This window comes from Pongo abelii, chromosome 10 (assembly GCF_028885655.2).
Source record: "Pongo abelii isolate AG06213 chromosome 10, NHGRI_mPonAbe1-v2.0_pri, whole genome shotgun sequence".
NCBI lineage: Eukaryota > Metazoa > Chordata > Mammalia > Primates > Hominidae > Pongo > Pongo abelii.
Genome location: NC_071995.2, coordinates 62733122 through 62877300, shown reverse-complemented (window position 1 = coordinate 62877300; position 144179 = coordinate 62733122). Strand labels below are relative to the sequence as shown.

The 144179-nt window shown below is 41.4% G+C and overlaps 1 protein-coding gene and 1 pseudogene across 2 annotated transcripts; one reads left to right on the top strand and one right to left on the bottom strand.

Annotated features, from left to right (window-relative positions):
• Positions 1-34667: 34667 nt before the first annotated feature.
• Positions 34668-139983, bottom strand: TBC1D30 (TBC1 domain family member 30). 2 transcript variants are annotated; one of them, XM_024256371.3, is made up of 13 exons: positions 138200-139983; positions 133274-133438; positions 85306-85367; positions 84692-84757; positions 82702-82827; positions 80894-81079; positions 76546-76714; positions 74350-74518; positions 69723-69828; positions 48476-48588; positions 46379-46518; positions 42469-42675; positions 34668-38294 (listed from the first exon to the last, which is right to left on the bottom strand). In XM_024256371.3, the coding sequence occupies exons 1-13, from the start codon at positions 138888-138890 to the stop codon at positions 37507-37509; spliced, it is 2988 nt and encodes a 995-aa protein (XP_024112139.2). In that variant the 5' UTR covers positions 138891-139983; the 3' UTR covers positions 34668-37506.
• On the top strand, positions 44519-45414 carry LOC100435796 (large ribosomal subunit protein uL30-like; annotated as a pseudogene).
• Positions 139984-144179: the final 4196 nt, after the last annotated feature.

Sequence of the window (144179 nt, the reverse complement as noted above, 5' to 3'; positions counted from 1 at the left end):
CAAAGATAGAGAGTGAAGGAGAAAAGGAGAATTTAAAGGCTAAGCTGATCTTCAAATTAAAGACTTGTTCTCTCTAAGTGAGCGTTCTCAGAATAGAATTCCCCTGAGCCTCTCTAAGAATATGGCGGTTGGCTCCGAAACTTCTAAGAAAATCAGAAACCACCCAGCACCTCAGGAATGCATTCATAGATCAACTGGAAATGCAGGAAGGGTCCTTTCTTAGATATCATTTGATCTAGACTCCTGAAGATTTTGTCAATGAAGAAATTGTGGCCCAAAACAGTGAAGAGGCCAGGCAGGCCTGCATCATAGAGTCAGGAGAAAACAGAAACTCAATGTCCTGATTCTTCTCACTTTTCACTATACACAGATGTTGCTCCCTGCACACATGCATACATACTTAAAATCTACTTACTACAGAGTTTGAGTTCACTTTAATCAGCTACTGACTGAAAATGAACAGGGATGCTTTGGTCAACCAAAGATATGTTCATGTCCAAAACCCCAGGAATAAGCTGGAAAAAAGTAATTGGCATTGCTGGTCCCTGGAAACTGTATGGCCCTTTCTCCCCGACACTTTCATGCCTGCAAGCAAAATTCTCTGTCACATACATGTGCAACTATCTCTGTTTCCCAGAGATCCTGAGGGCAGCCAGCTAAGCCTAAAAGCCCTCAATGACAGAGCAACTTAAAGTTTTCTTCTCTCTATACTCTCTGGGCTGAAAGCTGGGCCTGCCCACTCTGTTCTATCCACTGCTGGTTGTAAATTATGAAGTTGTGCTACAATTGATTGGGTGCCAGGTCCTGGACTAGGTGATTTTCTTTTGTCCTCACAACTACCCCTATCTGTCTAATGTGAAAACTGAGACTCAATTAGGTAAACCCACTGGTCTCCCTCCAAAACCTGCTGCTGCCTTCCTGGCCATGTTCTGGTCAACCAGGAGTTGGCTCTTCTCTGTTCTAAAAGTGGAGTGGTAGCTGTGAGGACCCCAAAGAAGACCAATTCCAGAAGCCAAGCCAAACACACTGGTGTGTTTTCTGCCCCCAGGAGTTGGAGGAGCTATATCTAAGCTCTCGGACTCAAGACTCACATTTTTGAACATCAGGATGTCCAGGCACAGCCAGAATATTACAACTGGGTGCCTCAAATCTACAAAACGTTTCCTCCAAGTCCCAACATTCTATATTTTATGCAATCAATTTCCCTCCTTCTTATGACAGTCTCAGGAGGAGCATTGTGTCCTTTTCCCTGGAAAACCTCTTCTTGCCACTCCTCTTACCAGGTGAGTGACTGGCCCCTGTTGACCTTCTGTGCATTTTACAGAAGTTGTCCTCTTCAAGGTATCTTTGTTTTGTGGTGGCAGATTGGAGGTGACATCATCACAGCCATAGCCATATAACACTAGGTCTCTGCTGCCTAGTCTTCCACCATTGAAAATCCGCCCCTTCTGTCCATATGTTGTGGTATACCAGTGAGGGGATGTTGGTGTTCAGGGGGTATGAATCCATATCTGCAGGTGGATGAGGCAAGGGATTTCACATAAATGATTCTCTAATTCTCACCTAGCTGTGATGGCCTCTAAGCTCCAAGGTCACAGCTCAGGTGGCTGAGCTGACCTTTGAACCTAAATCAGCCTTGCTCACAGCTCATCACTACCTGATGCTGCCTCCTATTTCTGGAACTTTCCCCATTTTGGAGATACTCCTGGAACATCCCTAGACATGGCCTCCCACCTTCCCCACTCCTACTTTCCATGGTGTTTGTCATTGCTCAGTTTTCCTCAAACTTAAGAAATACAGAAAAATAGGGGCCCACAGCTCAGTGTAAAGGAAAATTTAAAGCTGTGGCTTTCTGTGATCACTTGGTGTCAACACAGTTATGAACCTAGAAGCAAATGTGGGCACTAAAATTAAATGGCACTGGTTAAGTGTTTGGTTATAAGGTAGTCATAGATGTGATCCAAAATCAGGTTGGATTTGGTTTTTTAAAATATCAAGACAATAAATGTATTTAGTAATAAAATATTGAAATTAAAAAGTCAAAATTTAAAACTTTTCACTGAAATGATGGATTCCCTGGGAACCCATGGCCAGCAAATTAAGCAACAGAGGGGAAGATCACCTTCCCTTACTCACAGATGGGTGCCGGAGGCCCCCTGGACTTCGAGACAGGAGTTTCTGTGTGTGCATGCAGGAACAGGAGGGACTCTCATAGCTAACATTTATTGAGTGCTTAGTTTGTGCAAGACTGGTTAAGCACATTATATGTTTTATTTATTTAACCCTCCCAGCAATCCTATGAGCTAGGTACTCTTATCTCTGCTTTTACTGATGAACAAATCAAGACCTAGAGAGGTTAAATAATTTGACCAGGATCACACAGTTGGTAGAGAAACCCTTGTCTATGGTCAAAGCTCAAGCTGCTAACCCGAACACTAGTTCTCTCTCTCTCCCACGTGCAACCCTAATGAGGAATGTCAGCACAGTCTGTCAGCCTTGGTTCTCCTCACTTTCTTTTTACCACCTCTGGTTGCACCAGCACTGATTCTGGGCATCACACAAAAAGCCTGCATGGGCACTCCCCACAGCGCCAACTCAGCATCAGGCCCACGACTGCCACTTAGGAAACACTTGGCTTGTTGTGAAGGAGTAAAATGCTTTAAACAATAGAGGAGTGTGATGTGTGTATATTGCTGTTTGTTTCCATTTTTCTTATTATTCCATTCCCCTTTTTATGGATCACCGAATACTGGCTGGAGCAAATCCAAGCAAGTTAACTTTCTGTTATTGACACAAGGACAAGGAAACCAAAATGAAGATCATATTCCCCAAGTAGGCCCCCACATGCCTTCTCCATCTCCTCTGGAACCTGGTGGATTTTTGAAGAGACAAAGCTCTTACATTTCTGTTATGAGGATGAGATTTAGGGCAAAAATTATGAGGCCTAACTGATGCAGGACATTCTCTCTGGCTTGGGGCAGGTGGGCTGTATTCCCAGCTGCTTGGCTCTTTCCTCTCTTCCTTGGTGATTTCAGACAGGCACTAAAGGAGCCCAGAGATATCTCCAGTGGTCACCTGAACCCCAGCTTCAGTGCCCACCTCTGTCACAAAGACACCGTGCAGAGAGACTTGATTGAAAAAGCATATGTTCAAACCTGATTGAACTTGCTAACTTAAAGAGGCATTAAAGTCAGGAAATGAAAAAGAGATGAGCTGTATTAGTTTACCTTCGGGACCCGAGATAGTATATTTATACAGTCACCATGAGGTAACAACATGGAAGAGTTCCAAGGCTTGGCATGATCTAACCTGCAAGTCTATTTTCTTGTTTTCCGGTCTAGAATCCTCTCCTTGGGGGAGCTGAGTGCTGTCTGGTGCTAAACGTTTCCAGCCAGAGAACTTCTAACCTGTCTCTAGAGACACTCCTGAATACATTAGTAAGCTGGATTCTTCTCTTTCATTTCACCTCACTGGCACTACTTACATTCTTGGTACCAAGCTCAAGTCCCTGCTTTGGTGGTTTACACGGAAAGGTATTTGCTGTTTGTTAACACGCTCCCCTGAAGTCATTTCTGGGTCCTGGCTCTGTGTTTTTGGTTTCTTTAATCTCTCCTCATAAATCAGTCCCTCCATTCCCTTCATCTTTTTATTGCCTTTCTCTGAACTCCCTCCAATTTGTCTACATATTTCTAGTGCTGGGTGTCTAAACATAATTTTCTGGATGGAAAGTCATATTTGGAGGGACCTCATCAATTTATCTCTTGCCCTGAATCTTTTCAAGGGGTCTTGGGTATAGTTCTAAATACCACTGACCTGTTTACTCCACTAATTAATAATAAATATCCCCTAGAACAACCTGATAATGTTGTCATCAGATTGCATGGCCCAAGACTCCCTTAAAGAAGAGACTGTTGTTGGCTTTTTGTTTTGTTTTTTTTTTCATATCCTCTGGTACACAGTAATTAACCAGCTTGGAGGGACCCACCTCACACCTTGGTACATTTTTTAACGAGTGGTGTTAAAGAAAGATTTCAGGGTATTTTTCACAGGCAACCACAAGCTGATGGAGGAGGGCTGTTTCTAAGTTGTCTGTTTAGATGGGACATACTTCTCTAGAGAAACTGTGCTGTTTGTGGTTAAGCTTAACACCTAGTTCACAAAATATATTTAATAAAGTTTTAAAATGTTCACAAACCCCATTGTGGCCAAGAGTACAGTGAAAGAGGAATTCTTACATACAGGTAATAACTGTGCAAGTTGGCACAACCTTTTGCAGGGTAATTTGGCAACATGTATCCAAAAGTTTTACAAGTACATGCTCTTTGACCAATGAGTAACCAATGAGGTTACTTCTAGGAAGCTATCCTTAAAAAAAAATTGAAAAGGGGACAAAGATGTATGTATAAGATGTTTATCCAAGTATTATTTATAGCAATAGGAAAATATTGACAATAGCCTAAAAGATTTTTTAAAAGAGTGATTGGGTAAATAGAATGGAAATAGGCTACAAAGATGTATATACAAGGATATTTAGCATAGTATTATTTGTAGTAGTATGAAAAATTGGAAATAACCTGAAAATTCAACATAGGGTGATTGGTTAAACAAGTGGGTCTAGCTCCATATTTATTCATACAGAACAATGCCTATGGTGGCCAGGCATGGTGGCTCATGCCTGTAATCCCAACACTTTGGGAAGCCAAGGTGGGTGGATCACATGAGATCAGGAGTTCGAGACCTGCCTGGCCAACATGGTGAAACCCCATCTCTACTAAAAAAATACAAAAATTAGTTGGGCGTGATGGCGCACACCTGTAGTCTCAGCTACTTGGGAGTCTGAGGAAGGAGAATCACTTGAACTTGGGAGGTGGAGGTTGCAGTGAGCAGTGAGCTGAGATTGCACCACTGCACTACAGCCTGAGTGACAGAGCAAGACTCTGTCAAAAAAAAAAGAAAGAAAAGAGAAGACGAGGAGACAAAGGAGGGAGAGAGGGAGGGAGGAAATGAGGGAGGGAGGAAGAAAGGAAGGAAAAGATGCCTATGGCATATTGAGTTAAAAGAGCTTCTGACAAAGAAGGAGTTATAATGTGATTCCATTTTTATTTAGAAAAATCTCTACCTTGGGCGAGGCGTGGTGGCTCATACCTGTAGTCCCAGCACTTTGGGAGGCCGAGGCGGGCAGATCATGAGGTCAAGAGATCGAGACTGTCCTGTCCAACATGGTGAAACCCCGTCTCTACTAAAAATACAAAAATTAGCTGGGCGTGGTGGCACACGCCTGTAGTCCCAGCTACTCGGGAGGCTAAGGCAGGAGAATTGCTTGAACCCAGGAGGCAGAGGTTGCAGTGAGCAGAGATCATGCCACTGCACTCCAGCCTGGTGAAAGAGCAAGACTCCGTTTCAAAAAAAAGAAAGAAAGAAAAAAAAAAAGAAAAATCTCTACCTCTAAGTTTATGAATATAAATAAATATATATACACATATGAGAGAAAGAGATCTGGAGATAAATATCCCAAAATATTCATAATGGTTGTCTCTAAGTGATAGGCTGAAGGTGACTGCACCCAATCCAGTGAGCCTGGTTACTTGTAAAATTAGCAAAAACAATAAACCTTCTTTTTACTTTCTGAAAATCGAAATTAAAACCAAATCAAGGGCCAGACATGGTGGCTCACTCCTATAATCCCAGTCCTTAGGGAGACTGAGGTAGGCGGATTTCTTGAGCCAGGAGTTCCAGGTTGCGATGAGCTAGACCCTGTCTCAAACAACAACAACAACAAACAAACAAAAAAAAAAACTAGTCAGAATGTACTGGGCTTCTACTACATGCAAAAGATAAATAAGGGTCACTTTCCTGCCTCAAGTAAATACGCAGCTATATGCAGTGCTATGAGAACACACACAAGCCAAGGAAGGAACTGTGATGGGGCCTGGGAAGACTGTGCAAGGCTTTGGAGAGGAGGTCATATTTCAGTCGGACCTTGAAGGATGAGCAAAGTAGGGAGGGGCATTCTAAGTCCACCACGCTACCTCTTGAGTATCAAATTTACTTCTTATTAAAAAGAAGAAAAAAAAACTTCCTTCCCAGCATATTGTTTGTCTATCTGTCTAGTATGAATATAGTTACAATAATTATCTCTGTAACACACAAGCATTTAATGGTTGTGTTTGTATGATCAATGAAACAGTTAATCAATGTATATGACCAGCATTAAGCTGATTTTGCTAACAACCTATTAAAATGGAGAAAACAGAAGATCAAAATAAATAGTTAATAGAAAATCAATTCCAACCAGACTCCCAGTAAGGAAATGTCCTGCTTAACTAAACATGTGGCCAGCACTGAGCTAGGCACGGAAACATTCTTATAAAAGTCCCAGCCCCTGCTCTCTTCCACATTCACACCCTGACATGTATCCAGCCTTCGTCATCATCTGCACGGGGCTGCTGCCTGTCAACTGAGTGTTGACATGTTCTCTTTGGTGACATTGTGAAATATTGACTCACATCTGATGTTCCCACTCACTTTCTAGATTCTTGGCTCTAAGACAGAACAGTCAATTGAATTCCAGATGCCAGGATGCACGTATCATCAAACGGAGGAACAATCCTCTGTTGAGAGATGATGTTTCTTTCTCCACAGGTGACCTAGGAAAGCAAGGGCATGCTTGTGTGTGGACACTCACTCATACCATGTGTGCTTGGGTTGTGTGCACAGGCTACCAAAAGCCCTTTGCATACTAAGTTCTTTTCTTGGTTTATCCACAGAGCATTTTGCTGACCTCTCTCCAAAAAAAAAAAAAAAAAAAAAAAAACAGCTCCTTAACCTTATTAAACCAAACACTTAAATTCTGAAGCAGCCCAGGAGAATAAGAAGAAACCACTAGAACCCACATTGCTGCACTCTCCTCAGAATGTGATATGTTGGTTAAAACACACACACACTCTGATACATACAATGAAAGTGGCCAAAAAAATAATCAAGATATGCTAGAAGAGAATTATCTTGAATTAAGGGAGGACCAAAGTCTACAGATAGAAAGAGCTCAAGAAGTATCAGGAAAGCACAACAATGCAAATGACTTAACATCACAGGACTGTGCACTTAAAAATGGTTAAAATGGGCCTGGTGCAGTGGCTCACACCTGTAATCCCAACATTTTGGAAGGCCGAGGCAAGAGGATTGTTTGAGCTCGGGAGTTTGAGACCAGCCTGGGCAACATAGTGAGACCTCATCTCTACAAAAATCAAAACATTAGCCAGGCATGGTGGCATGTGCCTGTAGTCCCAGCAACTTGAGGGGCTGAAGCATTAGGATCGTTTGAGCCCAGGAGTTCAAGATTGCAGTGCGCTATGATCACACCCCTGCACTCCAGCCCAGGTTGACAGAGCTAGAACCTGTTTTTAAAAAAAAAAGCCCTTGGCAAGATGCACTAGTAAGACTCTCTCCACTTTATCCTCTACCCTACCACCAGAGATGGAGAAAGAGTTCTTCTAAGGTATAAGGCAGACTCTTAATGCCACACAATACTACAGGATATGTGTAGCAATTATCCCTACCCAATTCCTGGTCCTTTTTCATCCTAAAGCCTCATCTCGCCCCTGAACTTTGCCTTGTCCTTTAACTCCATCCATCTCTCATTACTTTCTTTAGATGAGCCCAAGGATGATGCTGATTTGTAGGTATCAGGGACAGGGGTGAGTCTGAGGGATGGAGTGGGCTGAAGAAAATAGGGCAGTGACATTCCAGAAGTCTCTAGAGAAGAGATAGGAATCCAGGTGGGGATCTAGTTGAAATTGAGGAACTTGTATTATATATTTATTTGGGGTAACACTGGGATGGGTTGATGGAGATTAGGGAACTTGTGATAAAGTTGCCTTCCAAGCAATTTTTTTTTTACTTCAAATATTTATTTGAAATGGTGTGGGTTAGGGTTGATGAAACTGTGGAGAGTTTTATTTTATCAAGCTGGTTCAGCCCATGTTAGCTTCCTGTTGACTCCTATGTCTCTCATCACTCAGTTTCAGGCACTACTTTATTTAGTTAGTTAGTTAGCTAGTTAGTTAGTTATTTTGAGATGGAGTCTCACTCTGTCTCCCAGGCTGGAGTACAGTGGCATGATCTCTGCTCACTGCAACCTCCAGGCACTACATTCTCTTGAGGTTTTTCCCTGACTCCAAGTCTCAATCACATGCCCCTCTTCTGGACTCTCATAACACTTCAGGTATACCTTGACCTAAGAACTTATTACACTCCACTCTTGCTTTCCTTGTCTACCCTGACACTAAACTGCAGCTCCTTCAGGACAAGGAATGTCTCTCATTCTGCATCCTGAGCACCAAGCACTGTGTCTGGTAAGTGACAAGTGCCCAATAGTTATTTTTAAACAAATAATAGGGTGAATGAGCAAAGAATTCATACTATGGGTAATTCATCTCAAAAACATGAGTGGTTACAGAGGGATAATTAGTCTGCTATTCCACACCTCCAGAAACCCTGATGATTAAATCAGAAGAAACAGACTTTTTATATAGTAAGTTACAGCCAACCCACATGTGAATCAGTCATTGAATGAATTAATGAAGCGACAAGTTAATCTAAAACAAGGCTCGGGCAAAATATGAGACAAAACAAAGCAAAATACATAACTTTAATTCCCTAAAGCTGAAGGCACATACCAGGCAGCAACATCATGGTCTTGAAATCTAAGAAAGATCAGGCTGGGATTTGCCAGTCCCAGTTGAATAATAGTGGTTCCAAGAACAGACTGTGGAAGCATCTGATGTTCCTCTCCATGGACCCCAGAATATCCTTTTCTTTCTCATGTTTACTCCAAGGCAGCAACAGAGCCACTGTTATTTTTTGTCACTTGTAACCAAATTGAATTCTAATGTATACAGCTTCCTAAAGGAAATTAGTCTTGAACAATGAGCAGGAGTTAACCAAGCACAGAAAAGTAGATAGGGTGTTATAGAAGGGTAACAAGTTAAGCACAGGTTTGGAGGTGTGACTCTGCACGGTGAGTACTTGGAACCATGGATGTGGAGAAGTCCAATATCTGCTGCAAGGCACAGAGAAGCTGGACACAAGCCTGGAAAACATGGGGAAAACTAAGTCTGAGATAACACTGTATGCCACACAAGGGAGCCTGAATTTTATCTTGATTAGGATGGGAAGCCATACAGTTTTTAGACGGGGAATGATAGACTCAGGTTTGCATTTAGAAAGATCACTCTGGAAATAAAGAAGGGAGTGAAAGGCAGCAAGCTGGAGTCAGGTAAGTGACTGATGCAATAGTCCAGACAGAGAGGGCCCTGAAACTTACCTGCACCCTTGGAGCCACGTAAAATAAAAATAAGCCTACCCCTAGAAGTCAGAGACAGCAGGGAATCTTGTACTGAGTTATTGCGAATAATTCATATGCCAGCTCCAGTCCTTTATTTGGACTGAAAAGGATAGAATATAAAGAATAGTGTGTCTTAGAACTGTCTGGTCCAGTTGGCTCCAGCCATCGGACCTGCCTCTGACTCATGAAGCCATCACCCAACAAAAATAATTAATTTCTAGACCTTTTTCTCATTCTAGACCTGTGTCCAGAATCATTTCAACCTGGATCTGCCTTGTCCTTGGTTCTAAGGCCCTTGACATGGTCTGACAGTCAGCACTGTAAACTCATGCCCAATTCTCTGATACTTACCAGCCACTGCCCCATTTCTTTGTTTTCCTTTGCAGCAAAACCTCTCCCAAAACTTTCAAGTACTAGTTGTCTGCAATCTCCCTTTCCTTCCATTCTGTCTTAAGTCCACCCAACACATACACTGAAACTGTTTTTCTCAAGATCATAAATGACATGCATGATGATAAATACAATGAATAATTCCCAGTTATCAACCAATTTGACTTAGCAGCATTTTTTTTTTTCTGGAGACATCATCTCACTATGGTGCCCAGGTTGGCCTTGAACTCTGGGGCTCAAGTGATCCTCCTGCCTCAGCCTCCCCAGCAGCTGGGACTACAGGCACCTGATGCCATGCCCCTAATCAGCAGCATTTGACACACCTCCTTGTTGATAAACTTTCTTCACTTGCCTTCCAGGATCCACAACTTTTAGTTTCCTCCTATTTGCCTGATTACTCTTCTGTCTCCTTTGCTGGTTCCTCCTCTTCCTCTCTACCTCTTAAATATTGCAGTGTCCCAGGCTCTGTCCTTGGTCTTCTCCATCTACACAAGGGTTTCTCAACTTTGACACTACTGACATTTTGGCCAGATAATTCTTTGCTGTTGGGGGCTGTGCTAGGCATTATAGGATAGATATATATATAGTAGCATCCCTGCTCTCTGTCCACTAGGTCCCAGTAGCAACCATTCCCCACAACCAAAAATGTTTCTGGACATTGTCAAATATCCCCATGGAAGCACCTCTGGTTGAGAACAAATGCTCTAGGTCTATAGGAAATTCTCTTTACTATAAGTGTCTTAGACCTTAGTGATCTCTTCCAGTCTGAGGTTTTAAACACTATCTATATGCCAATGATTCCCAATTTTACATATCCAGTCCAGACCTCTCTCTTGAACTTCAAATGGACTAAAATGTTCAAATGCCCATTCAAACATTTTGCTTCAATATCTAGTGGACATCCCAAACTCACTATGCAATCTTCCCCATCTCAGTTGAAGCTAACACCACTCTTCCAGTTGCTCAAACTAAAAGTCTTGGAATAATCCCTGGACTTCTCTTTCTTTCACATCCTGCATCCTGCCAAGAAATCCTATTCACTTTACCTTGAAAACACATCCAGAATCTGACCACTTCTTACCACTACTACTACCCTGATCCAAGTCATCATGATCTCACACCTGGGTCATTGCAGCAGCCTCCTAACTGGTCTCTCCTGATATATCTTTGTGCCTCCACTGTCTGCTCTCTGCAAAGCAGCCAGAATGAGCCCTTTAAAATATGCCAGATAATTCCACTTCTTGCTCCAAACACTCTGTCTTCTTATCTTATTCGGAGAAAACTCAAACTCCACACAAGTCTCTGCAAGTCCCTTGTCACTTTTCTGACCTAATAAACTGCTACGCTTAGTTATCATCAACTGAGATGAAAAAGCTGAGGGGGGCAGGTTTGGAAGGAAGATCAGGAGTTCATATTTGGATGTTCTTACATCTGGAACTCAGAGGGAGTTCTGGACTAAAGGCACACATTTGGGACTTGTTGGCATAAAGATGGTATTTAAAGACATGAACCTGGAACAGGTCACCAACGGAGTAGATATAGATAAAGAGGGGCTATGGCTGAGCCCTGAGGCACCTCAGTATTAAATGGATGGGAAGAAAAGGAGAAACCATGTACCCTAAAACTTAAAGTATAATAATAATAATAATAATAGTAATAATAATAAAACTTCAGCTGAATTAAATGTAATGGAGTTTAACTGAGCAATGAATGATTCGTGAACCAGGCAGCCTTCTGAGCCAGAATAGGCTCTGAGATTCCAGCACAGCCACATGGGGAAAGAAGATTTATGGACAGAAAAAGGAAAGTGATGTATGGGTAATGGAAGTGAGGAACAAAAACAGCTGGTTTGGTTACGGCTCAGCATTTGCCTTATTTGAACATGGTTTGAATAGTTGGCTACATTTGACTGGCCAAGACTTGGTGATTGGCACAAGTGTAGGATATGGGTCTGTTTACACCTCCACCTGTTGTAGTTCACAAGGTACAGAGAAACCTTTAGGCCAAACTTAAAATATGTAAGGAGGCAGATTTAGGCTAAATTTGATATAATACCAGCAAAGGAGATTGAAAAGCAGGAATCAGTGAGGTAGAAGGAAAACCAAGTGTGTGTCATATCCTACAAGCTGAGTAAAAAAAGTCTGTCTATGAATAAAATCTGAGTCAAAAGTTTCCCTCAAATTCTAGATTCCTCTTAGAAACTTTTCCAGGAAATGTATAATCAAACTATTTGCATTCCAAATGCAGCCTGCAATGTAAATATCTCTTTCATCACTGCACTATATTGCCCATTAATTTATCACATACAGTTCTTGTTCAGATTCTCATCTTCATTTAATATCTGTTTTCCTACTTATGATGGTCACAACTTAATTAAATAAACTGGAAGCTTAGGTATAATATGAATAGGGCATATATATGTAGAAATATCAAACTGATACATATGACTAATATCTGAAATATAGTAATTACATTGTCTAATGACACTAATCTCGTCATTTACCAAAATGAGTAGCTCAGGACCAAAACTTGGGGGAGCTATTTCTAACTCTAAATTTCATCATAACAAACCCTTTTAAACACATAATGGCTAATATTTAATAATCTGGTATTTTATCAGATAATATATTAATTATTCGGTTAATTTCAAGGGTTTTGACCAACACTTACTGAGTTCTTGGAACCACTTGACTTGGTTATTTCTTCCATTGATATAGATTAGTATTTAGCTGGCCAGTGTGACATTCATGGGTTATTGTAGCAAGGCATAAATAAAACCAGACTTGGAACCAGTCATTGTCTTTGTAAGAAAAGAGATGTGTTATATAGTTCTAGCTCACAACAGATAAGTGGTTTCTCAGAAGAGGCTGCCTCTTCTTTGCTTATGATCACCCTTTTAAATCAGAAGAAGCTTCTAGAGTTTATTCCCAAAAAGGTCTTCAAGGCCATATTTCCCTCAAACAATAATCGAGTTCCAGGAACTATCAGCAGTGGAGGATGGCACATGCTTTCATATTACCTAATTCTGATTTCCCTGATACACACTATTATTCTGCAAATTCTTTGAGCATAATCACATATCTATGTGTACCATATTTAACTAAAAGTGTGGAACTAAGTCACCATTCGAAAAAAATTATAAAGCATCATCTTTACATGATGATAAATAGAATCCCAAATCCAAGCTAAATTTCATTCATATTCCTTGGTATTGACTCAGAGTCCATAAAAATGAGTCAGATGCATCTAAAGTTCTTGTAGAACAAACAAGCACAAGCAGTCATGTTTTAGCAATTAGAATGAAGTCAGAGCAAGCATACATTTCAAATCTGTGAATGACAGGATCCTGGGAGAGTCCACTAAAACGAGAAACGAACAAAGGGTAGACTAATTGTCATATCTCCTAGCTAAGTGGCAGGTATGACTGTGAAGTACTCAATAGCCACTAATTGAATGAATGGATGAACAAAGACCTAAGTTTGTGGTGAAATTTTTTGTTTAAAAACTACAGGATAAATTGAACTAAAGAGTTTCTGCAAAGCAAAGGAAACTACCAACAGAGTAAACAGACAACCTACAGAATGGGAGAACATTTTTGCAAACTATACATCTGACAAAGGTCTAATATCCAGCATCTATAAGGAACTTAAACAAATTTACAAGAGAAAAACTAACAACTCCATTAAAAAGTGGACAAAGGGCATAGACATTTTCAAAAGAAGACATTTATGCTGCCAACAAGCATATGAAAAAAAGCTCAACATCACCGATCATTAGAGAAATGCAAATCAAAACCACAATGAGATACCATTTCACACTAGTCAGAATGGCTATTATTAAAAGGTAAAAAAATAACAGATGCTGGTGAGGTTGTGGAGAAAAAGGAACGCTTATACATTGTTGTTGGGGGTGTAAATTAGTTCAATCATTGTGGAAAACAGTGTGGTAATTCCTCAAAGACCTAAAAATAGAAATACCATTTGAGAAAATAATCTGTAAACAAACCCCATGACACAGGTGTACCATATAACAAACCTGCACACGTACCCCTGAACTTAAAATAAAAGTTAAATTAAATAATAAATAAAGTACAGGGTGGATCTCAGCTACTCAGAAGGCTGAGACAGGAGGATTACTTGAGCTCAGGAGTTTGACAGCTGTTTGGACAACATAATAAGATCCCAACTCAAAAAATTAAATTAGGCAGGCATGGTGGCTCACAACTGATTGTAATCCCAGCACTTTGGGAGGCCGAGGCAGGTGGATCACCTGAGGTCAGGAGTTCAAGACCAGCCTGGCCAACATGGTGAAACCCCATCTCTACTAAAAATACCAAAAATTAGCCAGGCGTGGTGGAGGGCACCTGTAATCCCAGCTACTCAGGAGGCTGGGGCAGGAGAATCACTTGAACCCAGGAGGTGGAGTTTGCAGTGGGCCGAGATCGTACCATTGCACTCCAGCCTGGGTGACAAGAGTGAGACTCCATCTCAAAAAAAAAAAAAAAAATTAATTTAATTAAAATTAAATTTAAATTTAAAAATAAGCAGTACACGGCCAGGCATAGTGGCTCACACCTGTAATCTTAACACTTTGGGAGGCTGAGGCAGGCAGATTGCTTGAGCTCAGTAATTCCAGACCAGCCTGGGCAACATGCAGAAACCGCAGCTCTATAAAAATGTTTTTAAATGAGCTGGGTGTGGTGGCACATGCCTGTGGTCCCAGCTACTTGGTGGGCTGAGGCTGGAGGTTCGCTTGACTATGGGAGGCTGAGATTGCAGTGAGCCGGGATGGCACCACTGCACTCCAGCCTGGATGACAAAGTGAGACCCTGTCTCCAAAAAATAAATAAAAATAGGCAGTACACAATGGAAAAAAAAAAAAAAACTTGCTTGACACTGATCCTGAGAAAAAAGACTTGGGAATTTAAATCTACCTCAACTGCAAATGAACCAGTATTGTTATAGCATATAAAAAGTTGATATAATCTTATTCAATGGAAGCTTCCAGATTGAGTGCAGTAATTGTCCCTATACCTTGCATGAATTGGACCTCGCCTGGAATGTTATGTCTCATTCCAGGAAAGACACAGTAAGAACACTGACAATCCCAACTGTCTCCAGGAGATGCTCTGGATTGCTTAGCACAGGGCCTTGGCCCTAAAGCTGTTCAATAAATAAGGACTGAACTATCCCGAATCAATCCTTCATCATCCTTCCTTCTTATCTCCTGAATTGATGAGGAGTCTGGAAATCACGAGAAATGATTAAGGGAAGCTGAAGGGAGGCAGCTTTTGGCTTAATATAGAATATGCTTTCTAACAGTGCTGCCCCACAAGGAAATGAAATGCCCAACCAAGTAGGGATCTTAGTACAGAGAGTGTTCCAACAGGTGAGCGCTCCTGTACCAAGGATGTTACCAAAGGATTGCTTGCAGTAAGTGGGAGACTGAAGCAGGTGACCTCCAAGAGCTCTTTCAGCTCTGAGGTCCCTGAAACAGATGTCAGGGTCTGTAGAGAGGATCTCCATGGTCAGCTCAGGACACTGTAGGGCTGGCCCTCCTCCCTCCTCAATGTGAGCCCCTACTCTATATGCTGAGGAATTTCTCAGAAGGTGATTTTACTGACCTGTCTATACAGTCTATACAGCATATAGACTGACTCTATACAGCATATAGAGTAGGGGCTCACATTGGGGAGGGGTGCTGGGCTTCAGCGGCAGCTTTACCCTTTATGCAGCCAGGGATAGCCACCTGGTGGGGCTTGTTATGACAGAGTGACCTGCACTGGACACAAGGTACTGTGTATGCCCTAAATCAGACAGAACATTTATTTTCCCTTACTTACAATAAATCACTCTACTTGTTTTAAAAGGAAGCTGGGCCGGGCGAGGTGGCTCACGCCTGTGATCCCAGCACTTTGGGAGGCTGAGGTGGGTGGATCACTTGAGGTCAGGAGTTCGAGACTAGCCTGGCCAACATAGTGAAACCCTGTCTCTACTAAAAATCCAAAAATTAGCTGGGCGTGGTGGCGCTCGCCTGTAATCCCAGCTACTTGGGAGGCTGAGGCAGGAGAATTGCTTGAACCCGGGAGGCGGAGGTTCCAGTGAGCCAAGATCACGCCACTGCACTCCAGCCTGAGTGACAGAGCAAGACTCCGTCTCAAAAAATAAAAATAAAAATAAAATAAAAGGAAGCCGTTTTTGAAGTCATTCTTCAAGAAATAATGATCCTTAACTGGGAACTTTGTACCTGGGTGCCCCTCATTCAAATGCCACGTCTATATACTTTTTAAACTTTACTAGATTTGAGCACAGGTGAAGGAGGTAACAATGGGACCCATTCTGCCCTTCCTCACACTAGCACTCAGTTAAGAGTAAAAAATGTCCAGCGTAAATTGCTAGAGCCAAAGCAGCTGGAAAATATTTCCATGAAGCAATAGTGGCATCAAGTGGTCAGATGAAATAATCACACTCCTGCTCACTTTAAGTCAAGGGGAAAAAAACAAAACCCCAAGCCTTTTTACTCTCCCTTTATACCTCTTATCCAACCATACCTGACAAGGAATTGGTTGAAAAATCAAAAAAGTCAGCAAAACAGGGAATCATTAAAATGATACATGCAGAGCTCACTAAACACTTTAACCTAGAACATACATCTAACTATGCATTTATTCACCAATCATGTGATGCAGGGCCAGGGTCTCTTTGCTGAATGCAGATCCATCAAGTTGCTGCTAGTCTCTCTTGCACAAATCAAACCATTGTACATCATATACAGTGCCCAGCGTTTGCTTATTATATGGTGAGAACCTTAAGACACTTGTGAAACAAAATTCCCTCCACTGATTTTTATGATTTTTTTTCTCTTGTAGTTGTCTCTCTCACCTTTTATTCAATGATGCTTTTTTGGTAACAGTTTTATCGAGCCTTTCCAAAGCTTTCATCTTAGATTTTATAGGAACGGCAATTCTTTCTCTTTGTACTCATATTTCATCTGTTTATTAACTATCTGATCAAATACAAATCCTCCAAACATAAACTGGAACAAATGAAATGGAAGGAAGATGTTATTTAGATAAGGCTTACCTATGTTCATTTTTTTCCTAAGCCGGGGGCAGGAGTATTTTTAAATCTGATTTAAATTTCCAACGCCCACTGCAATTATTTCATTTCACCTCTCTCTCACTTTCCTGCAGCGCAATTTCCCCCCACCTCCTTCACTTACAGCCCAAACTCCCATCTCCTATTCAAATGGAGTAGAGATTCCGTCACTCTCTCCCACCTCTACCTGCTGTACTTCCCCACACCAGCTTCTTCAACATTTGTGTTTCTTCAGCCTTCCTTCTTATCTCAAAGAAGAGGAAGCTCCCAAATGTGCATTTACCATTTGGTGTTTGCCTTTCGTTCACCCATCTGTCCTTCCCTGCGGGACTTTAAACTCCGTGAGGGAAGGAATGTGACTTTACCGGTCTGTGAAGCTCCAGAGTGCTGTCCTGGCCTGAGAACATTGCTCTTAGTGTCAATAATATGAGGTCATGGCTCACTGGAGAATCGGGATAACACCGAGGAGAGTGGTTAGTCATGCCTTTGGGAGACCTCGAGGAGCACAGGTCGTCTAGCAGGAGAAGCCAGTAATGTCATGTCCAACTCCAGCTCAGAGTTTTGTGAACTCAGTTGTAACTACGATTTTTCAGTTCCCAAATACCTTGTCAGTTCTCCCTTCACGTGGCAAAACACAGTGTGTTAACTAAGGAAGCCAAGCAGCAAACCCATGGTGTCTCTTACTCTGACAGTCCACCCTACCCCTTGACACTATCCCAGACTTTTGACCCAAAAGCGTAGCCTAACACCTTTAAAGAACCAAGGCTAATGAAGTTTGCATATCTTTAGGGAAATCAAGTGCCTTTCATTGGGCCATCAAGTGCTATTGGCAAGAAAGATAAGGCAATAGGAGAGCCAACGTAAAGCAATTCGTTAAGATAATAGAAGAAATGGAAAGGCATTATGCTAATGTTTGCAAATGTATGACCAATTAAGGCTAATCTGCCTTGGGGCAATAATGCCTGATCCCTGCATTGGACAGAAAGGAATATTTGGAAGTTTTTCTGCCGGCCTAGTCAAATTCAATTCTGTGTGAATATTAGTCCTTGTGAGTAATAACAGACCTCTTATAGCATCCACTAATTCATATTCTTTAACACACCATCATTTTTCCCTCGGATTAGAAACACACAGTTTTTCTCTCTTTAGGCTAAAACATGCCATTGTTCTGAGGTCCTTTCCAGCTTTATCTAAGAGTGAAAAACAACGCCAAGCGGCCCTTGCCTCTTTCATACACCATGCCCATTAGCTGTACCCCTGTTAATGGGTCTTGGCTTCCATTTCCTGCCAAACTATGACTTTTTAATAATCATGGCCCCTTTGTTCCCAAAGCAACTTAAAAGAGGAGGGACACCAGTGTGGGTCACTGTATTTTAGGATCTAGTTGCCCATGTAGTGTCCACACAACATGAGAGGCCAGCAGTTGTTCCAGTCCAACCCTGACTCTGAGAGGGAAAGATCTTCTGAGTGTCTGTAGTACGATATCCTCTCCCGTTGCCTCCCAGATCATAATCTTCCATTACATCACATTAGTACAGTGGTTTGGGGGTTGAGGGGGACAGGCTTTTAGAAGGACCGCCACCAAGTGGTTAAGAATAAGGGAGCTGGGGAGGAGCCAAGATGGCCGAATAGGAAGAGCTCCAGTCTACAGCTCCCAGCGTGAGCGACGCAGAAGACGGGTGATTTCTGCATTTCCATCTGAGGTACCGTGTTCATCTCACTAGGGAGTGCCAGACCGTGGGCACAGGTCAGTGGGTGAGTGCACCGTGCGCCAGCCGAAGCAGGGGCGAGGCATTGCCTCACTCGGGAAGCGCAAGGGTCAGGGAGTTCCCTTTCCAGGGGTGACAGACGGCACCTGGAAAATCGGGCCACTCCCACCCGAATACTGTGCTTTTCCGATGGGCTTAGGAAACGGTGCCCCAGGAGAGTATAGCCCGCACCTGGCTCAGAGGGTCCTACACCCACTGAGTCTCCCTGATTGCTAGCACAGCAGTCTGAGATCAAACAGCAAGTCGGCAGCAAGGCTGGGGGAGGGGCGCCCGCCATTGCCCAGGCTCACTTAGGTAAACAAAGCAGCCTGGAAGCTTGAACTGGGTGGAGCCCACCACAGCTCAAGGAGGCCTGCCTGCCTCTGTAGGCTCCACCTCTGGGGGCAGGGCACAGACAAACAAAAAGACAGCAGTAACCTCTGCAGATTTAAATGTCCCTGTCTGACAGCTTTGAGGAGAGCAGTGGTTCTCCCAGCACGCAGCTGGAGATCTGAGAACGGGCAGACTGCCTCCTCAAGTGGGTCCCTGACCCCTGACCCCCGAGCAGCCTAACTGGGAGGCACCCCCCAGCAGGGGCAGACTGACACCTCACACGGCCGGCCAGCTACTCCAACAGACCTGCAGCTGAGGGTCCTGTCTGTTAGAAGGAAAACTAACAGAAAGGACATCCACACCAAAAACCCATCTGTACAGCACCATCATCAAAGACCAAAAGTAGATAAAACCACAAAGATGGGGAAAAAACAGAGCAGAAAAACTGGAAACTCTAAAAAGCAGAGTACCTCTCCTCCTCCAAAGGAACGCAGTTCCTCACCAGCAACAGAACAAAGCTGGATGGAGAATGACTTTGACGAGCTGAGAGAAGAAGGCTTCAGACGATCAAATTACTCCGAGCTACGGGAGGATATTCAAACCAAAGGCAAAGAAGTTGAAAACTTTGAAAAAAATTTAGAAGAATTTATAACTAGAATAACCAATACAGAGAAGTGCTTAAAGGAGCTGATGGAGCTGAAAACCAAGGCTCGAGAACTACATGAAGAATGCAGAAGCCTCAGGAGCCGATGCGATCAAATGGAAGAAAGGGTATCAGCCCTGGAAGATGAAATGAATGAAATGAAGCGAGAAGGGAAGTTTAGAGAAAAAAGAATAAAAAGAAACGAGAAAAGCCTCCAAGAAATGTGGGACTATGTGAAAAGACCAAATCTACGTCTGATTGGTGTACCTGAAAGTGATGGGGAGAATGGAACCAAGTTGGAAAACACTCTGCAGGATATTATCCAGGAGAACTTCCCCAATCGAGCAAGGCAGGCCAACATTCAGATTCAGGAAATACAGAGAACGCCACAAAGATACTCCTCGAGAAGAGCAACTCCAAGACACATAATTGTCAGATTCACCAAAGTTGAAATGAAGGAAAAAATGTTAAGGGCAGCCAGAGAGAAAGGTCGGGTTACCATCAAAGGGAAGCCCATCAGACTAACAGCGGATCTCTCGGCAGAAACCCTACAAGCCAGAAGAGAGTGGGGGCCAATATTCAACATTCTTAAAGAAAAGAATTTTCAACCCAGAATTTCATATCCAGCCAAACTAAGCTTCATAAGTGAAGGAGAAATAAAATACTTTACAGAAAAGCAAATGCTGAGAGATTTTGTCACCACCAGGCCTGCCCTAAAAGAGCTCCTGAAGGAAGCGCTAAACATGGAAAGGTACAACTGGTACCAGCCACTGCAAAATCATGCCAAATTGTAAAGACCATCGAGACTAGGAAGAAACTGCATCAACTAACGAGCAAAATAACCAGCCAACATCATAATGACAGGATCAAATTCACACATAACAATATTAACTTTAAATGTAAATGGACTAAATGCTCCAATTAAAAGACACAGACTGGCAAATTGGATAAAGAGTCAAGATCCATCAGTGTGCTGTATTCAGGAAACCCATCTCACATGCAGAGACACACATAGGCTCAAAATAAAAGGATGGAGGAAGATCTACCAAACAAATGGAAAACAAAAAAAGGCAGGGGTTGCAATCCTAGTCTCTGATAAAACAGACTTTAAACCAACAAAGATCAAAAGAGACAAAGAAGGCCATTACATAATGGTAAAGGGATTAATTCAATAAGAAGAGCTAACTGTCCTAAATATATATGCACCCAATACAGGAGCACCCAGATTCATAAAGCAAGTCCTGAGTGACCTACAAAGAGACTTAGACTCCCACACATTAATAATGGGAGACTTTAACACCCCACTGTCAACATTAGACAGATCAACAAGACAGAAAGTCAACAAGGATACCCAGGAATTGAACTCAGCTCTGCACCAAGCGGACCTAATAGACATCTACAGAACTCTCCACCCCAAATCAACAGAATATATGTTTTTTTCAGCACCACACCACACCTATTCCAAAATTGATCACATACTTGGAAGTAAAGCTCTCCTCAGCAAATGTAAAAGAACAGAAATTATAACAAACTATCTCTCAGATCACAGTGCAATCAAGCTAGAACTCAGGATTAAGAATCTCACTCAAAACCGCTCAACCACGTGGAAACTGAACAACCTGCTCCTGAATGACTACTGGGTACATAACGAAATGAAGGCAGAAATAAAGATGTTCTTTGAAACCAACGAGAACCAAGACACAACATACCAGAATCTCTGGGATGCATTCAAAGCAGTGTGTAGAGGGAAATTTATAGCACTAAATGCCCACAAGAGAAAGCAGGAAAGATCCAAAATTGACACCCTAACATCACAATTAAAAGAACTAGAAAAGCAAGAGCAAACACATTCAAAAGCTAGCAGAAGGCAAGAAATAACTAAAATCAGAGCAGAACTGAAGGAAATAGAGACATAAAAAACCCTTCAAAAAATTAATGAATCCAGGAGCTGGTTTTTTGAAAGGATCAACAAAATTGATAGACCGCTAGCAAGATTAATAAAGAAAAAAAGAGAGAAGAATCAAATAGATGCAATAAAAAATGATAAAGGGGATATCACCACCGATCCCACAGAAATACAAACTACCATCAGAGAATATTACAAACACCTCTACGCAAATAAACTAGAAAATCTAGAAGAAATGGACAAATTCCTCAACACATACACCCTCCCAAGACTAAACCAGGAAGAAGTTGAATCTCTGAATAGACCAATAACAGGAGCTGAAATTGTGGCAATAATCAATAGCTTACCAACCAAAAAAAGTCCAGGACCAGATGGGTTCACAGCCGAATTCTACCAGAGGTACAAGGAGGAGCTGGTACCATTCCTTCTGAAACTATTCCAATCAATAGAAAAAGAGGGAATCCTCCCTAACTCATTTGATGAGGCCAGCATCATCCTGATACCAAAGCCTGGCAGAGACACAACAAAAAAAGAGAATTTTAGACCAATATCCTTGATGAACATTGATGCAAAAATCCTCAATAAAATACTGGCAAACAGAATCCAGCAGCACATCAAAAAGCTTATCCACCATGATCAAGTGGGCTTCATCCCTGGGATGCAAGGCTGGTTCAACATATGCAAATCAATAAATGTAATCCAGCATATAAACAGAACCAAAGACAAAAACCACATGATTATCTCAATAGATGCAGAAAAGGCCTTTGACAAAATTCAACAACCCTTCATGCTAAAAACTCTCAATCAATTAGGTATTGATGGGACGTATCTCAAAATAATAAGAGCTATCTATGACAAACCCACAGCCAATATCATACTGAATGGGCAAAAACTGGAAGCATTCCCTTTGAAAACTGGCACAAGACAGGGATGCCCTCTCTCACCACTTCTATTCAACATAGTGTTGGAAGTTCTGGCCAGGGCAATTAGGCAGGAGAAGGAAATCAAGGGTATTCAATTAGGAAAAGAGGAAGTCAAATTGTCCCTGTTTGCAGATGACATGATTATATATCTAGAAAACCCCATTGTCTCAGCCCAAAATCTCCTTAAGCTGATAAGCAACTTCAGCAAAGTCTCAGGATACAAAATCAATGTACAAAAATCACAAGCATTCTTATACATCAATAACAGACAAACAGAGAGCCAAATCATGAGTGAACTCCCATTCATAATTGCTTCAAAGAGAATCAAATACCTAGGAATCCAACTTACAAGGGATTTGAAGGACCTCTTCAAGGAGAACTACAAACCACTGCTCAAGGAAATAAAAGAGGATACAAACAAATGGAAGAACATTCCATGCTCATGGGTAGGAAGAATCAATATCGTGAAAATGGCCATCCTTCCCAAGGTAATTTACAGATTCAATGCCATCCCCATCAAGCTACCAATGACTTTCTTCACAGAATTGGAAAAAACTACTTTAAAGTTCATATGGAACCAAAAAAGAGCCCGCATCGCCAAGTCAATCCTAAGCCAAAAGAACAAAGCTGGAGGCATCACACTACCTGACTTCAAACTATACTACAAGGCTACAGTAACCAAAACAGCATGGTACTGGTACCAAAACAGAGATATAGATCAATGGAACAGAACAGAGCCGTTAGAAATAATGCCACATATCTACAACTATCTGATCTTTGACAAACCTGACAAAAACAAGAAATGGGGAAAGGATTCCCTATTTAATAAATGGTGCTGGGAAAACTGGCTAGCCATATGTAGAAAGCTGAAACTGGATCCCTTCCTTACACCTTATACAAAAATCAATTCAAGATGGATTAAAGACTTAAACGTTAGACCAGAAACCATAAAAACCCTAGAAGAAAACCTAGGCATTACCATTCAGGACATAGGCATGGGTAAGGACTTCATGTCTAAAACACCAAAAGCAATGGCAACAAAAGCCAAAATTGACAAATGGGATCTAATTAAACTAAAGAGCTTCTGCACAGCAAAGGAAACTACCATCAGAGTGAACAGGCAACCTACAAAATGGGAGAAAATTTTTGCAACCTACTCATCTGACAAAGGGCTAATATCCAGAATCTACAATGAACTCCAACAAATTTACAAGAAAAAAACAAACAACCCCATCAAAAAGTGGGCGAAGGACATGAACAGACACTTCTCAAAAGAACACATTTATGCAGCCAAAAAACACATGAAAAAATGCTCACCATCACTGGCCATCAGAGAAATGCAAATCAAAACCACAATGAGATACCATCTCACACCAGTTAGAATGGCAATCATTAAAAAGTCAGGAAACAACAGGTGCTGGAGAGGATGTGGAGAAATAGGAACACTTTTACACTGTTGGTGGGACTGTAAACTAGTTCAACCCTTGTGGAAGTCAGTGTGGTGATTCCTCAGGGATCTAGAACTAGAAATACCATTTGACCCAGCCATCCCATTACTGGGTATATACCCAAAGGACTATAAATCATGCTGCTATAAAGACACATGCACACGTATGTTTATTGCGGCATTATTCACAATAGCAAAGACTTGGAACCAACCCAAATGTCCAAAAATGATAGACTGGATTAAGAAAATGTGGCACATATACACCATGGAATACTATGCAGCCATAAAAAATGATGAGTTCACGTCCTTTGTAGGGACATGGATGAAATTGGAAATCATCATTCTCAGTAAACTATCGCAAGAACAAAAAACCAAACACTGCATATTCTCACTCATAGGTGGGAATTGAACAATGAGAACACATGGACACAGGAAGGGGAACATCACACTTCGGGGACTGTTGTGGGGTGGGGGGAGGGGGGAGGGATAGCATTGGGAGATATACCTAATGCTAGATGACGAGTTAGTGGGTGCAGTGCACCAGCATGGCACATGTATACATATGTAACTTACCTGCACATTGCGCACATGTACCATAAAACATAAAGTATAATAATAATACAAAAAAAAAAAAAAAGAATAAGGGAGCTACAGCCACACTCCCAGGTTCAATTCCATCCTCTGCCACTCTCCAGCTCTATGACCTTGAGAAAGTAACATCCTCTCCAAGCTCCAGTTTCCTCATCTATTGCAGAAGAAGGAACACTAAAGCCAGGCGTGGTGGCACGCACCTGTAGTCCCAGCATTTTGGGAGGCCAAGGCAGGAGGATCACTTGAGCCCAGGAGTTCAAGATTACACTGAGCTATGATTGTGCCACTGCACTTCAGCCTGGGTGAAAAAGTGAGACCCTGTCTCTTAAAAATAAAAGAAGAAACACTGGTACTTACTCTGAGGGGTGGTTATGAGAATTAAAGGAGGCAATCCATGTAAGGCTCTTAGCACAGTGCCTGTCAAACAGGCAGCACTCAATAAATATTAATTGTTATTTTGTGTTTATCTTCCTTCACTATCCCATAGACTCATAATTCTCAAAATTTAGTCTCTGAACCTCTTTAGACAAACTTTAAACTTCACATAAGCTCTTAAAAATGAGGACCCTAAAGAGCTTATGCATGATATCTTTTATTTAGTGTATTATAAGTAAAGTCAAAATATTTTAATTCTTTTAAAAATACAATAAATCCATTATCATAAATAAGATTCTATGAAAAATAACCACATTTTCCAAAACAAAAATATCTGGTGAAAGAGCAGTATTGCTTTACATTTTTGCAAATCTCTTTCATATGTGGTTTAATAGAAGACAGCTGGGTTCTCCTATCTGCTCCTGCATTCAGTCTGTTGTGATATCACACATTATGCAGCCTCTGAAAACCTCCTTGTATACTTGTGAGAAAATGAGAGTGAAAAAGGCAAATCACGCCCTGATGTTGCTTTGAAAATAGTATGACCTCTCGGACTTTATGAAAGAACCCTGGAGCAGTGTCCAGATTTTCTGGTGTCAATATCAGCACCGCAGAGTCTCAAGTTCCAAGTCAGTTCATTGTTGGAGTTGGGAGAATTTTCCCAGACTATAAGGCCAACAGAATTAGATGTGAAAACAGCTGCTGGTGCAACTGTGACTAGGCCCTGATTAAATGAGGCAGGAACACCCTTAATCCCAACCTCACCATATACCCTCCGGTTCAGAAACTCAGGCCTGAGCCATGCAGAAGGCCAGACCCCTGTTGTTCTGCCATTTGGATGAAGCTTGTTTGTGAATAAAATACTGGAATCCATCCAATTCTCTGGATTGAAGATTAGCAACTGTTTTTTGTTATTGCTTTTCTTGTTTTTGTTTTTTTAATTTTTTTTAGAAGACAGTCAATTCAAAAAAAAATCTTGATGTAATTCCTTTTTCAAAAATTATCTTTTTAAATTCTGGAAATCCAATGTTTATGACTTAAGCCTTGTTATTTTTATACTATTAAAGGTTTGGGGTTTAAGGCTTTGTTTTGTGTTTTTGGCAAGCCTTTAAACAAATATTGTTGTTGAATAAGAACCTCTTCAAATGTTTTACTCATTCTTTATTGACCTTTCAAGATACAAACAGTAGTGACATCACAGCCACCATGTCTAGCAGTGACACTCTAAACCATTTACCAGGCAAACTTAAGCAGTGGTTCATTCTCTGCACCTGGTGGGGATGGACAGTCCCTCCTGGAGGGGATCCACTGGTTACCTCTAAGATAATTTCAAAAGAAGGTGGAAGTGGGACTCTCTGGGGCTGACTACTTTCTCAGGGAAAGGCATCAGGTGCAAAGCTGTTTTTATCTCTTCAAAGCTCTACAACACAGGCTAGTCTTCCCCTCCCCCAACTATTTCTAGAAATTTGAAACGTTATTGTGTCAGTCAAGACTAAATTGCTGGCACCAAAACCCAAACTGACGAGAAGACTTTTGGAGGGCAAGGGGTGGAGTATCCTCATTTATTGGAAACACTTTGCAATCATTCCACTCAATTTAGGAGTGCTGTCAAAATATAAGCATAAATAAAAGCAATATATAAAACAACATAAACAATACAAATAACATCATGTATGGATTTTTGGCTGTGAAAATTATAACAGCAACTTATTAATATGAACAGCATGCTAAGTAAAAATGGTACTACTCTTAGCTGAAGCACGTTCTAATCTCTAGATCTGTCTCTATCTCTGTCTTTCTAAATTATCTATACTATTTCTATACCTATACCTATATCTCTCTACATATGTAGCTCAGAAATTTTGTACTTGCTGTTTCCTCTTTCTGGAATATTCTTTCCCCCAAATACATGGATGAGGCCTTCTGACACTATAGCAGTCCCTAACAGCAGCTGTGGGCTCCCTGGCCAACTTCCCGTGATTCTCATATCAGCGCAGCTCCTACACCAATGATATACCCCATGCACATGGCGGGGGGTTACGGGATTAGGAACATACAGCAACTTGCCAATGTCAGAACATTATTTTAAGTCACTTAATTACACTGAGCTACAGATTTTCATCAGTGAAAAGAGAGAGTGGTGCAGACTGGTAGTTTTCAAACTCTGTTCCCCAGAACCCCAAGATCTCCCCCAAAGCAACTTCAGGGGTAATGTTGGCAACGAGAGAGGAAACCAGCTCACAGAGCTCTGGCCTCTCTGCCCCCACCTCAGTGAGGGTAGTGGTTCAGATATTCACCCTAAAACATACAGGAATTTAGTATGTGATTATAAAGGTGGCATTTTTAATCAATAGGGGAAAGATTAATAAATGGTACCGGCACCACTAGGTAACTATTTGGAAAAAATAAAGTTAAGATGGAACCTTAGTTCCCAACTTACACAAAAGTAAATTCCAAATGAGTCAGATTTAAACATAAAAAATGAAACCATAAAACTAGTAGAAGGAAAAAATTAAAGAACTTTAAAATAACCACAAAGAAGTAGAGAGAGCCTTTCCAAATATCACACAAAACCCAGAAGCTGTAATAGAAAAGATTAATAGATATGACCAAATAAAAATGACCTTAAATCTATATACATGTCAATAAATCAGCATGAACAAAGTCAAAAGATAATTGACAAAATGAGAAAAATATTGTGACACAGATTACAGACAAGGATGTTTTTCTTAACACATGAAAAACTCACAAATCAGTAAGAAAAAGGCTGGGCACAGTGGCTCATGCCTGTAATCCCAGCATTTTGGGAGGCTGAGGCAGGCCGATCACGAGGTCAGGAGATCAAGACCATCCTGGCTAACATGGTGAAACCCCATCTCTACCAAAAAAAATACAAAAATTAGCCGGGCGTGGTGGCGGGCACCTGTAGTCCCAGCTACTCAGGAGGCTGAGGCAGGAGAATGGCATGAACCTGGGAGGTGGAGCTTGCAGTGAGCCAAGATTACGCCACTGCACTCCAGCCTGGAAGACAGAGTGAGACTCTGTCTCAAAAAAAAAAAAAAAAATCAGTAAGAAAAAAACAGCAAGAATGAGCAAAGCCTATGAACAAAGGACGTATAAATAACTTTTAAATATATGTCAACCTTATGCATATTTTTCAAACATACATTAAGTACTCACCCAATCAGAAAAGATCAAAAAATTTGATAAGATCCTCAGTAATGTGGGGGTAGGAGGTATTGGGCACTTCCTTACATTGCTGATGGAAGTAGAAACTTATGGAACATCTGTGGAGAGCAATTTGGCAACATGCATCAAAATTTTAAATGTGCATTGTTGACAAGTAATTCCATCTCTTAGAATTTATTCTTTAGCTAACTTCCTCATTTGCAATATTACATCATATGTACAAGGATATGCATATTCTATAGATATGAAATTGGAAGCAAATAAATAATCTAATAATAGATTAGAGAATAAATGTATTGTGCACAGACCTGAAATGGAAATCTATGCAACAGTAAAAAAGAACGAGGTGGCTCTACTTGCACTGTTCTGGAACAATCTCCATGGTACACAGTGAAAAAGGAAAGTTCAGAAGGTTATTGTGTTACTGCTTACGAAAGTGTGTGTGCGAGAATGTGCTTGAATATACATAAAACATCTCTGAAAGGATACAAAAGAAAGGAGTAACATTGGTTTCCTGTGAGTAGAAGCTTTGAGGGGACAGGGGACAAGGGGTGGAGGGAGACCTAGTTTTCCTATGTGCTTTTTTGTACATGTTAAATTTTCACCATGTGCAAATATTATCTACTTAAAATAAAAGCCTAAACAATAATTTTATAATGTTCTGCTTCTTAAAAACCTTTGAAAATCATTGAGCTACATGATGCCTAGGATTGCCATTAGTAATGTTTATTATTGTGATATAAGCACTTTTTATTAAATAATATCATGATTCTGTGATTTGTTTCACACTTGACAAATGTACTAGAAATTCTGCTCCACAGCCATACATGCAACAAAAATCTTTACACTTTTCACCATCTGTTAAATTCTGTTGCACAGACATTTGTGGAGTTCATCACATAAGTTATATGTAGCTCAACCTTCCCCAGACCTTAGCAACTTCTTGGTCCAGATAGGGTCCCTGTAGCAACAATGACTCAACACTGTTCTCACAGACGTATTTCGAAACAGGGCCTATAAAGTCCTCCCATCCCCTTAACTGGGCAAGGTTTTCTTTTTATATGTGTGTGTGTATATATATATATATATATTTATTTTTTTTTTTTTATTATTATTATTATACTTTAAGTTCTAGGGTACACGTGCACAACGTGCAGGTTTGTTACTTATGTATACATGTGCCATGTTGGTGTGCTGCACCCATTAACTCGTCATTTACATTAGGTATATCTCCTAATGCTATCCGGTTTTCTTGAAATCTTCAGGGGGTGCCTCTCATGTGTTCCCAAACAAGTATGCTCCCAGCAGGTACTCCCACGGCTCTGCTGAACACTGCAGGTCCCGTGAGACCCACTTTCTCACCCAGCCCCGCTGCTTCCCCGCAGACGCCATTAGGGATGCGCTAGAGCCCCCTCTGTGAGAAAACTGCCGCTCACCTGTGGGAGATGGAGTGAATGCCGCGCTCTGTTTCCATTGCGTTCTGTTTCCATTGCGTTCTGTCAGACAAATCCCACAAATACGCTGCTTGGGCTCCCAGATTTTATGGAACTTGGTGACACAGCTCTTCATGTTTTGCTCGCAGTCACTCTGCCCTCAACAGGACTCCTCCGGGAACGCAGATGGAACCGGAATGGTAGACAAAACTGGGGAAAGACAATCACCTCTCCTTCTGTGACGAGAATATAAGACCAAAGAAGACTCAAAGGGCTTGAGGAAAGAACCATCTTCAGAAAACAAGAACCATGTTCCTTGACTCTGTCACCTCTCTACACCACCTATTATTATGATGGGAAGACGGAGCCAAAACTGAGAGAGCAGTTTAGGAGAGGTTTGAGTCACCGGAAAGTAAAAAATAATCCTGACTACTGTTCACTGATACAGCCACCATTTTGCCCTTATAATCTGTAATCTTCACAACACCTCTGTTCCAATTAAGAGTTTTTCAACATGAGTGGTAGAAAATCTGACCAAACTGGCTAAACCGCAAAATTGGAATGTTAGCTGATATAGTAAATAAGATGAGACAAATTGGCTTTGGGCATGGCCTGATCCAGAGCTCACAGGCCCTGAAAGCAGCCTGATTTCTCTCTGTTTCTCAGCTCTGCTTGCTCAGTGTTAACTCTTCTCCAACAAGCTCTCCCCTCATGGTTACAAGAGAGCTGCCAGCAACAACTCCTGGGCTTTTTCCTTCCAGGTTAAATTCTGTTGCATATTCATTTTTGGAGTTAATCACATAAGCTATATGTAACCCAATTTTCCCCAAACCTTGGCAACTTAGGACCAAATCCAGTAGAAACGAGTGAGTTTGCTTCCCTGAGAGTTCAAAACAAGAGCCTAGGAATTGAGTTTCTTTTCCTGTGGCTCATCCATGGGTCAGACACCATAGTGAGGAGGAGGAAAAGTGCTGAGTGTCTGAGCTCAGGCCCTGTGCTCCCTCCAGGGCCATCACTGTAACCGGAAGTATGTGGGCAGAGGTGGAGGAGGGCTGGCTCCCCAAGCAAAATTAGGGCGATGTTGCCAAAGCATAGTAAATTCTAGGCAGCAAAGATGGCAATTGTCCACAACGAATCCTATGAGATTGAAATTATTCTCACTGTACAGATGTGGAAATTGAAGGTCTCAGATGTTAAGTAACTTGCCCCAAATCATATAGTGGCATAGATTGGATTTTACCTCATTAATGTGTGTGATGAGACTAAAAGGATAGGTAGGTATCTGCCAGGCAGACTGGAGCAAGGAGGGTGCTTGAAGCAAGGTTTTATGAATACACAGCAGTATGAGGGAATTAGGGGAGTGGGGGGCCTTCAGGGAACTTGGAGTTATGGGCAAAGTTATAAGACAGTGTAGCAAAGGAAGAGCTCAGGCTCTGGTGTCAGATGGATCCAGACGTTATTTACCAGCTAAATAGGTTGCAGTGAGCAGGTTGCAGTGAGCTGAGATTGCGCTACTGCACTCCAGCCTGGGCGACAGAGCAAGACCCTGTCTCAAAAACAAAAAAAAATTACTAAGGGAGGTTTGTTTGTTTGTTTGTTGCTTTGTTTCACATTTTAATATAGATTTCTGGACTCTCCAGGGATAAGGAGATTCCTAGGTTGAGGTATCAGGAAGTTTCCTCCCGGAAAACTGTTGGTCACACAGGGGAATTCATCCACCTCCTTCCAAGTGGCCAAGGATGTAACTGCTCACTTCACCTTCATCATCTGTAATACAGTGCCAGTAAGCTTCACAGAGCTCTTGGGAGGAATAAGTGAGATAGCACAAACCAGCTAGTATAGTGCTGAGCTCAAGGAGCTCCACCGATGGTTGATGTTATGGTGCTGGTGAGGATAGGTCGCACGAGGTAATGAATGGGGAAGCTGTGGGAAAAAAAGACGGAAAATTAACCATGGGTCAAAACATGCTAAGATAAGGATTTTAGCTTTTAACCTCCACAAAATGAAGAAGGATTTTGACCAGAGGGATGGCCCAATTAGTTTTTCATTTTAGAAAGGTCATTCTGGCAGCAGTGTATAGCCAAGCAGCAGAGAGGTGGGGTGGGCAGGGGGAAGGTCCAAAATGGATGGCAGTGAGACCGGTTAGGAGACCATTATAATACAGTCATGTGCCACATCACGTTTCAGTCAACGATGGACCTCATATGCTATGGTGGTCCTGTGTGATTGTAAAACTGTATTTTTACTGTACCTTTTCTAATATGTTTAGATACACAATTACCATTGTGTTACAACTGACTGCAGTGTTCGGCACAGTAACTTGCTATACAGGTTTGTAGTCTAGGAGCAATAGGCTACACCATATAGCCCAGGTGTGTAGTAGGCTATACCATCTAGGTTTGTGTGAGCACACTCCCTGATATTCGCACAACGTTGAAATTACCTAACAACTTCCCCATTGTTACCCCGTCATCAGGTGACATATGGTTATAGTTAACTTGTTTGGTGGTTGCTAAACTTAGTTCAACATTCAAATTACTAAGGAGGGCCAGGCACAGTGGCTCACATCTGTAATCCTAGCACTTTGGGAGGCCAAGGTGGGCGGATTGCTTGAGGCCAGGAGTTCAAGACAAGCCTGGTGGACATGATGAAACCCCATCTCTACTAAAAATAGAAAAATTAGCCGGGCATAGTGGTGCAAACTTGTAGTCCCAGCTACTTGGGAGACTGAGGCAGGAGAATTGCTTGAACATGGGAGGTGGAGGTTGCAGTAAGCCAAGATTGTGCCACTGCACTCCAGCCTGGACAACAGAGTGAGACCCTGTCTCAAAAAGAAAACAATTATTAAGGGAGGTTTTTTTATTTTTTGCTTTGTTTCATGTTTTAATATAGATTCCTGGACTCTCCAGGGATAGGGAGATTCCTAGGTTGAGGTATCAGGAAGTTTCTTCCCAGAAAACTGTTGGTCCCATAGGAGAATTGATCCACCTCCTTCCCAGTGATCAGCATTGCCTAAAGGAAAACTAGAATTGTTATAGCAAGAAAGTAAACACTAAGAAACAAGTCAACTTTCTGGTTTTTGATGTTAAAACAACAACAACAACAACTCTTGAAGCCCCTGGGGCACAGGTTGGTGTAGCCAGATAAAGATTGCCTGGGATGGAGAGAATGGGATCAAGTGACACTTTTCAGGAGGTCATTTGGTCTGACCAGAGCAAACCACCAGGAAGGAAGCAACCTTCAACGTGATGGTATTTGAAGGCGGGGCCATTGGGAGGTAATTAGGTTTAGATGACATCATGAGGATGGGACCCTCATGATGAGGTTAGTGCCCTTATCAGAAGAGGAAGAGACCAGAACATACTCCCTTTCTCCATCGTGTGAGGACACAGGAAGAAGGTAGCCATCTGCAAACCAGGAAGAGGGCCCTTCCTCACCAGATAACAAATTTGCAGACACCTTGATCTTTGACTTCTCACCCTCCAGAACTGTGAGAAAGGAATGTCTGTTGTTTGAGCCACCTCAGTCTATGGTACTTTGTTACAGCAGCCTGAACTGAGTCAGACATTCAGCATTGGGAGATAGCCAGCAGGGAACGGCATGAAAGCTGACCCAACACCTGCAGTACCAGTCCCCATTCAGGTGAGCACTGGCTGCCTTTGTGGAAGAACCACTCCGACAGTTCTGCCTTCAGCCACCGTCCGGCAAAGGCCTCCCATCCATCACTGTATCCTGGTGGCTCTAGGACTGTAGACTTGCTGACTTTACTCTGAGCTGCCTGATGTGGATAACAGATAACTGCCACTTCAATGGCCCAAATACTCACTGGCCTTCACATTTCCATCCTCGGGATGAATCATAATTCACCCAGACATCTCCCCTACTCCCAGATATTTACACTGTTTTCAGGTTTCCATTAGTACACTTAATACTTCAATGAACATTTTGCACATAAAGCTTTTACTACATAACTTCCAACTCTAAAATATCTGGTATTCTTTGACAAAACCTAGTAATGGCTATTTCTTTGAGTTCAGGATACCAAGTCTCAAGTACCATTCCCTTCTCAAAAGATACAATTAAAGTTCTTTTTATGAAATTTAATACCTGTTGATGAGAAAAACTCTTAGCAAGCAAAGAATAAAAGGGAATTTTCTTAACCTAATAATAGGCACCTACCAGAAACCTCAACATCTTACTTAATGCTTCTTTTAAAAGTCAGGAATGAGGTATGGGTGTTATGAGTGTTCATTATCACTGCTTCTAAAACACTTCCGTTGGCGCTTCAACACTAGAAGTCATAGAAAGGAAAAAAAAGGAAAGAGATTGCTGCCTCTTCCAGGATGTAGAGAAGCAGGCATTCTCATTCACTGCTTGTATAACTTCAATCTTTAAGAATGGCAATTTGGAGATACATGTATCTTAAAAATGGACATATTTCCTGACCCTTCAACTCCACTTCTATACACATATCCTAAGAAAATAATTTGGGCTATGTACACACATGTAACAGGATACTGTCTCTACTGCTATCTAGTCAGAAACCTCCTATTTGACAAGGTACTGGTTATGTGAATTCTGGCATGAACACATTATGGAATATTAGTCACTAAAAATCGTATTGTATAAGAGCATTTGCCAGAAAGCAAGCTTAAACTACCATGTTCAACATAACTTTTTTGTAGATAATGGCGTGTACACAAATACACAAACGTACTGGAAAGATCTATATCTATATCAGAGTATTGATGATTCCTTATGCTCTTTTTGTTTTCCCAATTTTCTAAAACCTATGACTTTTCTAATTAGGAAAAATAATATATTTTAAATGCTATAGGCAGCAAAGAAAGTGGCTCAGAAACGACATAAAGAGAGAGTTTATATGGGGAGATGGCAGCAACTATACATCTATTCATACAGAATCCTTAATGCCATGCAGCTAAACTATATTTATTGTTCATTTTATTAAGACAAAAATAAATAGTAGATCTAAAGGTTAATTTTAGGTAAACTCTCTTAGGTAAACTCTGTGCTTACTCATATTCAGGAACCAGCGATTCTGCAAATGCTGGGCAGGTCACAGGCCACCCTGCAACCCAGCGATTAGACTGAGGGGGATGGAGCTTATTGGGCTGTTTCCCTGGTTCATGTGACCAAGTGGGGTCTGGGGTTGGGGGTGAAGGAAGAAGGGAGAAGGGACTGTCACAACAGTGTTCCATGCATGCACTCAGAAAATGGCACAACAGTTACAACAATGAGAATCTTTATGCATATAGCTTTGTGATCAATACAATCCTTCAGAACAACAAGAGACAAACAAAGGAATACAATGTCCCAAACAGCTGCAGTCCATAGGCTGACATTGCTAACTAGATTTAGATCATCTGGAGGCTTTTGTAAGAGGAACTGAGGTGCAGAGGCATCAGAATGAGTTGATTCCCGGCAAAAGTGCTAAGAGGCTACAGACATATCTAAAAATCAAGAAACCACTACTTGTTAAGTACTTCTGGTGTTTGCATACAGTGTGCAATACATAGGGAAGATAGCAAGTCCATACTGGTCTTTGTACATGCTGTGTGGTAGAGGCTACTGCAGGTTTCTTTATTTTCTAAAGTAGGCAAGGCTCATAAATTGACCAATTCACATTGTGATTACTTGGTACAATGCATGCATGTTATTGGTACACAGAGTGCTTTAATAGGAATCTGTTGGATTTTCAAAATTCTCACAAGGCCATTTTTACCTCAGAGGACTATTATCCTTTCACTTATTCATTCATTCAACAGATACATATCCCAAACTGTGTTACCTCATCCACCCCTTCTCAGGAAGACCAACCCTGGAAATAGGTGAGAGGAGAGTGTTCACAGGGCACAGCATGTGTTGTTGATAGTAAGTTTGTGGATAGCAATGGTACAATCCCAAGGACTTGTATAAGTGGCCTCTACCTCATTAACCATCTCCTTGAACCCAGACCATCAGGGAGCTAGTGAGCTGATTCAAGAGAGGAAAGAACAATTCTCCATTCAAGTCAGACATCCCTCAAGGGCAACATGACTATTCTGACTCATTTGAGAAGGGGCAAAGAAAAGGATATGAGGTGGAATCATTCTTATCTGTAAAGTTTAGCTGATGGAAGAAAATGGTGTCATTTGCTTAACTTTGGAAAATGCAGCGGGTCTCTGGGCCCTGAGGGTGGTATGCAAAATAAGCCCATCTCTCCACCTACACCCTTCCCAAAAAACAGGCTGTAGGCGTGGCTGCTTTTTAAGAAGCTGGATGCTAACTTCAGATGGCACAGAATTCAAGACCAAAACTGCAATAACTTATTAGTCATATTTTCCATCTTCAGTTCCTTTGGGGGTAAAAATACCATGAAGAAGATAAAATAGCTTTTCTCACGGTATAGGTCATTGCTGTGTTTTCTGTTCAAAAAAAGCTCACACAACCACATTCTCTATTATAAAAATTAGTACCTCTCATAGTAAAAGCCTGCTCTACAATTATAGTTTTCGTTTCAGAATTAACAATCCATTAGCTCAAATTAATATTGGCTGCATCAACAATATTCCTGCAAGTATCGCCAATAGTCTTCCAGAGACGAACATGAAGGCTGAGTCTATTCCTCTAAAGATGGCGGGGAGAAGGGGATTGAGGAGTGAGCCTTTTGTTCAGCCAAATAACAGGTGCATGAAGCATTTTTAAAATAAACTCCCTGTTCAGGATAAGGAAGTCAGAGCTGGTTTTGTAAAATGCCATCAAGGGACTCTGTACCATCTGGAGACAGGTCCTTTGAGTCAAGAAGGATTTTAGTGACTGGCTTCCCAGTCTTGGTTTTTACAAGCTATGTAGCCAATACATCTGTGTACAAAGAGCATTAAACCCGCCTATTGCACTGAGGGAAATGTGGCTAAGTCACTTGGAATACCGGGAGTACTGACCTTGAGTAACTGAAGTGCTACTTCACCTCTGTGTGGCTCAGAGTTCCCATCTGCATAGTGGAGACAAGAGGTGCTATCCCTGACCCGCTGGGTGAGAGAGAGCTAGAAAGGGCAGGAGTGAGAGGGAGCTAGAAAGCACTGGGGCCTTCTCCAGAGAAAGGCAGTGTTCAATTAACAAAGTACTCAACAAAGGACTCCAATCAAAAAGCACAAAATTCAAGTAACAGAGTCACAGGTGCTGTGTTCTGGCTTCTGAGCAGAGGCCTTGTGCGTCTGCAGTTGAGAGCTGGTGGGTGAGTGAGCTGTGTGGTGAGGGATGCAGGCCAGGCTCCGTGTGGAGCCCATCAAGTCATCTGTACCGCTGAGGATCAAAGCTCTCCTCGAGAGGCGAACACAAACCTCAGGAAAAGCTCAGTGGCACGAGCAAGCTGTCCAGAGCAACTGCTTAAAGCATATGCCAAGTGTGTCCTGTGCATGAGATCTTCAGCTGGGTTATCGACCGAAATTTCAACAGATGAAAGGTTGTCTTCATTTTGCAGGTAGAAATAGACAGTTAAAGAAAGGCTATCTAGATTTTTCTCCTATGATTTAGCATAAGAATAAAAAAAAATTTGAGACTGGTACTGTGGGAAATCTCACACAACACAATCCCCTCTGTAAAGCATGAAAAGGAAAATCAGGAAGTTTTTTGTAATGAAGAAACTTTCTTTTTACAGTTTCTGTCCTAGCAAGTTGGTATGTGCATGCTTGAGTATTAGTAACACCCAGAGAACTGGAAGGTTTGGGGGTGCTGTCACAGGAACTCTGAAGGCCCCCAGAACAGAAGGATGGATGAGAGTTAACAATCTAGACATACAGTCTTTTTTAAACAGCTCACAATGAAAAATTGGGAAAACTTCACACTATAAAACCACAATATTTATTTTGCCACAAGAATCCACTTTGTCAGTTAGGAAGTAGCTGGGAAAACAGCCCTGTTCTAACTCCTATTATAAAACTTCCAGTTCCCATTTTTTATGGGCTGTTGCTCATCCCTGAACCTATTCATTTTCACTGGACAAATAAAACTCTTTTAGAGCCATTCAGCTGCAACCCTTATACTACTGTGAAAAGGTGAGTCCAGATACAAAGTTTTGGGGAGACATCATCGTTTTTTAGTGCCACTGTTTCCACCACCGGGTTTGCTGAAGCTCCTACTCATTTGAGGAAAGTGCACGGTTGGGGTTCTTTCTGTAGGGCCATATAATCCCAAGTTCCTGGCAGTAGCAGATTTCCGCAGGGGCTTGACGCTGGGAAAAGGGCTAAAGATGGGGGTTTTTGAGTTGCTGCCTTGGGGAGGTTTGCTGGTGGCTTTGTTTTCTTCAGGTGCACTCGGCGGCTCTGGGCAGTGCCGCTGGCAGGGTGGGTGCACCCTGGGCTCCGTTTCAGCTGCAGCATCCCTCTGGTTCAGTTCCAGGGCTCCCAACTTCACCTGAACCGCAGACACATCCACATTAGCATCTCCGAACACCGGCTCCGGAGACTGCCCCTCGATCGTCCTCCCGGTGCTGCCTTCAGGGCTGCTGCCTTCTCTCCCAGCTGTCGCTGTACAACCAGAGGGGAACGCCTCTGCTGCCCCCAGCCCGTTGGTCTTGCTGGCCTCGTTCTGTTCATCTATCAGCCCTATGGTGTCCCCACAGCCTGGATGACTCTTGGTCCTTGGCATGTTCTTTTTGTGGACTCGGATGTGAGTTCGCCATGGGGAGTTGAGCTTCGTCTTAAGGTCTTCATAGGGGACAGGAGATATTTTCCCTCCTGTGTGACCAGGGATGTGGATGACAGCATTCTTGGCAGCTCTGTTAGTCATTTTCATCTTCTTTCCTAAAAGAAGGTGGTTTATAACTGGAGAACTGTTTACCTGAGACGGAAGAATGCTGGTCACTGGCCCTTTGTCTGAAAGAAATGTTGAAAGGTAGTATGAAGTGTACCACAAAGAAACGCATCCATCGTGGAACAGAAATCACTTAGAGGTCCTCCCAGCCCCATCTACCACATCCCTTCCCATGTATTCCCCAGGGAGGGGCAGAGTCATGTGACTGAAGACAGTAGAAACTGAATTCAACCCAAGAGCCTGGAATACCAATGCGCTCTTCTTTAAAGAGGAAGGGACCACAGGGTGATGATACAAAAAGGAACATCTGACCCCTCATTCCTAATCAGAGCCTGGACTCCCTAATGTTTTTTTTACAGAGAGCTCTTGGCTCTGAGTAGCAACCTCTGAGTTACTGTACCTAGAAAAATCTTTGCAGATTTTAAAAAAATAATACAACAAACACTATGACCATATGGATTATCATCTGTCAGCCTCTGAGAGGTAGGAAAAGAACACACTGCATATTATGAAGTGAGATCCAGCAGAATGACAGAAGTGAGAATGCAGTGAAATCACGGCTATCCAGCATCTAGCCCGACAGATGAAAAACCACTCCTGTGTCCTCAATGAACTTCAAAAGCCAATTGAAAACTGAAAAGCACCAAAAGCTTTGTCCTCAGCAAGGTGCTGTGGTTCATGCCTGTAATTCCAGCACTTTGGGAGGCCAAGGCAGGAGGATCACTTGAGGCCAGGAGTTCGAGACCAGCCTGGCCAACATGGCGAAACCCTGTCTCTACTAAAAATACAAAAATTAGCCAGATGTGGTGGTGCACGCCTGTAGTCCCAGCTACTTGGGAGGCTGAGGGAGGAGACTGCTTGAACCCAGGAGGTGAAGCTTGCAGTGAGCCGACACTGCGCCACTGCATTCCAGCCTGGGTAATACAGTGAGACTCCTTCTCAAAACAAACAAACAAAAAAGCTTTGTTCTCCTAGAAGGCACTGTCGATGGCATTATCATTGACCACCTGTGGCTATGACCAGACTCCTATTTCCAATGCAGCATTCAACATACATGGTCCCAGGATGGCAGCTGCAGACAGAAATTGTAGGGAGAAGGCCTCTCCCTCTGTGTGTGAGTTTCCTTCTTCCTTGATGTCCATGTCATCTGGCTGAACTAACTTCTACCCTTCTCTACTGTTGTCATTTACCATTGGTCATACCCCAATATCAACTAAAAATGTTGATGACTGTCTCCTTTTCACCACATTCCTGCCACCTCCCCAATTATTTGACTGTCACTGTGATTGGCCCTCCATTATATTCTCATAGTTCCTCAACCTCCCCAGTTCCATCCTAAACCTTATCACCCAGCTCTACCTTATGTGAAAATATTTAATTCTAATACTCCTCACTTTGGCTCTTCCAGCTCTCAGGCTCTCAGTCTAACTATATGTGGTAATGAACCACAGAGACTTCTGGCTCCTTGTTCCTCAGGCTCCTCATAACCCCTCATGTGTCTTTGGCTCACTGACACCCCTACCCTGCCAGGTGCATGGCTGACCGCTTAGATCACTGCCTCATAGGCATCCCTGTCTCTTTGTCACACATTGCTAGTAAAGCCCCAACCTGGGGTCCATAATCTACATTCTCTTTTCTGAAACTGAGCCCTTCAAATTCATGACCTCCCATTTCACTGGGTCCTCAATGCCAAACAATCTTTTCATTTCCCTCTCTCACTCCTTTCAATGACCTAACTAAATCTTCATTACTTTCTTTAACCTCTCATTTACTCCCAACCCCCACCTTATTCCCACCAAACAACTTTCCCCCAATTTCTCCATGAAAACAAAAGCTATCAGATCTGAAAGGCCTCTATTTCCCACCCTCCCTAACCTCGGAAGCTGATACCTCAACCACCAACCTCACCACCTTCCACTAAGTCTCGGAAGCTAAGGTCTTTTTGCCTCTAGTTCAAGTTCAATCTCTCCACCTGTGCTGCTAATCCTATCATATACCATCTCATCTAAAACCATGCTACTCAAACCATGGTCTCTGATAAGGTTTTGCCGTATCCCCACCCAAATCTCATCTTGTAGCTCCCATAATCCCCATGTGTTGTAGGAGGGACCCAGTAAGAGATAACTGAATCATGGGGGTAGGTCTTTCCCATGCTGTTCTCGTGATAGTGAATAAGTCTCACGAGATCTGATGGTTTTAAAAATGGGAGTTTCCCTGCACAAGTTCTCTTTGCCTGCTGCCATCCACGTAAGATGTGACTTGTTCCTCCTTGCCTTCCACCATGATTGTGAGGCCTCCCCAGCCATGTGAAACTGTAAGTCCATTAAGCCTCTTATAAACTGCCTAGTCTCAGGTATGTCTTTATTTGCAGTGTGAAAACAGACTAATACAGTCCCCAAGCAGCAGCACCAGCAGTGCCTATGGGCTTGTTAGAAACATGTAATTTCAACTCCATTCCAAACAGAGTCTATATTTTAGCAGATCCCCAAATGATCTGTATGCACACTAAATTTCAAGAACCAATGTTCTAGAGCTTTGCCTTTGAGCAGCAATCTCTTCCTTAAAGAGAACCACATCAACCATGATCTGGAGAAGGGGTCAGCAAACTTTTCCTGTAACGGACCAGACTGTAAATATTTTAGCCACTGTGGTGTGAAAGGAGCCTTAGACAACCTGTAAACAAATGGGCATGCCTGTGTTCCAATAAAACTGTATTTACAGGCCAGGTGCGGTGGCCCACTCCTGTAATCCCAGCACTTTGGGAGGCCAAGGTGGGCACATCACCTGAGGTCAGAAGTTCAAGATCAGCCTGGCCAACATGGTGAAACCCTGTCTTTACTAAAAATACAAAAATTAGCCAGGCATGGTGGTGCATGCCTGTAATCCCAGCTACTTGGGAGGCTGAGGCACAAGAATTGCTTGAACCTGGGAAGTGGAGGTTACAGTGAGCTGAGATCGCACCACTGCACTCCAGCCTGAATGACAGAGTACTCATTCTTTGTCATTCTCAAAACAAACAAACAAAAAACTGTATTTACAAAAACAGGTAATGAGCAGGATTTGGCCTACAGACCACAGTTTGCTGATCCCTGATGAAGGTACAAACCACTGGGCCGATTTAGCACCCTGAACAATTGTTTACCATCACACCCAAAGACTTGTACAGTGTAGTTAAAAAGGGACTGTGCAAAGAATCAGAACACCTGTGTTCTGGCCCTGGCCTGACCACTCACTATAGCTATATAACCCTGGACAATTGCTAAGCCTTCCTGAATCACCATTTCCTCACTATTTGGAAGAAGATGAGACTATCTATCCTTGCCTTCCTCATAGATTTGTTTTAAGGACAAAATGAGGAAATGTATGTGCCAATGTTTTTGAAACTTAAAGTGAAATTGTTCATTTATTTTGTGACTGGTTTCTTAATGATTCAGGATAAAGTGAGAATCGTCAAGAAGTCAACTATTCTTCTCTGATAAATGGAAGGTAAATTCAGTTTTTGTGCAGGATCAGTCACATGCTCACATGCCACTTTAAAAACATGTCAAATTTATATTTCAGTTAATTCTGGACAGGCACCATTTTCATTAAGATATTCACTTCAAGCAAGAAAAAACAACTCCCAAATCAGCATATATTAAACAATTAAGCAGATTGTTCACTAGGATTTTTGGAATTAAAAAGAAAAAAGCTTGGCAATCCTTGGAAAAGAGCATTTCCAATTGCATTATAATTGTGTTCTTCTTGGTATATTCCCAAGATACTTGCCATCAGCAAGGCACAGGCTTTTTAATGTTTTTTTCCCAGTTTCTCTGATCACAACATCTGTTATAATATCACCTAAATGACTAGTATATAGCTTAATTTACTAGTGCACAGATGACTAAATTCTATATTCAGATGCATAAAATTTAGGCTCCAAAATTTCTCAAGTCCAAGGATTGCATGGCTTTGCAACATTTTAATCATTTGTAAACCCTTCTCCACAGCACACATAGTAGAGACGTGTTTAATACCATCAACTGCCTGATCCTTGGGGCCTAAAAAGAACCTGCAGTCTTTTTCTTCTTTAGAGCCTGATAAAATAAAATTTAAAATGAAATGCTAAATATGCTATTATCTCATGCCAGCTACTGAGCTACAGTTAGTAATTCCAAGGACTTCCTAGGATTATTTGTTCTTCATTTTACAAGTTGATATAGAGTTGAAATTGATTCAAATGAAGAATCACATTACCTGCCCTGATGTACACCTGATGAACCTGCTGCTGTTGCTTCTTTTTAATTCGAGAGTACTGCTGCTTCAGTGCATTGATATCTGTGGTCATGCGTTCCATCATCATACTGTTAAAAGCTGCATGGTATTCACTTCGACAGGAATTGATTGCTCCTGGACTCAGCTCTGCAATGTTATTAGATCTCAGACTCTGCTCCTCATTTGGCTCTGCGCTCGAAGGATGAGACATAAGGAGATGGTCGGTGGAGGGGAACAGGAGTAAATGGAAATTGATAACACTACAACCCAGTGCAGTATCTTAACCTCCATGAAATTCTAAACCACAGAAAAAAATGCATACTAGAGTTTGTCTGGTGCTCATTTTGATGTGCTCCTGAAAATATTTCTGCATTTTCTTATTAACCTAACTGTGGGTCTAACATGAGCTATATGGGTTCAGTGTCTGATTTTGTTACCAGTTTGTTAGCTATATAGACATAACATCAACTGCTTCCAGATAAAAATCACTGCCATTTTCTAAGATTCCCTTAGAAAGATATAACTCCTAATTTCTAAAATCATTGTACAGATTTCCACACAACGGCATGAGGATTTATACAGAATTGGTTTGTAGAGTTTAGACAGTCATTAAAAGTGCATTCTTCTTACATTAAAAATCATAACAATTTATAAAATTATCAAGACTTCAGACCACTGTATCACCAGAATGAATGCTTTGTTTATTTAACAAGCATTTCCTGTCCACTCTGTTGTTATGTCGGATGTGGTGTCTGCTCTTGTGATAGCTACAACTAGCAGATTTGTCTCTTAAATAAAATTGAGATGACCTCCAAGAAAGAGAAACAATACTAGGTGGGAGTAACCCACAGACTGCACAGGCCAAAGCAGGAGACAGCAAGCTTCTCCAGCACAATTTGTAAAACTGACATGGGAGCCAGAGTAAAAAAAAAAGACTGAGAGTCTCCAACTATCCTAACATCTGCTGAGAGTGTTATTCAGACAAAGGCTAAACATCTCAGAAATTCATTTTTTTACTGTAATCAGTTCTGTAAGGAGAAGAAAATTAACAGAGAAACTGCTAATCAGAGCAAAATCAACAAGAAAGACTAATGATGAAATTTAGGAGAAAGTGATCATGTCATCCTAGAGCACAAAAATGCACAGAAAGAAAAACAGAGAAAAAAAAATGAAACATAGACCCAGGCTACAGAAACAGATTCAAAAACTTTACCATTAAAATACATATTGATCCTATGGCTAGAAATCAAAAGCTGAAACTCAGGCAATAAGAAAGGGGGTAGAAGGCATTGCAGAAATCAAGAAGACTCTTGTTGGGTTCAGATTTTTAAAAAGCCTTTAAAAGGATGAGAGAAGAGCACATACCAAGGACATACTCACAAAACAGTATGAGCCCAGCCATTAAAAAGGCTAAAACTCAAAACAAGCTGAGGTTTGTGGGAAATACTCCAAAAGATCACAACCAAAAGTTAGAAGTAGCAGCAGCTGCTGCCACTGCTCCTACCTAACAAATAAGAACCAAAAAAAGAGAAGATGGCCCCATGACTTCAAGAAGGTAGTATAAAGTTAGAAGACGGCAAAGAGAACACAGAGGTGCCTGACATCTATTCTGTTTCTGTCCTCTTTCAGCATATTTCTAATATCTTTGAACAAGGAGAATGGTCTTCAAACTAGAAGAGGTAGAAAAAATATCCTAAAAGAAGCTGCCACCCAAGACAAGAAAGGACATAGAGAACCACAGACTTTAAAACAGTGCATAACATTGATAATTCCAGACCACAGAAGTCTATTCTGTTTAGAAAAAAAAAAAATGAAATAAAACATGGCATGTGATTCAGAGCACCACATTTTAAGGGGAACATTACCAAATTACAGGATATCTAGAGGTAAATTAATAGAATATTAGGAGGTCCAGAAGTCATAACTTAAGAGACATGCTTAAAGACATTCTGAACTGGGGCCTTTGAGAAAGCTTTGGAGGACATGAATAGCTGTCCTCAAAGATTTGAAGAGATGTCAGGTAGAAGAGGGAGTAAGTAGACTTGTTCTGGTTTTTTCCAAAGGGAAGAATCCTCTTTTCCCGTAGAACCATGGAGGGTGTCGAAGAGAAGAAAAAGAAGGTTCCTGCTGTGCCAGAAACCCTTAAGAAAAAGCAAAGGAATTTTGCAGAGCTGAAGATCAAGCACCTGAGAAAGAAGTTTGCCGAAAAGATGCTTCAAAAGGCAAGGAGGAAGCGTATCTATGAAAAAGCTAAACACAGTCACAAGGAATACAGGCAGATGGATAGAACTGAGATTCAAATGGCTAGGAGGGCAAGAAAAGCTGGCAACTTCTATGTTCTTACAGAACCCAAACTGTCATTTTCCCTAAGGATCAGAGGTATCAATGGTGTGAGCCCAAAGGTCTGAAAGGTGTTGGAGTTTCTTCACCTTCGTCAGATCTTCAATGGAACCTTTGTTAAGCTCAGCAAGGCTTCAATTAACATGGTGAGGATTGGAGAACCATACATTGCATGGTGGTACCCAAACCTAAAGTAAGTAAATGAACTAATCTACAAGTGTCATTATAGCAAAATCGAAAAGAAGCAAATTGCCATGACAGATAACACTTTGATTGCTCAATCTCTTGGTAAATATGACATCATCTGCATGGAGGATCTGAATCATGAGATACTGTTGGAAAAGGCTTCAAAGAAGCCAATAACTTCCTGTGACCCTTCAAATTATCCTCTCCACAAGGTGGAATGAAGAAAAAGACCTCCTATTTTGTGGAAGGTAGAAATGCTGGCAATAGGGAAGAGAAGAGATACATGCTTATTAGAAGGATGAACTAAGGGGTCTACCATGATTATTTTTGTAATCTGGTCAGTTAATAAACAGTGATGCCTTCAAATAGAAAAAAAAAGCAAAGAGAAGAACTATTAGTAGAATGGGTAGGTGGAAGTTATCTCTTTGTAAATAGAAACCACGGACTAAGGGGAAGAATCAAGCAAAGTGTCTTGTGAAATAATAAGTTTCTTGTCACTCAAGAAATTCAAGTAGAGGTCACCATAACATTTTGATTTAAAGGGTAATCCTATTGGAAGAGAAGCCAGTCTGGAATAAAGTAAATTCAGATGGAGTATATTAAGCATCTGCTATATGCCAGGGTCTGTGCTAAGGAACTTAGCATACAAAGTTGAATCCAATGCATGGGAGCAAAAGTCACCATAGAGAAAAAGAAATGTGTACTATGCATGTAACAGGTAATACAGAGAGAAACCATTATGTAATAAAAAGATAAAGTAACAGAGAAGATACTTTTAGTAACAATTTCTTTTTTTTTTTTTTCTTGAGATGGAGTCTTGCTCTGTTGCCCAGACTGGAGTGCAGTGGCATGATCTCGGCTCACTGCAACCTCTGCCTCCTGGGTTCAAGCGACTCTCCTGCCTCAGCCTTCCAAGCAGCTGGGACTACAGGCACACACCACCACGCCCAGCTAATTTTTGTATTTTTAGTAGAGACAGGGTTTCACCATATTGGCCAGGCTGCTCTCGAACTCCTGACCTCATGATGCATCTGCCTCGGCCTCCCAAAGTGCTGGGATTACAAGCATGAGCCACCACACCCAGCCTAGTAATGACTTTTTAATGTTGTTGTTGTTGTCTGGTAGAGACTGGGTATCCCTATGTTGCTCAGGCTAGTCTTGAAAACCTGGCTTCAAATGATCATGCTGTCTCAGCCTCCTAAAGTGCTGGGCTTACAGGCATGACCCACCATGACTAGCCTAATAAAGACTTTTAATAGTTGTAACCAGTTCAGAAAATTACTGGGGCATCTATAGGACACAATATTACTCTTATTGTAGTAAACCAATACATCATGATAATCTAAATCAAGAGCCACCTCTTTACCTTTAATTTGTTTTTGGTACTTCTGCAGTTCAGGAGCCAGGAACCCACTAAAAGGTCCAAGACACCCCACTGCATTAACGACAGCATCCTCATCGTCTGGGTCATTCTCTTCATCACTGTCTCCGGCCTTACTATGTCGTCTTGGAAAACATAAAAGACAAAAAAGAAATATACAAAGAAAACCATGGTATTTTAAAACATAATACAGTTACATGGTTTAAATGCCATATACATAATTAACACAGAATTACATATAATTAACATTGTGAAACCCCGTCTCTAGTGTGGTGCTGCACACCTGTGATTCCAGCTACTTGGGAGGCTGAGGCTAGAGAATCGCTTGAACCCGGGAGGCAGAGGTTGCAGTGAGCCAAGATCACGCCACTGCATTCTAGCCTGAGCAACGACAGAGCAAGATTCCATCTCCAAGAAAAAGAATTATATATAATGACATGATTTATAAAGTGTCCCTCCCATCTCTGTCCAACTTCTGCCCATTGAAACTAGTAACCATGGTCACTTGTGAGAATCTCCCATCTAATTCCCACAGGTGATCACTGTTACTGGTTCTTATGTATTCTTCAGTTTCTCTGAGCACACTAGGCAAATATGACTACATGCTTTTATTTTTCTCTTCTTTTTGCATAACTATTAGCATACTATATATGCTCTTCTGCATCTTGCCTTTATTTATATAAGAAATCTTTACAGGCTGGGCACAGTGGCTCACACCTGTAATCTCAGCACTTTGGGAGGCTAAGGCAGGAGGATTGCTTGAGCCCAAGAGTTGAAGACCAGACTGGGTAACATAGTGAGACTCTGTCTCTGCAAGAAATTTAAAAATTATCCAGGCACGGTGGTACGTGCCTGTGGTCCCAGCTATTTAGGAGACTAAGATGGGAAAATCATCTGAGCCTAGAAGGTTAAGGCCGCAGTATGCCATGATTGTACCACTGCACAATCATGGTACACAAGAATACACAGAGTTTCCTTATGCTTTCTTACAGCTCTACTGGATGTACACACCCCATAGTGTGGAACCAGGCTGCTAATGGTATACACTTGAGTGGTTTCCAATAATATACCATGACAAACTCCGAGGTGCAAGCAATCCTCCTGCCTCAGCCTCCCAAGTAGCTAGGACTACAGGTATGCACTACTACACCCTGCTAATTTTTGTAATTTTTGTAGAGACAGGATCTTGCTATGTTGCCCAGGCTGGTCTCGAATTCCTGGCCTCAAGTGATCCTCCTGCTTCAGCTTCCCAAAGTTCTAGGATTACAGGCGTGAGCCACCACACCCGGCTTGGGTGGCCATTTTCTTATTGATTTCTAGGAGTTTTATATATTAGCAATATCCATCCCTATTTTGCATAGTAAGTTAAAAATATCCTTCCACAGATATTTTTGAGTCCACTTATAGAGGTTTGGTTTTGTTCCGTTTGGGTCGCCCAGAAAATTATATTTAAAGTACTTAATTTTTTCCTTTTTTTTTAAATTTTGAGTCAGTTATTAAGGCCTTTCCAATTCCAAAGAACTAAAGGAATTCTTCCACATTTTCTTATGCTAATTTTATTATTTCATTGTTCTATTTAACACATTCATCCATACGGAATTTATCCTGGCATCTAGTATGAGGTCTGACTCTCATTTTCTTTCCAAATTAGTTCTCATTAGCCCATCACCATTTACTAAATAGTATAACTTTTCACCATTGATTCAATATGCCTATTTTTCATATGATAAACTCTTTATCAATTGTCAATTTTTGGTCTTCACAGTTTTTAAATTAGCTCATCTGTGTACTTGTATACAGGTTCCACACTATTTTAACTATTGAGATTTTTAATACTTGATATCGTTAGATAAGTTGTGGGGTTGCTAAATATCTCTCCAGTTTACATTCCAAATTTCTCCGCAAAGTACACTTTTAAAAATCTCTCGAGTTTAAATCAAAACCATTTGGAAAGGGACATTAGATTCTAAGTGTCAAATTACTTTAACATATCTCTGAGGTTTCATAAATATTAATTTACAATAACAAATTAAGATATTAAGTTCTCCATCATGAAAACAACAAGGAATTTAAAAACCTTACCCAGAAAGTGAGGTGGGTTTAACTGTGGCTGGGAACGGTGTAATGTTGTAGGTGTATTTTTCCCTCAACTCTGCCAATTGTGGGAAAGGGAACGGAGCCATGGAATAAACAGTCTGTAAAACAAAAGCAAAAATGCCAAGTCTGAAACAGTAGCCTTCACAACTCTTATCAATCCTGGAAAGACATTAAAGCTTTATGAAGTCGAGTGTGAAGAGGCAGATACTGCTCCTTACACAGCAGGTGGAGAGATTCCACTTCAACATCCGCTTTCAAGACAGACAAAAGAAGATGATTAAACCCGACCCAGTGAGCTCTCAAATCAACCCAGCTGCAGCTGGGCATTCCAACTGGTAAATAAGGGTGGGCAATCACGGGCAGTCTGATTTCCTCCTGTTGTTCAATAAATGGATTAATGCAGAAATCCACAGCTCCCTATGTCTTCTGTATCAAAGAACTCACAAATGTCCTTCCTATGTAGTGCTTACTTTTCACAGCTCTGTTAGATGATTTTTAGACATTTAATGTCAGGTCAGCCTTCCGGATAAAATTAAATCTAGTGGATGATCTTGTGATCGACTACAAGTTTTCTCCAAAGATACCACCTTTTTAAATGTCTGTGGATGAGTTCTAGGTGAAAACTGTTTGGTGGTGTTTTTAAAGAAAAAAAAAAAAGACAAGAAAGAAGTGACAGGGTGCAAAGCCTAGGCTGTTAAAACTCTATAAATAAAAATGGGGAAAAGCACCTGTGCTTCCACCAGAATTTCAAAATTATGTATCATTCTATCAGCAATAGAAGAGTAATATTGTTTGCTTTCTTATTTTTATTAAAATTTAATAGCTCCAAACATGTTTCTTCAATCCTGGTTCTTATTCACCAGAAAATATATATCAATCACATGTTCATTTCTCCTGGGAAGCCAAAGAAATAGCCTGATAATGCTTTCCTAGGAAAATATTTTAAAAAGGTATTTTTTATTTCAGCAGAACTGTTTTTATGAAGGCTTAGAAGATGTCTAATTTGGCATGTAGTAAAAGGAAGGCTGTGAAAGGAGTTTGATTGTGATGCTTTTTCATTTTATAGCTCAGTGCCACCATTGTGACAGTCCCCTGCAATTTTATTCTAACAACCTGTACATCTGACTGTCCCCAGATGTCATGGTATCCCTTTATACTTTACTGTACCAGCCCAAGATTCCAAACAAGTAAGTGTTGGCTAAAATTCCTTCTCTTCAATTCTCCATGCTTACTGTGCAAAGCTACACGGCTTATAGGGACTGCAAACATAATCTCTAAGCTGTCTTATCACAGACACTCCAGACTTGATTATACCCAAAAGGCTGAGAAGGAGTACAGGTTTACTAACAATAATCTGTGCCCCAAGAAAAGAAGTAGAAGGCATCTTGTGGCTCTCACTAGCCTTGAGTGTGAAATTAAACCAGTTCCCCACCTCTCTGGGCTTCCTTTTCCTCATTTAAAAAATAAAGGGTGTGAAACTCAGGATCGTGGTTACCTCTGAGAGGAGAGATGGGGATAAGATCAGGGAGAACTTATATGAGGGTGTTTTCCTGTGGTTGTTAATTTTTATTTCTTAAATTGGGTGGGGGATATGTAGATTTTATTGTATTATTCTTAATACATCCTATATGCCCAAAATACTTCATATAATTTTATTAATAATGTAGTCAGAAGCACTCTCATGTTCTTTGATCCCACAAAGGTATGCAACAGCTATCTCGCTGCCACTGCAGAATTCTTCCCCGCTTGCTCTTACTATCATGTCTTAGCTCCACATACCCTTTTGAGGGAACGCAAGAGATGTGAAATCTTCTCCTCAGCAGCCGATCCAGAGCACAGCACCTTCTCTAGGGGATGGGTAGGAGCTGCATCGCCCTAACTCTATCTGACTCTCACACATCAAATGTGATCCCACAGTTGGGCCAAGAATCAACCCTCATTCACGTAATTTTTTTTCCTCCCTAACAGTTTAGAAATGTGTTCAGACATTTAAGAAACCCATGTCCTTTGGATTCAACTTTAAAAGATGAGATTTTTGATGCTAAGAATTTCAAAATTCCTTACAAGTGAAATAAGATGTCTTATTAAAGACAGTAAGTAGGATGATGAGCTAAAGGTTCACCTGTGTTTCATTTTGCCAGTTTTGTAACAAGGTATCAGTAAATTCCCTCATCCAGCCTTGTAAAGGAAGTCCATAAGAGGAACAGGGAAGTACATCCTCCCCCTACTGCACCCTGCCCTGCCCCAGGGATGATGGTCTAGGCTCTGAGCAAGATCCCTCAGGGGCCACTCAGCTAAAGACACCTGACCAAAAAGAAAACTAGCTCCATTGCACTTTCATCCTCTACTTCATGTCTTCCTTTCTCTGTCACTGACTTTTAGTAAGTCCTTCAAAGAAGAAATCAGTATTCTTGAAACAAAATTGTTTATAGTAGTTCTTCCCAAATATTCACTCACTTACTTGAAGGTCTCATGTCTGAAGGCATGTTTATCCCAGGAGCATAAGCATCCCTGGCACACCGATATAGCACTCAGGGTGTCCGAAACCTTTAGGCCTCCACCTTGGTAAGTCGGAGATTTACAACAGATTCCAAGAAAGAGATTTGACTAATCATCTTAGAGCCAAAATATGGTACAGTAATAGAATCACAGGGTTAGAAAATAATTCAAACATATTAGTTCCACCTCCCTCCCAAGTAGGAGTCCCTTCTAGAGCATCTCCAACAGATGGCCACAAAGGCACAGCTTAAGCACTTTCAGTTATGGGCACACACAGTTTTGCAGGATAGACGGTTTCAATTTAATTCATCAAACATGATTCTTGTATTGAACAAGTATCCATACCCTTGTAATTTCCACCCCATCACTGATGGAAAAAAGTGAACAGAGTGGGTGCAAAGGAAAGTCCTGCCTCTCAGTACATAAGATCTCCCACCAGACAACAGGAAGTCAGTCACAGACACTTTGGGTTAGGCTTCCCAAGCACCTACAAACCCTAATAATAGCATCTTAACTAACTTCTCTCTACACTGCCCTCAAGGAATTTACAAGAGGCATTGTCAAAAATCCTACTGATATCCAGGTACATTATTTAATCAGCATTCCTCCAGTTTCTTTACCCTATCAATTAAAAAAAATCAAACAAACATGAAAATGACCATTGCTAATAAGAAAACAGTGACCTACAAGGGGGAAAGCCCAGCATATGATTTTCAGTATGGCACACTTAGAACGGAAAGAAGAGGGAAAGACTGAAAGGGGAGAATGCTTTCATCTCTTCAGCTCAAAAATAAAGACCTTACATTCAGCCCACATTTTTCATCTGGCACTATTTTGGGTTTGCTGATAGCACTAAATTAAAAAAAAAAAAATGAATGAATATAGGAAAGAAAATGGCTTGAAATGACATTCACCATTTCTCTCCTGAACATTCTATGATGTCAAGGAAAACTAACAAGTCTATTTACTATCTGAACTACCAACATACACTTAAATAGACATTTATATTTAGTCACTGAAAAGACATTATATTTTGTAATTATTGATATGCTTTACAAGAAATATGAAAACATGAGTTGCACAAAATTAGGCTTAGTTCATCTTCACGCAGATGTTTTCCTCGACAGGAGGGATGCTACTCAAATGGAATCCCATCAATCAATCCACAGCCTACAGTTCTCCCCCTAGGATTCTTCTGCTTTAAGCAGTATCAAGAAGTGGTTCCTTCTCCTAATACCTAAGATTGGAAATTCCTAGAGGACAAAGATGGCATCCAACACATCTCATTCCTTCTGGCAACGTTTAAACTGTAAGTGAAATGAGATGTTGCCTTATTCTTCTAAAGAGGATTTCAGCTTTTAGAAAGACATCTTTTGAATAGGTGGAAGCAGTGTGTTGGGTGGTGAGGAAAAGCATTCAGCTAGGAGTCAGGGACCAGGAGGCAGTCTTGGGTCTGTCACTAGACAATCTGAGAAACCGACAAGTTGTTCACACTCCAACTCATAGTTTCCTCTCTCTAACATGACAGAATTAGCTTAATTGATCTTTAAGTTTCTTTAAAGCCAGTGTTTCTTTAAGTGTTTTCTGAAAACCACCTGTATCAGAACCACCCATGGGCCAAATGTCTGCATTTTCATACACTCCTGTGATGTTTCTTACACAGTCCAGTTTGAAAACCACAGCCTCAAGATCTAACATTTCATGATTCTGTGTATTCACTGAGTAACCAGTTGTATTATTCGCACTAGGCTAGATGTTGCTGAAGCCCGTAACGTTAAGGAACTTGCTACTTACAGAAAAAAAAAGTAATATACTTGAAAAGCAGCGGGTGCAGTAGCTCAGGCCTGTAATCCCAACGCTTTGGGAGGCCAAGGCAGGCCTCACCTGAGGCCCAGGAGTTCAAGACCAGCCTGGGAAACATGGCAAAATTCCATCTCTAAAATACATTAAAAAAAAATTAGCCAAGCATGGTGGCATGCACCTGTACTCCCAGCTACTTGCAGGGCTGAGGAGTGAGGACTGCTTGAGCCCAGGAGTTCAAAACCAGCCTGGGCAACATGGTGAAACCCCATCTCTACAAAAAATTTAAAAATTAGCCCAGCCTGGTGGCACATGCCTGTAGACTCACTTACTTGGGGGGCTGAGGTGGGAGAATCGTTTGAGCCCAGGAAGTCAAGACTGCAATGAGCCATGTTCATGCCACTGCACTCCAGTCTATGTGATAAAGTGAGACCATGTTTTTTTTTAAAAAAAAAAAAGAATCTTTAGTACTGGAGGAGTACAGAGGAACCATCATCCATGAGTCCTGAGACAACAGAGGCTCTGGGAGTGGGAAAGAGAGGAGATTGAGCGGCATCCAGATGGGCAAATAGGATTTTCACAGATGCAGCATCAGAGGGACCACAAGCCCTGTCATAGAATAAGCAATGGCCTACAGAGGCCTGGATGAGAACAGAGCTATGACCAATGCCATAGAGTCTGTCTGTGAAATAGCAGGAACACCTTTGGATAGGTCAGGAACGGGGCGGTCCAAGTACACCTCTAAAGCAACCTATCTGAAAATGAACCCATCCTCCTTCCCTCAGAAACTTGCCCTCTTCCTTCTAAGCCAGGAGATTATGGGTTGCCCTTCCTCCCCCATTACTTTTTCTTTCACTCCTGTATCCCTTTTCCATGGCCAAGTCCAGTCAATTTCACCTTGTAAGTACTGTCTCTGTTCTAATCTGTTTCCACCCTTCAGTGCCTCCTCACAGGCCTTCCTGCTGTCAGACTTGTCCCTTTGAAATCCATCCTTCACAGAGCTGCCCGTGGAGTTGACTCAAAACAAAACTCAAACCATTTTCCTCCTCTCCTTAAAATCTTTCAGGTCCATAGCTCTTCTATTCCCCTTTCCAAAGGGTCCACAGAAGCCCTAGAACTCCAGCAAATACAATCTCTCAATCACTGACCTGAAACATCATGTCCAAGTGTCTTACCAGGCATTGTGGTCTTTCATGAGCCAGTCCCTGAATTCCAGCCTTCTGACAGTCCCCCTCACACTTATGCAGTATGTTATCAACAGACCTTGACACATGCTGCTCTCTCAAACATGAATTGACTCTCCACTCTGCACCAGAGCCTTCAACACACACACACACACACACACACACACACACACACACACAACACCCTCGCATATATGTGCACCCTTCCACAAACACACACACACACACTCACACACACACACACAGCCTAGTCAAATCCTATTCTTCTGTAAAGGTAAAACCAGACACGAATTCCCTCAAGAAAGGCTTTCCTAACTTCCTCTCCTCCAACTCACTCCACCCCTGCCCCCCAGGCTAAATGAGGTCTTCTCTCTTCCTCAGCCCCCAGCCCCTCTGCACACCTCCCTCGATGCACTCCCCACACTGTGCTCTAGGAGACTATAGGCTCCCGAAGACATAGCCCATGCTTTCTTCTGTGTCCCTGCACCTGGCACATTACCTGACATTTAGAAGTGCTCGATAAATATTTGGAGAAGTTAATATAGAGCATAGAAAATCAGGCTGAAGCATTTTATTTACTGTGGTTAGTAACAAGGAAGTGCTGAAGGACTTAGTGTAGAGCAAGGAAATGACCAAAGCAGTAAGCATGGATCATTACTCTGGTAGCAAAATGCTGGGCCCCTATTCCAGGCCCTAGCTCCCAGATAACATTTCTAGCCACACCCTGGGCCAAAAGGGAACCCGCTGCCTTAAAAGGAAGGACCCAGCACTGGTAGAATTCATCACCTGCTGACTAAAGACCCTGAATAACAACCAGAAATATCCAGGGAGTATGCCATGGGCCCTGAGCTCTGAGACATGCTGGCTTCAGGGGAGATCCAGCATATTCCCAGCTGTAGTGGCTATGGTAAAAGACTCATTCTGTATTAGAGCAGAGGGAATCTAGAAAGACAGCCATCATCAACAAGTTGGGTTTAATTCAACATTTATTGAAAAAGAAAAGGCAGAAAACTAACCATGGATTCTCAATAAATGTTTGTTTAATGAATTAGTAAGTTTGGTGGGAATGGAGGGCGGGCGGCAGGCAAGATGGCAGAATGGAAGCTTACACCATTCATGCCCCCTGCTGCAACACCAAAATTTAACAACTATCTGTACACAGAGAAGCACCATAACAAGAACCAAAAATTAGGTGAATAATCACAATATCTGATTTGAACTCCATATCATGGAAAGAGGCATTGAGAAGGGAAGGAGAGACAGTCTTGAGTCATGGATGCCACCCCTACCCAATCCCCTGGCAGTGGCCATAAGACATGGAGAAAGAGTCTGTGCACTTTGGGGATGGGAGAATGCAGTGACTGGAGGACTTTACATTGAACTCAGTGCTGCTCTGTCACAATGGAGAGCAAAGTTGTGCTGGGCTCACTCAGCATTCACACACAGAGGGGGCATTTGAACCAGACCTAGCCAGCGGGGAATCGCCCATCTCAGCTGTTGGAACTCAAGTTCCTCAGCAAGCCTCGCCATTGCAGGCCAAAGTGCTCTGGGGTCCTAGGTAAACCTGAACAGCAGTCTAGGATACAAGGACTGCAATTCCTAGGCAACTCCTACTGCTAGGCTGGGCTTAGAGCCAGTGAACTAGGGTGGCACATGACCTAGGGAGACACAAGCTGGTTTGGCTATGGGAGGGCTTGCGCCATCCCTCCCCCAACCCCAGGCAGTGCAGCTCATAGCAATGAAAGTGACTCCTTCCTTCTGCTTAAGGAGAGGAGAATGAAGAGTAAAGAGGACTTTGTCTTGCATCTTGGATAGCAGCTCAGTCACAACAGGATAGGGCACCAGGCAGAGTCATGAGGCCCCTATTCCAGGCCCTAGCTCCCAGATGACATTTCTAGCCACAGCCTGGGCCAAAAGAGAACCCCTGCCTTAAAGGGAAGGACTCAACACTTGCAGGATTCATCACCTGCTGACTAAAGAGTCCTTGGACCCTGAATAACAACCAGCAATATCCAGGGAGTATGCCATGGGCCCGAGCTCTGAGACATGCTGGTTTCAGGGGAGACCCAGCATATTCTCAGCTGTGGTGGCTATGGTGAAAGACTCATTCTGTTTGAGAAAAGCAGAGGGAAAAGTAAAGGGGACTTTGTCTTGCACCCTAGATACCAGCTCAGCCACAGTGGGGTAGAGCAACAAGCAGGCTCTTGGGGTCTCTGAGTCCAGGCCCAGGCTCTTGGACAGCATTTCTGGACCTGCCCTGAAGGGTGAATCCCGGGTCTCGCAGCATTCACCATAAGCTGATGGAAGAGCCCTTGGGCTTTAAGCAAACATTGGTAGTGGCCCAGCAGAACCCGCTATGGACCAGTGGTGGTGGTGGCCACAGGTAGAAGCTCTTCTGCCTATGGTATGGGGAGGAAAGAGCAGGAAGAACTTTGTATGGTAGTTTCAGTGTCAGCTTAGCTGCAGTAGAATAGACTATCAGGTAAATTTCTAAGGTTTTTAACTCCAATCCCTGGCTCCCAGAAAAAAACTCTAGACACACCTGGGGCCTGGGGGGAACTCACTGCCCTGAAGGGAAGGGCCTTGGGCAAGGCCCAATGCTGAGCTAACTTCAGGTCTGACCCAGCACAGTCCCAGTGGTAGTGGCCACAGGGGTGTTTGCATCACCACACCCCCAGTTCCAGAGGGCTCATCACAGAAAGAGAGACTCCACATGTTTCAGAGAAATTAAAGGAAAAGAATAAGAGTCTCTGCCTGGTAATCCAGAGAATTCTTCCAGAACTTCTGAAAGACCACCAAGGTGGTACCTCTACAAGTCTGCAAAAACCACAGCATTATTGGGCTTGGGGCCCAAGTCCCTTCTAACACCTGGTGATAATTTGGATATTTTTCTCACTCAAATCTCATGTTGAATTGTAATCTCCAATGTTGGAGGTGGGGCCTGGTGGGAGGTGTCTGGATCATGAAGGCAGATCCCTCATGAATGGCTTGAGCCATTCCCTTGGTGATAAGTGAGCTCTTGCTCTGAGTTCACATAAGATCTGGTTGTTTAAAAGTGTGTGGCACCGCCCCCCCAACTAACTCTCTCTTCCTCCTGCTCTGGCTATGTGACATGTCTGTTCCCTCTTTACCTTGCCATGATTAAAAGCTCCCTGGGCCTCCACAGAAGCCAAGCAGATGCCAGGGTCATGCTGCTTATACAGCCTGCATGAACCAATTAAACCTCTTTTCTTTATAAATTATCCAGTCTCAAGTATTTCTTTGTAGCAACGCAAGAATGTCCTAACACCTGGAAAGCCTTCCCAAGAAGGATAGGCACAAACAAGCTCAGATTGTGAAGACTATAATACCTAACTCTTCAATGTGCAGACACAAGAGAATATCTACAAGCATCAACACCATCCAGGAAAACCTCACCAAATGAACTAAATAAAGCACCAGCGACCAATCCTGGAGTAACAGAGATATATGACCTTTCAGACAGAGAATTCAAAAGAAATTCAAGATAACACAGGAAGGAATTCAGAATTCTATCATAAAAATTTAACAAAAAGAGTGAAATAGTTAAGCAGAAATTATGGACTTGAAAAATGCAATCGACATGCTGAACAATGCATCAGAGTCTCTTAATAGCAGAATTGATCAAGTAGAATAATTAGTGAGCTTGAAGACAGGCTATACGAAAATACACAGAGGAGATAAAAGAAAAAAGAATAAAAAATAATGAAGTATGCCTATAGAATCTAGCAAATAGCCTCAAAAGGGCAAATCTAAGAGTTATTGGCCTTAAAGTGGAGATAGAGAAAGAGATAGGGATAGGAAGCTTATTCAAAGAGATAATATCAAAGAACTTCCCAAACCAAGAGAAGTACATCAACAGTCAAGTACAAGAAGGTTATAGAACACCAACAGATTTAACCCAAAGAAGACTCCCTCAAGGCATTTTACAATCAAACTCTCAAAGGTCAAGGGTAAAGAAATGATCCTAAAAGCAGCAAGAGAAAAAAAAAAAAGAGTAACATACAATGGAGCTCCAATATGTCTTGCAACAGACTTCTCAGTGGAAACCTTACAGGCCAGGAGAGAGTGGCATAACCAGGAGAGAGTGGCATGACATATTTAAACTGCCAAAAGAAAAAAAAACTTCTACCCTAGAATAGTAAGTATATCCAGCGAAAATATCCTTTAAGCATAAAAGAAGAATAAAGACCTTCCTAGACAAACAAAAGCTGAGGGATTTCATCAACACTAGACCTGTCCTATAAGAAATGCTAAAGAGAGTTCTTCAATCTGAAAGAAAAGGATGTTAATGAGCAAGAAGAAAGCATACGAGGGTAAAAAACTCACTGGTAATAGTAAGCACACAGAAAAACACAAATTTAGGATAACACTGTAATTGTGGTGTATTAACTTCTCTTGACCTAAGTAGAACAACTAAATGATGGCCAGGCGCACAGTGGCTCACATCTGTAATCCCAGCACTTTGGGAGGCCAAGGCAGGCGGACCACAAGGTCAGGAGGGCGAGACCACCCTGGCTAACACGGTGAAACCCTGTCTCTACTAAAAATACAAAAAAATTAGTCGGGCGTGGTGGCAGGTGCCTATAGTCCTAGCTACTCAGAAGGCTGAGGCAGGAGAATGGCATGAACCTGGGAGACAGAGCTTGCAGTGAGCTGAGATCGTGCCACTGCACTCCAGCCTGGGCGACAGAGCAAGACTCCATCTCAAAAAAAAAAAAAAGAAAGAAAAAGAAAAAGAAAGACTAAATGCTGAACCAATAAATAATAACTAGAAAAACTTTTTAAGACATAGACAGTACATAAAGAGAAACAACAAGGAGTTAAAAAGCAGAGGGACAAAGTTAAAGTATGGAGTTTTTATTAGTTTTCTTTTTGCATGTTTGTTTATGCAACCAGTGTTATGTTGTCATCAGTTTAAAATAATAGGTTTAAGATAGTACGTGCCAGTGTCATGGTAACCTCAAATCAAAAAACATACAATACACAAAAAATAAAAAGCAAGAAATTAAAGCACACCACCAGAGAAAAATCACCTTCACAAAAAAGGAAGATAGGAAGGAAGGAAAGAAGAAAGAGAAGCCCACAAAACAACCAGAAAACAAATAACAAAATGGCAGGAGTAAGGCTTTACTTATCAATAACACTGAATGTAAATGCACTAAATTCTCCAATCAAAAGACACAGAGTGGCTGAATGGATGAAAAAATAGGACCCAATGATCTGTTTCCTACAAGAAACACACTTCACCTGTAAAGATACACATAGACTCGGGTAGCTGGCAAGATGGCTGAATAGAAACAGCTCCGGTCTGCAGCTCCCAGTAAGATCAATGCAGAAGGTGGGTGATTTCTGCATTTCCAACTGAGATACCCAGTTCATCTCACTGAGACTGGTTAGACAATGGGTGCAGCCCACAGAGGGTGAGCTGAAGCAGGGTGGGGCATCACCTCACCCAGGAAGTGCAAGGGGTCGGGAAACTCCCTCCCCTAGCAAAGGGAAGCCTTGAGGGACGGTGCCATGAAGAATGATGCATTGCGGCCCAGATACCATGTTTTTCCCATGGTCTTCACAACCCACAGACCAGGAGATTCCCTCGGGTGCCTACACCACCAGGGCCCTGGGTTTCAACCACAAAACTGGGCGGCCATTTGGGCAGACATCAAGCTAGCTGCAGGAGTTTTTTTTTTCATACCCCAGTGGTGCCTAGAACATCAGCAAGACAGAACTGTTCACTCCTCTGGAAAGGGGGCTGAAGCCAGGGAGCCAAGTGGTCTAGCTCAGCAGATCCCACCCCCACAGAGCCCAGGAAACTAAGATCCACTGGCTTGAAATTCTCGCTGCCAGCACAGCAGTCTGAAGTCGACCTGGGACGCTCAAGCTTAGTGGGGGTAGGGACGTCCACCATTACTGAGGCTTGAGTAGGTGGTTTTCCTCTCACAGTGTAAAGAAAGCTGCCAGGAAGTTCGAACTGGGAGGAGCCCACCACAGCTCGGCAAAGCCGCTGTAGCCAGACTGCTTCTCTACATTCCTCCTCTCTGGGCAGGGTATCTCTGAAAGAAAGGCAGCAGCCCCAGTCAGGGGCTTATAGATAAAACTCCCATCTCCCTGGGACAGAGCACCTGGGGGAAGGAGCAGCTGTGGGCGCAACTTCAGCAGACTTAAATGTTCCTGCCTGCTGGCTCTGAAGAGAGCAGTGGATCTCTCAGCACAGTGCTCGAGCTCTGCTAAGGGATAGACTGCCTCCTCAAGTGGGTCCCTGACTCCCGTGCCTCCTGACTGGGAGACACCTCCCAGCAGGGGTCGACAGACACCTCATAGAGGAGAGCTCCGGCTGGCATCTGGCAGATGCCCCTCTGGAACAAAGCTTCCAGAGGAAGGAACAGGCAGCAATCTTTGCTGTTCTGCAGCCTTCACTGGTGATACCCAGGAAAACAGGGTCTGGAGTGGACCTCCAATAAACTCCAGCAGACCTGCAGCAGAGAGGCCTGACTGTTAGAAAGAAAACTAACAAACAGAAAGGAATAGCATCAACATCAACAAAAAGGACATCCACACAAAAACCCCATCCGAAGATCACTGACATCAAAGACCAAAGGTAGATAAGTCCATGAAAATGAGGAAAACCAGTGCAAAAAGACTGAAAATACCAAAAACCAGAACACCTCTTTTCCTCCAAAGGATCACAACTCCTCACCAGCAAGGGAACAAAACTAGACAGAGAATGAGTTTGACGAATTGACAGAAGTAGGCTTCAGAAGGTGGGTAATAATAAACTCCTCTGAGCTAAAGAACCATGAAACTAAGAACCTTGAAGAAAGGTTGGAGGAATTGCTAACTAAAATAACCAGTTTAGAGAAGAACATAAATGACCTGATGGAGCTGAAAAACACAGCACGAGAACTTTGTGAAGCATACACAAGTGTCAATAGTCAAATTGATCAAGCAGAAGAAAGGATATCAGAGATTAAATAAAGTGCGAAGATAAGATTAGAGAAAAAAGAACGAAAAGGAACAAACAAAGCCTCTAAGAAATACGGGACTATGTGAAAAGACCAAACCTACATTTGAGTGGTGTACTTGAAAGTGACAGAAAGAATGGAACTGAGTTGGAAAACACTCTTCAGGATATTATCCAGGAGAACTTCCCCAATCTAGCAAGACAGGCCAACATTCAAATTCAGGAAATACAGAGAACACCACAAAGATACTCCTCAAGAAGAGCAACCCCAAGACACATAATTGTCAAATTCACCAAGGTTGAAATGAAGGAACAAATGTTAAGGGCAGCCAAAGAAAGGTCAGGTTACCCACAAAGGGAAGCCCATCAGACTAACAGTGGATCTCTCTGCAGAAACCCCACAAGCCAGAAGAGAGTGAAGGCCAATATTCAATATTCTTAAAGAAAAGAATATTCAGCCCAGAATCTCACATCCAGCCAAACTAAGTTTCATAAGCAAAGGATAAATAAAATCCTAGACAAGCAAATGCTGAAAGATTTTGTTACCACCAGGCCTGCCTTACAAGAGCCCCTTAAGGAAGCACTAAATATGGAAAGGAAAAACTGGTACCAACCACTGTAAAAACATACCAAATTGTAAAGACCATCAACACTATGGAGAAACTGCATCACCTAACGAGGAAAATAACCAGCTAGCATCATAATGATCTAATTCACACATAACAATATTAATCTTAAATGTAAATGGGCTAAATGCCCCAGTTAAAAGACACAGACTGGCAAACTGGATAAAGAGTCAAGACCCATCGGTGTGCTGTATTCAGAAGACCCATCTCACGTGCAAAGACTACATAGGCTCAAAATAAATGGATGGAGGAAGATTTACCAAGCAAATGGGATATTGGCCTGAAATTTTCTTTTTTTGTTGCTTCTCTGCCAGGTTTTGGTATGAGGATGATGCTGGCCTCATAAAATGAGGATCAGAGTGGAACTGAAGGAGAGAGAGACATGAAAAACCCTTCAAAAAAAAAATCAATGAATCCAGGAGGTGGTTTTTTGAAAAGATTAACAAAATAGATAGACCGCTAGCCAGACTAATAAAGAAGAAAAGAGAGAAGAATCAAATAGACACAATAAAAAATGATACAGGAGATATCATCACTGATCCCACAGAAATACAAACTACCATCAGAGAATACTATAAACACCTCTATGCAAATAAACTAGAAAATCTAGAAGAAATGGATAAATTCCTGGACACATACACCCTCCTAAGTCTAAACCAGGAAGAAGTCAAATCCCTGAATAGACCGATAACAAGTTCTGAAATTGAGGCAGTAATAGCCTACCAACCAAAAAAGCCCAGGACCAGATGGGTTCACAGCCAAATTCTACCAGAGGTACAAACAGGAGCTGGTACCATTCCTTCTATAACTATTCCAATCAATAGAAAAAGAGGGACTCCTCCCTAACTCATTTTATGAGGCCAGCATCATCCTCATATGAAAACCTGGCAGAGACACAACAAAAAAAGAAAGTTTCAGGCCAATATCCCTGATGAACATTGATGCAAAAATCCTCAATAAAATACTGGCAAACCAAATCCAGCAGCACATCAAAAAGCTTACCCACCACGGTCAAGTTGGCCTCATCTCTGGGATGCAAGGCTGGTTCAATATATGCAAATCAATAAACGTAATCCATCACATAAACAGGACCAATGACAAAAACCACGATTATCTCAACAGATGCAGAAAAGGCCTTCAATAAAACTCAACACCCCTTCATGCTAAAAACACTCAATAAACTAGGTATTGATGGAACATATCTCAAAATAATAAGAGCTATTTATGACAAACCTACAGCCAATATCATACTGAATGGGCAAAAGCTGGAAGCAGCATTCCCTTTGAAGACTGGCACAAGACAAGGATGTCCTCTCTCACCACTCCTATTCAACATAGTATTGGAAGTTCTGGCCAGGGCAATCAGGCAAGAGAAAGAAATAAAGGGTATTCAAATAGGAAGAGAGGAAGTCAAATTGTTTCTGTTTGCAGATGACATGATTGTATATTTAGAAAACCCCATCATCTCAGCCCAAAATCTCCTTAAGTTGATAAGCAACTTCAACAAAGTGTCAGGATATAAAATCAATGTGCAAAAATCACAAGCATTCCTCTACACCAATAACAGACAAACAAAGAGCAAATTCATGAGTGAACTCCCATTCACAATTGCTACAAAGAGAATTAAATACCTAGGAATACAACTTACAAGGGATGTGAAGGACCTCTTCAAGGAGAACTACAAATCACTGCTCAAGGAATAAGACAGGACACAAACAAATGGAAAAACATTCCATGCTCATGGATAGGAGGAATCAATATTGTGATAATGGCCATACTGCCCAAAGTAATTTATAGATTCAATGCTATCCCCATCAAGTTACCACTGACTTTCTTCACAGAATTAGAAAAAACTACTTTAAATTTCATATGGAACCAAAAAAGAGCCCATATAGCCAAGACACTCCTAAGCAAAAAGAACAAGCTTGAGGCATCACACTACCCCGACTTCAAACTATACTACAAGGCTACAGTAACCAAAAAAGCATGGTATTGGTACCAAAACAAATATATAAACCAATGGAACAGAACAGAGGCCTCAGAAATAACACCACACATCTACAACCATCTGATCTTTGAAAAAGCTGACACAAAGAAGCAATAGGGAAAGGATTCCCTATTTATAAATGGTGTTGGGAAAACCAGCTAGTCATATGCAGAAAACTGAAACTGGATTCCTTCCTTACACCTTCTACAAAAATTAACTCAAGATGGATTAAAGACTTAAACGTAAGACCTAAAACCATAAAAACCCTAGAAGAAAACCTAGGTGATACCATTCATGACACAGACATGGGCAAAGACTTCACGACTAAAACACAAAAAGCAATGGCCACAAAAGCCAAAATAGACAAATGGGATCTAATTAAACTAAAAAGCTTCTGCACAGCAAAAGAACCTATCATTAGAGTGAACAGGCAACCTACAGAACAGGAGAAAACTTTTGTAATCTATCCATCCGACAAAGGGCTAATATCCAGAATCTGCAAGGAACTTAAACGAATTTACAAGAAAAACACAAAAAACCCCATCAAAAAGTGGGCAAAGGATATGAACAGACACTTCTCAAAAGAAGACATTTATGCAGCCAACAAACATATGAAAGCTCATCATCACTGGTTATTAAATAAATGCAAATCAAAACCACAATGAGATACCATCTCACACCAGTTAGAATGGTGATCATTCAAAAGTCAGGAAACAACAGATGCTGGAGAGGATGCGGAGAAATAGGAATGCTTTTACACTGTTGGTGGGAGTGTAAATTAGTTCAACCATTGTGGAAGACAGTGTGGCAATTCCTCAAGGATCTAGAACCAGAAATACCATTTGACCCAGCAATCCCATTACTGGGTATATACCCAAAGGATTATAAATCATTCTACCATAAAGACACATGCACACTTACGTTTACTGCAGCTATATTCACAATAGCAAAGACTTGGAACCAACCCAAATGCCCATCAATGACAGACTGGATAAAGAAAATGTGGCACATATATACCATGGAATACTATGCAGCCATAAAAAAGGGTGAGTTCATGTCCTTTGCAGGGACATGGATGAAGCTGGAAACCATCATTCTCAGCAAACTAACACAGGAGCAGAAAACCAAACACCACAGGTTCTCACTTATAAGTGGGAGCTGAACAACAAGAACACATGGACACAGGGAGGGGAACATTAAATACCGGGGCCTGTCGCGGGGTATGGGGCTAAGGGAGGGATAGCATTAGGAGAAATACCTAATGTCGATGACAGGTTGATGGGGGCAACAAACCACCGTGGCACATATATACCCACGTAACAAACCTGCACATTCTGCACATGTATCCCAGAACTTAAAGTATAATAAAGAAAAAAAAAAGATACACATAGACTGAAAATGAAGGGATGGAAAAAGTGATTCCATGCCAATGGAAAGCAAAAAAGGAGCAGGAGTAGCTATACTTCCATCAGAAAAAATAGATTTCAAGACAAAAATTAAGAAGAGACAAAGAAGGTCATTATGTAATGATAAAGGGGTCAATTCAGCAAGAGGATATAATGATTATAAATATATATGTACCCAACACTGGAGCACCCAGGTATAATAAAGTAAATATTATTAGAGCTAAAGAGAGAGATACACCCAAGCCCAGTGATGGCTAGAGATTTCAACACCCTACTTTCGGCATTGGACAGATCACCCAGACACAAAATCAACAAAAAAATCATCAAATTTAATCTATACTATAGAACAAATGGACCTAGTAGATATTTACAGAACATTTCTCCAACACCTGTAGAATACACATTTTTCTCTTCAGCACATGGATCATTCTCAAGGATAAATCATATGTTAGGTCACAAAACAAGTCTTAAAATATTCAAAAAATTGAAATAGTATCAAGTATCTTCTCTGACCACAATGGAATAAAACTACAAATCAATAACAAGAGGAATTTTGCAAACTATACGAACACACAAATTAAACAATATGCTCTTGAGTGACCAGTGGGTCAATGAAGAAACTAAAAAGGAAACTGAAAATGTTCTTGAAACAAATAATAATAAAAATACAACATACTAAAACCTATGGGGTCACAGTGAAAGCAGTACTAAGACGGAAATTTATAGCTATAAGTGCCTACATCAAAAAAGAAGAAAAACATCAAGTGAGTAATGTAATGACATATATTAAAGCACTAGAAAAACAAGAGCAAACCAAACCCGAAATTAGTAGAAGAAACAATAAAGATCAGAGCAGAAATAAATGAAACTGAACGAAAAAACAGTACAAAGATTAAAGAAATGAAAAGTTGATTTTTTGAAAAGATAAATAAAAATGACACACCTGTAGCCAGACTAAGAAAAAAAGAGAGAAGATCCAAATAAACAAACTCAGAGATGAAAAAGGAGACATTACAACTGATACCACAGAAAATCAAAGAATCATTAGTGACTGCTATGAGCAACTGTATACCAATAAATCAGAAAATCTAGAGAAAATGGATAAATTCCTAGACACATACAACCTACCAAGATTGAACAATGAAGGAATCCAAAACCTAAACACACCAGTAACAAGTAACAAGACTGAAGCCATAATAAAAAGTCTCCCAGCAAAGAAAAATCAGTAGCATCTCTATATGCAAACAGTGAACAATCTGAAAAAGAAATTTTAAAATCCCATTTATAATAGCAACAAATAAAATTAACTACCTAGGAATTAAGTTAACCAAAGAAATGAAAGAGCTCTACAATCACAACCATAAAACATTAATGAAAGAAATTGAAGAGGACACAAAAAAATGGGAAGATACAACACATTCATGGATTGCAAGAATCAATATTGTTAAAATGTCCACACTACCTAAGGCAATCTACAGATTTGATACAATCTCTATCAAAATACCAATGACATTCTTTACAGAAATAGAAAAGTAATCCTAACATTTATATGGAAGCACAAAAGACCCAGAACAGTCAAAGCTATTCTGAGCAAAAAGAACAAAACTGGAGGAATCACATTATTTGACTTCAAATTATACTACTATTATAGTAACCCAAACAGCATGGCATAAAATTAGACACATAGACCTATGGAACAGAACAGAGAACCCAGAAACAAATCCACATACCTACAGTGAACTCATTATCGGCAAAGGCGCCAAGAACACACACTGGGGAAAAGACAATCTCTTCAATAAATAGTGCTAGGAAAACTAGACATCCATACACAGAAGAACAAAACTAGACCCCTATCTCTTGCCATATACAAAAATAAATCAAAATGGATTAAAAACTTAAATCTAAGACCTCAAACTATGAAACTAATACAATAAAACATTGGAAAAACTCTCTAAAACATTGGAGTGGGCAAAAATTTCTTGAGTAATACTCCACGAGCACAGACACTCAAAGCAAAATGGACAAATGGGATCATATCAAGTTAAAAAGCTCCTGCACAGCAAAGAAAACAATCAACAACGTGAAGAGACAACTCAAAGAGTGGGAGAAAATATTTGCAAACTACTCATCTGAAAAGGGATTAATAACCAGAATATTCAAGTAGCTCAAATAACTCTTATAATCTTGTAATTCGATTAAAAATGGGCAAAAGATCTGAATAGCCATTTCTCAAAAGAGGATATACAAATGACGAACAGGCTTATGAAAAGGTGCTCAAGGCCAGGCACGGTGGTTCACGCCTATAATCCCAGCATTTTGGGAGGCCAAGCTCGGCAGGAGGATCACTTGATGTCAGGAGTTTGAGACCACCCTGGCCAATATGGCGAAACCCCATCTCTACTAAAAATACAAAAATTAGCATGGCATGGTGGCAAACACCTATAGTTCCAGCTACTCGGGAGGCTGAGGCACGAGAATCGCTTGAACCCAGGAGCGATTTTTTTTTTTTTTTGAAACGGAGTCTCACTCTGTTGCCCAGGCTGGAGTGCAGTGGCGTGATCTCGGCTCACTGCAAGCTCTGCCTCCCGGGTTCACGCCATTCTCCTGCCTCAGCCTCCTGAGTAGCTGGGACTACAGGTGCCCGCCACCACGCCCGGCTAATTTTTTGTATTTTAAGTAGAGACGGGGTTTCACCGTGTTAGTCAGGATAGTCTCGATCTCCTGACCTGGTGATCTGCCCGCCTCGGCCTCCCAAAGCGCTGGGATTACAGGCGTGAGCCATCGCGCTCGGCCCCCTGGAGCAATTATTGAACCGCGATTTGGTGAGCTGAGATGGTGCCAAAGTACTCCAGCCTGGGGACAGAAAATCACTGATCATCAGAAAAATGCAAATCAAAATGACAATGAAATATTATCTCACCCAGTTAAAATGGCTTTTAATCAAGACAGGCAGTAACAAATGCTGGCAAAGATGTGGAGAAAAGGGAACCCTTATACACTCTTGGTGGGAATGCAAATTAGTACAACTGCTATGGAAAACAGGTTGGAGGTTCCTCAAAAAAATACTAAAATTAGAGCTACCATATGATCCAAAAATTCCCTGCTGGGTACACGCCCAAAAGAAAGGAAATCAGTATATCAAAACAGTATCTGCACTCCCATGTTTCTCGCAGCACTGTTCACAATAGCCAAGATTTGGAAGCAACCTAAGTATCCATCAACCAATGAATGGATAAAGAAAATGTGGTATATATACAATATGGAGTACTATTCAGCCATAAAAAGAAGAATGAGATTCTGTCATTTGCAACAACATGGATGGAAATGGAGGTCATTATGTTAAGTGAAATAAGCCAGGCACGGAAAGACAAACTTTGAATGTTCTCACTTATTTGTGGGAGCTTATTTGTGGATGGAAATGGAGGTCATTATATTAAGTGAAATAAGCCAGGCATGGAAAGACAAACTTTGAATGTTCTCACTTATTTGTGGGAGCTGAAAATTAAAACAATTGAACTGATGGAGATAGACAGTAGAAGGATGGTTTCCAGAGGCTGGGAAGAGTAGTTGATAGAGAAGTAGAGATAGTGGGTACAAAAAGTAGTTAGAAAGAAGGAATAAGACCTAGTATTTGATAGCACAACATGGTGACTATAGTCAATAGTAATTTAATTGTACATTTAGAAATAAATTTAAAAGTATAATTGGATTATTTGTAACACAAAGGATAAACATCTGGGGAGATGAATACCCCATTTACCCTGACATGATTATTATGCATTGCATGCCTGTATCAAAGTGTCTCATGTACCCCATAAATATATGCACCTACTACGTGCCCACAAAAATTAAAAATTAAAAAAAGAATCTAATGGAAGAATGAGTGTTAATAAGACAGCTATTTTTTCTATACTTGCTGTCAATTTCAAAAACTTGATGAATATGATATTGAGGTACAGTAACATGCCATAAAAAATAACCAAACCCTTCAAGTCTTTCACTTTAAAATTTATGATTAATATATAATTACCTGAGTTGAAAATGTGGGCAAAACAAATGAATCAAAATGCTGATGAGAATAATCTTTTTTATCCTCAATAATTTATTCCCCACAATAAGTGTTTCCCCCTACAAGTCTAAGTAGGCTGGGCACAGTGGTTCATGCCTATAATCCCAGCACTTAGGAAGGCCACAGTGGGAGGATCACTTGAGTCTAGGTGTTCAAGACTAGCCTAGGCAACATAGCAAGACTCCATCTATACAAAAATAAAAATAAAAAATTAGCTGTATGGTGGCATATGCCTGTAGTCCCAGTTGCTCAGGAGGCTGAGGTGGGAGGATCACTTAAGCCCAGGAGACAGAGGCTACAGTGAGCAACGATTGTGTCACTGCACTCCAGCCAGGGTGACAGAATGAGACAGTCTCAAAAAAGAAAAGAAAGACTAAGAATAAAATTCAGAATAAGCACTTGGTGATTTTGTTTTTCCAGTGTATTTTTCCAGTTTATATTGCTGCTAATGACTTCTAAGCAACACAGTCTGATGGAAAGCTACAACAAATATCCATCATTCATTTCTTCCTTCCTTCTATGACATAGATTCTTATCAAATTATAAACAGACTCTTGGTCAATTTGAGAAACTAAGTCTGACAGCTAACCAAGCACATTTCTCAAAACTGCTGCTCTGGCACTGGTTGTTCCCACCGTGCCCAGGGTTCCCTGAGCCAAGCTGCTCCATGTTGCCCACTCACCTGCATGAGTTCATGGCTTTGCAGAAGATCATTCTCTAGCATCTCCTGGGTAAGGCGCCCCATGGTGCTATAGAATTCATCTGCTGTTTCACAACATTCTATCTGCCTAGATAAAGAAAGGACAGAAAATAGAACTTGTTTAGGGCATCCATGCTGTGTAACAGTACACGCTGCAGGTATAAGATATGTTGGACTGGGCATGGTGGCTCATGCCTATAATCCCAGCACTTTGGGAGGCTGGGGTGGGAGGACTGCTTGAGGCCAGGAGCCTCAATGCAGCAAGACCCCATCTCTCCAAATAATTTTAAAAATCAGCTGGGTATCGTGGTGCACACCTGTGGTCCCAGCTACTCAGGAGGCTAAAGCAGGAGGATCACCTGAGCCTCGGAGGCCAAGGCTGCAGTAAACCATGATAGCACCACTGCAATCCAGCCTGGATAACAGAGTGAGACCCTGTCTCAAAAAGGGGGGGGGGGGGCAGTTGCTTTTGCCGTCAAATAACTCAAGTTATCAATCAACAAATATCAAAATCCTGATATTTGTAAAGCCCACTGTGGATGAAACATTTAAAAATACCAAAAGCAACTTTGAGGTACTCGTTTTGGATAAGTCCTGTCATTCCTACTTGGCTCTCCTAGCCTCACAATCCCACCTGTGGCATCTTTATTGCTTCCATGGGACACAATCTACACATAAGAATTCCCACCACTCGTTAGAAAGCATAACCATGAAACTGGGTACTAAAAAACAATTATCTCCTTTAAGGGACTCTGTTGGTCTTAATCTGCAAACAGTGGTATCATTAATATAATAGATTTAAAACCAAACCACAGTAGAATAAAAGATGAAAATTACAAGAACTGTATCTGCATATTTCATCAGTCCATGGGGTGTTTTCACAGGCAGAATTTTCTGAGTTCTTCTCAGGGTGCTGCTGCTAGTTGGAGATTACACCTCTTCTTGCATTCAGTTCTACATGTAAATAAAGAATCTGACAGTCACTTGGCTACCTGTGAGCCAGGTTAGACTTCAATCTTTCTTCTAGAAAGGGGAAAAGAGAAGAGCCCAAAGCAAAGAGTACCAGGTATTTCCATTTTGTTTGTTTATTTATTTATTTATTTTTTATTTATTGTGACAAAGTCTCGCTCTGTTGCCCAGGCTGGAGCACAGTGATGTGATCTTGGCCCGCTGCAACCTCCACCTGTTGGGTTTAAGCAATCCCCCTGCCTCAGCCTCCCAAGTAGTTGAGGCTACAGGCACCCGCCACCACGCTCTGCTGATTTTTTGTATTTTTAGTAGAGATGGGGCTTCACCATGTTGGCCAGGCTGGTCTCAAACTCCTGGCCTCAAGTGATCCACCTGCTTCGGCCTCTCAAAGTGCTGGGATTACAGGCATGAGCCATGGCACCCAGCCTAGGTATTTCCATTTTATATGACAACGTTGTTTGTATTGTAGGATAACTCTAGTTTCCCACCAACCAGAAGACCTACACTTTGATACATACTAATATTGGGGGATTTCTGTAAAGCCATCCAAAATAATATGATTATGGAAAAACCATAGGTTCTGGAGTGTTGTTCTAATCCCATTGCCACAAATGTAAATAAATGAATGGAATAAACTGCTGAAGTATTACTATAAAAGTGTAGAGCAGCTTGTGGGCATGAATGAAAGGTGCTTAAGTTTACCCTGGGAGGTAAGGAAGAGAAATAATGCTTGAGATGAGTTTTGAAAACTGTTTTTCAGGCTGACAAGGAAGAAAAAGCATCCCAAAGACACAGATGCAGGAGATAGCAGGCCTTATCTGGGGAACTGCAAGTAGCTCTGCACAACCAGCGAGACCAGCATGGGGGTAGTGGTTGCAGGACCAGAGGAAGCCAGTGAGAGCTGAGGGAAGAGAGCTACTGAGAGCAGAGAGCAAAGGCCTCACCTGCCAGCTGAGCCTCTAAAGAACATGAGTCACGAAAAGGCTTTAAATAGGGAGTGAGGAAACAGCTGTGCCCTTGGCAAGGTCTGCCTGGAGGTGGCACAGCAAGTGTGGATTACCATGAGGAAACCAAGGAGGACACACCACAGTGGGCCAGGCATGGGGTGACAAGGGAGGAAACCAAAACAGCAGGGGCAGAGGAGAAAGGACACATAAAGAGATGCTAGTGATGGTGTGCTGATGGTCTACAATTTACATATTCCCAAGTACCCTTGGGGTGAGCAAAAGGTAGAAATTCCAAGTTGCAGAAGTCAGGTGAAAGGAGAGGTCCTGGATCACCATATATAAGGCACATGTTACTCAGGTGTACATAAACTGGAGATTACCTATATGCTTTTATGGTTTTTCCAACAGGAAGTTTGTGGGGAAGATTACAGGCACTAGAGTCAGAAAGATCCATATTGAAGTCCCAGTTCTGCTATTCACTGGCTGTGTGACTATGAACTAGCTAATTAACCTTCCTGGGGAAATTTTCTTACTGAAAAGACAGGGAGAATAACCCTATCTACTCCACAGGGTTATTGGGAAAACTGAATGAGATGATGTGTTTAAACTGCCTAACACAATGGCAGACACTGCAGGCACTTATGATGTATGTCAATTGCCTTTCCTTTCCCTTAACAAGCTGCATGCTCAAAACATATAGAATTATAATAAGCAAAAACTGAAAGAGTTAAAATTCTATCATTCCGATTCATATATCCTCTAAACTTCAAAAAGACTAGCCATTTATTATCAGTAGATTCACATTATTAAAAGCACAGACTCTAGAGCCAAGAATGCCTGGGTTCAAATTCAGGCCATTCCACTTAGTAATTGCGTGACTTTAGACAATTAACTGAACTTCTCTGTGCCTCAATTCTCACATCTATAAAATGGAGATGACAACAGTGCATACTTCATAGGATGATGAAGAATACATGAGTTTATCCATCCAGAGTAATTAGAACAGCACCTGTTCATTGCAAGTGCTCAATGAATATTGGCTTTTGTTGCAGCTATTATTATTTCAACAGTGTGACATCCCTGGGATGATCTTAGGAATAAATTCTGATCCTACAGATTAATGGATAGAGAGAAGTAAAACCAGGATCACCTCTTTTCTTCCTGCTCCTTCATGAAGAACCAACACAAAGGCAATTATAACTGACTCATCATACAGTAAAGTGCTTTACTATTTTAATGTTATAAACCAGCTATGCAGCAACTGGACTATCACACCCAAAGAAACTATCAAAGCTCAAAGGGCTTACAATGTATAGAGTAAGTTGGAAATACATGGCTGCAGCAAGAGGCAGCTATTGGGAGGTAATGAGAGATAAGTAAATAGCACACCAAATCCCATACAGATGAATTTATTTACCCAGCTGAAAAGCAATGTACAATAAAACCAAAGCAAAGGAGATAGCTAAGTGATGTTTAAAAACACACACAATAATAATTTTTTAAGTCCCTGAATTGATAGTTGGTGGATCTTTTTTTTTTTTTTTGAGATGGAGTCTCGCTCTGTCATCCAGGCTGGAGTGTAGTGGTGTGATCTTGGCTCACTGCAAGCTCCGTCCCCTGGGTTCATGCCATTCTCCTGCCTCAGCCTCCCAAGTAGCTGGTAATACTGGCACCCGCCACTACGCCGGGCTAATTTTTTGTATATTTAGTAGAGACGGGGTTTCACTGTGTTAGTCAGGATGGTCTCGATCTCCTGACCTCGTGACCCACTCGCCTCAGCCTCCCAAAGTGCTGAGATTATAGGCATGAGCTACTGCACTCGGCCGATAGTTGGTGGATCTTTCTTTGCAAAATTGTTAAAAATGCCAGAAGTCTCCCAGGAAACAACTTACCATAAATACAAAGGCTAGTTAAAAGGTTTTTGAAACAAAACAGTGCCAGTGATTTACTAGCTTTGCGACACGTTGTCTATGGGAACCCACTCGTCATTTATAGCTCCAGAAGAGAAATGGTAAAAACTTCACTGCTTCTTAAGTTTCATCCTAATGCTTCTTCCATTACCCAAAAGGCACAATATTTATGTAGTAATCATAATATATCAAAGGTGAATGAAAAATACCCTATCTTTTTCAGCCCTGCTACTAGTAAAGAATATAAGCAAAATCTATTTGGTAATATGTTTTGGCAATAACAGATTCCAACAAGAGAATTAATTCTTAATGAAAGGAAAGAAGTTCTATGTGTTCTACCAGGCTAGATACCTTGTTATCTCATTTGATTTTATCACAGCCCTAAAAGGCAGAACAAAATAAAGATTCATCAATAATCCAAATTGTGATGTTAACAAACAAATTCACCTACTCCTAACCAGATCTTTCAGTTTCTCTGCCACCTAAGTTCCTTTCCCTCTTCCCAACTAGTGTCCAAAGAGATGCTGACAAAGAGTGAACCAGCCAGGACACAAGCACTTGAGGAGTGGGAGAATCTACAGGCCTAAAGGCATCTGCCCCCTTCTCCAAAACAGACTGCATGTGCCAGCAATGAGCCTGCTGAGATTTCAGGAGGCTAAAGCAATTTTAAAAGTTCACAACTTTCTCATTTCACTTAAATATTGATGCTTTACACATTAGAGCACAAAAACTGTTTAAGGCCCTCAACATCACAGAACAGAGCAGAAGGTAGAAATCACTTACTCTCCTAATTTTGCCCAGATAGCCAGCGACACCCTTAGGATGATTTCTGAACCTTCAAAGAAGACTGAATCCCATATCTTTAAAACGGTCTGATTAGGGAGGCATGTGGCAAAGAGAGTCAGAAACCACTGCATCGTGAAGACATTTGTAAGTGGGGGCTCATATCCACCTGAAATAAAACAAACACATTCAATTCCTTCAGAACTGATGATTGGCAGCATATGCAGATACCCTTTTCTAGTCTTCCACGTCCACTCAAATTTGTTATATTTCCTGACTGATTTCTTCATATTTCTAAATTCTTGTTCTTTCTTTTTCCTGCCATGTTTCTGGAAGAACACAGGTATGCTTAATAAATATGAACTTCAAAAAATATTTACAATACTTCAGAAATCTTAACCTAAAACTTACTTTGGCTCTACCTATTGTAGTGAGCTGAAAATTAAGGAGAAAGTTTTCCTCACCAAAAATAGAAGAAAAAGAAAGGACTTCATCCTCTCAAAAGCAAAAGCCATCAGATTTTCAAAATCATATAATGCCCACTTATATTCAAATGCTGCTGCTTTGATAAGAATAAATTGCTCACTATAAATTATCTATCAACTTCTTAAGTTATACACAGTTCTCAGACCACAGTGGAGTTAAACTAGAAATCATTAACAGAAAGACAGCTGGAAAATCCCAAAATAGAGAATAAACATTACATTTAAAAATATTTCCAACTAAAGATCTGGGGTCCAGCAAATCTTGAAATTTCTGAATTTATTAAAAACATAGTACTCCCTCTTACTTTATGTGATCAGTATGTATTTTTATGAAATATAAATATTTAGATATTTACACTGATTCTCCCTTCAAATTACAGCCAATATGTACAATTATACCTAAGTGTAAACAAAAAGATGCCTGTTTTCCTATATTCATTTTCTTCTTCCTTACCTATGAACAATGGGAGTATCTTTGTTCGGAGACTAGAATCTGAGGTTGTTCCTCACAGCCAAGTGCAAGGTACTTGGGTAAAAACATGTAGCTCACTAAAGTGTGTCTGACTAGGGGACAGGGAAGATTGGCCTATCCGGAAGCATTATAAAATCCACACAGTTATACTGCAGAGACAAGTTAAATGAGATTATTCAAATGGTTTAGAAGGAAATGCCTAGAGACACTCAGGTGTCTCTAGGTCCATGGCCTGCTAGGAACCAGGCCACACAGCAGGAGGTGAGCAGCAAGCAAAACTTCATCTGTATTTACAGCCACTCCCCATTGTTTACCACCTGAGCTCTGCCTCCTGTCAGATCAGCAGCACCATTAGATTCTCATAGGAGCACAAGGCCTATTGTGAACTGTGCACGTGAGGGATCTAGGTTTCGTGCTCCTTATGAGAATCTAATGCCTGATGATCCGTCACTTTCTCCCATCACCCCCAGTTGGGACCATCTCGTTGCAAGAAAACAAGTTCAGGGCTCCCACTGATCCTACATTACAGTGAGTTGTGTAATTACTTCATTATGTATTACAATGTAATAATAATAGAAATAAAGTACACAATAAATGTGCTTGAATCATCCTGAAACCATCCCCCAAGCCCTGGTCTGTGGAAAAACTGTCTTCCCTGAAACCAGTCCCTGGTGCCAAAAAGGTTGGGGACCACTGGTTTGGAGGAAACACAACAAACTCCTGACTATTCTGTACGCACAGCCAGGGAAGTACAAGTAGTAGGTATAATGACAGCGATGAGCTCAGATACTTCCAAAAGCTGGATGATGCCCAATAGATAGCAGCGGCTCTTAGCTACTCTTTCATAATCTCAATGGTTCAGGTAAAACCAGTTTGTACTAAATTGTACCTGTAGCTCAGTTTTAAAGACTCCTACAGGTTTGGTGCCAGCTTAGAGCAGTTTAACTAGATAGTAAGATGTGTACATGGTACTCCATCCAGAGTACCTCATTTCAGTTGTTGATCTGGTACTAGTATTAGGCTCTTGACTGACTTCCTAATTATGACCAGTTAGAGGTTCAACATGTGGCCTTTTGTTATTTTCAGTTTTGTTTTCATTCTCTAAAAATCTATTTCATTACACCAAGCTCTTACAAAAATACCTGGAAATATATATTTCCATTCAATGTTTAGGCTCATTTGTACAGTGGAATCAGAGAAGACAAATATTTCCAGAGTTATAATAGCATTGAAACCTACCTCCACTTTCTTTGTTTGCAGTTCTCTGAAGAGTATCCAGGTGCTGAGATAATTCCGGCAGCTTCATTCTTAAAAGGTCTCTGAAGACAGCCATATCCACAGACAATGCCCGGAGATTATTGACAAAATAGCTTTCGGGAAGTACCTTATCAATAAGGTAAATCATAATCTAAAGAAAAAAAGATAAAGCTTAAGACTGCTTTGTAAAAACTGGGATCCCAACACGTCCTAAAGAGAAAATAAGTATTCAAATAGATAAAATGCTGTTAGCCAAAGCACACTATCCTTAAATGCATCAGTACCAAATGTTCCAGATTTACAAGGCTCTCTTACAGCCTGGCTAGGGAGCATGTGGCATAATCATCTAAGTAACTCAGACCCCAAGTCCGCTGCTGTCTGAAATTTCTAGACAGGTTGCTAGACCTGAGTTCGGCCCATAAGTAGCTGTGATTATGCAACCCTTAGTGTCATTCTGAAAAATGGCAAAGCCCAAGCTTGTGCAGCAGCCAGCAGAGCCTCAGTATTGGCTCCTTGATGTCAGCACAGTTTTACAACCTCAATATGAAAACTAAGAGCAGGCCTATCATAAAACACCCCCACTGAAGCAGCTCTCAAGATTTACTCACCATCAACCTGGGCTATTAGAGCAACTCATGTTGGCTCTTTGTCCGCTTCCTGGGAAAATGCAACTATGCTTTGCTTGAACAAATAGTACTTTTCAGAATCTGTATTTCTTTCATAAGGCTGTTATAGAAGTTCTTCAAATTGCTATTTTCATTTTGATTTTTCTACTTGTATTACCTTTCCTAAAATGTCAAGAACCTCTAGAATGACCCAGCTAAATACATATGAGTTCTGTATGTCAATCCCTGTTTCTTTCCCACCAAACTCTTACCAACAAAAATACCTGGAGCCATGTATTTCCATTCAATGTTTAGGCTCATTTGTACAGTGGAATCGGAGAAGTCAGATATTTTCAGAGTTATAATAGTATTGAATCACTACCTCTACTTTCTTTCTTTGCAGTTCTCTGAAGAGTATCCAGGTGCTAATTCAGGCGGCTTCATTCTTAAAAGGTCTGGCATGCTATGTACCTGACCCACTCCCTAAAAGACGAGCTCCTTCCCCAAAGCACCAGAAAAACAAAATTAAGAACAAAATCATAACTGGCTCTATATACATAACGGGCTCTATGTTGATGGAAAAGTAGCTATCTCACATTTTGACATTCAGGATACTGTAAAACTCTATTTCCAGCCCCCTGCCCCACAAAAAACAAAAATCTCCCGCCCTGCCAAGGGCCCATTTTCTCCTCCTCCCCAGCTTATAATTTCCACTTTTCAGGGTCACAGTTTTGAATGAGTCAGTAGGGCAGGGGCATGCTCTCGAAGAGGACCCTCTCCTTTGTTGTAAGGTGGCCAGACCCAGAAGGCCTTAGCCTTCTTACATTAGGATAAAATTTACCAGGTAAACGTAACATCATCTTGGAAATAAAAGCTCAGCAACAAGAAAGGAATAAATTCTTTCTTTGCGGGAAGAGGAGGTTCTGGGAGGCAGCAGCTGATGAGGAGAGCAAGTTTCAGCATGGTAGAGCACTCTTGCAGGAACCTAGCACTCTATGGATCAGGATTAGAGGAATTTACAGGATCATGAATGCAGACGTAAAGGACATACACTGACAACTGTTGTATTTTTTATCTAAGGATAAGATATATAGTGCTGAGAAAGATATTTGGTTTTTATTGAGAAATTGTGATCCCTCAAAATTACATGAAAGCAAGCAAAAAAAAAAATTCTTCAATTATCATACTAATTCCTGTGACAGTGAAATTCTCTATCTGAAGGCATCTCAATGTCTGATGTGAAGACATAGAGCCAGCTCACTCAAACCACTCACCACTGTATTTCCAAGGTCAAATCTTAGATCAAAAAAAAAAGCCAGGCACGGTGGCTCATGCCTGTAATCCCAGCACTTTGGGAGACTGAGGCAGGAGGATCACCTGAGAAGTCAGGAGTTTGAGACCAGCCTGGCCAACATGGTGAAACCCCATCTCTACTAAAAATACAAAAATTCGCTGGGCGTGGTGGTGTGTACCTATAATTCCAGCTACTCAGGAGGCTGAGGCAGGAGAATTGCTTGAACCTGGAAGGTGGAGGTTGCAGTGAGCCAAGATCATGCCACTGCACTCTAGCCTGGGTGACAGAGCAAGACTCTATCTCAAAAAAAATAAATAAATAAAAAGATTTGGCTAAATAATGGGAGAGCTCTGAATTTTTAACAAAAGATTAAAAATAAATGATTTGCTAAGTAAAAACTTAAGTGCTAAATAGCAGGAAAAATGGTTCACCTATTTCTAATAAACTATGTTTCCCTAGTAATTATGACTTGTAGAGGCCATGCTGGAAAAACAGACATCCAATATTCTCCTCGACATCAGAAGTGTTTCTTCATGAAGCCAACCTTCCTCTGCATATTAAATGTCTAAACACAAGAGCTACACACTCTTGAAGGATGATGACATCATCTCATTGCATGGAGTTCATTTTCATGGGGGCTGAAATATTCAGTTTCTCATCTTTATCTAATCCATATTTTTATGTGAGTTTTTAATTTCTAGTTTCTCAAGTATTACTGAGCCCTTTTATAATTTGATTGGCATGTACATTTCCTTCCCTGAACATCTCCATCCAACCCCCTAACTTGATTCACTTATTCGAATTGCTCTAGAGAACAATTCCCATTTTATCGTCATACAATTCCATCTGAAAAAAAGAAAAAACTGATGAAAGCTGATAGACTGAGTAAACAAAACTGCTTCTTAATAAAAAACATCTTAAAGTCATGTATTTGTCACTGCCTTCCTCCCTCTCCTACCCTCACCTTTTTGATGAACAAGTAACTTCAAAGCTGCTTCCTTAAATACATCAATGGAAAAAGTGAGAGGCTGAATACAGATTTAGATCATGTCAAGCTGGATTTATAACTAGTCCACCATCATATGTATAAAACCAAAAGGAACATTTGTTTATTTTTCCACATCACATTAATCAGTGATTGACAGTATCAATAAGGTATTCACCACAGTCAAACACAAGTTGTTGGGAGTGGGGTTGCGGTGGGGGGCGGTTCTTGAACACGAAGACTAAGTATCTATCTCATACATCACAAAGCATTGCAATCAAGAGCAGTTTAAAAGTTCAAATATGAATTAGTAATCCCACATTGCCTTAAGCAAATAGGCATTAGCCTCCACATTTAAAATGCTTCATTTCTCATAAGCATTCTATTTCTGGTGACTCACTGACACACATGCAAACTAATAAGCTTAAATCACTAGTGCCCCATCTCAACATGTTTTTAAAATTTGTTTTAACTAATAAAGGTCCTAGGCATCAAAGATTAAAAGATATTAATATAAGTCAACTCCATAATGCTTCTCCATGCAAACACCTTCCTTAGACACTCACTCTCAGCCCAACTCCTCCATATCTTGCTCCAAATATGAAAGAGTAAAGCAACTCAATAAGGCAATCCAATCAAAATTAAGCATAACTAGTACGGAAGGCAGTTCTAACATGACCCCTGAGTCACACCCTTGTATGAGCCCTTCCCAACTTGACTATGAGCTGAACCTGGTGACTGGCTTCTAAAGAACAGAATATGGAAATATAGAGGGATGTCACTTCTGATGTTTGGCTACAAATCTGTAACTTAAACTCTTTTGCCTTGCTCACTATCTTTTACTCTCTTGTTCACTTTGGGGGTGCCAGCCACTGGGTTGAGAGATGGAGAGGCCACATGGCAAGAAACTATAAAAGGCCTCCAGTCAACAGCCAGCAAGGAACCGGGGCCTCAGTCCAACAGCCTGTGAGGAATTAAATCTTGCCAACAACCACATAAACAAACTTGAAAGCCAATGCCCACCCCCAATTGAGCCTTCAGATGAGATCGCAACACCAACCAACAGCGACAATGATGCGTCCTTGAGGCAGTTAGGCTGTGCCTAGATTTCTGACACAAAGAAACTGTAAGATAATATGTTTGCTGTTTTAAGCAGCTAATTTGTTGAACAGCAATGAATAATTAATACAATTAATATTTAACTTGCTTTAAAAATATGATGTCTTATAAATGAGACTAAACACACAATCATTTGCCTCATAGTTGGCAGCTACATGAATCTGTCACTTGACATGGCTCTAACCTGGAGGAAATGCTATCATAGGTCATTACAAAGGTGTGGCAAACACCTTGGAAAAGGATGAGACATCAAGGAAGAGAGATTATAGTTCCAATTTCTCACTCTCAGAAGAATGTCCATTGCCTTTGTCAGAGCCTGCTACTCACTTTCAGGGCATCCCCTTCATTGCCTTCCATCACTTCCAGAATTAGTGCAGCCAGGATGTTAAAGCCTTGACAGTACCCAACAGTTTTGTTCCATCGGGCATAGGCCAGTAGCACCCGCTTCAACACAACCCTGTCCTGCTCAGCCTCCTGGCCACAGTAAGAACTACAGCCTGTGCGGTGAAGGTCCTAAATGGAAGGGAAACAATATTTTCAAAAATAACTCCTAATATTCTTTCCAAAAAAATACCTTATTTTTTGACTCAATAAACAGAGTCAAATTATCAACATAAATTTTATTTTTCAAAAATGTGTATGTTTTTATGCAAATGAGCCAAAATGCATTTTTAGCTTTCTTTTTCATAATATTTTGTAATATGCTGTTTAAGAGAGATTTGCAAGGGGAATTTCAGTCAGGCAAATTTTCAACTTAAAATGTTTCCAGGATTACCACAAAAAGTAGCTCAGAATTAACAATAATTACATTATAATTTCATATAAATTGATAGTTTGTTTTAATAATATTTCTCAGATAAAACAATAGTCATCACAATACATGTATGATTGAAGCTAACATTCTTCCTTTCTACAAATAAAGTATAATATTTAGCTATCAAAACTCTAAATAACATAAAGGAGTGAAATCAAAACAGCAAAAAATGTGATTATAGAGAAAAATCATTCTATTCAAATTATTTTATGAATGTATATAAGAAAGACAGAAACATTTGCTATGCTTTAATGAAGATAATATCTATAATTTAATTACTAAGCAGGAACTACAATTTTCAAGAGCTGAAGTCATTAACTGACACAGCATTCACTTCAATGAGAAAAAAAAAAGATACTCTTAATAAGATGATTGTTACAAAAGGTTCATTGCCTTAATTCACCAGTTAGACAAAAAGGAAATATTTCAAATATGAGATACTTCATCTCTGTAAAACATATTCTAAAATTCCAAATATATAGCTTAAATGTGAATAATGCAAAGGCTTTTTAGTACACAATGTAAAATTGCATAACTTTTTTAGCATTTGTCTGAAACCAAGTTAGAACAGAAAGTAGCTCATTTTAGTTAGTACTTCCTCCTTAAAAAAAATCTCCAAATATGCCAAAACATTAGCCATCTTGAGGTGGCCAAAATCTGGATGAAACAACTTTCCTTTTAAAACCCCAGCTTAGTATCACACTGTAATGTACTCATATAAAATCAAAAACCATGTGCTAGAGCCTTATGTAAGAGGATAATACTGGGATCAAACAGAATCAGTATCCTTGGCTTTTAGCACCAGGCTCTGTTCAACTGTAATAATCCAGGTAAGCAAGCCACAACTGCCTACACAGCTGGCTTGAACCCACAAGTATTTGGTTGGAAGTAGACCCCAGCTGTGAACCTGTCTTTAGAAACTGGCAGTTAAGAAACTATCAAAGACCCTAATAAGAACCAAATGATTCTCATATGAAATACACTTAACCAGCTTTTTCAATCAGTGACTTTTATATAAAAATCCAGTTGGCATCATTGACCCATGACAAAGCGTTCTTCCTATAGTGTGAGGAAGATTAATAAGTTGAATATGAATGAAAGCTCATTTGCAATCATTTTCTTCTTACTGGTAACATTTAAATTTATGCAGACAACACATTGTCAAGGTTCTCCATGAAAAAGCTAATGAAATGAGAAGGCAGAAAATATACAGACATTCAAACCAGAAGGTAGAGATCATTTGATCCTCTGTCCAAAAAGCAACTGGCTCTTAGAGTCTTTCTTCTATATTAGGATGACAGGCCAAGTTCAGGGGCATTACCTTGACTATCTGAATTCCCATGGAGTCATCATCAGGATTACTCCTTTCATTGAAAGTGAAGCGCATGGTTTTGTCCCAGTCAATGGCTATACTGTGCAAATAATGATCTGCCAAGGTCAACCAAACCTAAAATATTACATAGACAAAGGAGAATGCCAAAGTAGAACATACAACTTCATCTTTATTAGAAAGTAGTTATTGCATTCAACAAGAAAATGGGAAATGTCCCTAGACCAGCTATCGCTCATAAGTAGAAATCTACAAGAGCCTCACTGAAATGTTTGCTGTACTGATTTGCACCATTTAGGGCCTTTCATTTACTCTTTCAATAAATATTTGTTGAGTTCCCACTATGTGTCAAGCAGCAATCCAGGCATTAGGGATACTGTCAGAAAGACAAACCAAGAAGATTTTCAAATCGTATTTCTGTTCATTGAATAACCTGTATAATCTCATAAGCTTGTTTTACTTGGCTCTGTATTGCTCTCCATACTTGGGCAAGAGCCATCTGGTCACTCATGGTGAATGAGGCTTTTTTTCACCATGGAGTGGCCTCTGCCTTTAAACCATCCCTCTCACACACATACACAAAACTGACAGATGGGCTCCCATAATGAGTAAGTTTTTAAAAAGAGCCACTGGATATTTTTACCCTTTGATTATCTTATCCAGAAAATCTGTTTCTGAAAGTTATATTTCATAATGTCATTTTTATGACTATTTTGAGGAACCCTCAATTTTCAAATTCTAGAAATACAAAGATTAGGCTTATAAATTAATATCCTAAGTGTGTATTTCAAGTTTTGGTATTTAAACATGATTTAGCAGAAATAAACATTGATTTATATATCCAGCCAGACTTCTCTCCTAACCTCAGAAGCATATATCCAAATGCTCACTTGATACCTTCAAATTAGATATCTAATAGGCATCTCAACCTTAACAGATCCAAAACCAATCACTTATTCCACCACCTACCCTACCTACATGTACAGACACACACACACCTCACCTACTCCTCCCATCTGAGTAAACAGTAATTCTACCTCCCAATCACTCAGGCCAAAATCTTGAAGTCATCTTTGACATCCTTTTTATACCTTATATTCAATCCAATAGGAATTCATGTAAGCTCAGCCTTCAAAATATATCTAGGATTTCCATCTCCACTACCACAACTCTGATGCATCTGTTGCCTGAGCTACTGCAAGTCTCCTACTGGTCTACCTACTTCAGCCCTTGTCTCTCATATTCTCAAGTCAGTACCCAGAGTAGCCCATTCATAATAAAAGTCAGATCATGTCACTCCCCTGCTCAAAATTTCCCAGTGCTTCCTAGCTCACACTGAGCAAAAGCCCAAGACCTATAGTAGCCTACCAGGTTCTCCATGATCTGCCACCCCCTCAACCCACCACATTACCTCTATGACCCCCTCACCTACTGCTTCCCGCTTTGTTCACTGTGCCCCAGCCCCGCCCCACCCCATTTTTGCTTGAATACAACCCAGATGCAAGATGCTCCCGCCTGAGGGCTGAGGGTGCTTGCGCTGGCTGTTCCCTCTGCCTGGAGTATCTCCTCCCAGGTAGTTGCATGGCTAGCTTCTCAACTTCTTCAGGGGCCTACTCGAATGTCACCTTGCTATTTAAAATTCCACCTCCTTACCCCTTTTCTCCTAAACGCTCTTTATTTCTCTCTACACTTTATTTTTATCCATGACACTTATTACCATCTGACATACTTTATATTTTATTCATTGTAAGCTCCATGAGGACAAAAAACTTTGGTCTGTTTTGTTTTTTTCCACTGCTCTATCCCTAGAACCTAGAAAATTACTTGGCACAGAATAATCAATAAATATTTATTGCATGAATGAATAATCAAGACAGGTTTTCAAGTAACTAAACCTAGAATATATTTTTTGACATTCCAGAGGCTTTAAAGAAGGGCAGTGATGATCCTTCTGTATTCTAGCCCTATGAGTTCTCCTTACCTTTCTCCTCCATTCCTTTGGTATTCCTGTGGATAGCCTGGCAACTGCCTTGAGAGCATCGTACCACTAGGAACAAAGAAGAAATCCCAGGAGGTGATCACAGTGACCTAGATAAGCACTTTGCAATCTCTTTCCCATCTTGACATTCACAGAATGTGTTGAAATTTGCACAGCACAATGGAGTAAACAAGTCAAAGCTTCTTTCAGACAGAAGTGATCAGTCCATGGCTATTACTGTGCCACGTCCCACCCCTTGGGCACCCTTAACACATCTGTGACCCCTTTGCAGTACAAACAAAATGGTTGGGAAGCTCTGGTTAATAAGCCAAAATACATATTATGGGGTTCAGAATAATAGACATTACGGTACAGGTGTGAAATTTATTCATTTTAAAATTTTTCACACATGTACCATTAATAGAAAGTGCAAAATTTGTCATTGCAAATATAAACCCTGGCCACTTGTAGCTCAAAAGCTACTTTACCTGAAATATTTCTGAAGTGACTCATCTTCACATTCATATCAAAGAATATGTTATTTCCACTTTGAGAATATATCTCATTGTGCCCTGTTGGTACCCCCAAAAGAAGAGTGTTTTCAAAACCAAAGTTACCTGCTGAAAACCATTTTGACCTAAAGATGGCTCAAGAGTGAATTTCAACTTGGTATCAACTCCTGAAAGAAAAATACATAAATAGATGTTATTTTTGGAGACTATAACAAGTTATATCGAAAATACTAGTAAAAGCTTGATTCTACTGAATCATCACAAATTTTTTTAAAGTGTGTATCTTTACTAAATTTTAGTCAATTTTGCCAAAAGGTAAGCATATTGATTCTTAAAATAGGAAAATACACTACAGCAATAGAATGTGCCTTACTACATATGATGGTGGTTTACATAGATGCCTGGAGTACCACAAAAACAAAAACAAAAACAAAAAATGACACCACAGGCTTGGAGTCACACAGTCCTCCACTCGACTTGGTTCCTAGACTGAAACAATTTATCTAACCTATCTCAGTTTCAATTCCTTTTCTTCTTTTTAAGAGATAGAGTCTCAATATATCACCCAGGCTGAAGTATAGTGGCTATTCACAGGCACAATCATAGCACAATGCAGTCTTGGATTCCTGGGCGTAAGCAATCCTCCCACCTCAGCCTCCCGAATAGCTGGGATTATAGGCACGTGCCACCACGCACAGCTAATTTTTGTATTTTTTGTAGAACAGGGTTTCGTCATGTTGGTCAGGCTGGTCTGAAACTCCTGATCTCAAGTGATCCACCTGCCTCAGCCTCCTAAAGTGCTAGGATTACAGACATGAGCCACGGCACCCGGCCCCATTTTTTAAAGGAATTATTGCCCAAAAGTTCAAGGACCAGGAAATGCCAAATACTATCAATAACATTAAGTTTTACAAATTTCAAAAGTCAAATGATGGCATTTTTGTTTCTAAGATTGTTGATTGCAGATTAGGTGTACTAAAAACTTCTCCACAACTTCCACTTCTTAGGGGTTGGTATGAATAGGAGCAATCTTCAGAATTTATGAAATAATAGTAAGTAATCAAGTAGACTGGTCTTTTTAAAAATATATATATACACGGAGTCAAGAAGCTGGAAAGAGATGTATCTGATTTTTGCAAGCCCACGTCAGTATGCAGGTGCTCTTGGAATCCTGGAAGAGCGCTGTAAATGCATGAGTTGGGTCCTAGGTTTCCAAAGTAAGCTGTGGCAGAGAATCCCAGGCATCCAATCAATGCCTTGATATTTCTTTTTAAAGCTTCAGGGCCATAACCATAATCTGCCTGGACAGATAAGTTTTTTTTTTCTCCGAAGGAATATTAAGTACCACATGGATCCGCCTCTCTCTGAGGTGGTTTAAAACGAAGTCCTGCCCAAACGTAGAACGGTGATAACAATGGCCACAGGAGTGTTTCCAGCCCAGCGCACACTTTAAGGCACGCTGAAACAAGTGAGGTTGCTGTCCAGACGCGAGGTGCTGAATGGAGGAGCGTATAATCATGATGTTTGCTTGATAACAAAGACCAGGAAATTCGGTTCCGCTCTGACTTATTCTTGCCGCACTACAAGGATTCCCTGTATGTCTGACCAATATGCTCTTCTGACTTTTCCGGGGCACCTGCTGGGCATCAGGCCGATTGCCTTCTCATAGTGAAATCCAGCAGGGGTTAGTTGGCCAAAACCACAACTATCCTCTCATGATCAAAAATGAGCAAGAGGATTTAACTGAAATTAATTCGCCGCCTGTATGCAAAAGCTTAAACCAGGTCACTTTCACTCCCCTTTTCTTCTAACAGAATACGGGCAGAGAGAAGGTTTATGTTTCATCTGATAATCACAGCTATTCCGGATTCAGAAATACAAAACACTTTTAAAGTGGGAAGGAGATTTAAAAGAAAAAAAAAAGAGGTAAAGGAAGATGGTGAATAAATACTACAGCTTCTGCAACTAGACACTTCCTAGGGGAGAAAAACAAAGAAACCACGAGGTTGGGAAAGGCAGCGCCGCATCCCACCCTTTGGGACTCTGCAGCTCGATTCTCCTGCAGCTCTACAGCAGGTCCCCAGGGCGCTGGCGCTGGGGGGTGGGGGGCGGGGACCACGAACCCTCCTGGAACGCAGCCGGTGCCACTCCAGGGAACAGGTGAGCGCCAAGCACCAGTGAGAGTACAGCCAACTCCCTCCGTGCCCAGGAGCCCGCGCTAGGGCCAGGCTCTTAAAATCCCGGGGAGGGATGCCGGGTGATGGAGCCGACGCGGAGTTATGCAGCCTGGAGAAGCAGGGATGGGTAAACACAGGCTGACAGCGGGAAGGGCCTTGCCTAGCACGACCAGGCTCGTTCCCGGACCTCACCTATGAAAAGGATCTCCTGCTGCTCCCCACTCGCACTCACAAATTACAGGCTCCAGTTCGAGCTGACCCCGGCACTCACGCTGAAGGGACTCGGGAAAATAACACCCGATTTTGCCTTTGCAGCCACTGTCTTCCCCCTCCGACCTCCAGTGTCAAACCTGTGCCTCTCTCCGCCCCCACACACCTCTCGCAAGGTCTGGCTTCCTGCGAGCCTGGAACACAATAGGTGGTGCGGCCTCTGAGGGCCTGGGCAGCCACCCGCACTTCCCCGCCACGCGGAGAAAGCTGAGCACATAGGCCGCAGGGTGGGGGTCCGCGGGCAGAGGGTGGAAGCAGCGGGTTCTCCGTGCCTGGGGAGGCCGCTGCCCCGCCCAGGCCCCCGTCTGCCCTCTACCCTTCCAGACCGATCGCTCCCTGCAGGTGCCAACGCGGTGCCCAGCACCGGGTGGCACGCGGACTTTCCCCAGAGCTCCCCGGCCTAGACGGAGTCAGGCTAAGGCAGAAGCGCAGGCAGCCCCGGCACTACTTTCCAGCACCCCATCTGCAGCCCTGGGTCCTCACCCGGCTCCAGGGTGCAGAGCAGCCGGGGCGCGGTCCGGGAAATGCAGCTGCGCTTCTTGAGCACATTGCTCAGGATGGTGCCCACGCCGCCACCCTGCCGCTTCAGGCATCTCCCCCCGCGCCTCAGAGACCCGGTCAGCTTGTCCTGCCGCATCCGAGAGCGCCCCGGGCTCTGGCACGGCCACCGTCCGTCTCGATCCCCGCTACCCCACTGGCTGAGCGGCTGAGCTCGCGGAGCTGAGTGAGTGTCTGCGGCTGACCGGCCCTTGGGAGCACGGAGCGCACGGCCGGCCGGTGCTGGAGAGTCACGGGGACTTGCGGGGCACCGCGGGAGCCGCCGAGCGCAGGGAAGCCAGCAGGCATCTGCAGTGCGGAGCCTGCAAGGCTGAGGCAGGAGATCGCTCGAGTCGGGGAGGGCGGGAGCTAGCTAGCGAGCGAGCGCGCGGGAGACGGAGGCGGCGTGCCCGCCCCCAATCCCGGCACCGCCGTGCGCAGGCGGGGCCGCCTCAGCTACACCGCGCCCAGAAGCGCCAGAGACAGGGAGCCGGTGGGCGCACTTTCGGGGACCAAAAGCAAAAACAGAGATGTCCGTGCTTCTCCCAAGATCTGGGAGGGAATAGAGGGAGCACCAAGGGGCGCCAGTCTCAGGGGCAGAACACCCATGAGGGCAAGCGTCCTCTCCCACTTCCGAGCAGTCTCAGAAGGGGCCGTGACCCAATCGCAGGCGGCGAGGCACATGCTTCAGCCCGAATTGCGTTGAATTATTTCCTGGCAAATTAGAGAGGCGCGGAGAAAATGAAGGGAAAAAAATGATTATTTCTTTTAGAAAAATGGGCTTCCAGAAAAAAAGTGTTCTCTTTTCAAGCAGTATTAAAAAGTAATGTTCCTCATCTCTCCAGCCAGACTTCAGTAATTCAGAACTATTGCCCATCATTATGGCTTAAAAAAAAAAGTCATTCTCAAACGGCAATATTCACCAATAGAATATTTACCATTAAAATGAATGAAAGAAAGGGTGTGGGGGGGATATAAAGATTTTGTGTTTGCTAATATTTATAAAAAGAAACACTAGATGGATAAACCAAAAACAAATTAGAAAACTTGTATAGGAGAAGGAACATCGTGGAGGAGACAAGAATGGAAAACTGAGTCCTCTCTTGATGTGCCTCCTGTAGTTTTGGCTCTGGAATAACACTATATTAATAATACTAACAAATTAAATTTTTAAAAAACCAGGATGATGGAGCAGCATGCCTATAGTCCCAGCTACTTGGCAGGCTGAGGTGGGAAAACTGCTTAGCCCCAAGAGTTTGAGGCCAGCTTGGGCAACATAGCGAGACCCCATCTCTTAAAAAGACATAAAAATAAAAATAAATTTTGAAAATACATAAAATAGTCTGGGCATGGTGGCTCACACCTGTAATCCTAGCACTTTGGGAGGTCAAGGCAGGAGGATGTCTTGAAACCAGGAGTTCAAAGCTGCAGCGAGCTATTATTGCACCCCTGCATTCTAGCCTGAGCAACAGACCTAGTCCCTGACTATAAATGAATAAATTATTTTTAAATTGTAAGAGAAAACCCTAACAATTGAAAATTAATGGAAACAAATCAACCTAATGGACTATCCCACTGATAGCATAAGAACACAGAAAAAAATAATTCTCTTAAGTTGACATAGAACACAATATTATGACTGTACATCAACAGTGGTACATATTCCCAGAGCAAATAAAACTGCAAAGAAATCTTACATTTCATTCAGTAGTATTGTTATTAATAATATTCATATTTCTTAAATTCTTATATCCACTACAGGATAAAGCAAATAAATAATTATGCTAACATCAAATGAAGCCAAGATGTTTTCAGTGTAATAGAAAATATGTGTACAACCAAAGTAATTGTTTTCTTTAAAATATTACAATTATATATTTATATGGGAAACACTAGTATGAACTCATTTTTTTTCTTTTCAAAAAAATACATACATTCATTGAATAGGTTTAGAAGTAAGGACAACTCAGCAGCAATGAATACCCCCAGCACCCAGGTTATGGTCTCTAAAAACCATTCCCCACTCAAAGGAACTAAGGCTCCTTTGAAGAGTGACTGATTCCAGGTTTGGGTCAGAAAAAGTACAAGATGACCCTGAAACATTTTGATGACCTCAAAAAGAAAGGAAATGTTTCACAATTAATGGGGTCAAGTCAAAAGAACACAAGAGTCACATAAATAGGCTCCTTCCTATTGGCCAAAGATGAAACAATTTGAACTTGAAAAACAATGGCTGAGCCTGGACAACATGGCGAACCCCCATCTCTACAAAAAAAAAAAAAAAAAAAAAAAAAAGCTACAAAAATTAGCTGGGCATGATGGCACACACCTGTAGGCCCAGCTACTCAGGAGGCTGAGGTGGGAGGATCACCTGAGGCCAGGGAGGTGAAGGCTGCAATGAGCCATTATCGCACCACTGCACTCCAGCCTGGGTAACAGTGAGACCCTGCCTCAGAAGTAAAAACAAAAACAAAAAGCAATTGCTGGGTCAGGCGCTGTGGCTCAGGTCTGTAATCTCAGTGCTTTGGGAGGCCAAGGTGGGACAATCACTTGAGGCCAGTAGTTCAAGACTAGTCTGGGCAAAATAGCAAGACCCTGTTTCTGCAAAAATAAAATAACTTAGCCAGGTGTGGTAGTGTATGCCTGTAGTCCTAGCTACTTGAGAGGCTGAGGCAGGAGGATCGCTTGAACCCAGGAATTCAAGGTTACAGTGAGCTATGATGGGCCACTGCACTCCAGCCTGGGTGACAGAGCAAGACCCTGTATCAAAAGAAAAAAAAATGGCTGCTATTGATTGAAAAAATATTGAATATTTTTAAATGCCTTCATAAAGATAGCCTAAACAAGCCAGAAAAAGAAGGCATTCCTATGACACTTCCCAGAATTTGAGGACAATGTCAGAAATGGCGCAACCCTAAGAATGAGCTGTATAAGAATCTATTAAAAATGAGATGAGCCATCTGCAAAAGTAAAGCAGGCTAATAAAGGACACGCAAGCTATTCAGTTGTAGCTGCCTGGCAGAGGTAAAGATGCTTTCAAAAGGGCAGTACTCTTTGAAAAGGCATCACTTTAGAAAATGAAGTCACTGTTTAACCTGGTCATGACTAATTGCTTGGCTTAGATAGATTTCCCAACCTTTTTTTGCAAGCTCCGGTACAGAAACTTATCCTCCATCAACCATCAACTTTTTATAGTTTTGGTACATGTTTGTATCCTTCAGCTTTGTATTAATTTTAATAAGACACTCATTGGCTGTTGCAGCCTATCTCAGTTGTATTGAGAACCATAGGAAGAGGTCTGATGCTTCCCTTTGACCAGTTTTTTAGAGGGCACAATATACCCTGGGGCTGAAGATGGTGATGAACACCCAAAGTCAAAGAGAGGGAACTGGCAGGAGAGGGAAAATCCAGGAGGACAAGTTGGTAACTGCATGCACAGTCTCATCTTCCAGACCTCTCATATGCTCAAACCTTAGAGGGTTTTGTGTTCTATTTTAACAAGAGAGGCTATTTATGCTCGGTTTCCATCACTAGGCAAGCCAAGAGGACAAGCAATCAGCTCTGTTGTACAACACTGTCTCTGGAGTGGAGAGGAGGACGTCCTGCCCCTGGGGCTGTGACATATGCCACTCAGACCATCCAACTCCCTTTGGCTCTGACGTCATGCTCACCAAGCAAACTTTGGATTGTCATTTGATTTCCCATATAGACTCTGCTGCAGCACAGAGAATATATTAACCAGTTAATAGCAGTCAATACCCCTGAGTTCACTCAGCAGTCGGTAACCTGAAGATACCAAATTTCCAGACTGCCAGAGCTGACATCTAGACTCTAGGCTGTCAACTCACCCATGTGTCAGGACTGATAAAAAGACCTCTCTTTAGATTCTTCTTTACTTATAATACTTTTCTTACTAGTAGTGACAGAAGCTTGTTTGCTTGCAAAAGGAACATTCAATTTCACCTCTTTTAGATCTATTACGAGGAAAATCTAACTCTGTTTTGAAAATAAAATTTAAGAGTTTCTGCTATGATGGCAATAAACAGCAAAGGAATTAGATAATATTATTTTGTTTACACTGGAGAGGAAAGTCAGGACTGCCAACTTTTATAGCAAACATAATTAAATGAGCACTAAAACACAATACTCTAAAAGCAGCGATGGCCCAAGCCTAGTATTATGTTGATTGTGTGACTCACAGCTTTTTATTTCATGTCTGGAATATTGTTTTCCAAACGTGAAAGATGTCATCTAAAGTCAACTTACAGAGAACTCAAGCCAGCATGGACTTTGCCTGAGAATCTCAGGAGCCAGGCCAATTTACCATTATTCTTTACTAATCAAGCTTTACCAATCAAATAATAGTGAATTCACATTTGGGCAAATTATACACTGCCAATCTACAATCGTTATGACTTATGCTGAATTTAGGGGAAGGAAGGCTCAGTGAACACTTCACATTGGATGAGATAATGTTATTTGGATTGCTAAAGAAAATGAAGGCTTTGAGGAAATGCCCCGAATGTCTCAGAGCTAATAACCTGAGGACATCCCCCACAGATGTGAGCTCCCAGGCTGAAACAAAAAAAGTATGGACCATTCGGCACACCCTGCATCTTCAGGCCTACACGCTGGGAATGAGGTTTCCTTGAGAGCGAACTTTTCCTTTAATGGGAGAAGGGGGAAGAAGTCAGTAAGAAAAGAAAGCCCAACACAAGGAATAAAAACTACGTCCCAAGGGGCTTCCAGAAGGGGAAGTGGGTCTGAGACTTGTGATTTCCTAATGCTGCTATTTTTTTGTTTAACAGTAAAGTCTTAAAATAAAAAGGGCCTACGTGCTTATCTTCAGAGACTGACAATTACCAAGAGAAAAGGCCCTGGAAGCCTGCTATGAGGAGAGAGAGACCACAGGGAGCCAACCTGCTCTGGGGAAGTGGGCCTGGAACTCATCTGTACAGCTGCGGAGTTCCCTGGCAGGTGCTGATGCGCACACAAGCTGAGTGTCAGAGGAGATCTCATCAGACCACCAGATCTAGTGCTGTCTCCCATTGGGCAGGAGATGGGGACATTTTGCACCTGTGATAATAAAAAGAGTGGAGGTCTGGTGGCATAAAAGCCACTCTTCCTCCTCTCTCCTCATCCCACAATTTTTGCACATGTGTGAACAGCTCCTGAATAGTGAAAGTGGCGTCTGCTAACCAGACAAGATCTGTGGCCTTTTCCACAAGAAGTTAACACTTTCCTCAGACCTATTAAAGTAGGGACTTAACAAGTAGTTCCTTTAAGGCCGAGTGCAGTGGCTCACACCTATACTCTCAGCACTTCGGAAGGCTAACCAGCCTGGCCAACATTGTGAAACCCCATCTCTACTAAAAATACAAAAATTAGCTGGGTATGGTGGCGCACACCTGTAATCCCAGCTACTTAGGAGGTTGAGGCAGGAGAATCACTTGAACCTGGGAGGCGGAGCTTGTAGTGAGCCGAGATCATGCCACTGCACTGCAGCCTGGGTGACAGAGTGAGACTCCATTTCAAAAAAAAAACAAATGTAGTTCCTTCAACTCATTATCCAAGACAGAGTCCACACACTATGAGCATCGTACAGTTTCCCCCTCATGACACAGATGAAGGGGCAGGGCAGCAGGAGGAAATTGAGGGGGAGGAAAAAATCTTTACAATTATTTGACAGATCACATTACCTACATGAGACATTTTCTATTTATATGATTTTCTTATCTTAGTCATAAAAATAATTTCTCTAAATACGGGCATCTTTTAAGACAATCAGGTGTAGCTTTTGTATTTTGTTAATTCTTGAGAAAGGACTCTATCAAGCATGGAACCCAGAGGCTTTAAAATTCCAACACCAAATCACACTCAGAATGTCATACGGAAATGTACTTATACATCTGCTGCCAGATCCATGTAACCTCAGATGCATAACTAACCAAAGATTTTAGATATCATCATATTCTTCTTCTTGTCCTGGTATTTCCTGTTAAGTATTTTCTTGCTTCAAAATGACCAAAACTGACTCACTACTATTTGAGCTAGATTGATATTGACCATATAAAGACACCTTTATATTTCTTTTGTTCATTCACTTATTCATGAAAAAAATCATTAATCAGATGCTGTGGGAAAGGCACTGTACTAAGAACTATGAAAGAGAAAATTATGAACACAGTACGTACTCTACCCTCAAAGAGTTTACAGTTGGCCAGGCGCAGTGGCTCACGCCTGTAATCCCAGCACTTTGGGAGGCCAAGGCGGGCAGATCACGAGGTCAGGAGATCAAGATCATCCTGGCCAACATGGTGAAACCCCGTCTCTACTAAAAATACAAATATTAGCTGGGCGTGGTGGCACATGCCTGTAACCCCAGCTACTTGGGAGGCTGAGGCAGGAGAATCGCTTGAACCAGGGAGGCAGAGGTTGCAGTGAGGCAGGATTGCGCCACTGCATTCCTGCATTCCAGCATTCCAGCCTGGCAACAGCGCGAGACTCTGTCTAAAAAAAAAAAAGGGTTTCCAGTTTACTGAGTGAGTAGTGACAAGGACACAAGGATTGTGTGAAAGGTCCTTTAAAATAGTATGTGAATAATTGGAGAGATACCATTCTTGCTACATTTTAAGTATTATATATGTTGCAGTGTTTTCCCAGAGCTCCATTTCATTGAGCTATTAAATTTCACCTGAAAACAGGCCAAGGACAAAGCTCACGTATGCTCTTCTTACAGTTGTGGTATTCAGCTCTTTAGTTCCACATCAGGAATAGAACTGGAAGACTCGGGAGGAGAAGCCAAGATGGCCGAATAGGAACAGCTCCGGTCTACAGCTCCCAGCGTGAGCGACGCAGAAGACGGGTGATCTCTGCATTTCCATCTGAGGTACCGTGTTCATCTCACTAGGGAGTGCCAGACCGTGGGCACAGGTCAGTGGGTGAGTGCACTGTGCGCCAGCCGAAGCAGGGGCGAGGCATTGCCTCACTCGGGAAGCGCAAGGGGTCAGGGAGTTCCCTTTCCAGGGGTGACAGACCGCACCTGGAAAATCGGGCCACTCCCACCCGAATACTGTGCTTTTCCGACGGGCTTAGGAAACGGTGCCCCAGGAGAGTATAGCCCGCACCTGGCTCAGAGGGTCCTACGCCCACGGAGTCTCGCTGATTGCTAGCACAGCAGTCTGAGATCAAACTGCAAGTCCGCAGTGAGGCTGGGGGAGGGGCGCCCGCCATTGCCCAGGCTCACTTAGGTAAACAAAGCAGCCTGGAAGCTTGAACTGGGTGGAGCCCACCACAGCTCAAGGAGGCCTGCCTGCCTCTGTAGGCTCCACCTCTGGGACCAGGGCACAGACAAACAAAAAGACAGCAGTAACCTCTGCAGACTTAAATGTCCCTGTCTGACAGCTTTGAGGAGAGCAGTGGTTCTCCCAGCACGCAGCTGGAGATCTGAGAACGGGCAGACTGCCTCCTCAAGTGGGTCCCTGACCCCTGACCCCCGAGCAGCCTAACTGGGAGGCACCCCCCAGCAGGGGCAGACTGACACCTCACATGGCCGGCCAGGTACTGCAACAGACCTGCAGCTGAAGGTCCTGTCTGTTAGAAGGAAAACTAACAGAAAGGACATCCACACCAAAAACCCATCTGTACATCACCATCATCAAAGACCAAAAGTAGATAAAACCACAAAGATGGGGAAAAAACTGAGCAGAAAAACTGGAAACTCTAAAAAGCAGAGTGCCTCTCCTCCTCCAAAGGAACGCAGTTCCTCACCAGCAACGGAACAAAGCTGGACGGAGAATGACTGACGAGCTGAGAGAAGAAGGCTTCAGATGATCAAATTACTCCGAGCTACGGGAGGATATTCAAACCAAAGGCAAAGAAGTTGAAAACTTTGAAAAAAATTTAGAAGAATGTATAACTAGAATAACCAATACAGAGAAGTGCTTAAAGGAGCTGATGGAGCTGAAAACCAAGGCTCGAGAACTACGTGAAGAATGCAGAAGCCTCAGGAGCCGATGCGATCAAATGGAAGAAAGGGTGTCAGCCCTGGAAGATGAAATGAATGAAATGAAGCAAGAAGGGAAGTTTAGAGAAAAAAGAATAAAAAGAAACGAGCAAAGCCTCCAAGAAATGTGGGACTATGTGAAAAGACCAAATCTACGTCTGATTGGTGTACCTGAAAGTGATGGAGAGAATGGAACCAAGTTGGAAAACACTCTGCAGGATATTATCCAGGAGAACTTCCCCAATCTAGCAAGGCAGGCCAACATTCAGATTCAGGAAATACAGAGAATGCCACAAAGATACTCCTCGAGAAGAGCAACTCCAAGACACATAATTGTCAGATTCACCAAAGTTGAAATGAAGGAAAAAATGTTAAGGGCAGCCAGAGAGAAAGGTCGGGTTACCATCAAAGAGAAGCCCATCAGACTAACAGCGGATCTCTCGGCAGAAACCCTACAAGCCAGAAGAGAGTGGGGACCAATATTCAACATTCTTAAAGAAAAGAATTTTCAACCCAGAATTTCATATCCAGCCAAACTAAGCTTCATAAGTGAAGGAGAAATAAAATACTTTACAGACAAGCAAATGCTGAGACATTTTGTCACCACCAGGCCTGCCCTAAAAGAGCTCCTGAAGGAAGCACTAAACATGGAAAGTCACAACCGGTACCAGCCACTGCAAAATCATGCCAAAATGTAAAGACCATCGAGACTAGGAAGAGACTGCATCAACTAACGAGCAAAATAACCAGCTAACATCATAATGATAGGATCAAATTCACACATAACAATATTAACTTTAAATGTAAATGGACTAAATGCTCCAATTAAAAGACACAGACTGGCAAATTGGATAAAGACTCAAGACCCATCAGTGTGCTGTATTCAGGAAACCCATCTCACGTGCAGAGACACAGATAGGCTCAAAATAAAAGGATGGAGGAAGATCTACCAAGCAAATGGAAAACAAAAAAAGGCAGGGGTTGCAATCCTAGTCTCTGATAAAACAGACTTTAAACCAACAAAGATCAAAAGAGACAAAAAAGGCCATTACATAATGGTAAAGGGATTAATTCAACAAGAAGAGCTAACTATCCTAAATATATATGCACCCAATACAGGAGCACCCAGATTCATAAAGCAAGTCCTGAGTGACCTACAAAGAGACTTAGACTCCCACACATTAATAATGGGAGACTTTAACACCCCACTGTCAACATTAGACAGATCAACGAGACAGAAAGTCAACAAGGATACCCAGGAATTGAACTCAGCTCTGCACCAAGCGGACCTAATAGACATCTACAGAACTCTCCACCCCAAATCAACAGAATATACATTTTTTTCAGCACCACACCACACCTATTCCAAAATTGACCACATAGTTGGAAGTAAAGCTCTCCTCAATAAATGTAAAAGAACAGAAATTATAACAAACTATCTCTCAGATCACAGTGCAATCAAGCTAGAACTCAGGATTAAGAATCTCACTCAAAACCACTCAACTACATGGAAACTGAACAACCTGCTCCTGAATGACTACTGGGTACATAATGAAATGAAGGCAGAAATAAAGATGTTCTTTGAAACCAACGAGAACCAAGACACAACATACCAGAATCTCTGGGATGCATTCAAAGCAGTGTGTAGAGGGAAATTTATAGCACTAAATGCCCACAAGAGAAAGCAGGAAAGATCCAAAATTGACACCCTAACATCACAATTAAAAGAACTAGAAAAGCAAGAGCAAACACATTCAAAAGCTAGCAGAAGGCAAGAAATAACTAAAATCAGAGCAGAACTGAAGGAAATAGAGACATAAAAAACCCTTCAAAAAATTAATGAATCTAGGAGCTGGTTTTTTGAAAGGATCAACAAAATTGATAGACTGCTAGCAAGATTAATAAAGAAAAAAAGAGAGAAGAATCAAATAGATGCAATAAAAAATGATAAAGGGGATATCACCACCGATCCCACAGAAATACAAACTACCATCAGAGAATATTACAAACACCTCTACGCAAATAAACTAGAAAATCTAGAAGAAATGGATAAATTCCTCAACACATACACCCTCCCAAGACTAAACCAGGAAGAAGTTGAATCTCTGAATAGACCAATAACAGGAACTGAAATTGTGGCAATAATCAATAGCTTACCAACCAAAAAAAGTCCAGGACCAGATGGGTTCACAGCCGAATTCTACCAGAGGTACAAGGAGGAGCTGGTACCATTCCTTCTGAAACTATTCCAATCAATAGAAAAAGAGGGAATCCTCCCTAACTCATTTGATGAGCCCAGCATCATCCTGATACCAAAGCCTGGCAGAGACACAACCAAAAAAGAGAATTTTAGACCAATATCCTTGATGAACATTGATGTAAAAATCCTCAATAAAATACTGGCAAACAGAATCCAGCAGCACATCAAAAAGCTTATCCACCATGATCAAGTGGGCTTCATCCCTGGGATGCAAGGCTGGTTCAATATACGCAAATCAATAAATGTAATCCAGCATATAAACAGAACCAAAGACAAAAACCACATGATTATCTCAATAGATGCAGAAAAGGCCTTTGACAAAATTCAACAACCCTTCATGCTAAAAACTCTCAATCAATTAGGTATTGATGGGACGTATCTCGAAATAATAAGAGCTATCTATGACAAACCGACAGCCAATATCATACTGAATGGGCAAAAACTGGAAGCATTCCCTTTGAAAACTGGCACAAGACAGGGATGCCCTCTCTCACCACTTCTATTCAACATAGTGTTGGAAGTTCTGGCCAGGGCAATTAGGCAGGAGAAGGAAATCAAGGGTATTCAATTAGGAAAAGAGGAAGTCAAATTGTCCCTGTTTGCAGATGACATGATTGTATATCTAGAAAACCCCATTGTCTCAGCCCAAAATCTCCTTAAGCTGATAAGCAACTTCAGCAAAGTCTCAGGATACAAAATCAATGTACAAAATTCACAAGCATTCTTATACATCAATAACAGACAAACAGAGAGCCAAATCATGAGTGAACTCCCATTCACAATTGCTTCAAAGAGAATCAAATACCTAGGAATCCAACTTACAAGGGATGTGAAGGACCTCTTCAAGGAGAACTACAAACCACTGCTCAAGGAAATAAAAGAGGATACAAACAAATGGAAGAACATTCCATGCTCATGGGTAGGAAGAATCAATATTGTGAAAATGGCCATCCTTCCTAAGGTAATTTACAGATTCAATGCCATCCTCATCAAGCTACCAATGACTTTCTTCACAGAATTGGAAAAAACTACTTTAAAGTTCATATGGAACCAAAAAAGAGCCCGCATCGCCAAGTCAATCCTAAGCCAAAAGAACAAAGCTGGAGGCATCACACTACCTGACTTCAAACTATACTACAAGGCTACAGTAACCAAAACAGCATGGTACTGGTACCAAAACAGAGATATAGATCAATGGAACAGAACAGAGCCATCAGAAATAACGCCACATATCTACAACTATCTGATCTTCGACAAACCTGAGAAAAACAAGCAATGGGGAAAGGATTCCCTATTTAATAAATGGTGCTGGGAAAACTGGCTAGCCATATGTAGAAAGCTGAAACTGGATCCCTTCCTTACACCTTATACAAAAATCAATTCAAGATGGATTAAAGACTTAAATGTTAGACCAGAAACCATAAAAACCCTAGAAGAAAACCTAGGCATTACCATTCAGGACATAGGCATGGGTAAGGACTTCATGTCTAAAACACCAAAAGCAATGGCAACAAAAGCCAAAATTGACAAATGGGATCTAAATAAACTAAAGAGCTTCTGCACAGCAAAGGAAACTACCATCAGAGTGAACAGGCAGCCTACAAAATGGGAGAAAATTTTCTCAACCTACTCATCTGACAAAGGGCTAATATCCAGAATCTACAATGAACTCCAACAAATTTACAAGAAAAAAACAAACAACCCCATCAAAAAGTGGGCGAAGGACATGAACAGACACTTCTCAAAAGAAGACATTTATGCAGCCAAAAAACACATGAAAAAATGCTCACCATCACTGGCCATCAGAGAAATGCAAATCAAAACCACAATGAGATACCATCTCACACCAGTTAGAATGGCAATCATTAAAAAGTCAGGAAACAACAGGTGCTGGAGAGGATGTGGAGAAATAGGAACACTTTTACACTGTTGGTGGGACTGTAAACTAGTTCAACCCTTGTGGAAGTCAGTGTGGCGATTCCTCAGGGATCTAGAACTAGAAATTCCATTCGACCCAGCCATCCCATTACTGGGTATATACCCAAAGGACTATAAATCATGCTGCTATAAAGACACATGCACACGTATGTTTATTGCAGCATTATTCACAATAGCAAAGACTTGGAACCAACCCAAATGTCCAAAAATGATAGACTGGATTAAGAAAATGTGGCACATATACACCATGGAATACTATGCAGCCATAAAAAATGATGAGTTCATGTCCTTTGTAGGGACATGGATGAAATTGGAAATCATCATTCTCAGTAAACTATCGCAAGAACAAAAAACCAAACACCGCATATTCTCACTCATAGGTGGGAATTGAACAATGAGAACACATGGACACAGGAAGGGGAACATCACACTTCGGGGACTGTTGTGGGGTGGGGGGAGGGGGGAGGGATAGCATTGGGAGATATACCTAATGCTAGATGACGAGTTAGTGGGTGCAGCGCACCAGCATGGCACATGTATACATATGTAACTTACCTGCACATTGTGCACATGTACCATAAAACCTAAAGTATAATAATAATAATAATCATAATAAAAAAATTAAAAAAACAAAACAAAAAAACAAACAACAAAAAAAGAACTGGAAGACTCACACTCATCACTGCAGAAGATGAAATAACTGTTTAACCTGGTCATGATGAACCGTTTAGCTGGGATTCCCCAACCTTACACCAAGCCATTCTAAGACTTTTTTTTTTTTTTTTTTTTTTTTTTTGATAGAGTCTCGCTCTGTTGCTCAGGCTGGAGTACAGTGGAGGGATGTCGGCTCACTGCAACCTCCACTTCCTGGGTTCAAGTAATTCTTGTGCCTTGCCCTCTTGTGTAGCTGGGATTACAGGTGCACGCCACCATGCCTGGCTAATTTTTGTATTTTTAGTAGAGATGGGGTTTCACCATGTTAGCCAGGCTGGTCTCGAACTCTTGACCTCAAATGATGTGCCTGCCTTGGCCTCCCAAAGTGCTGGGATTACAGGCATGAGCCATGTGCCAGGCCCAAAGATTCTTTTGACCCTGTTGAGGAGAGGTATGAAAGGAGAGGTTTCTCATATCTATTGAGGTAGATTTAACTTAGAAATGTGTCCCTAGACAGGAGAAGGATGATGTGTTTGAATGTAATATGCTTAATTTTGGTGATGAGAAGAGAGAAGTACCGGGAAGAGGAGAGAGATTAGAATCAACAGTAATGTTGGTTTGGCAGGTCTGGAAGCCTTCACTGTCCAGGTCGAGTTCATTCAGAAGAAACAATGTAGAACGTGTGGGCCAATGAGGAGACGTGTGAAGGGACACAGGTCAGGTGATGACCTGACCCATCACCCCTGGTGAGACCCTCCAGGAGGCAACGCGGCAGACAAAGGTTAGAATTCTGATGCCAGTACTTGCTTCCTCTATGTCCTTGAGCAAGTTACTTAATGTCTGGGTTTCAGTTTCTTCATCTTTAGAATAATGATATTTGAGTTACGGTGAGAATTAAATGACATAATGAAAGTCATGGCATAAAGCAGGCGCTCAATACTGTCCTTTGATTAGGGCTTGTTGTTGCTGTACTAGAGGCTAAAATGGCGCTATGAGCAGTCATCCCAGAGGTCTAGCCATCACAGGACCCAGACTCTGACCCACAGGGTGAGTCTGACTGGCCAGGATACCCCACTGAGGTCCTTGCCGCATACTCCTCTGGTGCCCTCACTCACTTGGTAGAAACTGTGAAATTAGTTTTGTGTTTGCTCCAAAGGACTAAGTTAGAACTGCTAAGTGGGAGCTGTGGTGAGGCAGATGTCAGCAAAATTTCAGAATGCTCTGTTGGGCATGGTGGCTCACACCTCTAGTCCCAGCTACTCGGGGGGCTGAGGCAGGAGGATCACTTGAGAGCCTACGGTTTCAAGGCTGCATTGTGCCCTGATCACACTACTGTACTCCAGCCTGGGTGACAGAGCAATACCCTGATAGAAGGAAGAAAAGCAAGAAAGAAGAAAGGAAGGAAGGAAGGAAGGAAGGAAGGAAGGAAGGAAGGAAGGCAGGCAGGCAGGCAGGCAGGCAGGCAGGGAGGGAGGGAGGCAGGGAGGGAGGGAGGGAGGGAGGGAGGGAGGGAGGGAGGGAGGGAGGGGAAAAAAGAGAGAAGAGAAAGAAAGAGAAAAGAAAAGAAAAGAACAAAAGAATGCTGTGACTGTAATATAACATCCAGCTTCAGGAGATCATAAATGTCCTCTCCTTTGGAGTTCTCAGGCAAAGGCTGCAAGCCCAGCAGTCGGGGATGCTGTGAAAGGACATTTAAAATGAGGTGAGGCCAGACTAGCAATACCAGTAGAGCAGCTTCCAACCCTAGAATTCTCTGAGACCAATTTAACTGATATTCAGACAGTCTTATTACTCTATTAGAATTCCTCAATCCAATATAAATGTTGGCCAACAGCAATGCTTGGACAATACAGTTTGAGTTGCTGTGTTTTCAGATACACTGAAATTTAAACAAAGAAATCCTTTTGGTGTCAGTCCTCATTAAGAATATTTCTACAAGGTATTACACTCTCTTGACTTAAAAAGAGTATTCTGGGCCCGGATGCCAGGGCTCATGCCTGTAATCCCAGCACTTTGGGAGGCCAAGGCAGGCAGATCACCTGAGGTCAGGAATTCAAGACCAGCCTGGCCAACATGGTGAAACCCCATCTCTACTAAAAATACAAAAATTAGCCAGGCGCGGTGGTGCATGCCTATAATCCCTACTACTTGGGAGGCTGAGGCACAGGAATCACTTGAACCCGGGAGATGGAGGTTGCAGTGAGCCAAGATCGCACCACTGCACTCCAGCCTGGGCAACAGAGCGAGACTCCATCTCAAAAAAAAAAAAAAAAAAAAAAGTATTCTGAACAAATCAAATTTTCATGTATTTATTAAGAACCTTAGCCTGAGCAACATGACAAAACGCTGTCTCTACAAACGCTACCAAAAAACTTGGCCAGGCATGGTGGCACATGGCTATAGTACCAGCTCCTTGGGAGGATCACCTGAGCCCAGGAGGTCAACGTTGCAGTGAGCCATAATCACATCACCATACTGCCAGCCTTGGTGACAGAGTAAGACTCCGTCTCAAAAAAGAAAAAAAAAAAGAATCTTACATTATCTTTACATCGTTATTCTCATTGTTTAAGAGTCCAGGACAAGTATTAGAAGTTCACGTAATTAAGCTGAACCCAAGTCATCATCTGAAATATGAAAGTTTAAAAAAATATATTTATGCATGATTGTATATGTGCATATAAAACTAAATGCCTTATGAGTTTTTTCATGAATTTATTTCCTTGTGATTTCTCTATGGATATATTCGTTATATTCCAATTCAATGAGGTGCTGCTACAGTAGTCTTACTTTGCAATAAAGTTAAAGTTTAATTTTAAAAATGAAAGTAGAGACTCAGGATTCTTCATAGAACCTCCTTTTGAAAACGTCTTTTTTAATAGCTAAACTTCATAATTCCTGCTTCCACATTTGCTTTTCTATTATTGCTTTTTCTAGAAACACCATAAAGTAGCTGGGAATTTTATTTCTTAAAAAGGCAGTTCAGAGAACCAGAAAGAAAAAAATGTGAGCCAAAAAGTCATACTAAGCAGGTTAACTCCCACGAGTAAAATTAAGACCTGTGTAAAGAGAATTGGCATTGAATTTCAAAAGTCAATATTAAACAATTGACTCAAAAGAAACATTTAACAGAATTATCAAATGTTTTCCCTTACTATGTTCTAGAGATAAAGGTTAACAGAACATTCAGCTGTGGTTGAATTACAGAGGAGTGAATGTAAAGGGATTTCAAATCACATCAGCATTCTACATGAAAAGGAACGTACATGTGTCCTGAATTATACAGGTGACAGATATTTGGGGATAAGAGGAATTTAATGGTATGTCAGTCACTATAGGCCTCAGCATTTCAAAAGGTAGCATATCTGGTGATTTACTTTCACTTTTATCTTTACCATCATAAATATATAAGAATCCACCAGTAATAGTGGGCCCTGGTAATGGTCAAATTTATGTCTTGTTTTTGAAAGTCAATCTCAAGTTTTGGTAGTAGAGAAAAACTCCTAAGGAAGCAGACAGCTCTTAATAAATATACTTTCTATGTTCTCCTTCTCTTTTAGAAACAGTAAAAGTGTGGCCTATTATACTCTTGTACTTAATATAGCAGTGCCAGCACCGTTAATTACCACTGTCTTTAGTCCATGCTTACAACAGACTGTCACTTGGCAGTCCATCAGTATGGCCCAGTGCCAGCATCAATCAGATATGCAAGCTCCTCAGGAGGACAGATTCTATCTTTTTAAAAAATTACTTCTAGTTTCACTAGATTTTAAACCTTCCTGATACTTGAAAACTAAGTACCCACGGTGTATTTTTTAAACATTCAAAGTAGTTTTTTAGCACATGACCTGATACAAACTAGGCTCTCAGTAAATTTTTTTTTAATTTTATCTATGGCACATGAAGAATATCAGATTGGGATCCTGCTGATCTGACATTTAGAAATGGTACCTTCCTGGCCAGGCATGGTGGCTCATACCTGTAATCTCAGTACTTCGGGAGGCTGAGGCAGGTAGATCACTTGAGACCAGGAGTTTAAGACCAGCCTAGCCAACATGGCACAGCCCCATCTCTACTAGAAATACAAAAGTTAGCCAGACGTGGTGGCACTCGCCTGTAATCCCAGGTACTCAGGTGGCTGAGGCACGACAATCACTTGACCCCGGGAGGTGGAGTTTGCAGTGGACCAAAATCACACCACCTCACTCCAGCCTGGGTGACAGAGCCAGACCCTATCTCAAAAACAAATGTACCTTCCTTAACACCTGTATTCCAAATGGTACACTTCTCCACACTCCCACACCTGATTCATCCGCACCCTTGTATTATTCATAGGGAGTCTCTTTCCTCTCAATACATCATAAACTCCTGTGAACACAGGAACTAAGTCTTACTCATTGTTGTATCTCTCTCCTCCCCTGCCTGCAGCTAGCATGGGGCTCCATACACATTTGACAGTCAGCATGAACTTTAAAAAGACAGAAAATCATGAGCTCATCATGTCAAGAAGGAAGCCATACCACCCCACTCATTAGAAAAGGACTTTTTAATCCAACTACAAGAGAAATTAGCAGATGTATTTACAAATGGTTATTTTGACTAAGATTTATACCACGTAATAAAAAATTCAAACACTACTCTTAGTCTCCCTGACAAGTTTCCAAAATATGTGATGCTCAAATGTCACATGTTTGCTCTACTCATCAGGTGAAAATGCTCTTGAAATTCTAGATATAATGGCAGTCAGCATAGAATAGTAGCTAAAATGTACAGCTGCCTGGGTTTGAAACCTGGCTCCCACAGTCAGTGGCTATGTAAACTTGGGTTAAGTTCATTGTCTCAGTTTGCTCATCCAGAAAATGGGACAGCAAAAGTGCCTACTTCATAGGGGTTTTCTTTTGTTGTTGTTGTTGTTGTTGTTATGGACTCTTGCTCTGTCGCCCAGGCTGGAGTGCAGTGGCGCAATCTCGGCTCACTGCAACCTCCACCTCCCAGGTTCAAGCAATTCTCCTGCCTCACCCTCCCGAGTAGCTGGGACTACATGCGTGCACCACCACACCCGGCTAATTTTTGTATTTTTAGTAGAGACGGGGTTTCACCATGTTGGCCAGGCTAGTCTCAAACTCCTGGGCTCAAGTGAGCTGCCCACCTTGGCCTCCCAAAGTGCTGGGATTACAGGCTTGAACCACCATGTCCAACCCTACAATATTTTTAAGGACATTTAAACCTACTTTACAACATTTGTCATAGATTACCCACAATGCTGCCAGGTCACCCAAGCTTCTTTGCTCTTTAGTTTTGTTACCACCCAATTTGACCTAGAAATTTAATGCAAGATCACTCCAGGAAGCCCATAAAAAGAACGTTTGTTTAAATTGACAAATTGCTCCAATTTTTCAGCATCTTGATTTTTTTTAACATGTTACTTGAGAAGAATGAGCTACAATGCAGAGAAGCCAACCCTTTCCTGCTCTTCATAAATTAATAAAGCCCCAGAATTAATTACTCAGTAGCCATTGGCTTTGCAAGATCACTGCAAGCAAAAAAAAAGAATCAATCTTTCACAGCAGAGTTTAAGTGAGCAATTTTCTTCTCAATTGTTCTATTCCTCCAACATCATAGCTTTTTAAATAATGCATGCAATTTTCTAAAATTTGGTTCAACCATTTTTTTTAAAGTTTACCAACTGCAGTCCATCATTTATGAAAAAGGTCTGGTCTTGAATACATTTTCATTATTTGCAATATAAATAGGTTTTACAACGTATTCTACATTCCTACACGTATTAACACCAATTCTTCCAGTTGTGGCTTACAAATATATCGTGGGAGGAGAAATAGTTTGTCCAAAAACAATTATTTTTATAAGTTTGTTGATTTACCAGGACTATATTTTCTAACAGAGATGCGCAAATATAGGAGGAGAATTAACAATAATAACAACCACTGCCATATACCAATTGTTTGCTGTTGATCAGACACTGGGCAGGATGCTTTAATTATTTTATCTTGTTTAGCCCAACAAAGTATATATTATTACCCAAGAAACAAGAAGTAAAAGGGGAGTGTATGCATGTATCAATAGGGTAATTTTTTCCTAGGCATAGGAAAAAAACAACTAAAGGAAAATATAGTCATATAAATATAAGTAGATAATTCTGGGTAGTAAGAATATTGGAAATTATTATATTTTTCCTTGCACTTTTCTAATTATTTTATTCTGGAAGGAAAGAAAAAAGAATGAACAAATGAATGAACAAACTGACCAGAAGGTTAAATAACTTTCCCAAGGTCATGCAATTACTAAGTGGTGAAGTTGAGATTTGAATCCAGGTCTGTCTCACTTGAAAGCCATACTCTATCTACTAAGTCAATAAAATATAATCGGGTATTTTGCATCTTAGCAGGATCAAAACATTTTGGAAGTTCTGAAAGTAGACTTGTTCACAGCCCCCATTTAAGTTACCAACTGAACGAAATGTCCATCATTTCCAAAAACTCTTCTTCCATTATTTAACTACTAGTCCAAACAAGGTACTGGTAGAAATATCAAAGAAGCAGCAACAACAAGGTCAGCCTAGCACTGCCAGTTAACAAAAAAATCTCATGATAACAGAACAAGTGAAGTTCTCAGGTAAGGGCTACAAATACTGGCACTATCTTATACAATGCCATGGCTGGACATACAGGAGTCAATTAGGGTACACAGTGGGATGGGGCTTGATGAGCACCTCACAGAGCACTCCTTTCTGCATCAACCCACCCTGTAACTCATCCGGGAGAAATCTGAGCCCCTGTAGTTTCCTTAGAAACTGCAGACATGATTTGTCCCGAAAATTAATTTGCCAAATGTGAGAAAGGAAACAGGAAGCTGATTAGTTAGCTGAAACAGCAATAAACTGAAGACCCTCTCCATAGAGAGAAAATGTTCAATGATGCAGACTCAGTATAATCAGCCTTGAATAATTTCTGTGCCATTGTTGTGTTCCCTCCCATGCAGGGAACAGCTGTCATAATCACTATCTGTGTTAAAGTAACTTTTGAGATGATTCGAACAAAATTGTCCAAAGACTTTTTAAAAATTCTTTAAAAATCTTGCACTATATTACACTTACTCATTAAATCTCATAAAAATCTCATTAACTACTTACTGATGTTGACATTTTGATAGAGTGAGTCAACATTTCAGATGTTCCCTTGCCATATGTCTAAGACTTGCATTACAAAATTTGGTATACAACTTGATTCCAAATGAACTTTGTTCAAAGAGAAATGTTTAGAATGCCTCCTCTATCCTGCCTGATGCCATCCAGGTGAGTTAGAATGGCACAGAGTGAAGCTACTAGGCAGCAAATTTATCTATGGCTGACTCCTCCATGAGGGAAAAATTGGATTAGGCCAGTGATGTGAGTTTACCTTCTAGGCTCTGGGGCTTCTGGCTTCCTAACAGTAAGGATGGTTGAGAAACAGAATAGATTAGTAGAGCCTAGAGGAAAAGATTATCAGGAGGAATTCCCAGGAGAAGAAAGTCAAAGGTCATTTAAGAACAATATTGTCTAAGATTTGATTCAGTAGTTAGCCATTGCCTATTTTCTTTCATGCTACAGCTTCTCTCCATGTTACACTAAAGCCTTCTGTAAACTGTGTTACATAGCATTAGGTCAGTAGTACTTTGGGTTTTTTTGTTTTGTTTTGTTTTTTGAGACGGAGTCTCGCTCTGTTGCCCAGGCTGGAGTGCAGTGGCACCATCTTGGCTCACTGCAGCCTCCGGCTCCCAGGTTCATGTGATTCTCCCGCCCCAACCTCCTGAGTAGCTGGGATTACAGGCACCCATTACCACGCCCAGCTAATTTTTGTATTTTTAGTAGAGACAGGGTTTTGCCATGTTGGCCAGACTGGCCTCAAATTCCTGACCTTAGATGATCCTCCGAAAGTGCTAGGATTACAGTGTGGGTCACCAGACGATGATGGGGGAGGAACAGAGTAGAGTAAAGAAATGAGGCAAAAAGATGGTGCTGTAAAAACAGAGAAAACATGGAGAAAGAGAATGGCCCAACACAGACCACATATGAAGCAAATCCCTCCCCCACCAATATGGGCTGTTGGAAGTGGGAGCTATATTTTGCTATTGGTTCTCTCAAATACCAAAGGTCACTTTTCATTTCTCTGAGGCCTTGAGATCATTTCTCCGAGGCCTTGAGATCACAGGAGATGGAGCAGGGTGGAGGGAGAGCCATATGGATGAGGAGTTAAGAAAGGAGGGCTTCATCAACTGAGCATGGGAAGGTTGCTGTCAGCTGCAAAAGTGGAGATAAAGCCACTTTTGATGGAGAGGAAGAGGAGGAAATAGCAAAGAAGAAAAGGGGAAAGGAACACATTCTACCAAGGATCCCAAACTCTATGAGGTAGAGAATTAAATTATAAATTATTTTTCTGGGTGGTATTAATAATAAACCATCTGGGGGAAGGATGCTTTAGCTTTTGATCCATGATTAATTAGACTGGATCTGTAGCATTATTGATCCAAAGCCACAAACAAGAGGCAGAGCATGAATCACAGATGCAGAGGGAAGCTGGAGAAAGTTTTAAGAAAAACAAATCAAGATGAAAGCCAGAATGACTGGAACAGGCCAGAAGGCAGATAGTTCGAGAAAAATGTTTCAGAATGCAAGCTGTAAAGAATTCAGGTTATTAACTACAGGGTGTTAATAAAAAGAAGTCATTATATGAAAAGGACACTTGCACACGCATGTTTATAGCAGCACAATTTGCAATTGCAAAAATATGGAACCAACCTAAATGCCCATCAACCAACAAGTAGATAAACAAAAGTAACATTCCACCATGGAATATTACTCAGCCATAAAAGGAATGAAATAATGGCATTTGCAGCAACCTGGATGGAACTGGAAACCATTATTCTAAGTGAAGTAACTCAGTAATGGAAAACCAAATATCATATGTTCTCCCTTATAAGTGGGAGCTAAGCTATGAGGACACAAAGGCATAAGAATGATATAATGGACTTTGGGGACTTGGTGGGAAGAATGAGAGGGGGGCAAAGGATAAAAGACTACACATTGGGTACAGTGTACACTGTTTCGGTGACCGGTACATCAAAATCTCAAAAATCACCACTAAAGAACTTATCCATGTAACCAAAACCACCTGTTCCCCAAAAACTATTTAAATAAAATTCACAAAAAGAATTCCAGTTATTAGAAGTATAGTTTTGTGTGGTATTGAATGGATAGCACAAAGACAGACTTGCCATGTTTTAAAACACAGAGCTATACCATGTTCATAGCAGCCAAACAGGTGGATGCAACCCAAGTGCCCAAAGATGGATGAATGGATGGATGAATGGAAGAACAAAATGTGGTAATACATACAATGGGATAATATTCAGCCTTAAATATCCATGTTGTAGCATGGATGTATTACTATATTATATAATCCATGCTACAGCATGGATGAACCTTGATGACATTGTATTAAGTGAAACAAACACATCACAAAAGGACAAATACTGAATGGGGGTTGCCAGGGGCTGGGGAGGGAGGGAATGGGGAATTACTGTTTAATAGGTACAGAGTTTCAATTTTGCAAGATGAAAAGAATTCTGGTGGTGATGAATGCACAGCTTGACTGTACCTAATGTCACTGAATTGTACACTTAAAATGGTTAAGATAGTAAAATTTCTGTTATATACATTTTACCACAATAAAAATAAGAGATACCCTTAGAAAAGCCAGACAGATGCAAATCAGTTGGCAATTTTCAGTATGTCTCTCTTATAGCAGTATCTTCCAAGGTATAGTTCATCTTATGGCAAACATTTTTGAGCACCTCCCCTGTGCAAGCAATGTGCTAGACACAGAGCATTGAGACAGGCACGGCACAGTCCAGTGGGAGATGCAGACCAGGAAATAGAGTATTGCAATGCCACGTGGCCAGGACAACCCTGGAAGTAGTAAGCACCTAAATCAGACTATGTGGTCAAAAGAACTTTCAAAAGGGATGGTGCTTCAGCTGAATCCTAAAAATAGAAGTACTATATAGACGTGGTGCAGAAAAGAGTACCAGGCAGAGGAAACAGCATGTGGCAAGAGAGAATGTGATAAATTGTAAGTACTGCATGTAACTCATTCTGCTTGGAGCACAGAGTGGGAAGGAGCCATCTGAAGGAGAGAGGAAGGTGGAGAGTCAAACAGCAGCCAAGTTCAAACAATGAAATTTATTTTTCTGGCTGGGCATGGTGGCTTATGCTGTTAAATCATAGCACTTTCCAGGATTGAGGTGAGGGGATCACTTGAGGCCAGCAGTTTGAGACTAGCCTGGAAGACATAGGAAGACTCCAGCTCTACCAAAAAAAAAAAAAAAAATTAAATTAGGCAGGGTGGCATGGGCCTGTAGTCCCAGCTACTCAGGAGGCTGAGGCAGGAAGATGCCTTCCTTGAGCCCAGGAGTTCAAGGTTACAGTGAGCTATGATTATGCCACTGCATTCCAGCATAGGCAACAGAGAAAGACTGTCTCTAAAAAATTTTAAAAATTAAATTTTTTAATTGGTAAAATTTTTTAAACTGCTAAAAGAAAACAGTTTGGGAAAGGATGCTTTAGCTTTTGATCTGTGATTAGTTTGGTAGAAAGAATGCCACAAATGGCATATTAGGAAAACCACAGGACAGGGAATTGAGAGCAAATACAGCACCAACTACCCATGTGACCTGAGAGCATCTTTTTTTCACTGTTGTAAAATATATACAAAGTTTACCATCTTACCCCTTTTGTGTGTACACTTCAGTAGTGTTAGGCACTACTCACACTGTTGTATACCCAATCTCCAGAACTCTTTTCATCTTGCAAAAGTGAAACCTTACACACATTAAACAACAACTCTCCATTCCTCTCTATATTAGTCCATTCTCACACTGCTATAAAGAACTGCCCGAGACTGGGTAATTTACAAATGACTCACAGTTCAGCATGGCTGTGGAGGCCTCAGGAAACTTATAATCATGGTGGAAGGGGAAGCAAACACGTCCTTCTTCACATGATGGCAGGAAGAAGTGCCAAGCAAAAGGGGAAAAACCCTTGTAAAGCCATTGGATCTTGTGAGAACTCACTATCATAAGAACAGCATGGGGGGAACCACCCCCATGATCCCAGTCACCTCCCACTGGGTCCCTCCCTCCACACGTGGGGATTCTGGGAACCACAATTCAAGATGAGCTTTGGGTGGGGACACAGCCAAACCATCTCACTCTCTCTCTCTCCCCAGCCCCTGGAAACCACCATTAAACTTTCTGTCTCTATGAATCTGACTACTCTAGGTACCTCTTATAAGTGGAATCATACAGTATTTGTCCTTTTGTGACTGGCTTATCTCACTCAGCATAGTGTTCTCAAGGTTAATCCATGTCATAGCATGTGTCAGTCTCCTTCCTTTCTAAAGCTGAATAGTGTTCCACTGTATGTAGATGCTGTACCACATTTTGTTTATCCATTCATCCGCTGATGCACACTTGGACTGCTTCTACCTTTTGGCTATTGTGACTCATGCTGCTATGAACGTGGATGTGCAAATATCTCTTTGAGACCCTGCTTCCAGTTCTTTTCGGTATACACCCAGAAACAGACTTGCTGGATCACATGGCAATTCTATTTTTATTTTTTGAGGAACCACCATACTGTTTTCCATAGCAGCTCCCCCATTTTACATTCTCATCAACTGTGCGCAAGGGTTTCAATGTTTTTCCACATTCTTGCCAACATTTGTCATTTTCTGATTTTTTTAAACAATAACAGAGCTCCTAATGGATGTGAGCTGGCTGTATGCATCTTATTCAACTCTCTGAGCCTTCAATCTCTTCATCTGTAAAATGAGCAAATTGGACTAGATGATCCCCCGAAGGATCTCAAATTTCATTATTCTATGAACTGAGAGAAGGATTAGGTTCATTTTCCGGGAAAACTCAGTCATGTCATTTAATCACTCTGAGGTTCTCATTTCCTAACTATATTCAAAGCACTGACACACACTTTGGATATGGTTTCAAGTAAAATACAGATTGAAATTCAAGTGCAAGGAGAATTAACTTAATGGGAAAGCTGAAGAAAGCCTAGCCCCAGCCTTCCATGGAGAAGACACAGATGTCAATGGATGCTGAAATTGAACAGTACACACAGCTGGAGCAATTTTACATTTCACTGGTCTTCCCATTGGTGGGGTTGAATGAACAATGACAACAACAGACACACCTTCTGCTCATTGTTCAACATTCACTCTTAACACAGAAATAAATTTCAACTAATTTTTTTTAGTGGTCAGACTGGGATGGCAGAGAGAATTGCTCATTCCCCCCAGGAAAGCTGTTATGTTTTCTGATATAGGATTAATTCTCCTTACTATGGCAACTAAAATCTTAAAAGAAGAAACTATTTTATTTATTTTATTTTATTTTTTGAGACAGAGTCTCACTCTGTCACCCAGGCTGGAGTGCAGTGGCATGATCTCGGCTCACTGCAACCTCTACCTCCTGGGTTCAAGCGATTCTCTTGCCTCCACCTCCCAAGTAGCTGGGACTACAGGTGCCCGCCACCACGCCCGACTAATTTTTGTATTTTTAGTAGAGACGGGGTTTCACCATGTTGGCCAGGCTGGTCTTGAACTCCCGGCCTCAAGTGATCAGCCCGCCTTGGCCTCCCAAAGTGCTGGAATTACAGGCATGAGCCACCACACCCAGCCAAGAAATGTATTTTCTCAATGAGACACACTGAAGAGGAGTCACCAGTAAGTCAACAAAGACAAAGAGGATGATGTGCAGAAAAACCCAGTAACATCAAAAACAGGATTCAGGACTCCAGAACCCACAGCCCAATACTGTTCACAAATTTAGCTCTTCCTCTAAAAGGGATGATTATTATTATCACATTTTTCTAGAAACAACAACAACAATCTATTAACATGGATACATAAAGACTGTTTAGCGCCATAAAGCCCGTGTCTTTTTATAGGAGTGTGCTGCACTGCAGACCTTAATGTGGGACCTCAAACACAAGAAGTCTCTTTTCTATTTTGTTTTAAAGTCTTCAGAATGAAGGCCCAATTTCTCTGTCTCCCAGGCTGGAGTGCAATAGCATGATCTCAGCTCACTGCAACCTCTGCCTCCCAGGTTCAAGCAATTCTCCCACCTCAGCCTCCTAAGTAGCTGGGATTACAGGCCCCGCCACCAAGCCCGACTAATTTTTTGTATTTTTAGCAGAGACAGGGATTTACCATGTTGGCCAGGCTGGTCTTGAACTTCTGACCTCAGGTGATCCGCCCGCCTCAGCCTCCCAAAGTGCTGGGATTACAGGTGTGAGCCACGCATCCGGCCAAAAGAAGCCTCTTTAACGGTTCTACTAAGAATCATTATCCAACACCTGAAGACTACAAACCTCCCCATATCACAGGGTTGAGGGTTGAGCCCCGTATACCTCTTGTGGGTGATTTTAGGAGAATTAGGGCAGAAAATGCTCAGAGAAGGCCACCAATGTGGGCTAAAAGAGATCTGCCCCCAAAATCTCAAGTGGTTTAGAGGAAAAAAATGAATTTTGTGCCCTTTTCCTACTAGTTTTTTCATTACATAACTGATTCTAGAGTCTGTGTAATCTGACACATCAGAAAATTGGTGGGGATCAGCCAATATACTGAATGGGCAAAAACTGGAAGCACTCCCTTTGAAAACTGGCACAAGACAGGGATGCCCTCTCTCACCACTCCTATTCAACATAGTGTTGAAGTTCTGGCCAGGGCAATCAGGCAGGAAAAAGAAATAAAGGGTATTCAATTAGGAAAAGAGGAAGTCAAATTGTCCCTGTTTGCAGATGACATGATTCTATATTTAGAAAACCCCATCATCTCAGCCCAACTTCAGCAAAGTCTCAGGATACAAGATCAATGTGCAAAAATCACAAGCATTCCTCTACACCAATAACAGAGAGAGAGCGAAATCATGAGTGAACTCCCATTCACAATTGCTTCAAATAAAATAAAATACCTAGGAATCCAACTTACAAGGGATGTGAAGGACCTCTTCAAGGAGAACTACAAACCACTGCTCAACGAAATAAAAGAGGACACAAACAAATGGAAGAACATTTCATGCTCATGGATAGGAAGAATCAATATTGTGAAAATGACCATACTGCCCAAGGTAATTTATAGATTAAATGACATCCCCATCAATGACTTTCTTCACAGAATTGGAAAAAAACTACTTTGAAGTTCATATGGAACCAAAAAAGAGCCCACATTGCCAAGACAATCCTAAGCCAAAAGAACAAAGCTGGAGGCATCACACTACCTGACTTCAAACTATACTACAAGGCTACAGTAACCAAAATAGCATGATACTGGTACCAAAACAGAGATACAGACCAATGGAACAGAACAGAGCCCTCAGAAATAATACCACACATCTACAACCATCTGATCTTTGACAAACCTGACAAAAACAAGAAATGGGGAAAGGATTCCCTATTTAATAAATGGTACAGGGAAAACTGGCTAGCCATATGTAGAAAGCTGAAACTGGATCCCTTCCTTACACTTTATACAAAAATTAATTCAAGATGGATTAAAGACTTAAATGTTAGACCTAAAACCATAAAAACCATAGAAGAAAACCTAGCCAATACCATTCAGGACATAGGCATGGGCAAGGACTTCATGTCTAAAACACCAAAAGCAATGGCAACAAAAGCCAAAATTGACAAATGGGATCTAATTAAACTAAAGAGCTTCTGCACAGCAAAAGAAACTACCATCAGAGTGAACAGGCAACCTACAGAATGGGAGAAAATTTTTGCAATCTACTCATCTGACAAAGGGCTAATATCCAGAATCTACAAAGAACTTAAACAAATTTACAAGAAAAAAATCAAACAACCCCATCAAAAAGTGGGCGAAGGATATGAACAGACACTTCTCAAAAGAACACATTTATGCAGAAACAGACACATGAAAAAATGCTCATCATCACTAGCCATCAGAGAAATGCAAATCAAAACCACAGTGAGATACCATCTCACACCAGTTAGAATGGCAATCATTAAAAAGTCAGGAAACAACAGGTGCTGGAGAGGATGTGGAGAAATGGGAACACTTTTACACTGTTGGTAGGACTGTAAACTAGTTCAACCATTGTGGAAGACAGTGTGGCGATTCCTCAAGGATCTAGAACTAGAAATACCATTTGACCCAGCCATCCCATTACTGGGTATATACCCAAAGGATTATAAATCATGCTGCTATAAAGACACATGCACATGTATGTTTATTACAGCACTATTCACAATAGCAAAGACTTGGAACCAACCCAAATGTCCATCAATAACAGACTGGATTAAGAAAATGTGGCACATACACACCATGGAATACTATACAGCCATAAAAAAGGATGAGTTCATGCCCTTTGTAGGGACATGGATGAAGCTGGAAACCATCATTCTGAGCAAACTATCACAAGGACAGAAAACCAAACACCGCATGTTCTCAATCATAGGTGGGAACTGAACAATGAGAACACTTGGACACAGGATGGGGAACATCACACACCGGGGCCTGTCATGAGGTGGGGGAGGGGGGAGGGATAGCATTAGGAGATATACCTAATGTAAATGAAGAGTTAATGGGTGCAGCACACCAACATGGCACATGTATACATATGTAACAAACCTGTACGTTGTGCACATGTACCCTAGAACTTAAAGTATAATAATAAAAAAAAAAAGAAAGAAAGAAAATTAGTGGGGATCAGAGACAAACAGGGCAGGAAGAAGAGTCCCAGGTACTGGATCAGGAAAAGGAGCCAGCCTGCCCTCTGCTGGCCATCTCAGGTAACAGCAGCAAAATGTGGGAGACCCTTTTCGTCTCCACCCGAAGCTGGAGGGCCCAGATATGCCAAAAACAAAACAAGGTGCCCAGCGACAGCAACATTCATACATGACCAAAGCTTTTTGGGAAAGATCACAGGCCAAATGGCAAGCTTTAATGGTTCCTTAATGACCATGTCCTGTCACATCCCTTTCTGCAAATGGTGTCAGGGAGGCAATACTGGACAGAACCAAAAAAGAGTTCTAATGGGCTAGGCGTGGGATAGGATGTGCATTCATTAGCAACAATTATTTTCCAACACACAATGTCAAAATACATTTCTATACAGAGTCCATTACAAACAAGTACTTGTTCGTGTCAGTACCAGAAAAAAAAATGATGTTTCATTATTGTTCAATAGCATATAATCCACTGAAAGTAAAAATTCACGGCAAAAACGCCAAAAAGCAGGTAGGAGAAAACCTCCTGCAGTTTGGGGAGAAGATAAGGTTAGATGCACATTTAAGACTGGATAAATAAAATTTCACAATGCTGTTAAGGAGGTCCTCAGAACACATCTGAATTTACCTGTCTTTGCTATTCTCCTGCTGCCTGATACATAGGTTTTTGAACTATTTTTCAGTCTTTCTAACTAGAATGATAAACCTAATTTTCTCTATTCCCTCCTCATGTAAAGATTGTATTAACACTGTCAATTAATAAATGTTTACTGGATAATTGCTATACTCTCAAAATGCTTTTAACCTAGCTAGGAAGGCAGCCCACACACACTACTGCCCTGTGTTCAACAGGAGGTGGCACTAGATTAACCCTACGGCTCCCTCTAGCTCCAAAATCCTAAAATGTTACAATTCCATAAAATTCCTCCATGTTTATGAACTAAGAAACTCCGATCTCAATAGAACCCTGTTGGTGCCCCTTCCCAAGCAGTCCCTTTCCTGTTTGTCAAAGTGATGATTATAAATATGTACTGTTGTTCATAAGCACTGAGCCTACCCCACCTGCCTCTCTTGCTTTCATAGCCAAATCACCTGCTTCATGTGTGCACACACATGCACACACACACACAGTAACTTTGATCCAACCTCTTAACTTATCAACCCACCCATCTATCCATTCATCTCACACACATTCAATGAGTCCTACTGTAATGAAGCTGTGTAACAGATGCTGAGAAAAAGAAGATGAATGATACAGCTCCTCCTCCAGAAAATCTGTCTAATGGGCAGGGAGAGAGAAGACAGATGTATAAAGAAACAAATATGAAATATAATTAGCACTCTAATAGATGTAAGTATAGGGAATGGTGAGGTTCAGAGAAGGAAAAATTCATCAATTCTAACAAACGGAGAGGGACAGAAGCAGCTCTGTACGAGGAGCACAGAATAAGCCTAGTTCTCATCCATCTCACCTCCAGAAAACTCCGGAATGACTCTAACATCCTTGCTGAGAAACCAGGTGTAATGTGGCTTCTGTCCGCACCATTGCATGAAACAGAAACTCCTCTTAAATGAAACATCATTTTTAAAAGGGAAAACTCCAATGCTCTTTCACAAACTTTTCTTACTTGACTCTTCTATTTAACTATATGTACACATGTTGTTGACAGCTGCTCTGTGGAAGCTAACCCTGCATCTCCCTGAGACCCTGCCTCTAGCCTCCCACAGCATCTTCCACGCTGCTCTCCTTGTTGGCTCTTCTCTCTCCCAGGGTTCTGCCCTCTCTAACAGGTCACTCCCTTCCCTCACAGTCTATATGTGGTACCTGAGGGATCTCTGCTGCAGCCTCCCACATCTTACTCAAGCCCTTGCATCCACCCAGATTCCTCCTCTTCCCATATCACACTCTCCAGTCCCACTGAATCTCCCTCCTAAATATCTCATTGCCTTTCCTCCACTTCCAGGAGCCCCTTTCCCAGGGCCCATCGACTCTACGGGCTGATTCCATTCGCCTCTCCCAACACTCCTCACATCCACTCACCTTATCCAGCCTGTCCTCACTGCTGTCAAAATGACCTCTGAAACATGAAAATCCAGTCGCTTCACTCTTGTGCTCAGGGAGATATTGCTACAGGACACACAATCTAAACTCCAGTCTCGACTTCTGCCACTTCCCTCCAGCCTCTAGTTTTGTATCCCAAATACCTGATGCTCTCTCAGCCTCTGTGCCCTTATCTCTGCCTAGAATGTCTGCCACCCCTCCTACCCCTGTCCACAGGGCACATTTCTATCAGTCTTTTGTTTTGTTTTGTTTTGTTTTGTTTTGTTTTGTTTTGTTTTGAGACTGAGTCTCACTCTGTAGCCCAGGCTGGAGTGCGATGATGCGATCTCAGCTCACTGCAGCCTCGGCCTCCGGGGTTCAAGCAATTCTCCTGCCTCAGCCTCCCGAGTAGCTGAGATTACAGGCACCTGACACTATGCCCAGCTAATTTTTTGTATTTTTAGTAGAGATGGGGTTTCACCATGTTGGCCAGGCTGGTCTGGAACTCCTGACCTTGTGATTTGCCCACCTCAGCCTCTCAAAGTGCTGGGATTACAGGCATGAGCCACTGTGCCCGGCCTCTATCAGCCTTTTCTAATCACACTTCCCCATGTTCCCTAGTGCTTTGAAGATTTGGGTGGTTCCCACCTTTGCTCCTATTGCCCTTTGTACACACAAGGCTGACCATCAGATATAACATGTATCCCCAAGACACATTTATGTATCACATTCTCAATGGAAACACATAGAGGAAGAGCACTCTTCTTGCATGTTATTGGAGAAGAGGAAGCAATCCTTTCCCAAAGAGTTAAAAAATTATATAATCCCTAACTGTGATTATTCAACACCTGCTCCTCAAATAACCCATCTCATCAATTTCTTTTATAAGTGAGAATCCCAGCAACCTTCATAATTGCCTTACACAGGCTAGGATGCAAACGCTGCTGGCAAAGGCAACCTCTAAACCTCCCAAAGCGGGTATTATTGCAATAGTAGTAAATACTACAGCCAGACAGTGTTCTAAACATTTTACACACTTTAACTCACTTAATTCACATAACCATCCTATGAAGTGAAATTACCATCATTCCTATTTTACTGATGAGAAAACTGAAACACAGAGGGGTCAGGGAACTTGCATGAGACTGTAGAACTAGTAAGTGGCAAAACTGGGATCTGAGCCCAGGGGACATGGCTCCAGAGTCCATGTTCTCAACCAACGTGCCCCCCTCCCATCCCATCAGCTCTCCAGAGGCACATTGTCAGAAGCCCAGGCTTCTCTCACCTTTCTCCATTCCTGCTCTTAAGAAAGGTGCCTGATCCCAGCACTTTGGGAGGCCGAGGCAGGCAGATCATGAGGTCAGGAGATCGAGACCATCCTGGCTAACACGGTGAAACCCCGTCTCTACTAAAAAATACAAAAAATTAGCCGGGCATAGTGGCGGGTGCCTGTAGTCCCAGCTACTCGGGAGGCTGAGCCAGGAGAATGGCGTGAACCAGGGAGGCGAAGCTTGCAGTGAGCCAAGATCGCGCCACTGTACTCTAGCCTGGGTGACAGAGTGAGACTCCGTCTCAAAAAAAAAAAAAAAAAGAAAGGTGCCTGAAGCCAGACCAGCCTGGCAGATGCTGAGGCCCAGTCTGTACCCTGAAGAAGTGGTCCCAAGGAAAGAGGACCAAGAAGAGAAGAGGATCTGTATACACAGAAAACACTCTGAGCTCCCATTCCATCTTTCTACCACTCATCCCCAGAATAACTCTCTTGCATAATTGAGCAAACGTCAAGGTTTTTTAATTTTACAATAGGAGGTCTTTCAGGTAGTCTAATGCCACTCAAACAAGTCCTTGTCTTGAGAATATCAAATCGGCCTTGACTTGCCTGAAATTCTCCTATGTCAGCAACACCTTCTCCTAAGCATTTTCCTGCAATTTCACAAAAATACATAATTCTATCCTGAAATAGTGTAAGACTCATTGGAATGTCAAGCTGAAACCTGGTACAGTTAAAACCACCATTCGTTAGCTGATCATATTGGAAAGATGGATTCAGAATACTTCAAAATGTCAACACATGATGTGTAAAAATGGGAGTTGTCGAAAAATCTATTTCAATATACCACAACCTCCATTAGAACTATTACACCGTAATTTTTTATTTGCTTCTCTGACTTTATTCTTCTGAAAGCTCACTGAGGATACTGTATATTTTTCTTCTTCTTTGCACGTTAGCACCCAGCAGGTACTCAACACAGAACATTTGAATTTATAAACAATCACATATATACATGTACACATTTAACATTTCAAAGTACTTTCAATTCTGTCTTCAAAACATTTCTAAGAGATAAGTAGGGCCAATATTATTGTCCATTTTACAGATGAAAAAGCAGAGGCACAGAAAACCAGAATGATGGCTGAATAGAGGTGTAGAGATGACTTTAATGTTTGGTTTCCGATTAAGGATAAAATGACATGCTTCTATACTGGTTGAAATCATCCAGCAGAGATAGAAAACCTGATGAAGGAAGAGAGACAAGAAGAAGGGTGATTCGTTGAGTAGGGAAGACAAGATGGATCCAGGGTACCCCAGAAGAGGTGAACAGTTCATCTCGAGGTTCAGAGGAATGCCACCTATACAGGTGGGAGTATGAGGACATTCGCTTTTGGTTGCTAACATTTTCTCTGTTAAAATACACAGCAAAAATCACCAGCTGAGAGCGAGGGGAGAAAATAGGATGTAAAAAGGGAGAAAGAGAGTATGAACAGACTAAAGAAATATCATAGGATTGCTGGTGGCACCAAGGGTGTCTGTGAGGCTGGTGGTCACATATTTAAAGAGAGTCGTCCCCATGATATGTGTTTCTGCAGCTGCAGTCAGCTAGGTAGGTGCAGAGACAGAATGTGCAGAGACTTGAGTTTAATCAGGCTTGGGGTTTTGCAAGGTGAAAATGACAAAGAGTGGAATAAATAAGTTAAATATGTACACAAGTGAGTCATTATGCTGATGACCATAAACTCTAAGCAGAGTTAGTAAGAAACCAAGCACTGGATGTTTATTGATCACTGCTAGGTCAAATAGCTGTGCAAGGTGACAGAACAGGAAGAACAGGGATTCAAAGGAGCTTGTCTTCAGGAAGCTGTCACTATTAGGAAACATTCCAATAGTTCCCAAACTTTTCTGCACATTAGAATAGCCCAAGGAGCTTAAAAATCACAATGTTCAGATCACACTCCATGCCAGTTAAAGCAGAATGTCTGGGCTGGGGAGCCAGGCATTAATAGCCTTTTTAAATTTTTCAAGTGATTCCAATATGCAGCAAAGCTTAAGAACACTGGAATAGTCTTTTTTTTTTGCACAGGAGAATGATATTTGAAGATTTATGTGAAATTCCTAAAAGTAAGCATTCAGTATAAGTCACATTATCATCTTATATTTTGCTGTTGATTAAAGATTTGACATAGGAAAAATAGTTGATTGCCCTACCAAAGTAAAGAGTCAATTCTTTTGGGGGAAAAAGTATTTCTTTTAGGCTTGTATTTATACTTCATATAAAAGAACCTCAAATCGTGAGGTCTTAATCTTGATATGTTGCTTGTTACCGTATTCCCAGCACCTACAATCGTGTGTGGGAAATAGTAAACACAGAATATCTGTTAAATGAATAATACTTTTGAAAGATATAGTCTATTAAAAATGGTTTAATGTAAATGCCTCTTTTTAAACTATAAATGGCAAAATATCCCCACTTCTAGAAGTATTCCCTCATAACTAAACACAAAAATGGTCACAATACATATATATGGCAGTTCCAACAAAGGTTCCCTTTATGTCTTTCATGTGGTGTCCATCTTATGTTGTATCATTTTTAGTCTTAAAGGCTGTCTGATTCTTGTGGCAATACAGAGAACATAAATAGTATAATACTTCTCTCACGTAAGCTTAAGGGAAGGAGCTCCCCCTGCTGGCTGTATATATAGTTTTCTCTTGCCATAACTGACAAGAGAAAACAAACAAAAAACTCCTGAGTCACTAACCAGCTGAGTGAGTTTCGGCAAAGTTCAATTTTTCCAAGTTTCCCTTTGCTCAACCAAAGGTTGTGGGTAAATGGAGATTATTTTTTAAAAATTTCTAGTAGCTCTCAATTACCATGACTAAGATTCAGATTTTTTTCCTACAAATCAACCCCTTTATAATGAGGTCATAAGAAACAAGTAAATTATGACAAAATGAAAAAAAAAAAAAAAAACTCTTAACTTTAAGAGGCTAAAGAGCTTAAAGAAAATGAGGAGAAACTGTTGCTAAAATATGCTGTATGCAAGCTCAATCAGTTTCTTTCATCTAGTCATATTCTAATTTATTTCAGGGTAGACCAGGCTGCTAATTATATATCAAAAACATACCTAAAACAGTTATCGATATTAACAAATTTGTAATTAAATTTACAATTTTGTAGGCAAATTCCAAATTTAAGGCAAATCTACCCTAATCTAAATGATAACTTATTTTTGTCTCTCAAAAGAAATGAGTTTATGAAAAAGGAAAAAGCACATCTGGGTAAGACAGAAGATCGAAAAAAAAAACGCATCTAATTTTGGTCCCCACCAAAACCACACTAAAAATACTGTAAAGATAATTTTTAAATAATAACCCACAAGGACCAGCGTGAAGGACCAAAAAAAAAAAAAAAAAAAAGCATGGAGAACAGCAATGAATTTTTGAAGCTGGAAAAGCAAACAAACATAAATTGACAGAGGATCCTAGAAAGCCAAATCCCAAACTAACAGGAAAGCTGAAATCCAACTTATGTTATACCACATAGTCCACAAGAGACTTGGGGATTGGCAACCAGTTCCCCAGGAGGCTTGACAAGAAATATGGGGAGAAGGCTGTTGAGAAGTAGTTGGATCCCTGGTTCCTCTCTTCATAAGCTTGGGCAATTACCACTTTCCCACCCCTGCAAAAGTTTAAGAGTCTTATTTTTGAAGAGAGTGATAACAGAGTCCTTGGACAACCAGCTGAGGGTGAGTACCTTACCTAAAACAGGGACTCAGTGGCCATATGCATACTGAATGCAGAGACTCCCAGCTCTCTTCACCCCACTCGGCTCCCAAAATACCAGCAGCCAGACCTTCACCCTTCGAGCAGGAGATCAGAAGACTCTTCCTTGAAGAATCTGACCAGCCCAGAAGAAAGACTTGAAGATACTGACCTGAGGGGTTCCACAACAAAGGGCCCGTCCAGATGGCACTTCAGTGAAGCTCAAAGTCAATAAGCCCTGCCGGGGAGCCCAGAGTTCAAGTCAGCATTTAGACTCCCACGCTTACTTATGAGCAGACAACCAAGGAATACCAGACATCTAAGGAAAGCTTCTAAATCTAATACAGTTTTGAAAGTTTCTTTCCTCCCTGTATAATTTTATCTCTTCCAAATTGTTTTCTTTTGTCTGTTTTAGTCTCTATCATAGTATCCTTAGCGCAATAAGAAAATATATTGCATCTATGAAACAAGAACAGGATACCATATAAAAGAAACATTCAAATAGCAACCCAAAAAGATTTCTCAATAACAGAACTGGAAAATAAAGTTGAGGTAATCTCCAAGAAAATAAATCAAAAGAAAAAGGAGTTGGAAAGCGAGAAAGAGAGAAAACATTACAGCCAGGTGCAGTGGTTCACACCTGTAATCCTGGCACTTTGGGAGGCTGAGATAGGGGGATCACTTGATTGAGCCCAGTAGTTTGAGACCAGCCTGAGCAACGTGGTTGAAACCCCATCTCTACAAAAAATACAAAAATTAGCCAGGTGTGGTAGTGTGCACCTGTGGTCCCAGCTACTCAGGAAGCTGACGTGGGAGATCACCTGAGCCCCAGGAGGTCAAGGCTGCAGTGAGCCATGATTACGCCACTGCACTCCAACATGGGCAACAGACGAGACCTTGTCTCCAAAAAAAAAAGAAAGAACATTACAGAACTTGTCTATAAGTTCCAGTAGCCAAACAACAGCACCCCAGAAAGAGGAAAAAGAAAAAAGAAAAAGAAGGGAGAAAAAACAACAAAGAAATAATTCAGAGAAAATTTCCAGAACTGAATGACAAAAGTTGCCTGATTGAAAGAGCCTGTCTAGGCCCAGTGACAATGACCTGAGTGAAAACAGACCCACTCCAAGCAACATGATTGTTGTATTTCAGGAACACCAAGAACAAGGAGAATAGTCCACAAGCTTTTAAAGGGAAAAAAAATAAACAGTCCAGGATAAAGCATCAGGCATCAGAAAGGCTTCAGCCTTCTCAAGAGCAACAAGACAAGTGAGAAGGCAATAGAGCAAGTATAGAATAGTCGATCAAAGCGCATATATTTAGAATCAAGACATCTGACATCTTCATCCATGCACAGTTACCAAAAACTTACTTCACAAGCACTCTCTCTCAAGGGGATATGGAAAACAAAATAAAAAGAATAATCAAGAAAGAAATATAAGATCCAGGATACAAGAGATCCAACACAGGAGAGAGACAAAGAAAGCCTCCACAATGAGGCTCCCAGGATGGCAGTGTATGCAGATGGAGCCCAGCCAGTAGGGAGTGGAGCGGCGTGGCTCAATCAACAGTCGTGTGAGGGAAGTCAACACAAGAGGCTTCCTGCTGCTGGACTATCTTTCTAACTGAAGGACAGAATGCGCAGGAGAACTCGTCCATGTTTTCATCTGTACTTGTGGTTTTTGTTTGTGTTTTTGTTTTTTAGAGATGGAGTCTTGCTCTGTTGCCCAGGCTGGAGTGCAGTGGTTCAATCTTGGCTCACTGCAACCTCTGTCTCCCAGGTTTTAAGCAATTCTCCTGCCTCAGCCTCCAGAGTAGCTGGGATTACAGGTGCGTGCCACCACGCCCAGCTAATTTTTTTTTTTTTTTTGTATTTTTGGTAGAGATGGGGTTTCACCATGTTGGCCAGGATGGTCTTGAACTCCTGACTTCATGATCCTCCTGCCTCAGCCTCCCAAAGTGCTGGGATTACAGGCATGAGCCATTGCGCCCTGCCTGTTTTTATTTTTTATTTTTTATTTTTTGAGTCAGAGTCTCACTGTGTCACCCAGGTGGGAGGGTAGTGGCATAATCTCGGCTCACTGCAACCTCTGCTTCCCAGGCTCATGCGATTATCATGCCTCAGCCTCCTGAGTAGCTGGGACTACACATGCATGCCACAACGCCCAGCGAATTTTTGTTTATTTTTTGTAGTGATGAGGTCTTACTATGTTGCCTAGGCTGGTCTCCCACTCGAAAGCTCAAACGATCCTCCTGCTTCAGCCTCCCAAAGTGATAGGATTACAGGTGTGAGACCCCACACCCAGCGAGCTTGCTCTTTATTTTTTATTCAAAGCTCACCATGGCCTTGCTCCTGCTCCTAGAAGTAGGCCAAAGCACAATACTTCTGTGGGCATGGAGGGGAGAGCATGGAAAGGCCTTGCTGAGCTTTGAATCAAAAATAAAAAGCAAGCCTCTCCCCCAGCCTAGTTGATTATTCAATAACTAGCCTAGGCTGGGCATAGTAGTTCATGCCTGTAATCTCAGCACTTTGGGAGGCCAAGGCAGGCGCATCATTTGAGGTCATGGGTTTAAGACCAGCCTGGCCAACATGGTGAAACCCTATCTCTACTAAAAATAAAAAAAAAATTAGCTGGGTATGGTGGCACACACCTGTAATCCCTGCTACTTGGGGAGGCTGAAACAAGAAAATCACTTGAACTCGGGAGACAGAGGTTGCAGTGAGCCAAGATCGCACCACTGCACTCCAGCCTGGGCAACACAGCAAGATTCCATCTCAAAAATAAATAAATAAATAAATAATAACTAGCCTAAAGCATAGCCTGGCAGAAGTCACAGGGCTCATTTATAACCTTGCCCTTTGACTTCCCCAGAAGGGAACCTAAAACCAGGTTGGGACCCAAAGACAGTACAGTTTATCTTCTGAAAGGTTTTATCTAAGATAGCAACATTACCCTTTCCCCACATAACAAGGCTTGGGCTTGCTACTCTGTTTTTCAGAACCATATATTGCTTAGGAACCTATACAGGAAGTGGAAAAAGTATAAAGAAAAGCAAGGTAATGGTTAACACAAATGTGGGGGAGAGAGATTTCAACCAGGAAGGAGCACACAGGGAGCTTTTAACATGCCAGTGATATTTGTTACTCAAGCTTGACAGGTGAATATCCACATGTATACACCTTTGTTTACTTATTCTTTAAAAAATACATATATTATTACATTCTCTTGTTTATGATATATTCTATAATAAAAGATATTTTAAGTAGTAAGTGAATTCCTGTTTAAAATCAGTGAAATTGTTTTAACATCTTGAAAAACTAAAGGAACACCCCAAAATATTCTTAATAATTTTATGCCTGCAAATGTGAAAAGTTATGGCAAATTCTGTATAATATACCAGGGATGACACAAGAAGAAACAGAAGATACAAATAATCCTGTAGTTATTTCAAAAGCTGGATCGATCATTTAAAACCTTCCTACAGGCCAAGTACGTTAGCTTACGCCTTGTAATCCCAGCACTTTGGGAGGCCAAGGCAGGAGGATCACTTGAGCTCAGGAGTTTGAGACCAGCCTGAGTAGCATAGCAAGACCTTCCCCCACCACCCCCTCCATGCCTCCATCTCTACAAAAAAATAAAAATTAAAAAAAATATATATATATATACACACACACACAAACACACACACACACACACACACACACAAATTAGCCAGGTGTGGTGGCACACACCTGCAGTCCCAACTATTCGGGAGGCTGTGGGAGAATCACTTGAGCCCAGGAGGCATAGGTTGCAATGAACTGTGATCACACCACTGCATTCCAGCCTGGGTGACACAGCAAGACCCTGTCTCAAAAAAACAAAAACAAAACAACAACAACAACAACAAAAAAAACCACTTGAATATTCTAAGGGACTGTCTTTAAAAAATAATTTTTTCTCTTCCTTTTACATTTCTGTATTTTCCAAAGTTTCCATGGGTATATTACATTTTTAACACTTTATCATGTTTTATATAATTCACACGCCATAAAATTGTACAACCATCACCACTATCTAATTCCAGAACATTTTCACCACACCAGTAAGAAACCCATACCATTAGTAGTCATTGCCCATTCCCCTACCCCCAGCATCTAGCAACCACTAATCTACTTTTTGTCTCTACATATTTGCCAAATGGAATCATACAATATGGTAATTTTTGTGTCTGGCTTCTTTCACTTAGAATAATGTTTTCAAGGTTTATCCATGATGTAACATGAGTCAATACTTCATTCCTTCATGGCTGAATAACATTCAATTATATGAATAATAATCACATTTGATATATCCATTCATCCACTGATAGACATTTGAATTGTTTCTACTTTTTGGCTATTATAAACAATGCTGCTGTGAACATTTTTGTACAAGTTTTTGTGGGGACATATGTCTTCAATTCTCTCGGGTAGAAATCCAGGAGTGAAAATGCCGGTTGGGTGGATTATTTTTATAATTTTACAAAGAGAATTGTCTTTTAGTGGAAAATGTTGAGTTTTAGTGCCACCAAACTCAGGACCACACAAATTCTTTTTCCTGCCACAGAGGACAAGGTATTAATGAAGAGAAGACACTCATTATGAAAAGAAAAAGATTATTCACCTATTTCACAAACCATCAGTCTCTACCAGGCATTTTAGGCATTTATCATAGTAAGATTTAATCACATTATTATCAGGATGCGAGAGTGGACACACTAATAAAATTAGGCTGTAAGCTGTCTAGAATTTCTATATTGATCAGCAAAGCTAAGATAATATTTCTGCATATATTCACATTTTGTTCATTTTTTTTTCAGTTTTCAAGTGACAGCTAGATTTTATCACTTGATCTGCAAAACTATTTCACAAGTTCAACCAGCATAACTTAAACATTTACTATACCAATGCAGGAAATAGCAAAACTATACAATGCTAATAATTAATATGACCTTCCTTCTGCTTTCAGGAAAAACAGGTTAAGCAAACCACTTCAAAATCCTAACATCAGAATCAACCTCCTGACCAAATACTCTTTTTATTCTTCTAATTGTGCCTTGAAGCTTTTAGGTGTATTTTCCTGCACACCAAGCTACATTTGTTCAATAATCCATTTGGCGCAAGAAAGATAAAGTACTGATTTCATATGCAAACTATGCTGAAGCCGCACATTCTAATAAACCAGAAACTCCGTATTTATAACTCATGTTATAAATTTCTTCTTGCTCAGTTGTATTCCAACAACGTTACAGTTATCTAATTACTAAGAAAAAGTAGAACCCTCTTATGTCACAGTTTATAATGGAAAGTGTGGACTTTTGAGATACCTATCTTCAGATCCTATCTCAAATACTTACGAGCTGTGAGACGCTTGCCAAATTACTTAACCTTTCTGAATCAGTTTCCTAATAAAATATGCCTAAAGCTACATACCATTTTGGAGTTGCTATGAGAAATAAAAGCAAGTTTGGCATAAAGCATGTACTCAATGAATGGTAACAGCTGCTGCTACCCTTATTATCAATTTTCAGTATTAAATTGGTTATACCATGGTTATCCTTAAATGGTTAAATATAGGGGGAAAAAAGTATGCTCTTCTATAATACAATGTTGATCTTGTTTTTCTTATTCCCAGCCCAGTTTTAAAACAAGGAGATACTACTATAAGGCTTGGTGTAGGAAACCATAAAATGTAAGTAGCTATGTCATTTGTGTTAGAAAAAAAAATGATATAGCCATTTTGGTTCATTAATTTATATTTACTTTTGACTCTTATTTCAAAATTACTATATTCCCTTTTGTGTATTAACAAGAAATAACCCAGTTTAATAAAATAATAAAATAGTTTTTATTCTATAGCATGTTATAGAAGGAGAAAAATCTGTCAAGTGAGGTGGCTCACACCTGTAATCCCAGCATTTTGGGAGGCCATGGAGGGCAGATTGCTTGAGCCCCAGGAGTTCAAGACCAGCCTGGGTAACATGGTGAAACTGTGTCCCTACAAAAAAATACAAAAATTAGCTGGGCATGGTGGCACCCACCTAAGTCCCAGCTACGCGGGAGGATGAGGTAAGAGGATCGCTTGAACCCGGGAAGCAGAGGTTGCAATGAGCCAAGACTGTAGCACTGCACTCTTGGGCCTGGGCGACAGAGACTCTGTCTCCAAAAAAAAAAAAAAAAAAAAGAAGAAAAAGAAAAAGGAGAAGGGGAAAAGTCACTTATACAAAGAATCATAAGCATCAAATCTATGTGGAGGCCAAAATGGGGATTATCTGAACTTCTGCATACGAAATACAAGAAAGTCAATATGTCATTCAGTGTGATAGTGAAATCTTAGTTTTTTTTTTTAATCTCAATTCTTTAGAATTAGCTGACTTTGAGGAAAGAGGCAAAACATGCAACTACTGGAATCAGGGATTTAGTCATGAAATATCTAACCTCTGGAGTTTCAAGATGGGTACCTAACCATGTAGTCAAATTTTTGACAGTGTCTATATCAAAATACAGTATCCTATGATGAAAGTAATAATTCTAATGCAGTTATTTCTTACCAAAAAAACATTCTGTTCCATTGAATAGGGTCTTACTAGCAAAGAGAGAATTGAACTCCCAGGAAAGGTGCCAGATAACCCTGTATTCTCTGAAATACAAAACCCTGGCTGGAATTAAAGAGACAAACTCTAAAATACATAGGAAGGATGCATTGACAAATTCATGAATTACGTTGAGAGCTTGTGGGCACATTTTTCTAAAATGACATAAATGCCAGTCCTTATATAAATCAAGTAAATTTAAATTCCAAATGATAATCCATCCCTAGTAACTAACAATAGAATCCACCAATCTGTGACCCTGGACTAGCCTGATATTCCTCTCTGTCTCCTGAACTTGCTCCACCCTCCCTTATACTTTCCCACACATCAAAAACCCATGCATTTACCATTCTGTGCTTTTAGCTGCTGGTACAAACAATAATAATGAGTAGGATATAAACATAGTTGAGAGAAGAATCAAAATCAAGGTATCTCATAATAGAAGGGGAAAATATTTTTTAACTTGACATGTGTAAATCAATCAGAATTAATGGAAAACTATCAAATACTTATAATACATGCCAACTTTCAATAGCTACACACAAATCTCACACACACACACACACACACACACGCACACACACACTCCTACACACCCTTCTTCCTTCTCTAGCTATGTCAGACAAGTGCTTGACTCTGGAGAAAAGCCTATTCAAAGTCAGTCTACTCAATCGCATTCCTGTTTGTATGAATGACAGTGATATTATTATGATAATCAAGCAGCACTCTTTTTTTTTTTTTCTGAGACAGAGCCTCACTCTGTTGCCCAGGCTGGAGTGCAGTGGCGCAATCTTGGCTTACTGCAACCCCCGCCTCCTGGGTTCAAGCGATTCTCCTGCCTCAGCCTCCTGAGTAGCTGGGATTACAGATGTGTCACCACACCCAGCTAATTTTTAGATTTTAGTAGAGATGGGGTTTCACCATGTTGGCGAGGCTGTTCTCGAACTCCTAACCTCAGGTGATCTGCCCACCTTGGCCTCCCAAAGTGCTGGGATTATAGGCGTGAGCCACCACGCCCGGCCTGCAGCAATCTGTTAATATCTATTAGGTAAAACCTTCTTTAATAAACAGCATAAATAATACTTTAGGGATAACAAACAGCAATATAATAGAAGAGAAGCCAGAAAATACAGGATTTTATTTTAATAATAAACATAAGAACGAAATTTAAACGATTAATTTCATTACCAGAAACTAATCAAACCCCAAAAATTGTTTCATGAAAGCAAACACATCTTAATTTGCAATTTTGAAAAAAAAGCACTCTGGGAGGTGTCAATTTACATATAAAATGTGACAGAGTGAAAGAGCAACAAATGGCAACTTCCACAATCGCCTGAAAAGCTGTCACAGGCATTTTATCAAAAACATCATTGTGCCTATATTTACCATACCTGAGCATACTGTTCTGCCATGCTGCATGTTAATAAAGAATGCAAAACAAAAATAGGTAAATGTTAGCAGAATAAAACATAAGGCTATTGCATGGAGAATTTTAAAATTAATTCACAAGGTTTTATACCTAGTATTTAATATGTATCAGCAATTTAACAATTTATTTTTAATTGATTAACAAACCACACAGCTCCCACACAGCTCTTAGTTATGATTATGCAAGAGATAGGTTACATTTGCTAAAATACGTTGCCGTCTTCAGATTTCAGAGCAAGTTGTTAAGGTCCTGTTACAAGAATCTATTTCTTTAAATCAATTATTTAATTCACTTACTGTAGCAACACAGAGAATAAGAAAATAAGGACATGCATTTTAGTTTATGTCTGTGTGATGTTGTTTTATTTATTTATTTTTATTTTTATTTATTTATTTATTTTTTTGAGATGGAGTTTCCCTCTTGTCGCCCAGGCTGGAGTGCAATGGTGCGATCTTGGTTCACTGCAACCTCTGCCTCCCGGGTTCAAGCGATTCTCTTGCCTCAACCTCCTGAGTAGCTGGGACTACAGGTGCCAGCAACCATGCCCAGCTAATTTTTAGTAGAGAAGGGGTTTCACCATATTGGCCAGGCTGGTCTCAAACACCTGACCTCAGGTGATCCACCAGCCTCAGCCTCCCAAAGTGCTGGGATTATAGGCGTGAGCCACCGCACCCAGCCAGTGATGCTGTTTTAAAAATAAAAATTTGTCCGGGTGCAGGGGTTCACGCCTGTAATCCCAGCACTTTGGGAGGCCAAGGAGGGTGAATCACCTGAGGTCAGGAGTTCAAGATCAGCCTGACCAGCCTGACCAACAAGGTGAAACCCCGTCTCTACTAAAAATACAAAAATTAGCCAGGACTGGTGGCAGGCGCCTGTAGTTCCAGCTACTCGGGAGGCTTAGACAGGAGAATTGCCTGAACCCGGGAGGAGGAGGTTGTAGTGAGCCAAGATTATGCCACTGCACTCCAGCCTGGGTGACGGAGTGAGACTCTGTCTCAAAAAATAAATAAATAAAATAAAATTTAATCATTATTCAGCATTAAGTAAAATTATTGTCAAAGTAAAGGACTACCTCAAATCTAGAATAATAAATCTAAGGTTGTAACATTAGACATGAAATATACATTTTAACTGAAAAATAGGAAGCTGTCTGAGTTGTTCCTTGTTCTTAGTTCTGAGGGTATAAGCTTGCATTTAAAACTTCTCAATATATTCACAAACACAGACTGTTGGCTCAGCTTTCCTAACATTCTAGTTGCATGTGGCAAAAGAAGTAACCCCATTCCAGTACTCACTTCTCTTCTGTGACACAGCCTGCAAGCAGGCAGTCACAATATCACAGTTCCTCTGCACTTTATGCAGAAGCCTATCTTTCTGCTTCAGATGCCGAAGTAACTTGGCCGACTGGATGCCAATTCTGTACTTTAGCTCTCGAAGGATCGTCTTCAGTTCATTAGTGTCTATCAGTAAAGAAAAATAAGAATAACAATTAATACCTTGAGAGGAATACAAATTCCAATGTGATATTAGTCCAAAGATAAATAGAACATCCATTTAAACCAACTAATTCTAGGTTTTCACTAAAGATTACATGTATGCATTCGGCTCGGACATTCCGATCAAATAAGTCACTCATTTATCTGCCTTGTCCATGAGACAGATACTGTAAGGTAAATTTATCCTTAAGCCTATCTGTAACATGTAAGCAAAAACTCCTACTTTTACCATATCTAGCTCTGGCTGCAAATTTACCTTTCATTGCCTGAAAACTGGCATGTATATTTTGTACCACTGAGGTGTTCAGATGGTAAGCTTGCTAGAAAAGAATCTTTTTTAGTCTGTTACATTAATAATAAATCTAACAGCTAATTTAAAAAAAAAAAAAAGTCTTTAAAGGCTAGGCGCGGTGGCTCATACCTGTAATCCCAGCACTTTGGGAGGCCAAGGCGGGCAGATTACCTGAGGTTAGGGGTTGGAGACCAGCCTGACCAACATGGAGAAACCCCATCTCTACTAAAAATACAAAATTAACTGGGAGTGGTGGCACATGCCTATAATCCCAGCTACTCCAGAAGCTGAGGCAGAAGATTTGCTTGAACCCGAGAGGAGGAGATTGCAGTGAGCCGAGATCGCGCCATTGCACTCCAGCCTGGGCAACAAGAGCAAAACTCTGTCTCAAAAAAAAAAAAAAAGTCTTTAAAGTTTATGTTTATAAATGATGAACTAAAAGTAAATAATTTTACCACATTTTGTAATGTAGATGAATGTGGCAATACTGGTTTTGTTTTAAATATCCAGTCTTCCAATAGCCTAAAAACATTTCGTCTTAGAGGTACAATATTTCATCTTAGAGCCTCAGCAATTTTTCAAATATGGTAGAAAATAAATTTCCTTTAAACAGATAAATTACAATAATTCTACATTCATAAAACTAATATTCACAACAGCAGGTTTTTTTTACTTTATTTTACTTTAAGTTCTGGGATACATGTGCTGAGTGTGCAGGTTTGTTACAGGTATATATGTGCCATGGTGGTTTGCTGCACCCATCAACCCGTCATCTAGGTTTTAAGCCCCGCATGCATTAGGTATTTGTTCTAATGCTCTCCCTCCCCTTAACAGCAGTTTTTCTACAGGTCAAAACAAATTTGGGAACCAGAATTGTCTACTGTCTTTATGTAAATGATCATTATGATTTGGGAGGAGGTTTTTTTCGGTCACATTTGATACGATTAGTCACTAGAGCATGATCTGGTAGGCAGATGAAGCCTTCCACTCAACTTAACCTTAGCTAGCCCCCCATTAGAGGTTCTCTGTGGGGTTTGGATCTACTCATTTTTAAAGGGATTTGGAGAAACTAAAGAGAATCAGAAGAGAAGAAAAGAAATGCTCAAAAGTAGAAATGTACTCTAGAGGTCAAAGTCAACTTTTGGTGTCTGTAACAAAGAAATGCAGGGTTCTCAAACCTGACCTCACCATGGAAAATGCATTTGGCCCTGAGTTAAAAAGGACTGCTTTTGGATCAGCCAACTCTCTGAGTGATTTTTAGGCAAGAAAGTGTGCTCCAAGTCTCAAATTACGCCTAGCATACAAGATTATGCTGAGAAACAAATGGGTATGGTCTTTATAAACACTAATATAAATAACGCTTTAAGTAAGAATAAGGAATTACCATGAAGAAAAGGACAAAGGCTAGTTCTTCCTCTCCCCCTAATTTTAAACATAGTAGGATATAATGAAAAGAGAATATTTAAGTTAAATGAAAATATGATTAAATATGAGAAAAAGCCTACAAGAGGCAACCACAGGCTCTTCATTCCTAGATGCCTTCAGATAGGACAAACACCTTTCTCTGAATATTTCAATATTTTGGGCCGGGCACGGTGGCTCACACCTGTAATCCCAGCACTTCGGGGGGCCGAGGCAGGCAGATCACCTGAGGTCAGGAGTTTGAGACTAGCCTGACCAACATGGTGAAACCCTGTCTCTACTAAAAATACAAAATTAGCCAGGCGTGGTGGCACATGCCTGTAATCCCAGCTACTTGGGAGGCTGAAGCAGGAGCATCCCTTGAAACCAGGAGGCGAAAGTTGCAGTGAGCCAAGATCGCACCATTGCACTCCAGCCTGGGCAACAAGAGCAAAACTCTGTCTAAAAAAAAAAAAAAAAAAACCAAAGAACCAAATCAACATTTTCCTTCTAGAAATAAAAGGGGTAGGAATATAATCACAAAACATTTAAATTATACTTTTCCTCCACAAAAGGGTTCTTACATTATCTCATTTCCAGTGATCCCTAAGGTGCCTACAACTCCAATTCTCTGAATTACATTTATTGTTCAATATGGGAAAATGTTTTCAGAGTTGAGGGTGAAAATGTCTTTTACAGCAATATCTGCTGGTATAGAAGCCTCTTGGGGATGGAAACAGGTCTCTTTCATCTTTGAATGCTCCATGGCATCAGCCATGGCCTCTTACACAGTGTTAAATAACTGAGGAAAAATAAGGACATTGTCAACTCACAACCTGTGCTCAGTGTCCTAAGGAATTCCAGAGTATATGATAAAAAGTTATATCTAACATCTGTTGAGCACTTCATACACTCTAACTTATGTAATTCTCACCACAGCCCTCTGAGGTAGGTATTACTATTATTATCCCTATTTATACGAAAGTGAGACACAGAGAGGTTAAATAGCTTGTCCAAGGTCACACAGCTGGTAAGGAACTGCGGCCGGATATCAACCCAGGAGTCTGACTCCAAAATTCATCCCCTTAACCATGGAAATACTGAAGAGAGCCCAGATGTCCTGAGAAACCATTCTGGTGCCTCACCTAAAGGACCTACACATGTTAAATATATAGCTAAATAAGTGCTACAGCAAAATCCCTAGCAAGGAGAGGAGACAATATACAGGCTATCAGTATTGTATGACATTCTTACTGAATGCAGAGTAGTTATATTGGGGGGAATATTTTTTGAGCCTGAGAAAAAGATCAAATAACCTGATAAGCAGCATTCTTTAGGCAGACAGCTGTATCATCACCTGATACTTTAATCTTAGCACGCGAATGATGTTATCAATAAAGGGGAGCGGGAGTGTGTTAGTGTGTGTATGTGTGCACACGTAAGCACGCATATGTATGTATAGGACTATTATGATATGGCATTTTGTTCATCTTAATAGGGTTGACTACAAGGGAAGAAGAGTTTAACAGGCAACTAGCCAAGCAGTAAGACTGAAACAGGCAAAACGAACTATTACAGGGCTTGTGGATTGTTAGTTGTGTGGCCATTCATATGAAATCCACTTGCATAGTTAGCTGTACCGTTACTACTTCTTTAAACTTTAGCTTGCCAATTTTCCTCTTCAAAAAGGAAATTACTAATCCCCAGAATTCCCTCGGTGATGAAAAATGTAAAATCTTGTAAAAAGAGAAATCATAATTCTTCAAAATTGATTCTGTTGGAGTCTGAAAGAACTATTGCCCTATGGGATTTGTGGCATACACAGACACTCTGAGAACAACCAAATAATTCTATAAAATGAAATGGCACAGCTACAGCCAAAGTCCCAGGCAGTGGGAGGAACCTGGAAGCTATTTGTAACAATCAGCTGGGAAAAAAAAAATCTTCACTAGGAAGTCAAAAGAGGAAGCTAAAAGCTGTTTACGTAGGTCTGAGAAAGCAGACAGATTTATTCTTTTCCTAGGTTTTTTTTTTTTCTTCAAATTTTACAGTGAGGAGATGACAGACTCTCCTTCCTCCCTCCCCTGGTAACTCAGCCCAAGGAAAGTACTGTCAAGAAATGTTATGGTGGCTCGGCATCTGTTTTCCATACATCACCTCATTTTGTAAATGGAGGTCTTGATATTTCTATACCAAAAAAGACAACTGTAATAACTGTGTTACTGCCTGAAAGGCAAGCTATTATGACCAGATGGAAAAAAAAAAAAAAAAAGTGTGACAAGAGCATCAGAGTCTCATAACAAAAGAAACACCAAATTAGCCTCTCTCCCTGAATGCCAAGGCCATTTTCTCAGGTCGACCTCTCCATGCCAACTGAAGGTACCAGCAGTTAAATTCTGTAATAAACCTCAACACTCTAGGGCCCTCCACTAACCTGCCACCGAGAAGGAAAAAAAGAAAACAAAACAACAACAACAAAAAATCCTAGTGAGCTGCCTGTAACCGTACGTTCTGGCAGAAATAGAATTCACACGCTCTGCTTCGAAACCGCATTATCGAATTATTCTGCCTCACTAGTTAAACACTAAGTGGTGTGACCAGGAAAGGCGGACATAAAAAAAAAAAAAAAAAAGAACAGCCCCACGACTCGCCTCGATTCTGGCGGCGCCCTCTAGGTAGGTCAGGTATACGTATCAGAACCTCCAACCCTGTCCTAACAGCTGTTCAGGTGAAATTAGAATCTGGGCTGCCTCTGCCCTGGGGCCTCCGCGAACACACCGGGAGATGGAAGGAGGGAAGAGCGGGGAAACTGCCCACTCCATCAACTGATGCTTGATTCAATTACTCCGGAGAACTTAAGAACTAAGTGTGGACATAAATCTGTGCCATGGTAGGTACCAGCGTCAGATCCAAAGAGACAGTATCTGAGCGCTCGGCCGAGCAGCCCAGGTGCGCGCTGGAGCGCGGGCAGAGAGGGCGAGGACAGCCCGGCTCCAGGAACCCCCCGGGACCCTGCTGCGCCCGACCCTCACCTTTCTGCCGCAGGTACAGCATCTGATGCCGCTGGCTTGGTCGCTCCTGCAGCTCCTGTAGCACGCGGGAGTCGCTGGCACCGTTGCGGCCGCCCAGGACCACGTCGGAGCCCGAGGCCTCGGTGGAGCTGTCGAGGCTGTCGCGGCGCCGCCGGCGGCCCTCGGCCCCGCGGCCACCGCCCGCCGCCTCCTCCTCCTCTGTGCAGCTGTACAGCTCGTTGAGCAGCCCGCTCACCAGGGACGCCGTGCGGCTTGTGCGGCGGCCGCACGCCTCGCCGGGCTCCATGTCCTCGTCGCCGTCCCACGAGTCCCGGGAGCCCCGCGGCCGCTCCGCCGCTCCCCGGAGACGCGGGGCTGGGGGAGCTGCAGGAATCGCTTCTTCCTCCTGACTCTCCAGCCTCGCCTCGCCACCGCCGCCGCGGAATTCCAGCTCCGTCCGGAGCCCCGGGCGGCCCCCGCCGGTGGGAAGGACGTCCATGGTCCCCGGCGCGCGGCTGCCCGGCTCCCGCTGCTCCTCCCGCCTCGCGGCGCCGGCCAGTTCCGGGAGGAGGCGCGGCTTCGTCCTCGCCGGGGGTGCCCTCCCGGGCGCAGCGCCAGCGGGCTCTGGATCCCCGAGGTGCCCGGGCCTCCCCCGAGCCGTCACCTGAGCCGCTCCCCTCCGCTCCGGACCGGGCGAGAAGGAGACGGCCATGCCACTGAGCTACCTGGGGCCACCTGCTGCCGGGGCCCGGCCTCTACCCAGAGCGCTCTCCCGTGCGCGAGAAGGCGCAGGACGTGGCCAGAACACCGTCGGGAAGAAGCCAGCAGCCCGGAGGGGGAGGGCGCGCGGCCGCCGCCACCTTCACTTTTAATTAAGCACGTGATTTAACTCAAAAAGAGGGTGACTCTTGCCTCTTATTCAGCTGCCAGCTAGAAATAATACCCAGGAGGGTTCTAAACGCCCATCAATAGGCCCAGGCCAGGAGCTCCTTCTTGACATACTCGAACACAATACCAGCCCTTCTCACTTTCCCACCTGATCTGAGCGCCTTCAAAAGCCTTCTTAGTTCAGTCTCTGACAATAAGCTTTCTAAAACTCTGAACACCTGGCAAATATTTGGGACTTAATAACGCTGTGAACTTTTTTCCTCCAGTGAAAAACAAAGCACTGGATTAAAATCAACTAATTCCTGATACAAGATGTAACCAGAGTGAGGGTTTAATAAATGTTCTCGAGATGACCGAACTAATACATTAATTGAGCTAGTTTTGATGATGGTAGAATCAAAAATTTACAAGAGACTGTGAGAGATGTATCTTACACTAGACCTCAATAGAACTCGGAGCTGCCGCTCCACTGTAGATATTTTTGTGAAGTTAATAATTGGCAACATGGTTAGCGCTTTTTGTATGTCAGGCACTGTTCTTAGAGATTTGCATGAATTATCCCACTTAATCCTCACTTTAACCCTATAAAGCAGTTAAGTGTCGTTATATTCTCACTTTTCAGCTGAGGGAACTGAGGCACGAAGAGGCTAAATAATGTGTCCATTCACAAAGAATAAAGTGAACTTTTCATAAAGTGTCTGGCTTTCATTATGGATGAATATATATTAGTCAAATGCTATTAAATACTTGACCACACTTTCAAAAGGGGCAACAACACACCTGGTGAACAACAGTGGTGGTTCGTGTTTGTTCAGCACAGTTTTGTTTTCCAAGGCACTTTCATAATACAGCCTGACCCTACAGGTAGAAATCTGGTGTACCTTGACACCAGCACTGCAATAAAAGGGCCCTTTTTGAAACTGGAGTTAATATGAGACAAGCAGAAGTTGTACTTTTCGCTTACGTATTTGGAATTTTAAATTATACTGGAAATATTATTTTATGGTTTTATAACTATATTAATGACTACTGTTACCATTTAATGTTTAAATGTATGAAATGAGAGTAGAATTCATTATTATATTGCTGTTGTTTTGTTTTTTGAGGTCTTTTTCCCTGTTGTCCCTGGCATTCAACGAGTTCCGAGTCCTTCGTATGCTAAACTTTGCAATGAGCAGGACTTTCAGAGGAGTAAACACTGAAATTGGACCTATTTTTTTAGTTGGCTTCCCAGCCCTTTTTATCTCTGCCCCGTAAGAAGAGATGTGATTAACTATTAGTCTTCAGCACTATTCTCATTTAGGGAATCTCTACCAGGAATTACAGATAAAGAAACTCAAAGTGAGCTGAAGGGAAAAAAGAGACCAAGAAAACAATAGGTTATTGACATTCAACATTTCTAAGTTAATAAGAACTTCAAAATTATTTCCCATTCCCCATCATTACCAAATCTAAAGAGAGGAAAATGGCAAACTAAAAACTAACAAGGAAAGCACGCTTAAGATTACTGTACTTATTGGAATGATCTTCCTCTAGATATTGGCATGACTCTGCTCTCACCAGAGTCTCGTCTCTGCTTAAATGTCTTCTCTGTGAGCCGGGCGTGATGGCTCACGCCTGTAATCCCAGCACTTTGGGAGGCCGAGGTGGACGGATCACGAAGTCAAGAGATCGAGACCATCCTGGCCAATATGGTAAAACCTCGTCTCTCCTAAAAATACAAAAATTAGTTGGGTGTGGTGGCCCATGCCTGAGAATCACATAAACCCAGGAGGCGGAGGTTGCAGTGAGCCGAGATCATGCCACTGCACTCCAGCCTGGGTGACAGAGCGAGACTCCATCTTAAAAAAAAAAAAAAAAAAAAAGGCTTCTCTGTGAATCCCTCCATGACCACCCGGTTTGACATTGCAGCTCCCCATCCCCCAGGTTTTCCTTAGTTCTCTTCCTTGTTCTTTTTTTTTCCCATAATACCCTCTTCCCACATACTACAGTATATAATCTACTGATTTATTTTGTTATCTGTCTTTTGCCACTAAAATGTAAGCTTCCGAGCGCAGGAATTGTGTCTATTTTGCTCATTGATATATGCCCCTCACTTAGAACAATCCCTGGCACATTGTAACTGCTCAATAAATATTTGTTTAATTAACTAATTGAATGAATACCATGAAAACCAGAGAAAAAAACAACCAATTACCTACTTTCCTAAGAAAAGTTAACTTTAGTAAATATAATCCTAGAAGCAGTATTGGCAAAGGACAGCCGCTTTTCTCACCCTACATTACTGCCACCAGGAAACTGGCAGGCCCCACACAAGTTCCCTGAAGCTCTGGATATAAGAAAGAACCACTGATGGCTGGGTGCAGTGGCTCACATCTGTAATACCAGCACTTCAGGAGGCCAAGGCAGGCAGATCTCTTGAGACCAGGAGTTTGAGAACAGCCTGGCCAACATGGCGAAACCCCATCTCTACTAAAAAAATACAAAAATTACCCAGATGTGATGGCACACACCTGTAATCCCAGCAACTTGAAAGGATGAGGCATGAGAATCACTTGAACCTGGGAGGCAGAGGTTGCAGGGAGCTGAGATTGCACCACTGCACTCCGGCCTGGGCAACAGAGCAAGACTCCTTTTTGGTTCCATATGAATTTTAAAATAGTTTTTTCTAGTTCTGTGGAGAATGGCAATGGTAGTTTAATGAGAATAGCATTGAATCTATAAATTGCTTTGGGCAGTATGGCCAATTTAATGATATCGATTCTTCCTATCCATGAGCATGGAATGTTTTTCCATTTGTTTGTGTCATCTCTGATTTCTTTGAGCAGTGGTTTGTAGTTTTCCTTGCAGAGATCTTTTACCTCCCTAGTTAGCTGTATTACTGGGTATTTTATTCTTTTTGTGGCAATTGTGAACAGGAGTTCATTCCTGATTTGGCCCTTGGCATGACTGTTGTTGGTGTTTAGGAATGCTAGTGATTTTTGCACATTGATTTTGTATCCTGAGACTTTGCTGAAGTTGTTTATCAGCTTAAGAAGCTTTTGGGCTGAGATGATGGAGTTTTCTAGATACAGGACCATGTCATCTGCAAACATGGATTGTTTGACTTCCTCTCTTCCTATTTGGATGCCCTTTATTTCTTTCTCTCGCCTGATTGCCCTGGCCAGAACTTCCAATACTATGTTGAATAGGAGCAGTGGGAGAGGGCATCCTTGTACTGTGCCTGTTTTCAAGGGGAATGCTTCCAGCCTTTGCCCTTTCAGTAGGATATTAGCTGTGAGTTTGTCATATATGGTTCTTACTTTTTTGAGGTATGTTACTTTAATACCTAGTTTATTGAGAGTTTTTAACATGAATGGATGTTGAATTTTATCAAAAGCTTTTTCTGCATCTGTTGAGATAATCGTGTGGTTTTTGCCTTTAGTTCTGTTTATGTGATGAATCACATTTATTGATTTGTGTATGTTCAATTAACCTTGCATCCCAGGGATGAAGCCTACTTGGTCCTGGTGAATGAGTTTTTTGATGTGCTGCTGGATTCAGTTTGCCAGTATTTTGTTGAGGATTTTTGCATCAATGTTCACCAAGGATCTTGGTCTGAAGTTTTTTTGTAGTTGTTGTATCTCTGCCAGGTTTTGGTTTCAGGATGATGCTGGCCTCATAGAATGAGTTAGGGAGGAGTCCCTCCTTTTCAATTTTTTGAAACAGTTTCAGTGGGAATGATATCAGCTCTTCTTTGTACATCTGCTAGAATTCAGCTGTGAATCCATCTGGTCCTGGGCTTTTTTTGGTTGTTAAGCTATTTATTACTGCCTCAATTTCAGAACTCATTATTGGTCTGTTCAGGGACTGAATTTCTTCCTGGCTCAGTCTTAAAAGGGTGTATGTGTCCAGAAATTTATCCATTTCTTCTAGATTTTCTAGTTTATGTGCGTAGATGTGTTCATACCATTCTATGATGGTTGCTTGTATGTCTGTGTGTTCAGTGGTAATATTCCCCTTATCCTTTTTCACTGTGTTTATTTGAATCTTCTCTCTTTTCTTCTTTGTTAGTCTACCTAGTGGTCTATCTATCTTATTAATTTTTTCAAAAAAAACTAGCTCCTGGATGCATTTATCTTTTGAATGATTTTTCGTGACTCTATCTCCTTTGTTTACCTCTGATTTTGGTTACTTATTGTCTTCTGCTAGCTTTGGGATTTGTTTGCTCTTGCTTCTCTATTTGTTTTAGTTGTGATGTTAGGTTGTTAACTTGAGATCTGATGAGGGTGTTTAGTGCTATAAATTTCCCTCTTAACACTGCCTTAGCTGTGTCCCAGAGATTCTGGTATGTCATATCTTTGTTCTCATTAGTTTCAAAGAGCTTCTCGAGTTCTGCCTTAATTTCATTTATTTACTCAAAAGTCATTCAGGAGCAGGTTATTCAACTTCCATGTAATTGTACAGTTTTGAATGAATTTCCTAATCTTGAGTTCTAATTTGATTGCACTGTGGTCTGAGAGAGATTGTTATGATTTCAGTTCTTTTGCATTTGCTGAGAGGCGTTTTTCTTCTGATTATGTCATTGATTTTACAGTAAGTGCCACGTGGCAATGAGAAAAATGTATATTCTGTTGTTTTCGTGTGGAGAGTTCTGTAGATATCTATCAGGTCCATTTGATCCAGTGCTGAGTTCAGGTCCTGAATATCTTTGTTAATTTTCTTTCTGGATGATCTTTCTAATATTGTCAGCAGGTTGTTAAAGTCTCTCACTATTATTGTGTGGTACTCTAAGTCTCTTTGAAGGTCTCTAAGAACATGTTTTATTAATCTGGGTATTCCTATGTTGGGTACGTATACATTCAGAATAGTTAGGTCTTCTTGTTGAATTGAACTCTTTACCATTATATAATGCCTCCTTTGTCTTTTTTTATCTTTGTTGGTTTAAAGTTTGTTTTGTTAGAAACCAGGATTGCAACCCCTGCTTTTTTCTGTTTTCCATTTGCTTGGTAAATTTTCCTCCATCCCTTTATTTTGAGCCTATGTGTGTCACTGCACGTGAGATGGGTCTCTTGAAGACAGCATACCACTAGGTCATGGTTCTTTATCCAGCTTGCCATTCTGTGTCTTTTAA

Excerpts from the sequence above, each read along its gene's own strand:
- TBC1D30 (XM_024256371.3), bottom strand. The coding sequence starts at position 138,890 with ATGGCCGTCTCCTTCTCGCCCGGTCCGGAGCGGAGGGGAGCGGCTCAG. Across the intron at positions 74,519-76,545 it reads TGCAAACAAAGAAAGTGGAG|GTGGATATGAGCCCCCACTT; the intron begins GTAGGTTTCAAT and ends GTTTTATTTCAG. Across the intron at positions 69,829-74,349 it reads ATCTGGGCAAAATTAGGAGA|GCAGATAGAATGTTGTGAAA; the intron begins GTAAGTGATTTC and ends TTCTTTATCTAG.